Genomic DNA, 142,036 nt, shown 5'->3' on the forward strand with positions numbered 1-142,036 from the left:
TGCAAAGAGGCTACTCTCCCGGTCAGGTACCTTCGAATCCCCTTAGGAGCTAACCCAAGGTTAGTCAAGACTTGGAAGTCAATTATAGACAAAGTGAAAGAGAAGCTCAGCTTATGGAAATCAAAGACACTCAACAAAGCGGGGAAGCTTGTGCTCATCAAAGCAGTTCTGAATAGCCTCCCGGTATATTATTTAAGTTTATATAAGATGCCGAAGGGTGTTCAGGAGAAACTTATTTCATTACAGCGAAGGTTCATGTGGAGTAAGGAGGATGGCAAGAAGGGGATGACTTTGGTTAACTGGGAATTGGTCTAAGCTCCAAAAAAGTTAGGTGGGCTAGGAGTTGGTAATGCGATGCTTCGTAACACAGCTCTCCTGTTTAAGTGGTGGTGGTGGTTCTCAAAAGAGAAGGGTCCGTTGTGGAAGAAGGTGGTTTGCTCATGTAATAGTCTCTCTCCTACTAAATTATTATCTTCCCAGACTTTACCTACTAGAGGGGGCCCGTGGAAGGATATCTGTCAGTTACAGATCAGGGAGCAACATATAAGAGACAAGATGATAAATGGCTTGTCTATGGAGATTGGCAATGACGGGAAACTCTTTTTTGGGAAGATGTGTGGCTAAGTGGTGGTCCTCTAAAGGAAAGGTTTCCAAGGCTTTTTTTCGGTTTCAGACCAAAAAGAATCTGTCATAGGGAACTATGGTTTCTGGGATGGGTTAGAGTGGATTTGGAACTTCTAGTGGAAGCGTGAGTTTTTCCAATGGGAGTTGGAATTGGTGAATCAACTACATGATGCTTTGAGACCGGTTAAACTAGCTTTTGATAGAGAGGATAGAGTTGTCTGGAAGTTTGACAAGCAAGGCATTTTTTCTACTAACTCATTTGTGCAGGTGGAAACACTACCGGAAGAGATAACAAGCTATAGCTTCACGAAGACTATTTGAAAAGGCTTAGTCCCCCCAAGAGTGGAGTTGCTTGCCTGGTTCGCTTTAATAGGCAGGGTGAACACAAAGGAAAGGTTGTGTCGTCTCGAAATCGTTAATCAGGATGAGAATGTGTGCGTATTATGTAATCATGATGTGGAATATATTCACCACTTGTTTCTTGGCTGTAAATTTACCTGGCAGGTGTGGTGCACTTGGCTATCTGATTTTGGCAGAAAATGGTCTGTTCCGGGTACCCTCAAAGAACACTTTAAAAGCTGGACAGGTGCTACAGGTAGAAAGGAGGAACATAAGGTGTGGTTTATAAGTTTCTTTGTCATTGTATGGAACGTCTGGCTGGAAAGGAACAGGAGGTTGTTTCAAAATAAAAGTAAAAGTGTCGAAGACATCATCAACATGACGCGATTTAACTACAAAGAGTGGAGGTGTGAAAATCCTTTTTGTTGTTGATGGCAATACTGGAAATGACATTGGGATGCATATATATTCGCTCTGACAAGTTACTAGGTGGATATAACAGACGTTGTTTTATTTTATTTTTATTTTGTTATTGTCACTACTTTGTGCTCCATGTTTGTGTTGAGCTTCTTTATTTCAAAAAAAAAAAAAACAAAAAGTACCAAACCAGTGATAATATAATAACATTAGTAAAGCCACATATCTAATTCATTACTTAATAAATAAGTCAAAAAAATAAAAAATTTTCACCATTTCTATACTTTAACATGTGGTGATTTCAATGAGTCAATTACAGCAGCGTCAAATAATTCTTGTGGTAGCTTTGGTGGATTGATTATGGCAAAACAGAGGAATTTACAATTTTCTATGTTAAAAGATGATAAATCATTATTTTGCATTTGAAAAAACCAAAATAATGTGTAGAATTTAAAGAAAAAGGAAGGGGTATGAAAACAAAAAAAAACAAAAAAACTGATAATACTAAACAATGTGAACAATGGACATATCGGATATTCAATTCAATAGGTATGCAGATAATTATGTTCATTATTTTTACTAGGATGTTTTTTTTTTTATTCGATTTATTTATATACAATTAATAATAGCTGGATGTTCAATTCACTAAGTGTATAAATAGTTATTCTCATGTTAAAGTTTAAGAAATAATTTAAAGGGTAGAGTATTTTTTTATTTTGTTAGGTCAACTCTAAAATTTATTATTTAAATTATTTATAAAAATTATTATTTACCTAAAAAAAATGATCAGAGCAACAAACGCTATAAAAAAATTTAACAAGTGTATGTCAATTTTATCGAATTACCAGGATAATTAGACTTCTATTCATTTCTCATTAGGAACTATATTTTTTTTTACTACAAGAATTTGAGTTATATTATTAAAATAATTCGATTAAAATGTATGATCCAATTTGACTATAATTCTGTGAGGAAAAAAAATCCATGTTTCTATTGTGGGAATTGCAATGGTAAAACCTGGAACCAAAGATACTTAGACATATAACAATTTACCAACAATTTATTGTGGCCTTACTAATTTGAGAGATGCCAGCATCAATTTCATTGAGAACTAGTGAAGTTGCACGGGGTATGATAAGTATAATGAAAAAAAAAAAAATTAAAATATTGTTAGATTAGGTGCTTAATATGGATCTTTTATATTAAATTGAATCATAAAAATAAGAATATATAATTTTATTTTTTAAAAAAATGCAATATTTTATTAAAAAATTAAAAATACCGTTTAATTATAATAAACACATTATAATATAATTGTATAATAAAATTGTGAACAAAACAATTTAATATTAAAGTCTGGTAAAAAAATTAACTATAAAATTAAAATTTTAATGAACAAATTATTACCTTAATATAACAAAAAATATTTGTTATGCCATTTACTACAAATTACAAAAAATGATGAAATTCTATTAATAAAAAATTATAATACAATGCAGTATAATTATCACCATATTTAGATAATGAACTTTTAAAAGTTTATATTTAAAGATAAATGATATTATTAATGAAACTAAAATTCATACGAGTGGCAAGATTCTCTGCCAAACTAAAATCAATCCCACACTAAGCTGTCAATTAATGAGACACTATGTAATAAGCCAAAAAAAAAAAAATATGACCCGTAAATCAAAATCAATTACAATAGAAACTTAAAACTAAGATTTCAAACTCAAATTAATAAAAAATCAACCAAGAGGATGAGGGTTCCATTAACTGGACCATTCTTTATTAATGACATGTATTTAATCTTTAGTCAAGGTTTAAGTCTTTAAAATAATCCTGCCAATATTGTTGATTCTCAATTAATTATGCAGTTGGAATATCTCATAATATAAAGAGAGACTAAAAAATAAAATAGCATAACCATTTGAAACACAATGGCTCTATTTTTTTAGAAGAAATTTATTAAATATTTAAAACATCTTATAATGCTAAAGTCTTTAGTATAGTTGCAACATATGAATGAAGAATGGTGAATACAGTGAATGGCCTGGGAACAGTACTGGTTCCCATCCTTCCTGTCATACTCATAGAAAGGTTTGCACATATGGAAGGCATACAAACTGCATACAGTGAATGGTTTGCCGTGCATAATCTTTCCAACATTATCACCACAGATTGACACACTTGTTCACCCAAAGCTGTCATTGGCTTTTCCTGAGTAATACCAAAAAACAAAAACGTAATTAATGTTATTTAATCTATCATTTAATCACTAAGATATTTGAATTCATAATACCATAAAATGAAGAAACCTCTCCGTGCAACAATATATGTTGATTATTTGAATTAATCATTATATGTTACATAAGTTCAATCACAAATGAAAAAAAAAATAATTTGAAAAGAAAACAAACATATATATACTCTAATGCATACTCTCACAGATCAAAACATGAGCAAAAGTAATTCCAAATCTTATTCACTATGTCTAACCAAAGCTTTGAAATGGAGAGTAACGGTAGTATTCAACCTGATTATCAATATTTGTTATTTTTCACACTTTTTTTATCATAAAAACTTTAACCTAATACCCTCTTCTGCTGGAATGTCTTTCAAACATAGCATAATACACAAAGCAAACCATATAATTTCAAAAAGGATAAAAATAAAATACAAATCCTTATAACATATAGCTTATATGAGCCTTAACCATTCAATGAAAAAATAACCTAAAGAACAATAGTCAATCAATCAATGATGAAGATGACAAATAGACCCTTTTCAGTAAAAATGCAAACATAAAAATATTTATCAATAGGTGCTAGGGCGATACAATGCTTTGATATGGAATTTTCAATAACTTGATTTTTTTATAGACAAATAATAATAAAAGAAAACTACAAACTTCAAGCTTCAGCTAGATGAGAAAAATTTTATGTATCTTCATGACAGGCTTTAGCAAATGACGAAAAACTTGAAGATAGCATTCATCCCCTATGAATTCATAAAACAATCTGATAATTAATAACAGAGGATAACACATAATAGACATAAGTGTTTTTTTTTTATCTCACATCAAGCTTGAAAATCATGTCTATATAAGTCATATAGTACTTACCTGACAATTGTGCAAGGGTTGAAAGCATGCTATTACTCTAACAACAATTGTTGATCTGCCTTCAATTCCATTCGCATGTTTTAATGCACCCCAAAAGATATGCCACAATAGAGTATGGCAATGAAGGCACTAAACTAATAACTACAAAATAAAAAATAAACTAATGTGAGAATGGGTATGGCAGTGTTAATGGAACCTATCCTACCTGCGAAAACAAAGAATAATATGAGTTAGTTACTTTGTTATTTATGAAATGAAATTGTCTCAATTTGAGGATTCATTCATATCCATCATATATACCTTATTTGAGGCACAACTGAACCAAGCACCATCAGCAGAACCACCATGCCAGAGAAGGCTTTGCAAGGAAGAATGTGAACCTAAACCCTAAACCCTAAACCCTAAACCCTAAACCCTAACCCTAAAACCCTAAAACCCTAAACCCTAAACCATAAACCCCTAAACCCTAAAACCCTAAACCCCTAAACCCCTAAACCCCTAAAACCCTAAACCCTAAAACCCTAACCCTAAAACCCTGAACCCTAAATCCCTGAGCCCTGAGCCCTGAGCCCTGAACCCTGAGCCCTACACCCTACACCCTAAACCCTAAACCCTAAACCCCACACCCAAACCCCAAAACCCCAAACCCCAAAACCCCAAACCACAAAACCCTAAACCCTAAACCCCAAGCCCTAAGCCCTAAGCCCTAAGCCTCTAAGCCCCTAAGCCCCAAGCCCCTAAGCCCCAAGCCCTAAGCCCTGAACCCTGAACCCTGAACCCTGAACCCTGAACCTTAAACCCTAAACCCTAACTTCAGTGAGGTTGATTCACTCCTTGTTCAGATTTTCGCATTACCAAATGTCTGCACATCATTAGCCAGTCAAACTTTGGTCATCCTTAGCCACCTTACCCCCAAACCACCACAGAATTCACCTTATTATTTACCTATAAAATTTGAAAATAAAAAGATAGGCCTCGTTTTATTCTATTTCTACTTTTAAATAAATTATTCAAAATTTTTCTTATATGAAATATATAAGTTATTAACTTTATTTATAATAATATTATTCTAGAAGATAATGTCCTAGCTTAGCCAAATTAATTAAAGATATGGTAAGATTTAGGGATTGGTCAGTCCCAATGAGAGCATATGACCTATGTTTAGGGGAGCTTAATCAAATAAAAATTGACATCATCATCAATACATCATTCTACTATTATAGTCACCTTGATGGCTTGATATATAATTAAAGGAATATAATACTGTAAAGTTTTGGTTTCGTATATAATATGGAAATTAAAGCTAGCATTCAAATTAAATATATATATATATATATACGAAACTTTTCAAATAACAATTATTATGAACTAAAGAAAGAAATTTAAATTTGCTACAATTATAACCACCAAATCTCCTTGAATTTTTTCAAGTTTTATAATTATACTCCAAATAATTAAGTAGTAAACAAATTAGCCCATTTTTTAAATAATCTCATCGAATTCCAACAATGCAATTTAAGAGAGAGAAAAAAAAAAGAAACAAGGAAAAATAAGGAGATGGCTACATATAATTTTTTGAAATCAAATTATTTATAAATTTAATTATTTTATTAATTTTTATAATTTTAACAAATTTTTAATTAGACCTTTATAATTTTAAAATTTGTAATTAAGTCTCTATATTAGATAAAGATTTTTAATTAGGTCATTTTTAACCATTATTTGTTAAAAAATAAATTTTTTTAAAATATTTATTTTGTGTTTGATATATAATAAATTATAAAATATTTCGAAAAATATATATTTTAGGATTAGTGTATTTTTATTATTTTTAAAGTCCTTAAAATTGATTTCTACTGTTTAATTGGTTCTTTCATAAATTTTAATTCAATTTTTAATAAATTTTATTATAAAAGAATTCATTTTAAATAATATAAGATAAATTAAGCCATCGTCACATTCCACTTCCAGAGAATTCGGCATTTGTGATTTTGATAGTAAAGTTGCAAGTTGCAATTGCATTTGCATGCATATCCGATCTTAGTTATATATACATATAATAATCTGGTGGTGAGTTTAGATTAGATTTGATGGGTCCACCAAAGTAATTGACAATCTTGCAATCTTGCGTGGAAGCATGGAGGTTCCACTTCCATAGATACGCACCATCTACGCTTTTATTTTGAACACCATGCACTAATGATTATTACTACATACTATGGAATCAACCAATTATTTTGCTAGAAACTTGTAGAGAAACAATTTTTTTTATTTTTCTAAAAAGAGGAGTGAGATTCGAATTCGATATTTTTAGGTTAGAATAAAAAGATTATTTCATTTAATTTTTATCTCGTTGGTAATTTTTAGAGAACATTATTTTTTAATTAATTGTTGAAACTTTTTTTTTTAAGAATTTAATAAGCGAGCCATTTTTTTAATTAATATTAACTATTTTTTATTTTTAAATTCTAATATTAAATCTTAAAATTTGTAACTCAATTTTAAATTTTTAAACAATAAAAATTCAAAAAATAATTTTATAATAAAAAATTAATTAATATTAAATATTTAAAAATTAATTTTCTATCGTTTCTTCTTTTTAAAATTCTTTGAATTAAACAATAAAATAACGTATAAATTAGGTTAGGAGTTACTAATACAAACTCTTGGATAGTATTTATTATTTAAGAGAGGGAATATAATGGAATAATAAAAAGATAAAAAATTTAAACTAAAAAGAAAAATACAATCACTATGAATTCAACCTCCATAAATATTTGATGGGTAATGGTAGTTATAATTATGGTGAGTGTGATAATTTCGAAATTTTAGTAATACTTCAAATGTATTATTAATATTAAGATCACACTTTTTAATTTAATTATATTTTTTATTTTTAAAATTAAAAATATTATCAAATAATAAAAAGTGTGACATTAATTTTAGTTACATTTTTTAAATATTGTTAAAGTTATATAACCACTATAATTATTATAATCATGGATTGGTCGAATGGTCAATTTACTCGTTTGTTTAAGTAAATGTCGGGAGTTCGAATATTACTTTATGTATATAGCAATCCATTAAGCAGCGATAGATTCTTAAATAAAGCTCAACTATGAACTAGTCTTTAATTTGTTGGATTAAAAAATATCGTGGATAAAAAGAATAGTTACTATAATTCTTGACAAAATTCTTGACATTCATATTGAAAGAGCAATGCACTTATTAGGTACAGAAGAAAGAAAAATGTGGCATGCATGAGACCATTATTATTATCGAAAATATTTGATAAAAAAATAAAAAAATTAATACTTATCTTATTTAATATTTATTAAAAATACATTAATTATAAATAAGATAAATTTTATTTTTTTTCTAACATTACCGTATTATTATTAACCTCCAAAAAATTAACACCACGCCTAATGAAACAAAACTATGTATCAATTAATTATTACTTCTTGCAATATAATGACACATGCATATATCTGCTCCTACACCATTATTATAATATTATATGCTATCAACTAACACTAGACAAAAGACATATATATACTAATGATTTACCAATGGGAAGTTCATGCATGTTTGTGTCGTCGTATAGCTAAAACTTTTATCTATAATTATCAACTGTTAAAAATATTATAATAAAAAAAATAGAAGTAGGTATATCGGTATAATTAATATTGCTACTAAGTTCTGATGAATCTTAGATATGTTCTCAATGAATAATTAATATGAGCTAGCTAAGTTCAAATAATCTAAAATGTATTTTATTATAATTTTTATTTTTATTTTTAATTTTTTCTTTTTAAAAAATAAAAAAACGAAAAAATTACTTCTTCTATAAATAAATTCTACTATAAATAATGGACTCCACCAAATAATTTAAAAATAATTAACTTCTTATTTTTTTTAGAAAAAAGGACAAATAGGTCCCTGACCTTTTGTCCCGCGAATATTTTCGTTCCTGACCAATGAAAAATACTTTTAAGTCCCTGACCTTCACAAAACTTGGACGGATCAGTTCCTGACGGAGGCATTTGGACGGATTAGTCCCTGACGGAGGCATTTGGACGGAGGGACTGATCCGTCCAAGTTTTGTAAAGGTCAGGGACTTAAAAGTATTTTTCAATGGTTAGGGATAAAAATGTCCGCGGAACAAAAGGTCAGAAACCTATTTGTCCTTTTCTTTTTTTTTTTATTTACAAATTTTTCACTTTATAAAAATAATCAAACACTATACTAGCAAAATAATTGTCACTCCCAACACTAGAAATCAATTAATGATGTGGCTATTAATATATGAAAAAATATAGGGTACCAACATATTATCTGTCAATTTATTATCAATAATAATTAGTTATTATATTTTAAACATATGTATAAAAAGACACATTCAGGAAATATATTTATAAAGATACTTCTATTAGACACGGCCATAAAAAAGATATTTTTATTAGACACATTCATAAAGACACTTTCATTAAACACAATTATAAACAAAAGTTGGCAAAAATTGATAGAAATGCTGTTGTTAGAAATTGTTAATATATATAAACTCGTCAGCTAAAAATGTCTAAAATCACCGTTATAACCACCACTAGTTTTCTTTTTGCAACAATTTGGGTTGACCGCTGTAAAAAAATGTCGCTATATGCTAGATTTTTTTGTAGTGTAGATTTTTTTTATAGTATCTTTTAATCCGGCAGATTAAGAATTAATTTATCGTCGCGGCATTGAATTTCATTTAAAAATTTATTATCAGCTAATGAATTGCTGCATGCATAAGACAGAATTTGAATTTCCGACATTTAAGCGAACTATTTCTAACAAGATATAATATTTACTTATATGGAATGTGTTAGTTGGAATACCACCAAATACCATATAGAAAACCGTGGGCCAATTTCTAACAAGATATAATTTATAGTTGGATTCAAGGGCCAAGAAAATAGTAGTACATATTTTATTTTCTAGGTAACAATTAGGTTTAGGACCATATACTATATAGCTAGCTCTTATTAAGGCTAGACATGCTTTCAGTCAATGATTGCAAGTTCAAATAAATTGAATGGCAAATTCAGGTTGTTTAGATTTGTCAAATGTATTCAATTCACTCATCAAAAATTTTATCTAACAAGTTATTTGCAAAAGATTCACAAAAGTAATGTGTACAAAATAATTAATCCTAAGTTGTTGAGTGAATATATACCTAGACAAGCTTATTTCATTTTAAAAAAATTTGGATTCAAGTCTCATCTCTAGGTAAAACGTTTTCAATAGAAGAAATAATTAAAGAAAATAGAGAAACAGCTTAGTATTAAACATTAAATAGAGAAAGAAAATCACCCTATATACACACACACACTTCTCACTTCTCTAAATAAATAATAGTAGTAATAATGATAATTATAAATAATAATAACTATTTAATTAAAAAAATTCACTTTTATTTAAGAAAATTATATATATAACACAATATATAATAATGTTATTTTAACATTCTATTTTGACAACTCTCACAAATAATTCTTTATATGTCTAACATAAAATAACATAATAGAACTTGTTTGCGAATAGGGGTGGCAATATGTACCCAATTCGCGGGTATTCAACCCGACCCGCAGCGGGTAGGGTAGGGTGCAGGTAGGGTTTTCGTGCGGGTTGGGTAGGGTGTGGGTTGAGCTTCAACCCTACCCGACTAACCCGCACTCTATATATGTTTATATTATATACTTATATAAAAATATGTTTTAAGTGGATGTTGAATCAAAGACCTCTCACTAAATGTAAAAGATCTTTAGCCACTAAAAGAAAATCATTAATTGATAATTTAATATTTTTTTTTACATAAAAATCAGTTCTATTTTAAATTATCATCAAGTTATATGTATATTTTTTATACCCGCGGGTAGAGTCGGATATCCGCGGATTAAGAGCGGATAGGATTAGGGTTGGGATATTCTCAACCCGTGGATAGGGTAGGGTTTAGTTTATATAAAAATCTCGACTCACGGGTAGGATTAGGGTTAAATCCAAACTCTACCCTACCCTACCCATTGCCACCCCTATTTGCGAATTACCTTGAACGATAGAATTTACGTTTGATCGGATAAACAAACTTTATAATTTTTGGATTAGTTGAATGAATAATAAAGGTGACTTGTAAATACAGCTCGATGTTCAAGTCAAAATAAATTTAAATGGTAGAATTTTGAGTGTGTGTAATATATCTAAAGAAGTTCTAAACTCCTCTTTTTATAATTTTATTTTATTATTTTATTTTTTTAATTGGCTAAGATAGAGAAGTTGTTTAAATTTAAATATTGGTTAATAATTTTTAATTATCTAGTTTGTTCCGGATTTTTGGATCATTTGAAAATAATTTAAACTTGAGAGTCAAGTCATCCCGTTGAGGCCAGAATTTGGGTCCGTAACTTCTTACTCATGTGATGAATTATTGAATACCACAACTTTATATATAATTAAACTCTATTATTAAAGCAATAATGTAGAGTAGCTAGCAAAAGAAGTTGTCCCATTCACAAGGCAAAAAGGGAACTTACTTTCTTTGTTGTTTTCTTTCCCTCTCATTATTTTGTGGCCGTCACTATAACTTGCACGTGCCATTGGTGTCTTGTGTTTTTTAATAAATATTTAAAAATGGTTTTCAAAAAATTTTAAATTAAATATTTTATTTTCTAAAAATTCTTAAAAATTACTTTTAAAACATAGGTTATTCCTTTGTTATTTAAAAAAACATAATAACTTTTTAAAACTTAATTATCTCATAATAAAATTTATTACGAATTTATTTATTTAGTATATATACATATAATTTTTTATTAAAAATGATGAAAAACAATCTGTCTAATAAAAATAATTCTAAATAATTTCTAAAATAATAAAAGAAGTTTAAAAACCAAAATATCCCATTTAAAATTGTTTAAAATCAATTTGATTTTTCCTCTTTGTTTTTCTCATGAGTGAATATTCCACTCGATCCCTTACAATTAACTCGAAAAGATAACGAGGTCTCAAAAAAAAAAAACACCCAATCCGGCCCTTAATTTTTTTTTGGAACTGATTAGCTCCTGTGCAAAAAAAAAATAACATTGACTTTTTTTGATACAGAGACTTCGTTGTTCTTTCGAGATAATTGTCAGGAACCGAGTTGAATTTTTTTTTTGTCAAAAACCTCGTTATCTTTCGAAATATTTTTTTTTTTCTGTTAGGTTCCGAACTTGAAAGCCAATTGATTTCTTGGCTAAGAAAATTAGTAATGAAGTATAGAAATAGAGAGAGTGAAAGAGTGACGTTAATCTAAAAGAGGCACATTGCATTAAATGCGAGTTGGTTGATGGTAGTTTCATTCCACCTTCTCCCTCACCTTTCCCTTACTCCTTAAGCTTCACCTTCTAAATCTCTCTATATCTATATATCTTTATAAATAAATACATATAATATATTATATCATATCATATCATATAAGCATATATATATATATATATAAATAAAGGTATAAGAATAGCAACAATAATTAATCTATCAAATAGAAAAACAGTGGTGTCACTACTACTACTACTAGTAGCTAGCATTATTTTGCTTAATAACCAAGCTTGTGAGATCATATCCTTCTTCATCAATGGAGTTTGTGGCAGAAAATCCAAGTCCTTTGTTGGGTTCCTTTGTGGAGAGAGTGAACATGGTTGGTAGCCATGCCCTCTCTGCCATTGTTAGGAACATCTTCTCTGCCATCTTCACCTTCTGCTTTGCATTAGGTACTACTTCAATTCACTACTTCTTCATTAACTTAGCTTCAATTCTCTCTTGTTTAATTTCATTCTATTTAGCATTTCACATTCTACATTCTGAGTTTTTATTTGTACCTGTTATTTCACCTATTAAAACCAAGAATTCGACTAATTCAACTCGAAAAACTGTTTTTTTTAGCAATTTTTTTCTTTTTTAGTTTAGTAATGAACTCGAATTCAACCTCGAATTCGAGCTCATTACTAAAAGGAGTCCTTTTGTTTACTAGGACTTTGTACAAGGTTGTTTTTTGCATTTCTTAAAAGGTCCAAACACAAATGCACTTTTTTATTTTATTGTTGAATAATGTACTTTAATTTGAATTTTGTGAGAAAAATCCAAACTTGGGATGTGGGCATTTGTTAGATTCTTGTTCTGTAATTTGCAGTATTTTTGACATTTTTTTCATATTTATTTAGAATTCTCAATAATTGTGACACTTTTTGAGGTTAATACATACATACAAGGTTTTGATTTTAATTAATGAGGTTTGTTTTTTGTTGGCAGTGGGGACTTTGTTGGGGGCTATGACTGGAGCTTTGATAGGACAAGAGACAGAGAGTGGATTCATTAGAGGAGCTGCCATTGGAGCCATTTCAGGAGCTGTTTTTTCCATTGAAGTTTTTGAATCTTCTCTTGTTCTTTGGCAATCTGATGAATCTGGAATTGGCTGCTTCTTATACTTGGTGAGTTCTTGTTCACCATCCAATGTTGTAATAATCCTTTAATTGGATCTTTGAATGGTTGAATTTGGTGTGTTTGGACAACAAACTAAAGTATTTCTTAAAATAATCAAATTATATAATCAATGTATTTTGTTTTAATATCCACTTTATATCGTCATTATACTTAGCATTTAATTGATACTCATTTTTAGATGTTCAAGTAGCATATCAATTGGATAATAAAATATTTAGTACCTTTTTTTTTTTTAACCAAAGATAGGAGACTCGAACCCGCAACCTCTTAATTGAGTATGAAGAGACTATGCCATTTGAACTATTACTCATTGGCAAAAATATTTAGTACCCTTGAGATTTCATATTGTTATCTCTTTATTCCTTATCTATGTATTTAAATATAATTTATATATTCAAATATATTAGTTTGAAAATGTATAAAAGAAGGGTCTTTTATATAGGACAATAAAAAATCAATTAATAATCAGCCAATAAGAATTTACATATCTAAAATTTGAAAAAGCATAGTTAAACAATTCTTAATCAGTCAATTTTAAATAACTGTAATTAATAACCATTATTTTTGTATTTTTTAAAAAATAAAATTTAAATAATCATAAATTAATGATAATTAATTAGTATAAAATACAATTTAAAAATATTTGTTGGCTTGTTGTTAGTTAGACTTAGCGAGATTGCTAAAATTTATGTTGACTAATTATAGGCTATTTTATTTTTTAATTTATTTATAAGAAAATAATAGTAATAGATAAAAGAAAATATCATTGTGTATTGTATATATATAATCTAATGATTTTGAGTAAATGTGCATGCAGCTTGATGTAATTGCAAGCCTATTAAGTGGAAGACTTGTGAGAGAAAGGATTGGTCCAGCAATGTTAAGTGCTGTCCAAAGTCAGGTAATTTACTTGGTCCTAATTTCATAACCAATTTACAATGATGTTGACACACAAATTTTTGTTAATGTAGTGTTATTTATATATATATCAAGGACAAAAGTGTATAAATGGACACCAATTCAAAAAACAAATAAACTTTTTTACAATGTAAAAAAGTATTTTAAATTTAATTTTAATATACTCATAGTATATAAAATGAATAAATTATTATTTGTACACATCAAAGATACAGATATTGACAAATGTACCCATATAAAAATAAAACGACAATTATAACCACGAAAGATGACTTCCGTATGCCAAGAATAGCCAGACGTTGGTTACACAATTGGTCCGTTAGGGTATTCTTGGCATACAGAAGCTATTTTCCGTGAATACCATTGTCGTTTTATTCTTATATGAATACATTTGTCAGCGTTTGTATCTTTTATGGATATAAATGATAATTTATTTTATAAAAAATTTAACTCAATTAATGAATTTAAAAATTAATTTCTTTTGTTAATATGACAATACATAATTAATTGTCTCGGTAAAAAAAATTTACACTTTGAGTATAAAAAATTAAATTTTAATATTCTTTTTTTGCTAATGCAACTTAATTACATATGCATGTGAGATTAACTTTAATTTCATTTTCAGATGGGTGCTGTTGAGATTAACTTTGATGATGTTCAAAACATATTTGACACTGGTGGTGCAAAAGGCTTATCAAAAGATTCAGTTGAAAAGATCTCAAAGATCATAATTACAAGTGACAACAGTGTTGATGCTTCTGGTGAAAAGGTTTCTTGCTCAGTTTGCCTTCAGGTTTGTTTACACCTCATCTTTTTTTTTTTCTATATTAATTAAAAGAGAAATAAATAACATCTTTATTTGTCACTATTATTTTTTAGATTTAATTATTTTATTAGTCTTTATAATTTTACTAAATTTTTAATTAAGTTTATATATAATTTTTTTTTCAATTTAGTCCCTACATTGTTTTTAATTTTGTAATTAGGTTATTTTTATGTCAAAAATGTTATAATTAACAGAATATTTTTCCTAAAAAATATGCGGTAAAAAATTTAATTAAATTTTTATAAATACCTTTAATTTGCGAAAAAATATTCATTTAACTCTAAGATTTTTTATATTAGAAAATACCTAACTATAAAATTAAAAGTAGTGTAGAGATTCAATTGAAAAGAAAAAAAAATATAAAGATCTAATAACAAATTTGGTAAAACTATAGAAAATAATAGAATAATTAAACATATTTTTTATTAATATTAATAAAATTGAAAAGCTTTCAAGTATATCAGTATCTCGGTATTTCAGTAAATTTTAACCGTTGATCTTAATTATATATATTATATATATTTTCTATAATTAAGATCAAAGATTAAAAATCACTAAAACACCAATGTAACGGTACACTTGGAAATTTTCCAAAAAAAGGTTTAATTACTCTGTTGGTCCCTATAGTTTTGTAAAATTTTCAATTAGGTCCCTATACTTTTTTTCTTTTTAATTGAGTCCCTACGCTAAATTTTTTTTCAATTAAGTCCTTCTTAGTAGTAATTGACTTAATTTTATAGGGACCCAACTAAAAAAAAAATTGGTATAGAGACCTAAATGAAAAGAAAAAAAGTATAGAGACCCAATTAAAAAAAAAATTAGTGCAAGGACTCAATTAAAAAGAAAAAAAGTATAAGGACCTAATTGAAAATTTTACGAAACTATACACACCAACAGAATAATTAAACCCCAAACAAATTATATATACAGAGATAGTTTTTGGATTGAGTTTGGTATATAGAAGTTACTCACTTTTGTGGTTAGATCATACCTACAAAGTGTGTTGTTGAGCTTATAAAAGTGTTATGAAATTGACATTATGAACTTTTTGTGATTTTTTTTTCTTTTGTTTTCAGGACTTTCAAATTGGAGAAACAGTTAGAAGCTTGCCCCATTGCCATCATATGTTTCACCTACCTTGCATTGACAAGTGGCTCATAAGGCATGGATCTTGCCCTCTATGTAGAAGGGATCTGTAATTTTTGTACATGTATCTGGAAATTAAAAAAAAAAAAGAAGGATATTTCATTGTTTATATGCGCATTTAATTACTTGTAGGAACATATATACTCAGGGTACATTGTTGTAAAATTCCCTCCCAATGCCATTTATGAGTGGCACCAATATTGTACCAAGTTAGTGAAAAGAAAATTTTGGCATTAAATAGAGTCTATTATTATATTTATTATATTCTTAAATTAAATAATTTTAAGACATAATATTAGAATTTTTATACTCAAAATATTTTAAATTTGATTTTTGTTAATATTAAGAGAAATAATTTTAGCCTAAGACAAAAAAAATATCTATTTAAAAGTAATATAAATATTTACATATATTTTTTTGTTACTTTAAATTTTTTAGATAAGTAATTTTTATGCTAATAATTTTTTTATATATTAATTTAATTTTGATCCATTATTATTGAGTTATTGTGAAAGAATTTCTCATTATATATCATCTAAGTATGTATTTATGTTGATATATCAAAGTAATTAATTAACTCGCACACAATTGGTTAATTGTTGTCTTAAATGTTAGTAGAAATATTAAGTATAGAGAATTAATTTTTAATTAGTCAATTAACATTAGTAAATTTTTTTATTGTAAATGTTATTTTCTGACTCCTACTTTTAGACGATTTATAATTTAGGATTAAGATTTAGATATTTAAATATAAAATTTAGAGTTTAGTTTAGGATGTAAAATTTAAGATAAAAAAATGATTAAAATTGATTGGAAAAAATTAACTCTCTAACGAATTAAATTCATATTAGTCTTTTGTACAAACATTGGGTTAATGTTCAAATTGGTCCCCGAAAGATTGCACGATCGTCAATTTTGTCCCCGAAAGAAATTTTTAATCAAATTAATCCTCGAAAGATTAGACATCAATCACGTTTGTCCTTCTGTTAGTGGGCTCGAAAATTCCGTTAACGGCAGTACAGGTGGACTGTTAAGTGACACCTAGATTCATCCAAAAACGACGCCGTATAGCAAGAAAGGCTATTACTGAAGTAACTCTCCCATTCCCCTTCTCCCTTTCACTTTCACTTACACTTTTCCCCCCTTTCACCCAAAACCAACGAAGAGTCACCGAAACAGAGTAACAAGAAGACGCTACTTTGATCACCCGTGGAAGCAATAACCAGCGACGCCGTTCGCCTTGCGATCGGTCCTCCTCGTCACAGTCTGAAGGTCACCAGTCTTTTGCGGTGGTAGGCGCTGTCTCCGGTGAGAGGTAAGTTCTCTTGCATGGCGAGTTCCTTCTCTACTTCTTTTTTCTTTTTTTTTTTATGAATGTGTGGGATGCTATTCGATGATTTTGAATATTGGTTGATTTTGGGTTAGGGTTTTTGTGATGGGGGTAGTTGCTGCTAGGGTTTTGTAATGGTTCAAACATTGTGTATGTTGAAAAATGTGGATGCTCTCTGTTTTGATATGGCCGAATGCAATGTGTGTGGATAGATTAAATGATTTGTTTTGTTTAGTTCATGTAAAGACATGGTTTGATTCTTTGTGGTGTTCATTTTAGATGAAAGTAGTTCCTGAAATATCATTGATGAAACATAAATAAATTGTACTAAAAAATAAAAATAAAACAGAGTGCACTCTCATGATTCATTCTTGCTATTTTTAATTTGTAGATGGAAAATTATCCAATGACACTTGTTTTCCATCATGGTGGAAAGTTTAAGAATGATGAAGGTGGATCAAAAATTTATGAACCAGACAATACAAAGGTGTTAGCGGGAGTTGAAGGGGATACGCTAGATGTTTTCTTTGTAAAGGGATATTATAAGGAGTTAGGATATTCAGAGGTGGAGGGTTGTTGCTGGAAAGTACCCGGAATGTCGCTTGAAGTTGGGTTGAGAAAGTTAGAAGTAGATGCTGATTTGTTGGAAATGGTGAAGGATTGTAGAAGGAATCACAATTCGATCAACATTTATTTTGTGCATAGAGTCTCAGAGCCACACATGGTGGAGTGTATGAGTGAGGATGATGATGAGTTAGTTATATTAGAGAACCAGAGCACCTGTAAACCCAAGGCCACAAATACTTCCCAGTTGAATAAGAGATACTGTTTAAGGCCCAAATCACAGCCACTATCCCAACCCAAACCACAGCCCATGTCTATGCCCAACAATACACTACCACAGCCAAAATCCCAGCCCAAATCACAGTCCATGTGTCAGCCCAAATCCCAACCCAAATCACAGCCTGAAACACAATTTGTTCTTCACAACCAGCCCCTGAAATCCTCTTCTCAGCCATCAAGGTCATCTACCCAACCTTTAAAAGTTCAGTCCCAACTATTGAAGACTCACAGCCAACCCTCAAGATCTAAGCCTTTCAAGAAGCATGTTGTTGGAGAAAAAAAGAAAGAACCAGTAAAGAAAACCAATGTGACAAGGAGTGGTAGAGTTGTTACCCCAGCTCCACTTCAGGAGGATAGTGACTCTCATGATTCGTACGAGAGTACCGAAGATAGTCTGTATAAGCCTCCGAAGATCTTGGGAGATGGATATGAGAGTTCTGGTGATAGTGATAGTGATAGTGGGGTTGTTGCAGGCAAGAAATCAGGTTCAAAGAAAAATGGAAACAAGGAGAAGTCTAGGCCTGCATCTCACAAGACCACTGAAAAGGAAATTGAAACAGATGACTCTAGTTATGAGGATATTGAAGATGATGAGATATCGGATTCAGGTGACATGCAATTTACTTTCTTATATTATTTATAGTGTTGTGTTAGAAACTTTAGTTATGAAAATGTATTTATAAAACTCTATACTGGTGTGTTGTGTTACTTTGTAAATACTGTTTGTTATCAATTTTTCAGGATCAGAAAGAGGTGTAGATTCTAACAGTGAATCTGATTGTGGATCCTGGCACTCAGAGGATATGAATCAAGCATTGGATTCTGATGAGGAAGACTGTGCATTTTATCCACCATATAACGAGAAAGCCAGGTTTGGAGAGCTGAAGCTTGAGTTAGGTATGATCTTCAAGACAAAGCATGAGTTTATGAATGCCACTAGGGACTACACTATACAGTGGAGTAGGAATATTATTTTCAAGAAGAATGATAATGTGCGGGTTAGGGCTATTTGTAGGGGAGAAAATTGTCCTTGGATAGTGTATTGTGCTTTGAAAAAGTCCGATATGTCTTGGCAGATTAAGACTTTAGTGGATAAGCATACATGTCCTAAAAGCAGGAGTAATAGGGCTGCTACTCAGGAGTGGACTTTGAAGAAGCTTATTCCTAAACTAAGAAAACACCCTACAATGAAGCACAAAGAGGTGTATGAATGGTTTATGAGAAAATGTAGCATACGGCTGAACAGTACATGTATCACTAGGGCATTAAGGAAAGCTAGGAAGGTTGTTGAGGGAGATGAGATTGCACAATATGGTCTGATTTGGGATTATGCCCATCAACTGTATACCACTAACCCAGGTTCAACAATTCAGGTTGGAGTGATTCCGATGCCTGAGAGTCCCCCACAGTTTCAGAGATTCTATGTGTGCCTCGACGCTTGTAAGAAAGGGTTTAAGGCCGGGTGTAGACCGTTGATCGGATTGGATGGGGCATTTTTGAAGAATCTACATGGGGGACAAATTTTGACTGCATGTGGGCAGGATGCCAATAATCACGTTTACGTGATTGCTTATGCAATTGTGGGAGTTGAGAACAAAGACAATTGGAGTTGGTTCTTGGAACTTCTCCACAATGACCTTGGTGACACACAGCATGGCTGGGCATTTATCTCAGACATGCAAAAGGTGAGGACTATTTTGATTCACGAAAAGATTTTTAAGGACTAAATTGATTTAATGATGATCATTTAAGGACTATTTTAACTCATTATCTTTTCGAGCTTTGATGTTTATGCAGGGGCTAATTCCAGCTGTGAAAGAAGTCATGCCAAATGCTCACCACAGATTCTGTGTTTGGCATCTATGGAGGAATTTTTCAAAGCAATGGGGCAGCATTGAATTGAAGGATATGGTATGGGAATGCGCTAGATCAAGAACCGTGTCAGAATTTGAAAGAAACATGAGCAAGGTAAAAAAGATTAGTGAGCCAGCTTGGGCATACCTTGATAAATGGCCAAAAGAAGCATGGACGAAGGCACACTTCAGAGAGGAGCCGAAGATGGACACAATATGCAACAACGCGTGTGAGTCATTCAATGCAAAAATAAAGCATTACAGGGCAAAGCCCATCTTGACACTAGCTGAAGAAGTCAGGAGGATCATTATGAAGAGCATGATAGAGAATAGGCGAAAGTTATTGCACTATCAGGGAATTCTGACTCCTGTTCAACAAAGCCGGTTAGAGGCAATGACAAAGCTGTCAAGAAATTGGTTTCCTCAATGGTCGGGTGATGACAAGGAGGTGTTGTATGAAGTGCAAGGCTGGCCAACGAATATGGTGGTGGATTTGGGAAGTCGCACCTGCACATGTAGATTCTGGCAGCTGACAGGTATAAAGAATGCTCACCATAACTCCTGAATTTAATATCCTGAAATATTATGTATGAAAATTTGTTTCTTTATTGTTTAGCTGGGCAGTTAGTGAATTCTGTTTGATTTGTAAATTTGTGCATTTAGTGAATTTGGCTGAGCTGTTAGTGAATTCTGTTAGATTTGTAAATTTGTGCATTTAGTGAAGCTGTTAGTGAATTATGTTAGATTTGTAAATTTGTGCATTTAGTGAATTTGGCTGGGCTGTTAGTGAATTCTGTTAGATTGTAAATTTGTGCATTTAGTGAAGCTGTTAGTGAATTATGTTAGATTTGTAAATTTGTGCATTTAGTGAATTTGGCTGGGCTGTTAGTGAATTCTGTTAGATTTGTAAATTTGTGCATTTAGTGAAGCTATTAGTGAATTATGTTAGATTTGTAAATTTGTGCATTTAGTGAATTTGGCTGGGCTGTTAGTGAATTCTGTTAGATTTGTAAATTTGTGCATTTAGTGAATTTATGCTGCTGTGCTTATGTCGTATTATGCAAAGGTATGCCCTGTATGCATGCCATCGCTGCAATTCAAGACAAGAATGACAAGAGGCCTGAGGAGTATTGCCACGATTGGTTAACGATGGATGCGTATAGAAGAACATATTGCTTCAATGTGAATCCAATAAAGGGGCAAGATCTATGGGAAAAAACAGGGTCGCCAGCACCGGTTCCGCCTCCAGTCAAGATCAAGCCGGGTAGGCCCACATTGAACAGGAGAAAGGACAAAGATGAGCAACCTGTTAGTTCAAAGACACGGATGAAAAGAAAGTATAACCCAATACGGTGCCTGTATTGTGGTGAAGTTGGGCACAACAGAAGAACGTGCAAAGTGAAGAAGCAAGAGGAAGCTTCTGAACAAGCAAGGCTTATGCAACTTCAGCTTGCAGTAGTTGCTGCCCCTGCTAATGCTAATGCTAAACATGCACCCAATGGAACTCCGACTGATCCTGTTACCCAAGATCCTACCAATCCACCAGCAGCAACTTCAAATGCACCAACTGAGATGATCATTGACCAATCAGAAGGAGTTCCAGTTACACAAGAATCTCAACCTTTATCTGTTTTCAGCCAAGTATAATACTTTATGTTTAATCTATCTTTTATTATAAATTATAATGTTCCATAATGTGAAAATGATTAGTCAATTTGACTTTATCCTTCATGATGATAAAATGCAGGATAAAGTTAGAGCAAGGCCTCCAAAGCTTCATGTTAAAAAAGGAAAAACAACAATCTCAGCCTCACCACAACCGGCTGCAGCTACAACAATTCCAATTTCAGCTGAAACAATCAAGGGCACCAGTTCTGCTACTGCAAAGAAACTTGCTGGTTTCATGACTTTTGTACCAACTCCAGGATTCAAACACCCGAGGAAGAAAGACAAGGCTGTTTGAGTTGTGTTATTCATTAAGGGCTAAATTATGTATTTTGTAAAGGGCTGCTACTTTAGAATCTTTATGCATTATAGACATATTGAAGTACTTGTTCATATTTTGGTATAGCCCAAAATTAAGTAACTTATGTTTGATATTATGAAGACTTCATTAATAGGTTTGGTATTATTGTGAAGACTATATTAGCATGCTTATATGGACATGCAAATGCTTTGATTTTAATACATCTGGTTAGACTTAATTTATCTTATGCAAAAATGTTTAGACTTATTTTTTATTCATCTGTTTTCAGAATTGTGTAAAAATTTGTTAATGGATATTCAAAAATGTTCAAACTGATTTATTAATGGATATTCAAAAATGTTCAAACTGATTTATTACATTTCACCAATATTCTTAACAAGATACAACAAAACAACATCACCAATGCTTTTACAACTTTTTCACTTTCCCACTGATTTGACACAAAATGCTCCAACCACTAACATAAGCATTATTACTATGACAAACATGAAAAAAAACAACATCTTCACTACTCTGACTTCAGCTTCCAAACTACCCATTCTCCAACCTAGTTTCACTTTCCAATCTTCATAATCACTTTCAACTTCAAACTCTGCTTCTGCCCCACCATTTGCAACTTCAAAAGCATTATATTCATTATCATCTACCCAACTAAAGTAGTTACAATGGTTGCCTTTCTGCACATGTGAAGTGATAAATTTGAATCTCATATCAATGGTGAAAGAGGGGTTCAAGAAACTATGGTTCATACCAATTTAAACTCACCCCATATCTTGGACAAGTGTGAAACAACCTTCCTGGGTTTTCTGGTGTTGAGGATTTCTTGATCACAGTTTTCAGCCCACAGAAACAAGTTCTGTCCATCTTCATCCTCCTTTTTCGCATGGACGAGCTAGAGCCGAAGCTACCAACCGATCGCGGTGATAACCCAGCACTTCGACCTCCACCGGCGCTCTGCATCCGAGTTTCTAAACCTGTGGTGATGTCTTTGCACTGCAACACCACTCCTTAATGTTTCCGTTCAGTTTGGGGGTTAGGGTTTATAAAATGGGAATAGGGATTAATTTGACATAATAAGTACAACATATCTTGTCAGCTTTCAACTGGGTACACACCTATTAACACACATGTCACTTAACAGTCCACCTGTACTGCCGTTAACGGAATTTTCGAGCCCACTAACAGAAGGACAAACGTGATTGATGTCTAATCTTTCGAGGATTAATTTGATTAAAAATTTCTTTCGGGGACAAAATTGACGATCGTGCAATCTTTCGGGGACCAATTTGAACATTAACCCTACAAACATTAGATATGAATATATGATTAGATAAATAGTGTATGTGAGTTTTATGCCCAATTTTACCTATTAAATATTAACATTCATTTATTTTTCAAATTAGCAATGTGAAATTAGCTAATCGTCTTAAATTCTTAATTAATTGCTTAATGAAGGTCTTTTTATAGAACTTTAGCTAAGCTGAGTTTTAGTCAATTTACATTAAGGCCCTTTTAAATGATAAGACTTTAGCTAGTTCAAGTTGAGTTTGCCCGTGAATTTACTCAAATATTGAAAATGTTTGATAATAAAAAAATATTAACAAAAAATTGTTAAAATTTATTTTATTTAATATTTATTAATTATTGTAACAATTAATAAATATCAAATAAGGCAAGTTCAGACCTTTTTTTTTTTTTTTATTTCTCTAGTATTATCATTCAAATATATACTTGTGGTTCAATAGAGAGGGGAAAGAAAAAACATAATATTTAAGAACATTAAAAATTATGAAAACTAGGTCAATGCGAGATGTTTTCACAATTATTGAACTTCCATAATCATCATAAAAGAGTCTTTTAATGCTTTTTAATAAAGCAAAGAAATTTGCATGAAACTAATTATTAAATTGAAGTGCATCACGATCATAATTAATTAACCGAGGGTATATAATATTGAACCGAGAAAAATGACAAAAAATATAATAATTATAATAATAAATGATGAGGAAGATGCTGTGAAAAGAAGAAGGAATAAATGACAATAAGGAGAAAATAAAAGTGATAAGAAATATCCAAAAAAAAAAATGAAAATGAGTAGTGGATTTGAAGTATAAAATTTGGGGGTGTGCAAGTAGTTTTTCCTACCTTTTGAAAGAAGTGTTTTTCTTGAAAAATGTTAGGTGATTATTATTTTTCTATATATATTTATCTTATATGTAAATTAATACTAACTATTTTTTTTTTTGCTAAAAATATTGGCCTTCTAGCATTCACTTTTTCGTTTACAAACTATCAATTTTGTGTGGCTCAAACATTTATTGCTTTCGTCAATACATTATTACTTATAATTACTCATATTGTATCATAGCTTTTATATTATATAGTTAGAATTATGTAATGGGAAAATATAGTATCTACAAATAAATAAATAAATAAATAAAGAAGTGATGAGTTTGGTATAGTACTAGGCGTGGAAATCATGAAGCATTATCCAAAACATGCGAATGAGACTTTTCCTTTTTCATGTTTAAATCACATGGATCATAAGTTGATAGCCTTTAATTTATTCATGGTTGTGAATATATATTTAATGAACCTTTCTCTTTAGAATTTAATAATTTCTATGTAATATCAGTAAAAAAAAGTTACATAAATATTCAATAACAATATTATTACACTTCTTTTCTCCCTAGTTACTTTCTAACACACACTCTACTCTACTCTTTTTTGGTTTTCCATAATATTTTTTAACCTGACAGATTAAGGACTAATTCGTTACGGATCAGAATTTCGTTTAAGAGTTTGTCATTGATCCATAAGTTATTTTGTATGCACAATATGAGATTCGAATATCTGACACTTACTTAAACAGACTAATGAACTAATCACTCGACCAACTTAACTTGGTTACATTATACTCTACTCTATTTGAGTAACCATAACGCTCAAAAGCTGCTAACATGATTTTTTAATTGTTTTTGGACAGGGTCTACTTGGCTGTTCTCCTCAAAATTTTTGAATCATTTTAGCAACAGATTGAAATCCAACAAACCTAATATATTGGACACAAACAAAATGCAATAAAAGTATCAAACTCTGCTTTTGTATTCATCTTAACACAAAGCACAATAAAATATTCATCAGTCCAGTTAAGCCCACAAAGCACAACCACAAATCCACAATTGATCCACATTCCTTCCACTTGACTTCTTTTTTTCCCCTCTTTTTTTACTACTGCTTTCATCATGGATGACTTTTGGGGTGTAGTTTGTTTCCCATCTAATTAAAGATATATAAATATAGTCAAGATTCAAATAAATTAGACTTAAATTGATGCTTAATAAATCATATATGCATGTATTATAAGATAATTAAAATTAAAAAATTATTATTACAAAATAATTAACAAATAAATTAGTAAAATTAACTTTTTTTTTTGAGACTCAGAAGTCAGAATCCAATATTTATAGGTAAGAATAAAAAAAATATGTGATTTGAATTATAATTCGTTAACGGTGAAATTAACTTTTATATATTAACTTTATATGAACTATACCTAATTATCTTTTAATAAAAGAATAAATGACCATTTGTATCCATAAAAGATAAAAACGTTGATATATGTACCCACACTAAATCAAAACTAAACTTGTATCTACGTAAGATGTCTTCTATGTGACAAAAGTACCCTCTCTTTAGAGGGTTAGAGTGCCACGTAGGGTACTTTTGTCACACAAAAAGCATCTTGCGTGGATACAAGTTTAGTTTGGATTTAGTGTGGGTATATATGTCAGCGTTTTCATCTTTTACGAGAACAAATGATCATTTATTCTCCAATAAATATTAGAGCTACCAAACTTGAAGGCGCGCCAACCTTCACACGCACGCCACCGGTCACCGCTGCCGGTATACCGAACACCTGTCCACACCCGATTGCTTCTGCCCCCTCCGCCTCAGCCCTCATCCACGTGGCATTCAACCTTTAGGCTCAAGTCTCCCACTCACTCACTCATTAAAATATTTTAAAAAATAAATAAAATATATATTTCAATTGATACGGAAGCAAGCAACTGAGAGGGAATCGCAGTAACAGAATAATAAACAAACTAAACTAAAACTGAACCAATAACAGAGTAGGGGTGCGTAATGCGCATCGCAATTCCAACGACGACGACGACTTCCATGGCCGGCGACGAGAGACAAACTTCTTACCGTGTTCTGGCGGATCGGTGTCGGACACTGGAGGAGGAACAAGCCAAGCTCAGGGAACAGTTCCGCCAACTCTTGCAGGAGAAGGAAGAGGAAGAAGAAGAAGTGGTGGTTGCAGATTCAACGCTGCGTTTTCTTTCGGGGAACTTCTTCTCGGATAGTCCGTACGCTAGCGTGTTGAAATGCATGGGACACGCCGTTCATGTCTACAGAGCTTCCTCCGGTGAGATCATATATTGGTAGGTAATTTACTAATTTCAGACCATAACAGTAACTAACTAACTAACTAACTATTCTTTGATTCGCTTTCCTTTTATTCACTATATGCTATGCACTACTTTCTAATGAAACAGTTGCAGCTGTGAATTGCATACTGTAGATACAAAAAGAGTATATCGCGTACAAGTTAATCGATGCGAAAAGTATTTTACATTAAGAATTTACCTTTTGTTGTGAATTATTCTTGATTTAGATTTTCCAAGAGTGATTTTGAGTTGAACATAGACGTTTCATTTTAGGAATCGTTCAGCAGAAACACTGTATGGATGGAAAGACTATGAAATCATTGGTCAAAGAGTTGCTAAGTTCCTTGTTACCGAAGAGTGTTATGAATCTCTGCAGAATATTCTAGAAAGATTGATCACAGGAGTTCCATGGTCTGGAAAGTTTCCTTTCAAGAAGAGATCTGGTGAAGTATTCGTAGCAATAGTGACTAAAACTCCTCTTTATGAGGATGGCGAGCTTGTTGGTATTATCACTGTTTCTAGTGATGCCGCTGTATTTAACTCAATGGATTCAGAAAATAGAAGAAGTTACCAACCTGGTAACAATGGCAAAGCTGGAGGACAGAGGATAAATTTCAAAAGAATTCAGTGGCCTCCACGACCGTTGATTGCATCATCTGTCTCTAATCTGGTTCTCTTAAGCTTCATTAATACAGCTTTTTTTTTTTAATTTCATTATTCTCTTTGGACTTCCATCACTTTTGCTGAAATTATATCATAGAACCTAGTCTTTATATCTACCAGGCATCAAAGATTCTCCTAAATCGGCATCCGGATGATGCATTTTCCAGGAATCCTACAACAGATGGAGATGAAGAAAAACACAGCATTCATGTATGTCTCCATTCTGCTTGAAGACTTTCTGGGATTCTGGTTTAGCTTTTTTGGTTTTATAATAAATTTTTTTAAAAATTTTCTTTCTAATTTGGATTCAGGAAACAGAACGTCATTCTAGTCATCAGAGAAGTGAAAACATAACTTTTAGGGAGGCGTCCGAGAAGGTTAAGTCTACTATTGTAAGTTAATTTGAATTTGTGAATTCTGCTTTGTATATCAGTCTTTGTGTGGTTAATATATGGTTTAATCACTTCAGGCAGCCAGAGTCCTAGCCAAGCTACAAACAGGGGGAAGTGAAAAATGTGGGAAGGATGATGGAAGCATTAAAAGTAATTGCACGAATGATTGTTCCGGAAGTAAGAGAGTGAATAATGAGGGTGATTCTTCTGGAGGCTCAGTAGCTTTAACTCCACGCAAGGATGGTGCTAATGAAGAGGATAGAGAAGTAAATATTCATAAATATAGTTCTTTTTGGGATAGCACTATAGCGGATACAAATATTTGTGCACAAAGAACATTCACTGTTCTCAAATTTATTTCTGTAGAATCTTTCTTAAGGGAGTACATTGAATGTTTTGGTTCTCCCTTTTCCTAGGACCCATTGTTAAGATTACACTGCAAATTTAATCCAAAGAAAAAGGAACAAGAAGCTATAAATATGGTGATAGAAGATGAAATGAAAAAGCAACAAGAAGGACTGCAATTGCAAAGTACACGAGAAAGCACTGGCAGTAATGGAGGCAGTAATGGAAGTTCATCCAGTAAGGGTGACAATGAGTCAAACTCTATTGTGAAGTCTGAAATCCATTGGGAAAACCTTCAATTAAGAGAGGAGATTGGTCAAGGTAGTTGATTCTGTTGTGCATTTTTATGATTCCTTTATGCTATGTTGAGGAGTTGAAATGCTGAGACACTTCTATCTTGTTGAAGCAGTCCAATACAATTTCCGTTTGCACATATTATCAGTTAAATATATTGATTCCAGACTTCATTATGTTTTTTCTTTATGTTGCAGGGTCTTACGCAGTTGTGTATCACGGAATATGGAATGGATCGGTAATAATTCAACGTATTCTTTTTATTGTCTTCGTAGGAGTATTGATTTGGCATCTACTGATGTGCCCTATATTCTTGATATCAGGATGTTGCTGTCAAGGTTTACTTTGGGAATGGATACACAGAGGAGACCTTACATGACTACAAAAAAGAGGTATAAGAATTTAAGTTTCATTTTATATTTGCCTGATTGAGAAAGAAAACAGCTCATTCCGGAATCTGTGTGCTTACTTCAGATTGATATAATGAAGAGACTAAGACACCCTAATGTATTACTTTTCATGGGAGCAGTATATTCGCAGGAAAGGCTTGCCATTGTAACAGAACTATTACCTAGGTAAGTGTTAGAGCTTGTTATATTGAATGTAAAATAAGTTGTGCTTACTTAGATGCACAAAAGTATCATGCATCTATTAGGTTTTATTTTTTTTATTATTATTATTATTTTTTGTCATCATGTAATAGATATGTGAATTATTGAATATGAAAGTATCAATCAGTACGTGCATAAAATCCCTATCTATTTCTACTTTCTTTGAGAAAATTTGAGGAGCATCTTACATTGATTTTATTGAACTTGGTAGGGGAAGCCTTTTCAAAATTCTTCACAGGAGTAATCAGCCACTAGATATCAGAAGGCTTTTAAGGATGGCTCTTGATGTTGTGCGTTTCCTCTCTCTCTCAAACACCACATTCATAAACGGATATTAAGAACTAGCTGATGGCTTGCTGAACCTTAATTGTTGCAATGTTATCAATCACATCATTGCTTACTGCAGGCTAAAGGTATGAATTATCTTCATCATAGAAATCCACCCATTGTGCATAGAGACCTAAAGTCTTCTAATCTGCTTGTTGATAAAAACTGGACTGTCAAGGTAATTCATTGCTTGGATATTCATTCAGTAATCCCGGGAAGATTGAATACCTACCTGGAGAACAATGATATTTGGTTTTTTACCCTTAGGTTGGAGACTTTGGTTTGTCAAGGTTGAAGGATTCAACTTTATTGACTTCAAAAGGAAGAGGCACTGTAATGATATCTCTCATCTTTTCACTTTGTAGATCCAATACCTACGGCTTAAATCATTTTAGTTTTTCATCAATGTGTTTTTGTGTTTTTCTGTCAAAATGCAGCCTCAATGGATGGCCCCTGAAGTCCTACGAAATGAGCCTTCCAATGAAAAGTAATTCCCTGGAGCCAAGTTCTATAGATACTGCTCACTGGGGAAAGTTTTCAGGAAACTTTCTGAGAAGTGAATTTTATTCTTTTGTTTCTTGCCGCTTATTAATTGCTTGCTTGAGGAATAGCTCAATCAGTCAGCTTGAATCTCCTCACAACTTGCAACCTTATATTTGATGAGGAAGTGATAATATATCAGTCCTTAGTTTTGTCCCTTGTCCCTATCATCGCCCTACATTCGCAATTTCAAAATATCCTGATGTGATCATTTTCGGATTTTCCTTTCTATTTTACACAGGTCGGATGTGTACAGTTTTGGTGTCATCCTCTGGGAACTAATGACTCAGTCCATTCCGTGGGAAAATTTGAATTCCTTACAGGTTCCTTTCTCTCTTCCTCTCTTGGTGACACACATGCCAGGAACTTTGATTAAGTGTAGATGGTTTAATTAAAATGATGAACATATCATTGAATTAAACATGAAGATAACAAACCTCTGAAGTCATCTTGCCATAACTGCTGTATTTCACTTGAAAGGTGGTTGGAGTAGTAGGATTTATGGATAGAAGACTTGAGCTTCCGGAAGGGCTTGATCCCCAAGTGGCATCAGTCATTCGTGACTGCTGGCAAAGGTGCTTCCATAATATTCACCACCTCTTTGGTTGGTAGTTTTCCTTCAAACTCAAAACTAAAAACATGACTTATGTTAAATTTGAGCAGTGACCCAGAACAACGCCCATCGTTTCAAGAGCTAATACAGAGAATGATGTTCCTTGTTAACAAAGTAAACGCAGTGTCAATTAGGAGAAATTCAGAATCATAAACTTGTTATGTGGTCTGGGTTTATGAATAGCAACTGAAAAGTCCTAGCCGAACAAAATTGAGCGCAACAGAACATCCTTCCTAGTTCCTTCCAATATGAGAGAATTGGAAGACTTTGAGAAGAATAGCTGGTTGATCATTGTGATTCTTGTCACTGATGTAGTTATGGATTCAAAGTAACTTGAGATGATGCTGACCAATGACGGGCGCCTTCCATGAAGGCCAAGAATCGAATTGAACCCATCTTCATCATTCACAGAGAAATGCTAAATTCAAACTAGAACATAGAATGCATAGAATGTACAAGCTAGAACATAGAACATAGAATGTACATTCCTTACTTCGAATGGAATAATTCAGAAGTTAATGGTTGAACCTATAAATTAGTCATACTAATACAATGTCATGTATTTATTGCTATTCAATATCCAAACATTTGAGTCAAGCGTTCTAGTTGGAACGCATGATCCATTTAACTACGTGAACTTTTTTGCTAGAAATGGTTGCATTCATGTGATCATATTCACATGTACGTTGAAGTTAAAAGAGATGTCCAAGTTTCACATGTGGCTAAGGTTCAATAATCAATCGATAGGGAACTCAACAATCCTAGTCCAAACAAAAGTTCTAGACCGCATTATTCTATATATTATTCTACTCCATGCATTGCTATGCTTTGTTCTTTTTCTTTCCCTCTTGGATTTTTCCTCTTATTGTGAAGCATATAGTATAAATATGATTAAATGTTGGAACAAGTCCAAGATGAGTTGTAAACTTGTAATGGTGTTGAACGTGTCAAAGGTCAAGTTGATGATGACCACTTGGCTATAGTATAATTGGCCTTCCTCTCCTAAAGTTATATTGCTACATAATTTTTTTTTTTTTGCTAGATTTTATTAATGTGCTTGAATTTATATAAAGATCTTTCATTTTTCTTTTATAGTCTTAATAATTATGTAATTTTGGGATAAGTGATAGTTAGATAAAGTCTTCTCCAAAACGACTATAAGATTTAAATTTTTGATACTGTAAAGTAAAATCTACTTAGAACATAATCCAATAATATCATTAACTAATCACTTCTGATAAGCTAAAATGGTTATGGATGAACTATCAAAAATTACTGCCTTAATATTTGAATCTTTGATATTGTAAGTAAAATTTAATTGGAACACAATCTAATAATATCATTATAACAAATCACTTTTAAGTGTATGAGGCTAAAATGGTTATGGTCATGAAGTATCTTTTTCTAAAAACGTAAGCTGTTACATGCCTCCTTATGTATATATTTATTTTTGTTTTGTATTAAAATTTTCTCTTTATTTTATTACTAACCATCATTAAACCTCACATATGGCCCTGACCAAAAAAAAAAAAAAAAAAAAAAAAAAAAGAAAAAGAAAAACCTCACATATGGCTAAAAGATGATTGTTCCCATCCTGGTACAATTATGTTCAAACTTCAAACCAAGTATACTAATTTCACTGGAAAAGGAGACACAGCACCCTTCAAAATTTTAGATCACCGCCCCACCAAAAACATTTTTCTTAAAAAAAAATGGAATGTTACAATTAGTGGTGCCAGATCCTTTAATTTCTCACTCATGAAATCAATATTCTTATAAACGGATGATCGAGGCAATGCTTTGTTAAATGATATATTCTTCAATCAATCAACAATATTCAATGAAACAAAAGGTATTGGCCAACACAATCAACAAATTGCATAATCAAATCTCTAATGAAACAAACTTGACTTTGTCAATAACCCTATAAACTACTATCTATGATTACCATTATCATATCATATTATCATATATAGCATTAAACATTTAAACATGGTAATTGGGATGCTTATCTAGAAGGTTATCCGGCATGTCTATTAATCTTGTGACAAAATTAATTTATTAACCTTCCTAGATTACTCTCTGGCTGTATTTAAACATAGCATCATCATCATCATCTCCATCACATAAAGTTGTACATTGTCATAATCAATTCACTAGCAATTAATTAATTAGTAAATTATTGTGTATTGTGGTTCTTCTGTTTGTTTTTTTTTTGCTGAAAATATAGGTTACGTGAAGAATTATATTATGTTTGTTAACCAACTTAAGTTGGTTAAGTGATTAGCTCACTCGTTCACTTAAATAAATGCCGGGGATTCGAATCACACTGTGTGTATGTATCAACTCAATGATCAATGACAAACCGATCTGCGACAGATTAGTCTTTGGTCTGCCGGACTGGATGATATTCGAAACAAAACATACATTTATATATATAGTTGCACTAATATATAGTAAGGGGAATCCTTTTGGCTTATAAGCCGGCCTAATAATAATATATGACCAATTAAAAGAGTTTCATTGAGAAAATCATGGAGTTGCAATTATCGGCTATGTAAGAATAATGTTTGTGGAATCTCATCTAAAATTGAAACTACCAAAAGGGTGTTTATCAGCTATAAAGAAATTTCTTCTTCACATAATCATAAGGTTGAAGCAATGGTTGATGAATATAGAAGTATGGTGGAGAACCCATCACCAATGGGAAACGCAACAAATCACATGATGCTGGGATTTCTTGCTGGAATTTCGACAGTTATGTTAGTTGCTGTCATATTGTTCTGCCTCTTTGGAACAAAGCTCACTGCACTTTTCAAACAACATAGGACTTTGAAAGGTGAGCTTCTAGTTATTTTTATTTGGTTCTCTAAAAGAATACTTGTCATTTAATCACAAAAATAAAATAAAATAACGAATTGCATGGCAGAAATTATGTTCTTATTTTAAATCCAATAAATGCATACATTCATCTAAGCTAGGAGTGGAATTTTGTAGCATAGTTTTTATTTTTATCTGAATTTCTTTTGGTGCAGGTAAAGAGTACAAAAGCTTCAAAGATGAAACAATGCCGCTAAGGCGTTTTACCTTTGATGAAATAGAGAGAGCTACCAAGAACTTTAGCCAAGAATTCTTACTTGGTTCTGGTGCATTTGGAAATGTTTACAAAGGAAATTTTGAATTAGAAGGAACTTTAGCCATTAAGAGAGCTCACGGTGAATCCTTCTTAAGCGTCGATGAATTCCGAAATGGTAAGCTGACACAAGAGAAACTTCAATCAATCATACTTTCTCTTCTTTCTTAAATTTGAATTTTTTTTGTTATGTTCTTGGCAGAAATTAGGCTCCTTGCAACTGTAAAGCACAGAAATCTTATTGGTCTAGTGGGGTATTGTGAAGAACCAGGTTAGTTAGTTAGTTAGTTAGTTACATGAAAGTTGAGCTCTCATTTTTACTTGTTCATGTTCTTGACATTGATGAATTTGTTGCCAAAGAATGCTGCTTTGGTAGCATGTATTCAATTGAGTTTAGTTTACCTTGATTCTCTCTTTTATTTGCATATAGCATACCGAATACTGAATAATTCTAACAGAATTATTGTTATATGATCACAAAAAAAAGAAAAAGGTAAATGTATATCAGAAGATTCCAAATATTTTCATGCTAACATGGCTCAATTATGTGTTTATCAGAAAGATTTGGGGCAAGAATTCTGGTATATGAATATGTACCAAATGGCTCTCTGCTTGAATATATGATTGGTAAGTCAACTATTTAGGACTTCATTTCTATTTTCATTTTCAGGAGAGTATATATCCAAATAAATTCCTTAGGAATTTCATGTCAGACGTTTTCGTCCCTAAGAAAATTTTATTACGTTGAGTTCCTTAAACTTTACAAAAGTAAGACTATAAGTCCTTTTGTTATACTTTTAAGGACTTATTTGTCCAAGCGAAAACCATGGGTCTAATTAAGGTAGGGACTTATATGTCTTGTTTTTGTAAACTTCAGGGACCTCGGCATAATAAAATTTTCTTGGGGACCAAAACGTGCGAAGCGAAGTTCCTTAGAGACCAATTTGAATATATATTCTTTTCAGTATTTCTCTGTTTATATAATTTTGTAAAGGTAAAAATCAAAACCAAAAATAGAATTTCATTGTTTAATTTTTTTATTTATCAAATTTAGTACATAAAAGACACTACAATAGAAAGAGATATGAAAACATGCCATTATTCTTATCCATCTTAGAACATAAAAATATGAATGTTGCCTTGTATAGGAAACAAGAATAGCTTGACTTGGAAGCAAAGAGTGAACATAGCAATAGGAGCAGCTAGAGGTATATATTATATCCTTTACAAGACTAATTAATTATTTATCCAACAATTCAATATAACAAACAAGAAATCCTCTAAACATTTTTTTTATATATATATAGGCATAGCTTATTTACATGAAGGAATAAAGCCGAGTATAATTCATCGTGATCTTAAACCAAGTAACATCCTATTAGGGGAAGGTTTCGAGGCTAAGGTCTCGGATTTCGGGTTGGTGAAATCCGGCCCTATCAAGGACCAATCGCATGTGAGTAGCCAAATCAAAGGGACACCAGGGTATCTTGATCCGGCATATTGTTCAAGCTTTCACGTGACAAAATTCACTGATGTTTATAGCTTTGGTGTCATACTTCTTCAACTTGTTTCAGCTAGACCTGCTGTTGATACAAATGAGGTACAAAGCAAGCAACATATAATTGATTGGGTAAGCAATGCAAATGATAATGAGTTAATGACCTCACAAATTTTCTGTATAGCAAGTTACTAAAGTTCTGCATTTTGTTAATAACTTTCTCTTTGACATTTTACTATTTTAGATCTATAGGCAATTTAATGTATTTGGACTAAAATTGTATCCAAATACACTAAATTGTCAATGAACTTAGGATAATGAGACTCACATAATGGGACTTACCTATGATGAAAGTTCAAAGTTACAAAGTTAATGATTATTTATCATTTTACTAATCTCTTCATTTTAGAGAACCTTTTTTGTCTAACAAATATTCAATAAGTATTAAAAGGAACGGAAAAAGTCATAAATATTACTATCTTGACAAATATTTGAAATTCACCTATGTACATCTTGGAAATATGTTTGCATGTGTTGTGTTCATGTCCCATTCTTTAAAATTTTGATGTTTTTTAACGTGTGCGTATCGTGTTGAATGTCTATGTTAATGTTAATATTTTTCACTTAATGAATGACTTTTGAGGCAGCAACTCAAAAGTCAAGTACTTATCATGATGCAAAAATATGATTAAACGGCCAAGATATTATATATTGACAGTATATCAAAATTAATCAGTAAAAGTAGTTGCTATCTATGTTGTTGTAGGCAAGCCCTAGCTTAGAGAAGGGTAATGTTGAAGAAATCATAGATGCAAACTTGCTATGTCAAAGTGAGCCATGCAATATGAGAGTTATGCTGAAGATGGGTCAACTTGCTTTAAGATGTGTGGTTCAAGAACCAAAAAGTAGACCTACAATGATTCAAGTGTGTCAAGAACTAGAACAAGCACTATACTCTGAAGATACCTTCAACAACAAGCAACATTCTTCAAAGGGTTTCCCTAAATCAATTGGATTGTCTCAGCAATCATCAGTGGAAAAGAATGATAGCTTTGTGAGCATAGATGGTGTTGGACTTCAGAAATTCCATATTGATATGGATAGCTTATCATTTCAGAGCACAAGGTTAATGTGCCTAGAAAATAATAGTATAAGTATTGACATTGATAACAACAACTTGAAGAGAATTCAAGAGGATGGGGACATATAAAGATATAATTAATTAAGACCTTAGATGAATTATATATTTTCATCACTCTTCCTATGTTTGAATGGAGAATATTTTTGAACAATTTGTATAGACATGCCCATATTAATATGGTGTAAATTAAATGATTATAGTTGTGCATTTATTTAGAAGAAAAAAGACATAATGAGAGAATTTTATTTTTGTATTAACATGTGCAATGTTCAAATAGTTTAAAATAATTTATGAATGGCTCAATGTTATAAATACAAGGTTTTTGCTGGAATTTTAAAAGTAACAAGATTTTTTTTTTTTTTAGAATTATATATCATTGCTTATTTTCTTTATTTCCTTTTCTCAAATGTGATGACTTCTATTCTTTATTTGTTTCCACTCTTCTATTCCTGAAATATTTAAAAAAAATTAAAACAAATTAAGAAAAAATACACCATATTGCTAGGTTTAAAATTGTATAGGTAATTAGGTATGATGAAAAGTTGAAAAAGCACATGCATTTAGCCTTGTATCAATCTTAACCTAAGAAAAACAATATCAACAATCCATAGAAAACTTGTGACATTTATCAATGTAACTTTGCTATTGAGAACAACAAACTAGCTATTCAATATATAAACACAAAATCGGATTTGTAATCTGCAAATTCTTCTCTTCAATGTTTACAAGTTCGAGTCCTAAAAAACATTGCTAAAACTTGAAAAAGAAAGTCATTATTTCTCGAATCACATTCAGATTTTAACAGTTAATGATATAATCATTTATATATCTCTTCCTATCAGCTTAAACTTTCAAGAAAAGTGACTTCATAACAAAGGGATATAAACATTAGAAAACAATACAAGAAAATAAAAATAGTTTTGTAAGGCATAAGAATGATCTAAAAGTGTGCACATAATTTACAGAACATCACTCCATAGAATGATGAGAAAAGATTATGACTGAATGATCAAATATCCAATGTCACCTTTTGGGTTTGGTGTTCTATTTTCCAAAGATGCTTTTTCTCCCTCAGGCATTAAGCTAACATATCCCAGGTTACTTGTTACATTGCATTAATTGACCAAATGTTTTTTTTTTTTTATCTTCTCAAACTTTGTTAAATTGAATATACAACCTGGTGGTTCACCAGAAGCTCAATGTCTTGCTAAAAAGGGTACAAACACTACATACAAACATAAATAACAGGATGATACTGCTGCCGCCGCCGCCGCCTTCATCAGCTAGAACCGAGTTCGGCGCATGGAGCCAAGGTTCTAGAAGGTAGGGGAACGCCCCCGCCCCTCACAGATATCGGAGGACCTCGTACCGAGCTGGCTCGGCTGACAAGATTGGAGTCAAGAAATACAACTACAACTGTGATATCATCGTGGAAATGCCGCCGAACGCCACGGTCTATTTTCTTCAGGTCGGAATACCTCATCTCTCGTTTCTTTGCGGCTTCCTGAAGAGCAACTTTGATGAGCCTCCGAGCAATTCCCTGCAAAGACAACCAAATTTAACCCTGACATCTACTAGCATTTACTCTCTGATTATCCTACAATGGAAGTGTTGCATCCTAATTAAAAGTATCAATCTTCCATGACAATTATTCATTGTAAACAATTCAGGTCACAACTTCTTTCCTTTCCTAAAAAAATGCATCATCATTTCTTTTATCTGATAGGAAAAAAAGTTATAACTGCTCCATACAACACAACAACAACAAAGTCTTATCCCACTATATGGGGTCAACTACATGGATCAATCAATGTCATTGAATCCTCTCATATATCATGTCCACAATAAGACTGTTTATAACTGCTCCATAGTAAGTGATAAAAATAAATAAACAATGGACTCAATTAACTTATGAAACTATTTAAAATGGAAAGGTATGTTATATATAGTAAGTGATGAAAAATAAATGTTTAATTATTCTCAAGGTCCCTAAAATTTCACTCAATTTTTAGTTAGATCACTATAGTTTAAAATTTGTGATCAAGTCCTTATATAATACAAAAGTAACCAAATCTCTATAGTTTAAACATTTCAATTAAGTCCCTTTTTGTTGGAAAATCTTATAATGAAACCCCTATATCAGACATTTCTTTTTTGGTGTCTAAAAGAGAAAAAGAAAAGAAAACCCATATACTAGGATGATAGAGCCCTACTTTTTCTGAAAATTGTGGTGCAATATAGGGAGAACTCAATTACAAAATTTTTAAATTATAGCGTATAGGAAACTAATTGAAAAACATCTGTACAATATAGGGATTTGATTAGATCTAAATTATAAGGACTTAATTGAAAATTTTTGTATAACATAAGGTCTGAACTACAAATTTTTAAACTATTTGGACCTAATTGAAAATTGAGTAAAACGATAAGAACAAGAATAACAACTAAACCAAACATAAAACATATAGCATGTTCATCTTACGTTGTGTGGATGATTTTGAACTATATCAACAGCATCCTGATTACTTAGGTGTTCCCAAAGACCATCAGAAGCAAATATGAGAAATTGATCATGCTCTTGAAGTTCATGAACAGAAATTGATGGATCAGAGCTCAAAATTGGTCTTTTGAAAGTTTCCCGAAGACGAAACTTAGCATACAACGGTTCCTTGTTAAATTCTGCCTTTTTAAGGTACACATCACCAATGGATCTTGAGACCTGTGACAGAAAAATTTCATAACCAATTTGTATCACAAAAGATAAGTCTAAACAATTTGCAACCATATACAAACCAAATCCATCACACCATGAGTCAATGACTCCATCCTTCCAAACTTCAAGTTCCAACTTTCATCACTGTAATTTGTAACTAGCCATATATTTCACTTTATAATAATCAAAACTACACATGATAAAACTTCACATTTTTTTCCCTTATGATTATCCAATTTTGTTCCCTTTCTTTACTCAATGCATTTTTCTTGTTGAAAGAACATGGTTATGATTGAAGTGGATATAAGTAAGAGATAGTATATTTATCACTCCTATTCTTATGATATGAAAAACTAACACCCATTTTACTATGCTGGGTACTATTGCAACTTACAAGTCACATGACATGATTCCTAACACATGAAAAAGAGAAGAAAATAAGAGACATTCCTTTCTTTTGCTTGATTGTAGAAAATAGTATGAAGAAAGGGGAAAAAAGTAAATGACCATTTGATCCTACTATGATTAAGAGGAAAAAAAAATAAAGACGAAGTTCTCATTTTAAATAAAATCATTCATTTCTCTGGTTTTCTTTCTGAAAGTTGAGATAACTTTGTGTGAACTGAACACTTATTTCCTTTTTTTTTTCTTTATTACAAATTATCTCTCAGTATCCAACCAGAAGAAAAAAGGAGCTCTCTCATTTTTCTCTCTCTAATCTCTCTTCAACCAGGTATTTGAGCTTAATACACTAGATAAATAAAAACACCAATATATAATATTATTCAAGGCCAAAAGCTTGTTATAGTACAACTAGTATGATTGCAGGATTCCAGTGCAATAAAATTCTTGACAATAACACAATGCCCAATACTGAAAAACTATTAACATTCTAACATTCCTCTTAAATCTCAAGGTTACACTGCTTTTAGAATTTTTTTAATAGAACTAGAAATTTACCGGAAGAGAAGAGAACATACAGAAAAAGATAAGGCATCATACATCATACATATATCAAAGAAACAGCTAAGACCGAAAGGGATAAACCATGTAACAACACTTGTCAGTCCCTTGGAATATCAGCTAGACAAAACACCATTAAACAGAATGTACAGAGCACCACATGAAATCCAAAAAACTAATCCTATCCTAAATAAAGTCAATACTCAATAATTGAGTCTGAATAATTAAAGCTAGTACTCCATGGTAAGCAGTGCACCAAAGCACTACAAAAAGAGAGGATAACACACAATCTTTGCTTCTTTACACACATTAGTGATGCTGTTAGCTTCATACAACTAAACCGACTTCAAGACAACCATTAAAAAATATAAGATAAGATAGGTTCTATAAACACTAGCTGAAAAAACAACTCAAGTATCACAAACGTTAATAAAGGAAGTGGTGAGTCAGCAGCAGAAATACTAGGACAGAGGGTCTGAGATTTCAGTACTCAAGTAGAATAACAAGGGGCGAAGGAGACTGGGAACACTAACATCAAATTGAAATTATAGTGGGGTTTGCCAAAAAAGAAGACAGGAAGGCAGCAAGGGCAGACAGAACATATCTGATTGATATTTCACATGATCTGATATACTACATGAGCCTGAATCTTGGACAGAATGAGATGGCATGATTAATGACCTTGGATGAATGAGTGGTCCCAACCACTTTCTATTATCTGTCAAAATCAAGGCTAGATTATTCTAGTTGGGTAGTTGGGTACCATAACTTCATCTGATAGGAAGAACTAATTCCTAGTTATACAACTAGTTTGAGTCAAGTACTAATATATGAATAGCCTGATGTGATATCATTTGTAATATGACAATTATTTTCTACCAATGTATTGCTGCGGCGAAAGACTACAATTATTTGATTTAATTTAAGCTTCGATTTATTGTTTGGTTTAAGAAACAAGACTTATATTTTTCTCCCCACAAACTACACGCCCATCTCTTCATGTTTTTACCCTCTTACAATATCCTCAAATCCATAGAATCCCAGTTTTTATATTTGATATGTTAAAAGTTTAGTTAAAACTTTTAAAAGGAGATTCTCAAGCCAAAATATTGAAAGAAAAAGGTATTTGACAATTAACATGATTACCCATATTCAGGCATTGTTTATGATATTTGGCATTTAAGAAAGACAAAGTTTTCAATGTTATAACATATTTAATACCACTTTCTAATTTTTGCAAACCACCACCACCACCACCACCACCCCCCCCCCCGCGAAAACCAAAAAAAAAAAAAAACGCACCACGGTAGGGCCGGAGGGACCAAAAGAAATGCAACATGACATTATCACTGAAATCAAACAAAAAGTCATGATAACAATAGAAGACAGTGATTTAGGCACGCCTATATCTGCTAAGCTAAAAGAAATATTGACAATATATGCACTCTAATATCGCATATTTAGAATGAAAATTAAGAATCTGATATCCTAGTTAATAAAAACGTCAATCACCAATATTCATATAAGGAACTTACCTGTATCAGGCCCTTCACTCGCCATACGTTATGCTTCAAAACCACAATTTTTGAGTCATCCGGATGCAAAGAATGCATCTCTTGTCTCACAGATTCTATACTCACATTATGCTCTGATGACAGCTGGATTGCCAGAACCTCCCCAGTTGCCCTGACAACCCTCCCGAGCACAACACGGGAATCCCCAAGGTTAGCAACATAGAGAGAATCACCACAAATCACACCAACCAAACAACATGATCCCACAGCAGCAATTTGAGGATTCATAGGCCACTGTTTAGTGACTACTGACAGAAAACCCTCTTCTGTAGCTTGGTACGCCTTCCGAATGACCTCCACAGACATAGACTTATGCTCAGATGCAAATCCTTAACAAAATAAAAACACACACACACATACACAATATCAATACAATGTTCAGAACCAACATCAAACCAAATATAAACTCTTAGATTTTTCTGGAGCAGAGACTTCTCTTGCACTGTACTACTGAATATGTACTCAATCAATTACCGCGCCATCTCTCACTTTAACTTTATTTTTAATGCCATAGCTAATGAGATACGCATTCAATGGTACAATACAAGAGACTTCTCCTGCTCCACATGCACCTAAGATCTCTCTTGAGAGCACAGAGTCATTATAACAAACACAAGGGATGCAACTTTAAAGAAGCCATTACTTTTTAGGTGCTGGAATAGGTTATCACAAATGTAACGCGATGTCTCAGGTCCGCCGTGACCATCGTAAACACCAACAAAGGTACCATAAGGGCCAGTGTCAAGCAAGCTTAAGGGACCAGACTCAATCTGGCTCTGATCCTCAAGCAAGTTGTTGGCCTGAACCACAGCCATAGAGAATTCACCAAACAGATGCTGCCCACAATCCTTGTACCACAGCAAACCCTCCTTCCGCCCGCCGGAGACATCGGAGCCCTTTCGATCCGGCGATGATCGTCGCCGCCAGCAGGCAACCAGAAAGTCCATAAATTTTGATAGCATCCCTCATTTCAAACCAAAACACCCACCAAGTTCCTCTTCACATCCAAAAAGTTGGATGCAAAAAATGACAGTAATCCAGTTTCTTCGCACTTCTTCACACCTATTGTTATTTGTAAACACAAGCACCTATCTTGAAGTCCCAAATCAAACATGAAAATTGGATAAATACAAGGTTGAATTTCAGTCAAAGGGGCAAAAGGGTACCTGAAAATATAAACAAAATAATAAATTTAAACAACATAAATAATAACAATAAAGATAGTTGCTAAAAGGAATAGTACTAGTAGTTATTGTAGAAGGAAGAAATAGAGTTACTTGATTGATGGAACAACGTTAGATCTGCAGATCCAAGAAAGTGAAGGGTGTTGTAGTAAAGATAGGGTTTTTGGTGTGAGTTTATGATGTTCTGTAGTTGTTGTGAGTTTGTATCGGAGAGAGAGAGAGAGAGAGAGAGAGAGTGATCGGTGATCGGCGGAGAAAGGAGGGAAGAGAAGGGAGTGAGGTGACCTGAAAGAAGCTGAGAGCTGAAAACTCTCCTTTTTATCTGTTTTGTTGTTGTTGGGTTCGGTTGTTGTTTGTGTTCTTCTTTTTCTTTTCTTTTCTCTTTTTCGAGACACACACCGAAGGAAAAGGGCAAAACAAGTAATTCTCCCTTCAATTTCTCTCCCTAAATTCTCGATTTTTGCTACGCGGTAAAAATACTACATTTTTAGTTTATAAAAATAAGGGTAAATATTTTTTTGATTCTAGATCATTTTTCTGTAGGACATATTGCTTCTTAATCATTACTAAATTTTAAATAGGTTCTCATTCATCTATATAACCTGATCATTCGACTTCTGTAATCGATTGTTTGCGGATTGTCAGTATGATATGTCAGGTAGACACTGAATTGCCTATTCCAAGTATCACGTGTCAATTAAAATCGTTTCAATAACAAATTATTCTCTTCCTACAAGTGAAACGTCGTCGTTACTTGGCACTCCCATAAATTCCCTTCCTCGAAGGATTGAAAGGGTAGGGTTTTCATCTTGCATCGATGTGAAAAGACTTCGTAACAGTAGACATGGGTGCTGCGAATTCTGGTTCGTCATGCAGTCGTGAGAAACGATACGGTGGGTTGAAGAGAGTTAGAGCAATCAAATGAATGCTGATGAAAGCAGTCTGGAAGGAGTGTCGAGGAGGAGGAAGAATAAATTTGTTTCTCCAGTGTGCAATTGCAGAACGTACACCATTTTATTCGAATATGACACTTCTCAGAATCCAAGGAGGCTTTTCTTTGGTTGTTCTTATTTTAAGGTAAGTTTTATGTTTAGGATTTGTTTAGTGTGCTGAGTTATTTGGTGATTTTTGGAGTTTAATACTAGTTATATTTGCTATAAAACAACGCACGACATTACAAATACTTTGTTTGGCTAGATGTGTATATTGCCTCTTTTTCTGTTAATGAAGTGGCACAAAATGGAATTGCAGACTCAACAAAAAAAGATGAAAGAAAGGGTTGCAGAGATAGAGAAGAAGCTGGTTGAATGCAAAAAATGTTGAGAATGACAGTGGTGCTCTTAGCAAGTGGAAATTATTTCGGTTGATTTTGTTGGGCATTGTAATAGAAAAAGGGTTTAGTGTAGTTACTTACAACTGTATAATGGTAGTGTGCTTTTATTTGTGTAATCTTAATGTTTTGCAAGTGGCTAAATATTGAGTATGCAGTTCAAGCTAAATATTAAAATTGTAGTAAATTATGGTCTTGGAATAATAGACATTGTGTATTCAATTATCCCTGTTTTTCACATTTCATGACTAATACATAATTGAAACACAAAATCTTGATTTGGGAAAGTAGAAAACATAATCACAATTCATACTTACACAAAGATGAGATATTCTCATTTCACAATAGTAGAAATTTCAAAATGTAACTAACAAACTCTGTGAACCAAAGTTTCCAAATGTAACTACACCAACCATATTTTTGATATTATACAAAATGTATCACAAAATATGTTTAAACTAATTATTAGTTTTCCAAGCACAAGATTAGCAACAAAAAAAAAAAAACACAAACAACTAAAAAACAGATAACTAAGTGCAATGTCTTATGATATGACCATCCTAAATAACCAAGTCTGCTTAGGTGGCTTGAAATTTGGTGTTGGAATGAACTTGGATAGTCTTAAAGAAGTTCTTCCACTTGCTGCAGCCACTGTTTATTTGGATATTGTCTCAGGATTTTTTGGTGTAATGGTAGACTAGCCTAAAGGAACTTGAGTTGGTGCAGGCTTAGTGGGTCCATAGACATTTGATGGTTGTGGATTTAGAAGAGCTAATGGTCTAAAAGTCATCTGCTTGGGCCTGAATTTTGTAGCTGGCTAAATTAGTGGTGCAGGATCATTTTGAGATTGTTATGCAACAACATTTACAAGATCTTGTTAGTTCATAATAAAATAAGGTGCACAATAATGCAGCAGGCCAAAAGGAATGGAGAGGAGAATTTACCACTGGAGAAACAGACTGAGTGTTTTAAATTTTTTCCTGTCCATCTTGTGGGGTATGTGGCCTATTTGGTATCTTTTTCTTATTCTTCTTTGATTTAGCCTATTTCATCTGTAAAGAAGAATATGAAAAAAAATAGCGGGGAATTATTGAATTCTAATTACATGTGACAACATGAACAGTCAAGGAAATAGTCCAAAAAACACACCTAAGGACATTTCACTTTTCCAATCCTAATTTCTTCTGAAGAAAGCTTCTGAGGCTTTGGGTTGGTGTGAGTCTAACCAAAGGATCCACCTTACAACATTAAAAAAAGAGTTGGTCACCGTCTTATTTATTTATCCTCACTACTCCCACTCTCACTCTCATACTCAGGCAGAGGAGGCTTGTAGGCTTCATCTTTGGCACTCTCATAGGAATCAGATGATGAGACGATGATTTTGAAGACTCTGTCACTACCAACACATGCTCATCTTCGAAAACCTCTTCCTCAACGACAGGATCATCTTCAATTATAATAGGAGTATCCACTCTATGCTCGAAGTAAAGGTAGAACTCATTCAGATTGTGGCTCATAGTAAAATCACACATATTGTTGATCTTCTTGTCACCACGAAGCGCATACAAACCATCCTCAAACTCAATAGCAGTTAGGTCGTGCCAGTACATTTGTTTATAGGCCAAATACCCCAATCCCTTGAATAGTTCCTCCAGGTCCTTCTTATTAACGAAGTCAACATTCATTGGAGAAAATTTCTCTAGCTTCCCGCTTAAGTAACGCAGTTTTTCATTTGCAGCTGTTACAAGCTTTCCGCCATGGTTAAATATAGGGATCACAAATAAAGACATCTGCAGCTTTTTTGCCAGAATCATTAAGGTTTTACCGTAATGCACAACAACAACATCGATGAATATCATGACTAAAAATACTATAAGAATTTGATTACTTGGAATATTGACTACATTTCTCAAAACATAGCATTACCGAACCCTAATAAAAAACAATGTTCATTCGTTAACAACTTTATCAATTAACTCATACTCATCATAACGAACGGCAGGCAGTTCATTCCTCAGAGACATATGCATGGAAAACAAGTTCATTGTCATCTAACCTTTCACTAACATAATGAGAAAACTATAACAGGGAACTTACCTTTCACTGTCGTGTCACGCAGTCGCCGTTTGAACCCTCCATAGTCCACACCACCGTCGCAGACTTGTTACCATTTTTTCAACACCATCTTTGTCCAAAAGTTTTGGAGAGAAACAATTGTGGAAGATGAAGTATTAGGACTTTTCTATAAATGCATTATATATAAAGGGGAGTACCAAGCAACAACGACGGTTCACTTGCAGGGAGGGGGTAATTTGTTCCTGAAATGATTTCAATTGACACGTGGCACTTGGAATAGACAACTCTTTATCCACCTGACACATCATACTAGCAACCCGTTGGCAACCGGTTACAGGGGTCGAACGGTCAGGTTATATAAATGGGTAGGGACCTGCTTGAGGTTTAATGATAATTAAGGGGCGATATGTCCCACGAAAAAATGGTCAAAGGCCAGAAAGGGTATTTACCCTAAAAATAAAAAAGAGAAAGTCTAGGGAACCAACTCCTAAACCAGCCAATTTTAAATAACTCTATTTAATATTTATTAATTTTAAATTATATTTCAAAATCAGAATCTGATTAATTGACATTAATTACGTTTTTGAATAATAAATATTTGGTAAATTAACCGCTCCCTAAACATAGTGCCGTCAACCTTTCCTCTCATAGCGTTGGCCTTCTCCCTCGTGCAGATCACCGCTGCAATGTGCCACCATTCCCGCCGCATAGACCGTCGCATTGCTGCCTCCATGGTGCACCATCGTTCTCACCGCTGGTGCAAGGACAAAAAAACATCCAATCGTAATAAAAGAAACATCCATTCTCAAGTAAAAGGAACATCTAATTTCGTGTGAAGTCGTCTATTAAATTTTTGAACCCAAAACAAAGATAAAACATCCAGTAAATCGAAGAAACAATATCTACTAATCTTTGGAGGATGAAGAGGAGAAGAAGGCAAGACAAAATGGAGAAGAAAGAAGAGACACAGCATCACGACAGAGACGGTTGAGACGCAACGTGACGGAAGAGACGCAGCGCAACAATGCAGTGGCGATGGAATAAAAGGTTGTGCAGCGCGGCAAAAAAGGCGTACGACTCGACATGACTTCTCGATCGTGGTGGACAGCGTCTTTGCAACAAGCAACACGGCGCGATGGAATAGTAAGCCACTAATATGAAAATACTCACTCTCTCAACTGTATGATAAATGTAATTTGGTTTACAATATATTATGAAATTTTATTATAATTACATTACAAATCTATTTTTGTTATAATTATGAATTTGGTTTAATTATATTATCATGAAATTTAATTCAACATGTAAAATTTATTTGATTATAAAATGTAAATTTAGTTTGTATTTTGCGGATATTATAAGGCCACTTTACATCTTTATACAAAATAATTAATTATCTGATGTTTATGTAGTATTGATGCTCAGAATTTTATTAACAAATATGGTATTAAGAATTTTAAAATAATAATTTTTTAGATATTTCAAAAGAAATTCACCCCATTGTTATTGAAAATTTAACAAGAATTACTCGCTTGAATTCTTAACGAACAAAACCCAATACGTAATTAAGAAAAAAAAATAATTGGAAACGATAATATGTTTTTTAATATTTTCAATACGTAAATACATAACAAAGTTTCAAAGTTTTCTATTATTCTTAATTCCTTAATAAGTTCTATAGAATAATAAAATTAATTAAATCCTCAAGGAAAGATACCAATACTCTATTTCTTAAAGAGTGGTGATATATCTTCTTAAAATTTATAATATTAAGTTTTCTTTGCAGCTTCTGATTAGAAACCCCATGTATAAGCTTAATTGTTAAGGTAGCTTGTGATAATTAAATACTCTCATTGGCATATAATTAATTAATAGTTATGACGTGTATGAAACTATGAATGAATATATTTTTATTAATAAGGTAATTTGTTTAAGAACACGTTTCCCAAATCAGGATTATATATGACAAAATCAAATTATATAATATATAGGTGTATGTGTAAAAGATGTGATGGTGTGAATTATATAAAAAAAATGATATTAAAAAAGAGACCTGCTACACATACAAGTCTTTTTGACATACAAGTTTATACAAGTTAATCCTAATTCAATAAAATCCACTTTTATAATGCAAGGAAGAAGAGGAAGAGTTTTGAATTATATAGAACTTATCAATACACATACATAAAAAATTCTTAAACAATACAATATAAATGACTTGTATGGACTTAATTGTATGTGTAAATGACTTGTATGTAGAGAATAATCCTATTAAAAAATAGTAACAATAAAATGATAAAACCAATACTTATGTGAAGCAATGTCAATACAGTCCTCAGTCCATATCCATATATTAAATTTTATAGACAATATAATAAATTCAAAATTAAAATTATGATCAAATGAATTCAATTATAATCAAACTCTATAACCATATATAATAAAAAAGTATATATTGTATAAAATTCAATAAATCAATAAACGAAGGTTCTATTGTGCCCTTCAAACACCATGTCTAGCTAGTATTATAATAAAGAAATGAAAATCAAACGAATGGTTTCAAATTTAAATAAAAGATATAGAAAACAATCTATTAAACTATAAACTTAATTAATAAAAAAAACATTTTAATATCCAAAAAAATTATTATCAATCTCATTATATATTCACTCTTTATTATCAAATATTATTTTAATATTAATATTTTTAACAATTAATATATATTCTCTTTATTTTTAATTAAAAATAATCTAAATATAGAATTATTTAATCACAACCGAGTTTTTATATGAGTATAAAAAATATTAATACACATATACACATACATTCTTTTTTTTTTTTTACGATATTTTTTAGGTCAATGATTAATCCATCGCAGATCGGACATCCATTTAAGAGTTTGTCGCTAGTCAATAAATTATTACATGCACAAGATAGAATTCAAACATCTAACACTTACTTAAACAGATTAATAAATTAACTACTAAACAAAATCCAACTAGATTCACTTGTACACATTCTTTGCATCTAACCCTAATTTCTATAGTGTGTCAACCTTGTTCCATTGGCATATATATGGAGGACAAGTTTAGTAGCCCTTTTCAAAGGATCCATTGCATCCTTCCATGTCTTGGATTTTGTCAATAGAAAGTTTCCATTTTCATGTCTTAGCTACAATTCCTTGACCATATATAATTATTATATATGTCCATCCTATTTAATCTAAAAAACCCACAATGATCTTCACATTCTATGTTCTTGCCTTATCTTCCCCAAAATAGTAATCATAATCTCTTTGTTGCTGCTCTCAATTATGCAGCTTTGCTTGCAACCAATTTTGAAAGATGTCAATGTCATATAATCTTCTTTGTTCTATTATTAGAATTATTTGTATCATTAAGTGGTATTTAACGGTTTACTTATAATTATTGTTTGGCTAATCAACTACTTTTGTTGATTTCTTAACCTAACTTGAAAGAACTAATAATAAGTTAAGTCTTAACTTTTCCCCTTAAATTTTCTATTATTTTTATTCAATCATGTTAGTATATAATAAAAATAATCATTAAATTAAGTATTTATATAAAATATATATTAAAATAAATTAAATAATATATGTATTTATGTATTTAGTTTGTAGTTTGTACTCATTAGTTTTTTACTTTCTATCTAAAACGTTATATGCATTTAGAGTTCACACTTAAATAAATAAATCTCTTGTTAAAAGAATCTATCACCTCCTAAGAAATCTAATCTTTTAAATGAAATTGATCTTATCTTATTACATTAACTAAAATTCATTTTGTCAATGAGTAATAGCTCAAATGACATAGTCTCTCTATACTCAATTAAGAGGTTGCGGATTCGAGTCTCCTATCTTTGGTAAAAAAAAAAACTAAAATCCATTTTAGAATTTGAATCAAGTTTTTTTTTTTTTTTTAAATCGTAATGTTTCTTTATACTATTATACCAACACTTTTTTTTATAGCCTCTAATTAAATTGAATCTAGTTGATCTATAACACTATTAAAATGCAATTAGAATCCTAAATTAATATTTCAATGAATTAAAAAAAAATATAATTATTTTGAGAAAAAAAGTATGTTAAATATATGTTTAAAAAATTTAAACATATAAATTTAATTAAATAACCATATTAAACAATTCACACAATTAGTTAATCAAAATTTATTGTTTTGTATTTGTTTTTTTTGTCGTTTTGTGAGAAAGTTGGCAGTTTTTGGAGGCAACGAATAAAACAGAAAAAACAAACAAAAAACCAAAAATTACATCTCTGTCCAATCTCTTCTTCCTCTTGGATCAAAATTCTCCTCAAATTCTTCGCAACCCTAACCCTAACCCCCGATTCAACCCCGCAAATTCCAGCTCCCTCCGATCCATGAAGAAAATCCAACCCCAGTTGGACTCAATCCACCGCAATTCTCACCAAAAAGTCGCAAAATTTTATTTCCATAAACCCTAATTCTTACTTTTTTTTTCTTCAATCCAAATCGCAATTTCGGTCATGGATATACCACTCCCCCCGCCGCCGTCTTCCTCCGGCGGCGACGAAGGCGGCGGCGGAGACCCGTATGCCAACTGGTACGGCAACATCGACTATCTCCTTAACATCTCCGCCATCGGTGCCGCCTCCTGCGTCCTCATATTCCTTCTCGTGAAGCTTCGCAGCGACCACCGCCGCATGCCGGGACCCGCCGCACTAGCCGCCAAGCTCCTCGCCGTCTGGCACGCCACCGGCCGTGAGATCGCCCGCCACTGCGGTGCCGACGCCGCTCAATTTCTCCTAATCGAGGGCGGAAGCGCCGCCGTTCTTCTCTCCATCGCCGCCCCCGCACTCCTCTTGCTCCTCCCTCTCAACCTCTATGCTGGCGACTCCATCCTTGACGACCAGTTCTCCAAAACTACCATCAATCACATCACCAAAGGCTCGCCTCTTCTCTGGATCCACTTCGTCTTTACCGTAATCGTCGTTGTTTTGGTCCATTTCGGAATCTCCGCTATCCAAGAACGGTTGAGGATCACTAGGTTTAGGGACAATTTTGGTAATTTGAGTGATCCTTCCTCGAATTCCACTGCTATATTCACCATCATGGTGCAGGGATTGCCAAAGATTATAGGTGCAGATAGGGCTGTGCTGCATGAATATTTTCAGTATAGGTATCCAGGGAAGGTTTATAAGGTCATTGTTCCAATGGATTTATGTGCATTGGATGATTTGGCTAATGAATTGTTGCGTGTTAGGGATGAAATTTCGTGGCTGGTTGCAAGGATGGATTCGCGGCTGTTGCCGGATGATGATTATGATGGTGGTGAAGGTGGTTTAGGTGGTGGAGTGGAGCAGGGTGGTTGGAAGGGAACTAGGCATTGTTTGATTTGTTGTTGGAAATGGTGGAAGGGTTTTTGTGCTGATGTGATGGCAAAATTTGGTTACACGGATGATGAGCGGTTGAGGAAGTTACAGGAGGTTAGGGCTGAGCTGGAGAATGAGCTGGCTGATTATAAAGAGGGCCATGCGCCGGGCGCTGGAGTTGCGTTTGTGATGTTTAGGGATGTGTATACTGCTAATAAGGCTGTTCAGGATTTCCAGAATGAGAAGAGGAGGAGGATAGGGAAGTTCTTTTCGCTGTTGGAGCTGAGGTTGAGGAGGAATCAGTGGAAGGTTGAACGCGCCCCCTTGGCGACTGATATTTACTGGAAGAACATGGGGACGCCAAGGCTCTCGCTTAAGTTGCGTCGGGTGTTTGTGAATACATGCTTGATGCTTACGTTGTTGTTCTTTAGTTCACCACTCGCTGTGATCAGTGCTCTTAAGAGTGCTGGGAGGATCATCAATGCTGAAGCCATGGATAATGCACAAAATTGGGTGGCTTGGGTGCAAAGCTCTAGCTGGCTTGCAAGCCTTGTTTTCCAATTTCTGCCGAATGTTATCATATTTGTTAGTATGTACATTGTGATACCTTCGGTGCTTTCCTATCTATCGAAATTTGAACGCCATTTGACAGTGTCTGGGGAGCAAAAGGCAGCGCTATTGAAGATGGTTTGCTTCTTCCTTGTGAACCTCATTATCTTGAGGGGTTTGGTAGAATCATCATTAGAGAGCGCAATCCTGAAGATGGGGCGGTGTTATTTAGATGGAGAAGATTGCAAGAGGATTGAGCATTACTTGAGTGCATCATTCCTGTCGAAGTCATGCCTCTCCTCGCTTGCATTCTTGATCACTAGCACTTTCTTAGGTATATCTTATGATCTCTTGGCTCCGATTCCTTGGATCAAAAGAAACCTTCAGAAGTTTAGGAAGAATGACATGCTTCAGTTAGTTCCCGAACAAAGTGAAGAATACCAGCTAGAAAACCAGGACACCAATGGTCTTCAGAGACCATTGATGCAAAATGAAAGTGCTTATGACAATTCCAGTATGGATAACCCAGAGGGACAGGATCTTTCTGTGTATCCAATCACCGGAAGCTCACCTGCACCGAAACAAACCTTTGATTTTGCACAGTATTATGCCTTCAATTTGACAATATTTGCACTGACTTTAGTGTATTGTTCATTTGCTCCACTTGTGGTCCCTGTTGGTGTCGTCTATTTCGGGTACAGATATGTAGTTGACAAGTACAACTTTCTGTTTGTGTATCGTGTTCGTGGCTTCCCTGCAGGAAACGACGGGAGGCTAATCGATACTGTGATATTCATCATGCGTATCTGCGTCGATCTGTTCTTGATGGCTATGCTGCTGTTTTTCTCGGTCCAAGGTGACTCCACAAAGCTGCAAGCTATATTCACTCTTGCATTGTTGGTCATGTATAAATTGTTGCCTTCTAGTAGTGATAGCCTTCAATCAACTCTTTTGGAAGGTGTTCAAACAATTGAAAATGTTGTTGATGGACCAATTGATTACGAGATCTATTCACAACCCAGGTTTGATTGGGATAACTCTCAAGGGTGATTGATTCTTTGACATGAATGCTATTACTTAGAAGGTGTAATCTGTCTTCCCAAACAGAGGTTGTACCTCAAACTTAGTGATTAGGGGAATTCGGATAGAGATAGGGATAGGTATTGTGATGATGGAGGGTTCAAGCTTATGCAGGGAAGAAAATGGAAGAGGGTTCTTTTATTGAATGTTGTGCATATTTTGTTCTACACGAGATTTTATGGCATTTTATTCTTGTCTTCCATTCCTTACCTAATTTAAGCTCGGTGATCATGTTAATATTGAATTGAATATATGTACCATATGATAGATGTTCCTATGAAGTTCCTAGCATCATGAATTTGAGGGAATTTGTTCTTCTATTGTAACAATTGTAATATATATCTAACACAGTTTTGCGAATAGATTCACTCAATTTATCTTTTCAATTAAGAAAATTAAGCTTGATTTGATTACTTGATACCATGCAATATATCAATTATCTTGTTTGGATATCACTTAAAAGTTGTATAGTGAGAATTTTGTAGCTAAATTCTAAATTCTCTTTGAAATTTCAGTATAAATGATGGGTTTTGTTTTGCTTGAAAAAGATGCAAAGAAAAATGAATAAACGATTTCATTGTCAAAATGGCATTTCCTTCATTATTAACCTACCGAACCCATACTAAAAATTATAACTGCCATTTGTTTACATTAATTTCCTCTTTCCAAGTGAAACATGTTCCTATAAGATTTTTTTTTTTATCTTAATGTTCTTAACTTCTCATCACAAATCACTAGCATTTACCATGTGTGGATATAACATGAAGTTACAAATTAGTAGCATCCAACACATGCGGATATAACATGCAATTTATTAATTACATTAATTCACATTTAAACAAGTAGGAAAAACGTTAGACTATGGCCAAAAATAGAGAAAAAAAACACATTAGTAATTTAAAAAAAAAAAAAAAAAGACAAGATAATGAAATGTTGAAGCATTCCAATGTTGGAATTCACTTGGACCAAATGAATAATAATAGGGAGATTGAATAATACAACATAGTCAAAACACAAATCCTATAGTAACTCTAAACCAAACAACTTCCAATATCCCTTCTCACTTAAACATGTTCTGGATCAATTTCCATACACTCATCACTTATGACTCATTTGTCACATGATGAAATTAAACTAACTCTCTCTCTCAAAAATAAAATGTGTGGCTATTCTTTCAATGTAACTGCTAGTAGTATGCACTAGGACAAAAATACCAATTGTTCAATGAGGATATAAATAGGTTGAATTAGCTTGTCACAAGTCATTTGCTCCTCCTTCACTTGTCACTTTGAATTTATTTTTTTTTTCAAAAAATAAAATAAGTTTTTTTTTTTAATTTATCTTCTAAAAAAATTTGCTTTTGTTTTCTCTCATCACTTGGGAGAAAAAGGGTATTTTTAGATTTTAATAAGATATGATTAAAAACATGCATCATAAGGTAGTGAAAAGCAACCTTGCTGATTTAGGTTCAGAGAGGAAAAAGGTTGGATCAGGTGGTTATGAATATGATCAACCCCTTTGCCCAAAACCAAGAAGGCTTTCACCTTCCATACCTGAATTTATCAAGCCAATTAGATGCAACAAACACAGGTGCCACTTTTTTTTTTTTTTTTTAATTAATCAATTATTATATGGTTATTCCTAGGGGTGAAAAAGGGTTATAGCACAAATTTTTCAGAGAATTAGAAATTTTATTGAACGAAAGTGTTATTTTACATCCTTTTACTATTACTATAATTTCTGTAGTAAATTTTGATGTATATAATTATTGAAAATATATATGTATTTTTTTTTTCTTTTCTCCTTTTGTGAATGTGATTCTATTTTTTTTTCTTTTTCTTTTACCAGTCAGCCAAATAATTTCAACAATGGAAGTGGGGTTCTCAATATGATCACAGAAAAGGTTTTGCTTTTTTTTTTTTTTTTTTTTTAAATAGTGTAAGAAGAAGGTTGATGCGATCGTCAACTCTGATCTGGTTCAACAACTCCGATAAAAAAAATGAGAAATCCATGCTAAATCGGATTAGAGTTGACGTTCGCATCAAAGGTATTATCCTAGATAATTGGAATGAATAATTTAGTAATTAAGTTGTTGATGATGGTTTATGTAGGGATCAGATGGAAAGGAACTGGCATGTAATGTGTGCTTACCATCATGTTATTATGGATCTCCACCAAGAAGAACAGAGAATCCATTGATTCATGATGTAGAATTTCTTCACCAAGTGGAACTAGTTGCACCATTAGCAAGAGCTAAATTATCTGACAAATTTGGATTTACTTCAGCTTCTCCAATGTGAATGTGGAAAAAGAAAAGGATGAGAAATTAAGTTAGTAAATTTTGCTTAAGATGAGAGTTAATTAAAATGTAAGGTTGAGGGAACATTTTGATTACTGTTTTGAGGGATTGTTTAGAGAGTAATTAGTTAATATAATTACTTACTAATTAATTAGTATAAGGCATGTTTTCTTTTTTTTTTAGTTTACCCAAACAGTATCCCTTAACCCGACTGGTTAAGAACTAATCCATCGCAGATCTGAGCTCCATTTAAGGGTCTGCCGCTGCTAATGAGTTGCTGCATGCACAAGATGGGGTTCGAATTCCCGACACTTGCTTAAGCGGACGAGTGAGCTGACCACTCGACCAACCCAAGTTGGTTATAAGGCATGTTTTTTTTTTTTAATACTTATATTATGTAAATATGCATTTGTGAGAGCTTAATTGATAGCTAGGGTCAAAAGGATCATTTTGTATATAACAAGTTTTTGTTTGTAATGCCAACATGGCAATATGGTTATTTTACTAAATGAAACTGTTTAATATTTACTAGTAATTATTCTTTTCCTTCTTCTTATTTCTGGTGTTTCTTCACCATTTTTCTTTTATAAATTAACAAATATAATTTTTGGAGCTGTTATAATTAAAGAGTAATTTTATCTCCGCAAATTAAGGTTATTAAATAAAGTCTTTAATTAAATATAGCAAAAATTGAGAGTAAATGTTAAATTTCAATCGTGAAAAACGAATTTATAATGAATTATTCAAATCTCAAAGGATAAGAATTCTAGACTTAATTTATTGTCAAATATACACATTTATGTTCAAATTACTGATATTTTTTCTAATTATGTTATTTGTTCATAAAAAATTAATCATTCATATAAAAATATATATTAAATTATAAAATATATATTAAAAATAAATTAAAAATACATATATTTATATATAAATATTTAGTAGTTGATTTCATAGCTAATTTTTAATGTATAATATTTTTGTGTTTTTAATTTTCATCATTTGATCAAAATCAAGGTTAATTCGTTGTATGCCAATGAGTAATAACTCAAATAGCATAATTTCTCCATACTCAATTAAGAGATTGCGGGTTCGAGTTTCATATCTTTGGTAAAAAAAAAAAAAGGTTAATTCATTGTATGTAAAAAAATATTCTGGTTTGTTAATTAAGCAGGGAATTAAAAAAATCCGTAATAAAAATAATTGCAAGGCCTATTTTGATACTTCTTTTTTGATTGAGTGTTGTACCATCTCTAAAAAGTTATATTGTTTAAAATAGAAATTATTATCATATGTTTAACTGATATTGTTAAAAATATAACGAATAAAGATGGTAATATCATAGTTGTAACTTTGTTGATGCTAAAATGTAATTGTCTTTTAAATTAATGAGTTATAGTTCAAATGACATAGTCTTCTCATACTCACGTAAGAGGTCGCAAGTTCGAATTTTCTTATTTTCAGTAAAAAAAAAAAATATATATATATATATATCTTTTAAGAGTTGAAGAATGTTCCTTAAACAAAATAAAATATCAAAGAGAATGTCTAATATGGGACAATATATTTTGTTAATGTTTAGATTTTTATTGGTTGAAGTGATTCAGTACTTTTTTTTATTCAGTACTTAGTACTTGTTTCTTTGTCTCTTTAAAACTGAGATTTTGATTATATATAATATAAGTAGATAGATTAGTAGAAGAGTCATGTTATATTGCCAATTTTCACTTATTATTTAAATAGCCACAAATGTTTTTAAGAAATTACATGATATACAATAAATATATTAAAATTAAAATTAAATTCTAGTAAACTTAATTATCTATTAGAAATAAATAAATAAATAGTAACATAGAATTTTCACTTTTTTAATTTATATATAATTATAATTGAGATGTATTAGGAAAAAACGTTCTAACTTTGTTATTTTCTAAGTTATGGCATACCTGAAAATATTTATATACCCCAACTTTTTTAAAATTCAAATTCCAAAACATAAAATAAATAAAAAAAAGTAATTTGCTTCGGATGAATGTGCTTTTTAAAAACTAAAAAAGGATCTAATTCACTATGCCCAATTTTAATTATAAAAACACTCCCACAATTTCTGTTTGTTCCTTCATATTTTCAAAAATCATTAATAATACCTAGTTTTTAGGATTTTAACTCTCAAAAAATCATATTAAAATTTTTTAACCTTCAAAATATCCGGTTTGTTAATAAAAAAATAAATAGAATAAAGTATTATTTTGGTTTTTAATATTTAGAATAAGTCTTAATTTGGTCATAATATTTTAAACATCTTATTTTAGTCTCAAAAAATTTTAAACATCGTATTTCAGTTTTAAAAAAGTTCAAACAGATATAATATTATTCTACTATTAAATTTAACACTAACAATTAGCATATTGAAGAGTCAATAACGTATGGTTTTAGAACGTAAATAAAATCGATCTACCAACGATCATCAATTTAAAAGATTTTTCTTCAATTTTGCATCATTGATGCTTGATTGATAGATTTTTGGAATTTTTTTTACAAGAGGACGAGAAGAAAAAATGTTATAATAAGATTTTGATCTTCTAATACAAAAAAGATGATATGATTTAATAATAATATTATTAATTTTTACGTCATTTATTTCGTTAACTATGTTAAATTTAACATTAAAATAATATTAAATCTGTTTAAAACTTTTTCGAATAAAAATAACACATTTAAAATAGTAAAAATCAAATTAGAAATTGACCAAAGAACTAAAATAATACTTTACTCAAATAAATAACATGTAAATTTTAGTAAAAAAACCAAAAACTAAAATAAATAAATAACTAAATAAGAGAAGCCCGCCTTAGCAGCAACCGTCATCAACTGTCAAAAAGGAAAGACGGGCCCCACTCACATGGCCTCTCTTACACTCTGTCGTTCACTGTCAATTTATTATTATTATTATTATTATTATTATTATTATTATTATTAAGTTAATAACAATTTAAGAGTGTTACTGTTGAGCTGAGTTGAGCTGAGAGTGTGACACTCATTTTCAACCCATCACTCTCACTAAGATCCCAACACAAGAACTCAAATTTCACATTCAAATAATAATAATGGATCTTCCAAGATAGGGTTTCGTTTTGCTTCTCTTCTCTTCTTCAATTCACATACATAGAAAAGAAAAGAAAAGAAAAGAAAATGCTCACTTTCTTCTGCAGATTCGCATTCTTCATCCTTCTCTTTCTATGCCGCTGCTTCCATGGACATGGCGCCGCCGTCTTCACGTTTCCGATGCACCACCGTTTCTCTGGCCCTGTCCGCAAGTGGTCGTCCGCCGCCGCCGGCATCCCGCCACCGCCGGAGAAGGGAACTTTCGAGTACTACGCTGAGCTTGCTGACCACGACCGCTTCCTCCGCGGCCGCAACCTTGGATCCGATCTCGACGCCGGACTTGCTTTCTCCGACGGCAACTCCACCTTCCGCATCAGCTCCCTCGGATTGTACTTACCTTCATTTCTCAATCTTCGCTTTTCATTTTTGTTTTGGATTTTTTTTTTTAATAAAGAAATGTTTTGGAGATTGTTATCAAGATTATTAAAGAGAGAAATTTGAGAAAGAAAACATTTTGTTCATAATTATTTTGGGGGGGAAAAATGTAAAGAGAGAAACTTGAATGCTCTTAATTAGTGATTTTGCAATGTGCATTTACATTTAAGCTTTCTTGCTTTATTATGTTTGAGGAAACCAACAAACTTACTTTTAGTAGATAAGTGTTTGTGAATTGGATTGGATTAGATTAGATGAAACTTTTTGGTATTTGTTTTTCTCGTTTGGGTGTTTCTTTAACTCTTTCTTTTTCCTTTTTCTGGAGATTTACTCAGTTTGCATTACACGACAGTTCAGCTGGGGACTCCAGGAGTGAAGTTCATGGTGGCCCTTGACACTGGAAGTGACTTATTCTGGGTACCCTGTGATTGCACCAGATGTGCAGCTACCGATGGCTCGGTCTTTGCTTCTTCCTTGGCTCCAGTATGTTCACTTTGCTCTCTTTCTCATTATCTGTGGCTGAAGTAAAAAAGAATCTCTACAATTAGCTATTAGTTATAACTTTATAATTAAAAAGTGTTTCTGCATTGGTTATTGCTATTGCCTGTTTATGATTTTGAATGACGATCGTTGTTTTGGCAGGATTTTGACCTTAGTGTGTATAGTCCTAATGGATCGACAACGAGCAAAATGGTGACTTGTAACAATAGTCTGTGCACGCATCGCAACCAATGCCCTGGAACATTCAGTAACTGCCCCTACATGGTCTCTTATGTCTCTGCTGAAACTTCTACGTCGGGAATACTAGTAGAGGATGTTCTGCATTTAACGAAAGAAGATAATAATGATGACCTTGTTGAGGCAAATATTATATTTGGGTCAGTTACTTTGTTAAATTACCTTTACAGTATGATTCTCACTTAGTGTCTCATGTTTTATTTTTTTCCTTCCTTCACTTTTTTCTCGACAATTCATCTAAAAGTTACCAATAAACGTGCGTGTTGCAGCTGTGGACAAGTACAGAGTGGATCATTCTTAGATGTTGCTGCTCCCAATGGTTTGTTTGGGCTGGGTATGGAGAAAATATCAGTTCCTAGCATATTATCGAGGGAAGGCTTTATAGCAGATTCATTCTCCATGTGTTTTGGACGTGATGGCGTTGGAAGGATAAGTTTTGGGGACAAGGGAAGTCTTGATCAAGAAGAGACTCCATTTAATTTTAATCCATCACAGTAAGTGGTAATTCCCTGTTGCTTCCCCTCTGATTATCTGAATTTAAAGTATTATTATCAATGCTTGAAAAGAATATAACTTCTTATGGTTGGGAACATCACACAGCCCTACCTATAACATCACAGTCACTCAAGTCCATGTAGGCACAACTCTAATTGACGTGGAATTCACTGCTCTTTTTGATTCTGGGACATCTTTCACATACTTGGTTGATCCAATCTATACAAAGCTTTCTGATAATGTAAGTACTTAACCAGAAAGGGAAGCAATTCTGCCTGAAGTTAGCTAGATATTCTTTGAAGACAAACTTATCACGGTATCTATATTGTAGTTTCATTCCCAAGTAAAAGAAAGGCGGCGTCCACCTGATTCAAGAATCCCTTTTGAATATTGTTATGATATGAGGTCATAGAACTGCTATTTTTCATGGTTCATATAATTTTTTTTTTCTTTTTCTTTCAAATTCAAAGCTAAATATTATTTCTTATGTTCGACAGTCCTGATGCAAATAGGAGCTTGATACCTAGTGTGAGTTTAACTATGGGAGGTGGAGGCCATTTTCCTGTTTATGATCCAATAATTATTATCACTACTCAGGTGAGTAAAGAAGGAAATTATTCACCTCTTCAATCCCTGTATGCTTGTTTGTTATTTTTGGATCTACATATTGCTAAATGTGTTCCTTCCCTTATTATGTTGCAGAACGAACTTGTATATTGTCTAGCAGTTGTCAAGAGTGCCGAATTGAACATAATTGGACGTAAGTCTTTTAATTTCTTAAAGTGAGTACTCATCATTTCATGTGATATGAACCTTAAGTGAATTAAGGGGAAACACATTAAAAGAATGAGGTTTTACTTCATATTAATTTGGTAAGATACAATAGGGTATTTTTGTTTCCGGGTTTCTTGATAGCAATGCTGCATTGCCTCTTTTTTCCCCCAAATCATGCTTGATGCTTCTTATATGCTCATTCTAATGTTCTGTTCTACCAAATCATTTTGATGATTGCAGAAAACTTCATGACCGGCTACCATGTTGTATTTGATCGGGAAAAGCTCATCCTAGGATGGAAGAAATTTGATTGTAAGTGTTTACTTTCTTCTCATAGTTATTGTTCCTCCATTTGATTGTACATATGCTTCACTTGAGGATCAAATTCATAAGTTGATTCCTTAAACAGGTTATGACATTGACGATCATGACGAAATTCCAACAAGACCACACTCAGATACTGTGCCTCCTGCAGTGGCTGCCGGTTTCGGTCATTACCCCGCTCCAGACTCTGCTGCCAAAAGGACAGAAAGCAGTTCCACCACTGTATCACCACCATCCCATCATAGTCATAGTTCACTTCTGGCTTTTTTCTGTTTTCTCTTGTGTTGTTTTGCTTACATATTCAGGGATCACTCGTTTCTATGGGGGAGTGGTAGTTCACGGTGAACCTTTTTTGCTCACATTATTGCACTACATGAGTACATGTTGATATATTAGAAAGCACCATCTCCATTTGCTGCTCTATAGTATAGTGTTGTAGAATATGTACCATTTTTTCCCCACTCATGATCTTCCACCATGTAAATGCTATTTGTATGTTTCACTTCCCATGCATCTTGTTATGTATCTATTCAAGCCTTCAAGGACAGGGTTCTCTATCTTTTCCATGTTACAGTTCTGAGGAAGCTAATTTTTTGGCACAACAATGGATATGCCAATGAGTAATATATCGACACAAATTATGACAATAGTTATGTTAGAGAATTCAAATAATGCCAATGTATATGCAAGAACTAAGTAAGAAAGGACGTTATAAGAACAGTCAACATCGTTTACGATGTGTGATGAAAAACATGATGCAAATAATTCGGACCCAAAGACAATGTGGAAAGCTTAATCTCCATAACTTGGTTCCATCATATTCGTGGGCCAAACCATATGCTACACCTATGCTTCGTACGCCATCCTTCTTTGAAATATCTGACATTAGATTCAATGCTAAGAAAATGAAGGATTAAGCTATACACTTCCCACGTTGATTTGGACAAGTGATTCCGTACCATAATCAAGTCCACCTTACAAATATGCAACACCATCATCAAGTGTTTAGTTGACGAATACTTTTATTTAAAAGGAAGTATAAGGAGCCAATGAAATATCTGTATAATGTGTACAATGGGGGTTTAGGGATATTCGATTCAGTAGGATATCAAATGTTTATTATCCTTGGTATCCGGATGGTTATTCTGGATAGTATCGGTGTATTGTGTTTGAGAAATTAGTAGTATTTTATTCTGGATGTTTATTTTTTAACTCATATTAGCCAAATAAATAGTCCATTATACACATTGTACAAATACTCTATTGGCTCCCTAGCGAAATTTTTTATTTAAATATAGTTACCATGGTATTTTTTTTAAATGTAAAGTGATTAATATTTTATTATATTTTTTATTTAAATTAATACTAATTAATTTTTATTTTTTATATATTTCTCTATCAATTTAAATTTTTTAAATAAATAATATTATAAATTATGGTATAATATTAAAATTTTTATGATAAAAAATATTTACGGTTCAATTTTTATTCACCTTTAAAATAAAGAAATTATGCCATTTGGGTTATAACCCATTGGCCGTGATTATTCACTCTTGATAACGATATAAATAACTATTTACATAATCAAATAGAAAGTAATGTTGATATTTCTTGTGGTATTTGCATGAACATAGCCTTGTAGATTGGTTATAAACTTCCAATATGAACTCGATGTTAGTTATATGTCCACTTCTTCCATGAAATTGGCCAGACGAATTTTGTGTTCACTTTATTTATTATTAGTTGGAATTAGGTTATTACATGAATATATAGGTGCTTGGAAAGTTCAAGTTCCACACGTATGTATGAGAGAAAAGAACGTGGATTATTATTGTGTAGTGAACAAATTACAAAAGAGAAAGGACAATATATGACACGTAAGATTGAAAGTAATTATTAAAATGGTCAAAGTTGACTTATAGTGGTAGCCTATTAATTATGCCAATATCTATCTACTTTGAAAAGAAAGTTGCTAACAATATTCAAATAAAAACCTAATTATTTGAGTCTATTGTTAATTGAGTCTATTGACCGTTTATAAATAGGATTGTTGATATTAATTTATTATGATTTTATTGTGAAAATATTAATGTTATTTAAGTGAGTTTAATTTATTAACTAAATGATGAATGATGATAATCATTGTCTTTTTTTTTTTGAATTATTTAAGTGTTTTTATTTTCATTATTAATCTTATTGACTAGTAGAATTATAGAACTCTTTTTTCTCTCATCCTATTTATTATCAGTCCATTATTTTTTAAAATAATGCAAGAAAAAATTTAATATTACTAGTTTAAAATTATTCAAAGCTTTTGTCATTTATATTTCTTCTCAAAATATCCCCCTCATTCAACAAACGAGGAACTCTTTTTTCTTAATTTAGAATTCTTTTTCAAGATTTTTTTTCATAAGAAATATGATTGTTTTAACATATAGTAATAATTTTTTCATGCTCACTTTTTACTTTGAGAGCTAAAACACCCTCTTCTTTTTTTTTTTTTTTCTTTTACTAAAGATAGAAGACTCGAATTCGTAATCTCTTACTTGAGTATAAGGAGACTATGCCATTTGAACTAAACACCCTTCACTTAAAGCAAATGATGAATTATATATATATATACATATATATATATATATATATATATATATATATATAAACTTTATCTATATTTATTTATTTATTTATATTCATATATGAAACCATGAATATTATTAATAAAGAAATAATATAAGACGCGTGGTTGGTTGTTTCCCTTTCAAATTTCAATCCCCTAATAAGTAATTTGAGGCTGAAAACTTTAGTTGGAATGTCTTTGTTAGAGAATGGGGTGGCTCAACTTGGCAACCACACCGTCCTTTTCATTTTTCATCATGCCTTCATTTTATTATTATTATTATTATTATTATTATTATTATTATTATTATTATTATTATTATTATTATTATTATTATTATACAAGTGAATTAATATTCATGCATCCACAAGCAAAAAGAGTTTGGGGGAAAAAGACAAGATCCACAATCATAGACCTTAACTCTTATTGCCAAATGGCCGAGATAAGTTAAACAAATCATAGACCTTAACTATATGATATATGATTAAGAATAATAAAGAGAGGGAGAGAGGTGAAATAATTTACTTCTTTTAGATGTTTTATTTGAGAATCATTTTGATGTATATGATCCGAATTACTTGTTGTGAAAAGTTTAGAGTGCAAACTTGTTGGAATCATGTGATTATATAGATGATAATATAATACATTCACATAGATATTGTTATTAAAATTAAATCTATTTATTATTTGGCTACATATGATTTTTGAATATTAAAAAAGATAAAATAATTTATTAACCTGGTAGCTAAAAAAATATTTTTTAAAATCTAATATTAAAAAATATTCCTAATATTAATTTGATTCAATTTTATCTTTTAACATTCAAAATAAATTTTAATTTTATTTTTACTGTGATTTTACGGTCAATAATGAGTCAAATTATTCAATAAAAAAATAACTAACAAATAAGTCATCTTGATATATGTATAAGAAAAAAAGTTATACATAAAATAAAATCCTTTTTCCAAACCTTTCACAACTTATTATAAATTTATGGTTTATGATGAATACATAGTTAATTAATTAATTAAGGTGCTTTATTAATATTTAATAATGAAGGACAAGTGGCTTTGGGAGAGAGGAGATGGCAACCATGCATGTCACTGTTTCCATGGAGGCAAAACCTTACGGCTTGTGGAAGGAACTTCAATGTCAATTCTTTACCCAACAAACTCTAACCCCTCAAACTCTTGTCTAATATTAATCGGATGAATTTATTGTTAGTGTTGTAAGAGAAGTGTTGAAATTAGTTTCACATCAAATAAAGTAAAAAATAGTGAGGAATTTATAAGATGAAAAATCCATTAACTTAACACTTTAAAATTTTGAGTTAGATGTGGTGTCTTTTCATTTTATATTCTTTTGCTTGATTCTTTCTCGAAGTCTTTTCAATAGTCGATAACTTTTCACGATTAGCCTAACATTTATTTTTTATTTGTGCATGCAGTAATAGTTATGGATAAATTTTTAAATGAAATTTTAATCTATAATAAATTAATTTTTAATTTGTCGAATTAAAAATTACTGTAATATATATATATATATATATATATATATATATATATTCCACAATTTTTCCATTCTTGATTTTCTTACATTAGTGCATTTTAATCTATAACCTCCTCTATAATATATATAGACCAATACCTTAATATAAATTTTAAAAATTTATTACTCGAATTGAAGGTATATACATACTAATATCAATATCCATAAGATAATAAACTCTATATAATAATTATTGTTATGATAGCTAAGGTGGTTATAAAAAGTTCGATAATAATTTATAATTTGATCATACTTTTTTTTAATATTTTTCATCCTACAAAATATTATAAAATAATAAAAAACATAACATTAATAATGTGAACTATACTTTTTAAATATTATAAAAAAAATTATAATTACTATATTCATTATAATTATAGTCAGTTAGTCACCATAGAATACATCTATTTATAATTTATAGTTATGTTTAACAAACATATTAAGTTGACTTAGTAAAACATAATTATTAAATGAATCTTAATCAAGTAGAGTTGAAGTTTGAAAAGAACAATTCCACCAAACATTATGCTATAGGATTAAATAAATAAGCTTCTCTGAATTGGATTATATTCTCTATAGCAACATTCTAATTTTATCATCTCCATTTCTCCATCAATTCACCATTCATTAAATGCTTCATACATGCATAGTAATCCTGCAATTCCCCATATTAAATATATCTTGTTTCTGAATTTTGTATTTATTCTTTATAACTTATTCCGTCATTATATTCTTTATCTGATTTTGGAAAATATTTTAAATATTTTAAATAAATTTAATAAGAAAGAGATAACTTATATTATTAAGATGGTTGACTTGATGAGTTAGTACAAATTGGTACATTATTACTTCACATGTAAAGTACTAATCACAACATGGGGTGAGCTTTTATGGTACACCTATCAAAGCAATCCAAATTCCCAACATATATATATCGTAAAGGAAAAATATAGGTAACTAACAATATTTTTGAGTAATGTATAAATAATATGAATTAATAGGGTTAAAAAAGTAAATTTAATTAGTAATATTAAATTAAGATGTAGTGTATTTTTATTTGATTGGTGGTTATTCATGTTGTTCAAGATAGTCATTGTCTACTTAACATTCTTGTTGGTAAATTATACAATTATCAATCCATATTATTTGCTAGTAAACACAATAAGATATAAATGTCATTTCAAATTAAGGGTTAAATTTTTACAATAGTCTCTAAGATTTATGTAATTATTTAATTTGCTTTTTGAAATTCTAATTTTATTATTATAATCTTTTAGATACAGTTTTAGATATTATAGTAGTTCTTAAATATTTTTTTAATGATAATTTAGTTGTTACAGTACTGACGTGACATCATTTTATTTTGTATAATAATTAATTTAATTAACAAGATTTTAATTTAAATCCAATTTAATATCTTTTTCTATATTTAATCCTAATTTTTCAAATTAATCTTAAATATATATCTCATCTATGGTAAAATTAATATTAATTAAATATTAAAGGATGGTGTTGGACTGTTGGTAGAGACACAAATAAATTAAAGGATGATAATAACCCTTTTAAGTACAAGATTAAGATGTTCCATGATTAATAACATTAGGGAATTAAAGGAGAAAACATAAAGGAAAGAAAAGAAAAGATAGGAAAATGTGGGAGTTGTTACAATATTATTACAAACTAATAACATTCCATTAATTTTCATGCAACAATATATATAATATAGTGAAATAGTTATGACAGAATAAAATATTCATAGGAATCAGCTGGGAAAGGATTCAACTGGGTTAGTTCATTTGTAAGGCTAAGAAAAAATCTTCCAGAAAAAGAGTCAAATATGCATTATTGGCTTCCATTCTAAACAAACTTTTATATTCTCCTAATCTCCTTTAATTTAAAAAAATAAAAATCATTCTAACTACCAGATATGGGGAAAAAAAAATCAAAATATAATATAAAAAAGTACAAATATACAATTGTGTATAAATGTGAAATTAGTATTAGTATTTAGTATATAACTATATATGCTGTGTCATATTTTTTACCATGCTTCAGAAAATAAAGTACAAGGGATATACTTGAATCATTTATTTATTGTTGCATTGTGATGTTATCATCTAAATTTACAAATTGCATAGCAAAAATTCAAAATATTTAGTAGTTTCAGTTTGTTTTCTTAGCTAGATAGGTTCACTTCACTTAAAATATAGTTCAACTAAGTAAGTCTTTACGCATAATCATGAATATATAATAGAACATTTTATATTTTTATATCTTTATATATATAATTAATTAGTGACTTATAAAATCCAGAAATATAATTTTGTCAAATGATCATATCTTTTTTATCGAATATATTTTAGATGTTGTGATACTTGTTCGATACAAGTGTTTTGATTGTGTTTTATATTTAATATTAGATAGTCAAATTAATCCCTAAAAAATAACCATTCTTTCAAATAGCAAACATACTTAAAATGAAGTTAGAAATAATAAGTATTATTAATTATTAATAAGAAATTATATAAAATACTTTATATAATTAAAAAATAATCTAACATACTATTTGTATATTAAAATCAATCATTATATATATAAAAATATATATTATTTAATTTATTTTTAATTTATATTTTTTATTTTAACATATCTTTTATATTAGTGACCGTTTTAAATGTACACCTAATATAATTATAAAATAATTTTATTTTATTTCATCAACAATATAAAAAGAGTTTTACACAGAATAATTATTTTTAATAATCAATATGTGAATAATTTTAAAAACAAATAGACCTAATTAAATAATTATATTATATCAATAGATTAAAATAGTCACACAAAAATATATATTAAAATTAAACTCATCTTATGGAAAAAAAAATCATCTTGAATTCTGCTAATAAAAATTTAAAATTAGTATGTTTATATATCTTATATGGTGTGATATCTTATACAGAAAAATTTTATATTTATGTAAAAAATACATAGATGTTATTCAAATAACTTTTTTCACACGCGTATTTTCCCATTCCACAGTCGTTTGTTATACACGCGCCTCATATAACGTATATAATGTAAATCTTGTTCTCTTTTCGCATTTTTGTTCTTCAACTTAATAAAATTCGTCGTTTTTCTCTGTTCGCGTTTTTCTTCTCTGCTCGCATTCTTCATTATTGATCTGCATTGAATTCAACATAATAACCTCCATCGTTCTTCTTCTTCTTCGTTTTCTTCTTCAATCTACACTTCTGAATAGAAACAATGATTGATTCAACTTCAAATCAGTTGAATGAGGTTATTACGTTGAGACAGCTAGGAAATGATTGCTGCATGCTATCACAATAATCTTAAACATTGAACAAAGTAAAAAGAGGTCACCGAACCGAACAACATTCACCTGGTAAATCAAAATCATAAAGGCCACCGAACTGAAAAATGTTTATGTGGTGAATAAATGGTGATCAACTTTCAATCAACAAGAATAATATTTCTCCTCCTCTTCCTCCTCCTCCTTCTTCTTTCAAATTCGCGCACGTAGATTATTCTTCTGCTTCTTCTTCTTCGCGCACGCAGATTCTTCTTCTTCTTCTTCTTCTTCTGTTATAATCATCACTAACAAAACCAAAATTTTGCTTGATTAAGTGGAGTTGCTCATTTTGATTCACTTGATTGTTAATGTGTTCAGTTGAGTCCTTGTGCATGCAGAAATATTTTTTTTACTGATTGAATGCTTATCACTTTTTATTCAGCACATGATTGGTATTCGGTTCAGTGGTATTGACCATTTCGGTTCACCTGATTGTTATGTGTTCAGTTAACTTCTTTTGCATGGAAAAATGCTATTCTCGATGATTGAATGTTTACGACGTTTTATTCAGTAACATGAATGTTACTCGCTTCAGTGGAGTTGCTTATTTTGATTTACTTGATTGTTAGTGTGTTTAATTGACTCCTTGTGCATGTAGAAATATTTTTCTTGATGATTAAATGTTTATGACATTTTATTCAGCACATGAATGATATTCGGTTCAGTGAAATTAGCCATTTCGGTTAAATTTATGTTCTACACAATTTAAAACTCTGCCTCCTCACCTTCTACTGCTTCTTCACCAAGGAGAGAAAGAGGAAAAGACAAAAAAATACAGCAGCAATAACAACAAAAGAATGAAGATAAGAAGAAAACACGTGAAAAAGAAAGAACGCGAAAAAGAAGGAGGAGAATGAGGAGGAGGAAGAGGAAGGTGAATCTCTGTTGCTGTTTTCGTTTGTTTTTGGTTGTTTCTTGTCAAATCTTCTAGCAAATCTTCTCCAGTAGTAATTTTTGCAAAAAACGTGACTGAAGTTTGAGTGATTTTAAAAGAGATTCGAAGAGAATGAGCGATTTTGTATTAAGAAAGAAGTAACGTTTCTTTATAATGTGCGCGAAGTAACGAGGGGATTTTGGGTACGTATTTTCACACTTTATTAATGCTCGTGAGTTAATTTAGATTTGGGCCAACTTGATTATATGGTTACATGGTGTAGCATATCTGAAATCTATATATCATAATTAGTGATTAATTTTTTGTAATCTCATAACCAATTAGTAATTAAGTAGTAATAGCCGACCAAACACCGTTCTTTCTCATCACCTTCTTCTTCCTCCTCCTCCTCTCATTCTCTCTCTCTCTCTCTCGTCCGTCTGAAAACAATTTCTGTGTTTCAACGAACGTCAACTTCTTATACGCGTTTCTCTCCCTTTCCTCTCAGTTATACTAAACCGCCCTTCTTTGACTCTCTGACTCAACCTTTCATACTTCAATTAACACACACACACTCTTCAATTCTCACACCCCACAAAGCAAAATCATATCTTCATTCATTTTTTCATTCATTCACAGAGACCATACTTCAAAGCTTCAATCTTTCATCCATGGGTTCCTCTTCTAAGCTGTTGTTGTTGTCGATGACGATGCTGAGTTTGTTACTTTCTCGTTGCCATGGATACACCACATTCGGCTTCAGCATACATCACCGCTTTTCGGATCAGGTTAAGGGCATTTTGGGAACTCAAGGATTGCCTCAAATTGGAACTCCTCACTACTATGCTGCTATGGCTCACAGGGATCGACTTTTTCATGGCCGGAGACTCGCCGCCGGAGATCGAAACCCGCCTCTCACCTTCGCCGCCGGCAATGATACTGTTGACATTCCTGCTTTTGGATCGTATGACAAAATTCCTCACTCACCCCTACTTGCTAATTTGATTTTTACTCCTTTTGTTTATGATAATTGAGGAATTAATAAGAGAGCTGAACAAAATTTAATTTTTTTTAAGGAAAAGATAGAGAATTTTGTTTTTTTGAAATCAGAATCGAAGTTTTGACTGTAGAAGAATATGCTGTGTTTTTTATTTGTTTCAGGGGAAGAAATTGTATTTGATTTGATCCATTGGTAAAACCATATCATGCTTGAAGATTCTGATTTTTTTTAACACACTTTGCGGTTTCAAAAGTGTTTTCCTTTTGTTTCTTTTTTTGATGAAAATTGTTGCTAGTTGCATATGAATCTTTATATTTTTAAACTTTATCTATCTTCAGTCAGTTGTTTTTTTTTTTTCTCTATAAAATAATAACTCTATGATGGGTTTTGTGAGGTATACTTTATGTTGCTGTATGTCTTTGTATTAATAAGTAATAACTTCTTCTCATTGTTTTGGATTTCAGTTTGCATTTTGCCAATGTTTCTGTTGGAACACCACCTCTTTGGTTTCTGGTGGCATTGGATACCGGTAGTGATTTATTCTGGGTACCTTGTAATTGTAGCAGTTGTGTGAGGGGTATAGAGACACAAAATGGAAAGGTACATATACACATACTCTCTTTTCTGATTAAGATCATGCTCTAGAATAATTGTATACCCGAGAAATGCTTTTCTGTTGACAAATTTCGTAGAATTCACATAGGCATTACTATTAACAGAAATGAAATCGAGATCACAAGTTTGTTTAGTTATTTCGGGAGCTAAATTAATGGTTTACTCGAGAAATGTTTTATGTTACTAGTATGTTTGGCTTGGTAAAATTGAAGAGTTGTATGAAACTTAAATTTGCAAATAATAGGTTAATGGATTATCTTGATGGTTAGTATTGGATTCAATTTGTTGGATAGGTAGGTTTGAATTTGATGGTTTACTTTTTTTTCTTCTTGCAGATTGATTTTAACATCTATGATATTGATCAGTCTTCCACTAGCAAGAAAGTTCTATGCAATAGCAGCTTGTGTGGTGAACAAAAACAATGTTCTTCCTCTAGCAGCAGTTGTCAATATAAAGTTGACTATCTTTCGGCTGATACTTCATCTAAAGGATTCTTGGTAGAGGATGTGTTGCATTTGATTACAGATGATGATCAAACAAAGGATGCTAATGCACGAATTACTTTAGGGTATAATTCTAAGAACTTCCTGAGAAATTTTATTCTCTTTGCGTGTGAAGGCATATCTTCTGTTTGTTTCTCCTTTACCAACATCCTTCAAGGTTGAATCTTCTTAACATTAACATATAGTATGTGCCATCCTATGTATTGCAGTTGTGGCCAAATTGAGACCGGTACATTTCTAAATGGGGCAGCTCCAAATGGTCTATTTGGACTTGGTATGGAGAACATGTCTGTTCCTAGTGTTCTAGCCAAACAAGGCCTTACTTCGAATTCATTTTCAATGTGTTTTGGATCTGATGGTTTTGGAAAGATCACGTTTGGGGATAGCGGCAGCTCAGACCAAGGAAAAACTCCGTTCACTGTCGGGGCATCACAGTACGTCTCTTTCTAATTTAAACAATAAATTGTAACTTGCACCCTGAAATATGCAAATGAAATTAGATTAGTGCTCATTCAATCCTGTTCTTGTTTCCAGTCCAACTTATAACATCACCATTACCCAAATCATTTTGGGAGGGAATGCTGCTGATGTTGAGTTCTATGCAATTTTCGACTCTGGCACCTCATATACATACCTAAACGACCCGGCTTATTCACAAATTGCTGAAAAGGTAATCAGTCTACATTGCATGTTCTTTATTTTAAGATGGCGCCTGAATTTTCATGTTGCATGGGTTGTTAAGATTTCTTGGTATATCTGCAGTTCGATTCACTAATGAAAGCACCACGGCATTCATCTCAGTCAACTTCTGATCTCCCCTTTGAATACTGTTATGACACGAGGTGATTTCACTTGAGAGAAACCCTTTCAAGTTTCAACCCCTTTCCTCCCCGTTTTAAGCAATCAGACACTGATTTTGACTTTACGTGCAGTCCGAACCAGTCAGTTGAAGTTCCAGATTTGAATCTAACGATGAAAGGTGGAGATGATTATCCTGTGATGGAACCAACAATAACAGTTTCTAATGGGGTGAGAACATTTGGTTTCAATATTCTTGTTTTGCAATTTCTAATTATTCTCAGCCTTCTTAAATCTTAACCACCACCTCTCTTTGTTATATATCCACAGATTGCAGAAATGATTTGTTTGGCGATTGTGAAAAGCAACACTGTAAATATTATTGGACGTAAGTATCTATTTCAAAGTTTATCTTCTTCTTTCTTACTTGAGTAAATCAAATATATGGTAGTCAATTTCAGTAAGGCTTCCATTAAATCATTGCTGAAGCTTTCATTCTATTTATCATCATGCAGAAAACTTTATGACCGGTTACCGTATTGTCTTTGATCGCGATAACATGAATCTTGGTTGGAAACAATCCAATTGTGAGTACATTCCACCTCTTTTCTACATTAAATTTTGTTCATATTGTGATTCTTCTTCTCATTAAGTTTTACTAAACAATGGAATATGATCTTCTCAGGTTATGATGATGTACTCACCAGTACATTACCTGCTAACAAATCACACTCTCCTGCTATTTCTCCCGCTGAGGCCGCCAATCCGACAGTTACATCGGACCCTTCGAGAAACTCTGGGAAGCTTTCGCCTAGTCACTCGTCCAGGATCAAACCTATTTTTGCACTTATGATTGTACTATTTCTACTTTAGACAATTTTTTTTGCATTCTTCATGTTCATTCCATGAGTATTATTCAAATTTATAGGCGATTTTATTTTTAGTTGACCACACTAGGAGCCATATTGCTTCCATTTTTCTTTTATAGCATTAATTTTATTATGGTTCTGTATATAGTGCATTCATTACACAGCATAGTTGTAATCTTATAGAAATTTCCCTTATATTATTCTTTATTACACATCAGGGGTCAGTTTGATGGCTCTTTTCCCCCTCTTAACACTGTGTTGAGATGTTTTTTTTCACTCTGGCTTGGACTTTTTTATTTAATGGATCAAAACCTTGTATTGAAGCATGATCTTAATAAAGTTGATGGAGAGCAGAAACATCTTGAACAGATTTGTATTTATAATAAAAAGCCTTACAACTTGTTTAAATTACTGATACTCTATGATACGCCATAATATCTTAATAATTACAATTTACAACAGATAATATAACATTTTTTGCACTAATAATCTGTTATGGTTAAGTTTGTTTTGATGCAACATGTGATTAATCTAGTAAATATAATCTTATTGAATGAGTATTAAGTGAACGAAATATGACATCATTATTTTGTTTGGAGTTTATTAAAAACAGAACAGAATCGAGATAAAACAAAAGATGATTAAATTTTAAAGTTAGTATATCTTGATCTTGATACACTTGGTTAAACTCGAGGAGTGGGTTAATAATTACTACTGTCCTATTTTGCAAGTGTTCAAGTGGAATAATATTCTCAAGTATACCAAGCACAGGATTTGGGTCTGCATTCAATACAAATTGGTATATCAGTATATGTAGTTAACTTGTACAACAAAAAAACGAATCAGCACCATAATTATTATTATGTGGATTCAAAATTTCAAATGGATCTATTAAATAACCAATCAGAAGGTTCTTGGCAAAAGATTGAACTATCTCAACCTTTAGTCCTTCAAGATTGTATAACATTTTGAATGATCTCATTCTTCCAGGTTTATGGATTGAACAAGGTTGAGAAACTAATGTCTCTTTCGCAATTTTCCATCTTTCCTTGTCTTACCATCTGAGGGCAATTTAACTTGCTTTGATTTCATCTTAATCGATTTCACTAAAGATGACAACTCGTGCTTATCTTTCTTTGTTCTCAAAACATCTGATCCTTCTTCCTCACCCTTCTTCGCCATGCCAGAATCTTCAGAGGACAACTGTGCTCCTCTAGGAGGCTTCACATTCTCCCTTTCCACTGGTATTTCCGAACTACCCTTCTGCTGCTTCTGTGCTAGTTGCCTGACATATGCCGCGCTCCTGCAAACACCCACGGTTATACTTGAGAAAAAAAGTAAATAAATCGTTTAAGTGAACAACAGATAAGCGTCTTGAATTTTGGATAGTCCCATCTAGGAGATTTAGGACATACCAATCTTGGCAACTATAACTAATGTCATCAAAGTTACATGCAGCTATTAGAACCAGATCATTAGATCAACCAGTCAGGAACAAGGCTCATCATAGCATCATTAAAAGTTAAAACTAGAAATTGCTAATCTGTTAGATATAAGACTGGTTGCTAGCTGCATGTGAGGAGATACATATCTAAAATAACATGGTAATAAGAAAGTCAAGAAACAGGAGTAGCACAGGAGATACCTCTTAAATTGTGGGTCAGTTGGATCAATTACATAGTCAGGAGAGAAAAGAGATGCAAAACGTGGATCATCATAAGCAATGCTTGGTACTTTAGCCTCATCAATGACATTATCCTTCTTTTTGCCCTTTCCTTTTTTGAACTTGAGATTATATCCCCTGGGGCCAGCATCAGTTCCATTGTCATCAGCAAGCAATAATTCAAGCTCTTCTTTGCTTGCTTTGTCAGCTCCATCAATATCTTGGTTCTTATTCTCTTTATTTTTAGTTTTTGCCTTCTTCTTTACAGCAGGCTCCTCAACGAAGAAATCATCTGCATCTTCGGCAGCTTCCTGAGGAGAATCATCACTACTATCATCATCTGATGAATACTGAGATTTGTTTTTCCTGGCCCTCTTTTTCTCACGCCTTTTCCTCAGATACGCTTCCCAAACTGTTTCTGATTGTTTATCCTTCTTTTCCATAATATGTTTGCTTATATCTTCTAACCCCGTATTGAAGGTGACCTCCATATCCTGGGGACCATCCTCTTCACTATCTCCTTCTGAACCATCACCAGCTTGGAGTAAAGCACGGTATTTTTCTCGTTTTTTTGCCTTTTTATCAACTTGATCCTTTGTCTCATTGTTATCTTCTTCATCATCATCACTTGCACTCTCATCAGTGTTCAAAAATTCATTCAATTCCAACTGGGCCAGCTGTTAAAGAGGACAGAAGAAAAGAAAAAATCAGGTTCCTTATAAAGCAAGTTATATAAATAATAAAAAACTATATATATGAAGAAAAGGATCTTTTCAATTTCTCTCCCTTGACATGAAGATACATAACAAAATAAACGTAAGTGACTAGATAAAAAGTAAAGGCATAAAAGAAGATGTACTAATTACAGTAAAGTTAAGACAAATTACACCGACCTGTTCATCATTGAATTTCCGTTTCAAGGTCTTCGCACGGAGAGGTTCATCCTCATCCCAAGATAGATTAACTTTACTGTGTTGAAGTGCTCGAGAATAGAAATCTTTGCATTCATAGTTTGCAGGTGCCTAATCAGAAAAAAGAATCAATAACTACCTATTTGTTTCAAGGTGTGATATTTCCAAATTCTAATTCAAAGCCATAACATAGTGGCGAAGGCCGACTATCATCAAATGCTAAATACCTCTGTAGCAACATCCCGAGGTGGGTGCTTGAATTCCATGTCATCAGGAATAAATCTCAAGTCAAGTGCATTAGATGATTGTATGAACTCAAGACCATCACATTCTTTGTAAATATGATCTGCTGTGGCAACCGATTCACATTCCACCACGGCAAAATAGTACCTGGAGTACCAGAAAGAACCAACCAAGGTACATAATAGTACTCACAGTAAGACTAATAAAATCACTATTTAAAGCCATATTTAATCGAAGGTGGAAATTAAAATCAGCAGCTTTTCTTCTATGCCAAGCCAAGATGTCCTTAACACAAGCCATATTTACCTCATCCTGCTCTTCTCATATTCACGCAGCTTCTCATTGTAAATCTCATCATCATCGCTGTCATCGTCACCGTTTTCCTTTTCATCATCAAATAGACCAATGGGGCCATGAACTTCCTCCTCTTTCATACGCTGGAGACCAAACTCAGACGGATAGACAGCTACCGATTCGATCATTCCATTAGACGGGACAAACGAACTTAATAACACATACAAGTCAACAGCCTACAATGACAACAAAATAATCCATAATTGAACCCTAAAAAATTCAGAAAAATCTACATTATATCCAAATAACCAACCAAATAAAAGCTTTGCTTGAAGCACATTATCAAACTTGATGAATTACGCACCTTAACATACCTCCAGTCCATGTTAACAACAGCAAGCCTATGTGTCTCTTGCGCAATCGCCGGCACCTCTTCCTGTCGATACAGCACACAATCATCATCACAAACTCAATTAAGAAGCAAAAACATCCCAAAATTTTCAAATAATTCCGACGAATAACAAGCTTAACGAGCTCAAAACAAGCTCATTCAATCACACCTTAAATTCTGTTTGCTAATATCCTATCCCAATTATTGAGAAAATAGAATAAAAAAAATCATTTTTTTTCTCATCTAGAGATATTTTCAATTTTAACCAAACTGAGCTTAACCAGCTGCAATTTAACCGTTGCAGAATCATTACCTTCACTTCAGATTCTTCCTCATCGTAAGCCTCCACGTCAGCACCTTCCTCATCTGCATCTGTATCCGTATCCGTATCGGCATCAGACTCCGATTCACTCTCCTCTTCCGACTCAGCCGATTCCGACTCAGTCCCTTCTTCTTCTTCTTCTTCTTCTTCTTCTTCTTTATAGTAGTGTCTCAGAGAAGCGTGAGTGGAAGGTGGGCCCTTCTTAGGCCTGCCCCTCTTGTCAACGGGGGCTTCACTGGGCCGGAAGCTCTTATCTGTAAACATTCGGTCGAATCGCGAATCGATAGCCACCTTGGTTTTGTGTTTTGGCGCGTCCTCCCGGAACCGAGGATCGGTGTGAAGCGACGAGAATCTAGGGTCGCTGATGACATTATTGCTTCCATCGTTGGTGTTATTGTTCTTCTCATCAAAATCGTTGTTGGAATTGTGCTTCTCGCTGTTGTCCTTCTTCTTCTTGCTCTTGTTCGTCTTAACATTGTTTTTGGATCCCATTCTGTGCTTGAATCCAACGACGTCGCTTCGTGGCGGTAGTGGAGTTTGCAGGGTGCAACAGCAGAGTCAATAAAAAAGAGGGTTTTGATTATAAATGAAAAACGTTTCGTTAGTCGTTAGGGTTTTAGCCAAATTTTTTGGATTGTGGGCTCGGGTTTTTTGCTGCGGGCCAAGTCCAACTAACAAACACTTCTTTTCGTTATTATGCGTTTTCTTTTTATTTAACGTGATGGATTAGTCTTTTTATTTTTTTTGGCATCACAAAGATCATTCATCATAGTTACATTATTTTTTTTGGATTGGTCGAGTGGTCAGCTCACTCGTCCGCTTAAGCAAGTGTCGGGGATTTGAATCCCTCTTTGTGTATGCAGCAACCCATTGGTCAGTGACAGACCCTTAAATGAAGCTCCGATCCGCGACGGATTAGTTCTTGGTCTATCGTTCTATGGGCAAACAAAAAAATAGTTACATTATATCAGTTAATTTTATATGATTTTTTTTTTTCAGTTTTCACTTCTCACCCATATATCTCTTACGTTTCTTGTGGGTTGAAATGAAAATATATGTGAATAAATAAAACAAGCTAAACTATAATTGAAAATTAAAAAATATATTAATAAAAAAATTGAGATAAGAGGTGGTGGTCATGATAAAGGTAGCTCCACCTAAGGGCACCATTATTCATGCTACCCTTGGCCCTTGGGTACACCTCAGGTCTATGCTTTCAAATTTCAATTCCCTACTAACTCAATGGGAGACTACATTTTTCTAAAGTGATAAAGTTGACCCAAAAAAAAAAGTTTAAGTATATGATGAAAATTTATAAATTTAATTATGATTAACTCTTTTTTTTGCAACAAACTCTTTTATCTTATGTTATTATTACTTTTCTCATTTAGAAGTTAGTTTTTTTTCTAAAGTTTGGTATTAATTTTTTTTTTTTTTTGTCTTCAAGTTCTTTTATTTGTAAGTACTAAATACCATGTAAACTTAAGTACAAAAAAAAAAAAAAACTAAAAAGAATATGTATAAATATGAATAAATACAAAAAACATTTTTTAAATAATGTTTGTTGTTCCCCTTTCTGGAACTTACCCCAATCTCCTCTATACTCTTCTTCTTCACTGAACTCTGAAGCTCACAATCCACCTGATTATGGCGCTTGCTCACTATTTGGTTGCAGTTCCCATTGAACCTTCCCCTAAATCCCCAAAATCTTCCTTATTGAATCCACCATTTTCAATTTCATCAAACAGTTTAAACTTGTTTGCTTCTCTCCCTTCCAAACCTCATAAACAACACTCTCTATTCTCCAGATTCCGCAGGGTCACCCATAAAGGTGAAAAAAATTGCTGCTTTCATAACGTAAATTGTGGTTATTTGAGTAAAATCGGTTCTTTTTTATGTGGGCAATTTTTGATTTCTTATACTTGCATTCAAGGCATTGCATTTGATTATATGTTCAGCTACCCTTTTTTGTGAAGTTAAAAAAAAATGATTTTTTTTAATTTATTTATTAAAAATTGATTTGTTGCCTTCTCAATTCAGCTAAGGCTAAGGCACAAGAACCTGAAGTGAGTGCAGCTAGTGATGCCTTTACACAATTCAAGCATCTGCTTTTGCCTATTACTGATAGGAATCCTTATCTCTCTGAAGGAACAAGACAAGTGAGTTTCTATGATGCACCTTCTTTGATTCTATGTTGGGATTGAAAGTTTTTTTTGACCTAGTTGATGATGGTATTGTGATTTGTGAATATACACAATTTGTTTGTTTTACAGAGAAGTCAATACAAATAGTCACATTTTAGTGAGTAATGGAGAAAACATATCATCTGAAAATGAGAATAGAAAACAAATCAAATGGGATCTTTTTGATACCTGATAGAATCCTTGACATTTTTTTCCCATTCTTCACCAAAGATTAACTTGTGGTTAATGCAATTTTCATTAGGCTATAGCAACTACCACTGCTTTGGCAAAAAAGTATGGAGCTGACATTACAGTAATAGGTAAGTCATCATATCATTTATATGCAAATCCTCAATTCAAGTTTGGAACTTTTACTTGGAGTTTTGATTGTACACCAAAAATTCAATTTTATTGTGTATGAATAATTCTAACATGACCCAAGAAAAGGCCAAAAAAGAGTTCCTCTCGTGACATTAGTGAAGGTCTCAACACTTGTTCTCCACCACCGTTTCACATTTTTAGTTCTTATGTTGTTTATCTGTCACTAATAGAAGTGTTTTCCTCATAAGTTTACCTACCCTTAATCTCTCCTCTTAATCTTTCTTTACTTAATTTATTTCCACATAACTACACCCGAATCCGGTTTCAAATTAAAATCTGAAGGAAAATCCTTTTTCATTCTTTTGCTTTTTGATCATTTGTAAATTGAGAATTTATTTGGAGCGATCGGCATACCCTTTACATGTTTATATGCTTTTGCAGTTATTGATGAACAGCAGAAAGAGTCACTACCTGAGCACGAGACGCAACTATCCAGCATCCGCTGGCATATTTCTGAAGGTTTGCAAAAGCAATTCTTTGTTTTGTTTATAGTACTTGGCATTATGCATGTTCATGCCCTTTGAAGCACAATACCAATACTAAATTTTCTTGTTTGGTTAAATATCCTTTCACGGTAGAATCTTTCATAGAATGTTTTGGTATTGTGTAACATGGGAGGTTTGTTTGCATAAGCTTATTTTTGGATTCACAGGTTAAAAAAGTTTATAACCATGATCTCCCTGTGATAGATTTTGGACCCCAAAAAAAGAAAGAAGAGTAGGAGGAGAAGAAGATTATTTTCTAGTATATAAAGGTTACTAAACATGGTTGTACTGATGTAGTTGTTTTCATAGAGGTTTTGTGAAACTTAATTATGCATGCCGCGATTTCAATCTAAGAGCACATAAGTTTTTTAATGTAACGAAATCTTGGCTATCATAGTATCAAGAATAATGAATTGATAATTTCATTAGATTTATTTGCTCCATTTGCTAGTCAAAAGGTTTTCTGTCATACATTCTCTGGTAATTATTATGATCATTTTCTCTTCTATGCAATGATTATTTATATGAATTGTCTAAATGGTCATTTCCTAATAGATTTCACTAGGTTTGTTAGATATATGTCCCAACAATATCTAGGTAGAAAAAGGCTTTCATTGTTGTATCATGTCCGAGAGCTTCGAGTGATTGTTCGATCTGTTTGTTCTGTATTCATAAAACATATATACAGGTGGATTCAAGGATTACAACTTACTCGAGCGGCTCGGAGAAGGGAGCAAGCCAACGGCGATCATTGGCGATGTTGCCGACGAGCTCAATTTGGACTTGGTAGTTATTAGCATGGAAGCAATCCACACAAAGCATATAGATGCAAACTTGCTTGCCGAGTTCATTCCATGTCCTGTTATGCTTCTGCCATTGTAGTTTCCATTGTTTTGGTAAACATTGCAGGGCATGCTTTTATCCTGGTTGCTGTCCTTTCTGCAATCTTGATATTCCTTGTTCTTAGCATTTGATTTGATTCTACAGTTTCTAGGATAATTTTGTTGAAAATGTTTGATTGCATCTTTTACTAAGATGGGTTTATATGTATATATGTAACGCAGAACAGAAGTGGATCATGTTACAATTTCCTTTTTTTTTTTCCGAAAATATTTAGTAACAAAAAAATTTAGCCAAAATCAGCTAGAATTTGTCTTATTTAATATTTATTAATTGGTGCAACAATTAATGAATGCTAAATAAGGTAAGTTTTGACTGTTTTTTTTTTTCGAATATTATTGTTTTTTTCCCCTAACAATTACAGCAAGTTTTATTAAAAAATAGAGAAAAAAAGGACAAATAGGTCTCTAATCTTTTGCTTCGCGGACATTTTCGTATTTGACAATTGAAAAATACTTTTAATTCCCTGACATTCACAAAACTTGGACGGATCAGTTCCTTCGTCCAAATGCCTCCGTCAGGGACTGATTCGTCCAAGTTTTGTGAAGATCAGGAACTTAAAAGTATTTTTCAATGGTCAGGAACGAAAATGTTTGCGGGACAAAAGATCAGGGACTTATTTGTCATTTTCTCTAAAAAAATATGAAAAGGTTTAGGGTGTTCGAATTGAGTCACTTTCTGTTTTTAGAATTTTGTGAAGGAAAAAAATAAAAACACAAATCAAATAGATTTTTAAGTTTGTTTATATTTTTAATGAATTGACTGCATCAAAAATTCAAAAAAAAAAATATTCTATTATTGTCTTTTTAACAAGTTTGTTAATTTAACATAGAAAAAGAATTTAGAGTAAATTACACTAGATAACCCTCTTAAGATTAGATTATATTACATTATGCTGGGTATGGGTGTTTGCGGTGCGGTTTGGTTCGGTTTTAAGGAAAAAAGTCATCCGATCTGAACGCTTAATTTATGTGCGGTGCGATTTGGGTTGGATGAACTTTTTTGGAAATCCGATCCGATCCGATTACAAGCGGTTTGGATCGGTTTGGATTTGCAGTTTTTTAAATAAAAAAAATTAAATACATATAACAAGTCTCAACATCAAATTTTAAATAACCAACAATGACATAACAAGTCTTAACAATATCTTAAAAAGCCAACGATAATATAACGATAAAAATAAAATTATAGGTTAGTTAAAATAAATAAATAAATAATATTTTGAACATAAAATATTTATTAAATAATAATAATACATGAATAATAGAAAAATGTATAACAAATTGAACATGTTATAAGTATAATTGTAAATATAATAATAAAATAATAATATTATAGCACATTGTGCGGTTTGGATCGGATTGGATCGGTTATGAAAAATAGATCCAAAATCCGATCCAATCCAGCGGTTTGCAAAAAATAGAATCCAATCAAATCCGAATTAGTGCGGTTTTAATCGATTTTCGGTTTGAATTGGATTAAATAAGCAGTTTAATTTGGATCGGTTTGGATTTGAACACTCCCACCTCATTGATTACTGTTCACATTCACGGTAACATGAGTAAAAAAGTGAAGTAATAATGATATTTGTACTATATTTGTTTATATTTTTTATCATATAAAAAATAAACATTTAAGTTTTATTTTTTATCAAATATTTTTAATATAAAAATAGAAGATTATATAAAAGTGATATGTATAAATAATGAGTGAAATAATTGATATTTATTTATGGTTATACATGTCACATCTATTAATAAAATAGTACATGTTAGAAACACACTTGTTTGAAAGCTACATATAATTAAGAATTAATTAGTATGTAGTATTAGTATACAGGGGAATAAAGCTAAACATAAATATATTTAAAGGTAGCTTTCATTCAATTTTCCAATAGTGAAGCTTCTTCAAGAATTTGTTGATTTATTTTGGATTTTGTTTCAGTAAACCTTATTACTCAATCTTCGTAGAACAACATGTTATTATTTAAGAGAATTCATACTTTTTTTTTTATGATAATTTGATTCTGATACAAAATTGTACAAATTTAAGCAGTTATAATTTGACCTGTAACTAATTTTTATCTTTCAAATCGATTTGGTATTTGATTTTTGATTAATCCTATTAAAATCGGTCAATTCAGTTTGATGCTTAAAAATATGGTTAATAATGATATTTAAATAAGATAACAAAAAATTCGGGTAAAAATTAATTATCCGTAAAAAGTGGACTCTCAAATTTTTTTTTTTTTAATTAAGTTCAAGATTGTCATGATAATGTTAGATATTTTATTTATCTTAAATCATCATAATTAAAAAAGTGACAACATAACAACAATAGAAAACAAACGAGAGAGTTTGGTTTATATAATAATAATAATAGACGCATTAAAATTATTTCTATATATTTATCTACTTATTTTTAATATATATTTTATATTTTAACATATATTTTATACTAATAACTAATTTTAGTGTATATATAACACAGTTAAATTATTTTATATAAACACCTTATATAAGTAACTAGTTAATAATAAATAAGTAAAAATTAAAAGGAAAAATTGGTGCTTAAACTTGGATGCCAAATTCAATTAAATGGTAGTAATAACAATAATATTATTTGTTTACAGTATCAATAATTCAATTCAATATACTAGAATTAATATCTAAAAGCAATGTATCTTTCAAAAAAACCAATAACTTATAACTCAAATAACATAATCTCCTCATACTTAATTAAGAGGTTGTGGATTTGAGTCTCATATCTTTAGTAAAAAAAAAAATATCTTCCAAACAAAAATTTTAAAATAGTAAGATAAAAACAACTCCAACCAATTTTTATTTTGAATTAATTTTAAAACTACCTTATTAACTAGTAGCATTCCAAAAATTTGAATGAGTTATACTTATATCTTTGAGCTGCTATCATATCTTATCTTATTTAATATGTAATATAAATAATTGAGAATGAAGAGAGAGAAAGAAGAAGCTTGAAAAATAAAAACACGTTTTGGTGCCAAACAGAGCCTTAGGTTCCTATAAATGCACACACTCTCTTAACAAACCTCCTCTTCTTCCACCCTCTTCTTCTGCTTCTCACTTCCGCGATCACACAGCGAGAGAGAGAAAGAGAAAGAGAGAGAGAGAGAGAGAAAGAGATCGGAATAATCAAACCGAGCAACGAACCCTAACTAATTTCGTTTTTTCTTCTTCAATCTGTTCTCGGTCACGTGATCACTCCCAATCCATCACGTGATTATTCGATTCCATCATCGTTCCGATTCCAATGGCCATGACCGGTGCAGGTGCTCCTTCCAATCATTCACCGAATCTCACCGTCGTTGGAACTGGAGGCGTTGGTTCCTCTGCGTGGAGCCACGTCGCCGCCGCCGCCGCCGCTCCTCCTACGCAGCCGCTCGTCGAGGCTCCAGCTGTTTCTGTGAATTCTGTGCTGCCGGAGGAGCCTGGTCGTGAGGGATTTGACAACGGCGGGAACAATGGCGCCGGTGGAGCCGGGAGGAGGCCTGCTTGGAGCAAACCCTCGAGCGGCGGTGGTGGTGGTGGCTCTTCTTCGTCGGAGGTCATGGATGCAGATTCTTGGCCGGCGTTGGTGGAGTCAGCCAGGGCTACGGCGAAATCTCCCGCGCTGTCGGAGACTGCTGCGAAGGGCCCTGTGCCGGAATTGCAGGTTGTGATTTTTTTTTGTTCCTCCTTTCAGATTTTGATTTGATTTGGATAAATTAAATCACATTGTTAGGAATTTCAATTGTTACATTATTTATGATTGTTAAAGCTTTCAAATCCTTTATCGGAGGAGTTCTTAGCTGACAGTGATCGAAAGTTAGAGAATAACCTAAAGAATTAGAGAAAATAAATGAAAAAGAAAAAAAAAATGGTATTGCTTGTTATTTTTAGGGCACAATCGGGATAGTTCTAATTACGGAACAAATAAAACAGTAGTTAATACTTAATGTCACTGATTGAGTATTGCTAGAAATTGCGTTCGTTCCCCTTGATTTTACTTTCATGGACGTTAGTTGTTGTTTGTTTGTTTAATGTACACACTGATGGTTATTTGTTTTTGAGTGGTAATTATAGAATACTGGGAGCTCTGTTCCTTCTTCTCCACAGAGGCAAGTTAAGGACAATGCAGGCATGAGCAATGCAGTGCCGACTCACCAAAGGACATTTAGAAGGAACAATTCAAATACCTCCTCTAATGGAGGCCACCCACAGCAACATTCTGGTCCTCAAGGTTCTGTCACTGCATCAGGGCCCCAACACCATGGCTCTAGGACTGGATTTGGGTCTAGTGACCACCCTCAGCAGCGTAATGACCATCCTCAGCGTAATTCGTTTAGAAACCGGAATGGTGGTCCACATCCTCGTGGAGATGGGGGTCACCATCATAATTATGGTGGCAGACGTGATCAGGGACATGGGCATCAGGACTGGAATGCTCATCGAAACTTCAATGGCAGAGACAATTATATGTCGCCGAGATTTGGTCCGAGGATGGTGCAAGGTCCGCCACCACCTCCTCCTAATCACTTCTATGCTGCACCCCCAACGATGAGGCCTTTTGGGGGCATGGGGTATTCTGGTACAATTTCTAAACGTTAACATGCTATTTAATGTTTGTGTGTATGGATATGTTCTGATGTTTACATGCATTTTCAGAACCACCTCTTCAGCAGATGGTGTACATGCCATCTCCACACCTGGATTCACTAAGAGGTGTTTCTTATATTCCTCCAATACCACCAAATTTGATGTATTATCAACCTCCTGATCCTCACTTGTATACAAAGATAGTGAACCAGATTGATTACTATTTTAGGTAATTCTCATATTTTTGTTAGCTACAGTTTTCATTTGGTTGCTTTACTGATTTTAGTATGATTTGGAGAGATGACTGCATACATGCAATAACTGTGGTTTTGCAGTAATGACAATTTGATCAAAGATCTGTACTTGCGGCAGAACATGGATGACCAGGGGTGGGTTCCTATAAGCTTGATAGCAGGATTCAAGAAAGTAAGATATTGTTCTTCTGTTGTTTCCAGCTATTAACTACTCCTCTACTCCTTTTCTAGCATGAGTTGGGTTGTTTGTTTGAATTTATAGATGATTAACACTGTAACTTTTTATATTTATTTATTATCCATAAATAATCAATCTACTTCTGGAGTATTCAATTATGTCTCTGTTATATGTACTTTGATGCAACATATGCTTTGTTTGAGAACTTCCCTAGCAAACATACATAGACCCTGATTTATGTTTCCATGGTTGCAATATCAATATTCATTGAATTAATGTTGATAAATGGAAATTGATATTACAAACACATTGTATGTAAAGTCATGTATATTAAAAAAATGACAAGATAGAAAAGGTGAAGACCTTCTCTAAAATAGTAATTTATTTTAAGATTATATGTAATTATTTAACCTTCTAACTACTGTGGTTGTTGCTGGATATTTGAGTTAAATGTAGAATCATCTGCAATTAGATGACCATTAGTCTGTATTTACCAGGTTATGCAGCTGACTGATAACATCCAGGTTGTGTTGGATGCCGTTCGAACTTCATCCGTCCTCGAAGTGAATGTAAATTTTCTAAACTCATTAGATGTCTAAGTTCTAAATTCTCAAGGTTGAAGGATTTTTCATATTTATTGTTATGAAGTTTAATCACATTTGTTTTTCTTTCAACTGTAGGGCGACAAGATAAGGAGGCGAAATGATTGGGCGAGATGGCTCATTCCCCCTAATATCATGAGTTCTCAAACTGTTGGAAGGTTGGCAGAACAGATTCAAAGCATTACTCTAGAGTCAACTAACAATGACAGTGCTCAAGGATTAGATGCTTTACAGAATAGGCCTTTTGGGGAATTAAATAGTCAACTTCTGCCCTCCACCAGCGATGGTGGTCAAGCTGGGATTCAGGTTTCAAATCACTCAATTTCTGCGCAAAACTAGTTTCAGATGTTCTAAAAAACATTTTTTGTGGGAGAATATTCTTAGGGCAAAATGGAAAGCAGGTATCTATCATGGTCTTAATTTTTACATGTGGCATGGTGGGATTCAATTTCTCATGAGGTATATAGAAAAACATGATTGAGAAATGGGAAGGAAAAATCCCTCAAAGAATAGACACAATTTTATACATTATAACAAAAATATATATATACACGGCTGTCCTATGGCATGATGGTGGTTGTTTGTTTAAATCAGGGGATTTGTTTTTCTACTTTCTTCTTTCTTTTTCCCCCAAACCTTCCCCTCAGCTATTTTTTAGAATCTTTGGGGTCAATTTCTCTCCTTGTACCTGCTATAATTGGGTGTTGAATGAGTTCTCCGTGCTGCTGCAAGTGAAGGGTGAAGATGGCTGTCTATGGTGGAGATTGTCTCTGCAACTGCTTAACAGATGATGATTGCATGATTTTGCAGTCACATGTCTGTAATGACTTGGTCTTTAGACTTTTTTTTTTAATTTGTTTTTTTTTTTAATTTAAACTCACATTTTCTTAGGTTTAGATTATCCTTAGGGGTTTATTTTATTTTAAACTTATGGGGATTATGATAGACTTTTGAAGTTTGAATGATGTTTAACTGATCCTTATGACAATTTATTTTGATTATGTAATTAATTTGATTTATTGTATGATGTTGGTATATTTAAGTATATTTTATGATGGCTTATTAACATTAATTGGTATGTACTTATGAATTTATTCGGTTCCATGTTCATTCAACATTTTATATAATTTTGATTTAAAAAAAAAAGGAGTGATTTGAATCTTACAAGTTAGCAATTGATTCTAAGGTGTGTTTATGGCAATTTTATATGTTTTTAATTTAAATTTTTGATAGAAATTTCTTACAAATATTCAGCAACTACAACTGTCCAAGATTTACATATTACAAGGAAAGTTCATAATAGTAGAACATGATTTGATTCCATATTAACACTAAATAAACTTGACATAAAAAAATGGGCCTTAACATGAGGATGGCCCAAATAACGGACTTTATACAATAATTTATACAAGTTAGTAATATGATGCATATGGTTGTATAATATGTTTCAATATTTGTGTTTGTGCGCGTGACTTGGTGGGTGATTGAAGATGGGATTATATAGTGCATGGGGGTAGCATTAAAGGGTGGTTGAAGTTTTTTATACCGATATTAAGCATGATGCCCCCATGTAATTTAGTCAATTGTGTCCTTTAATTCGAATAAGTGTGGATATTCTTTTCTTCTAAAAATTTAATAAGATTTCTTATATGTGCATAGCATAGTTGAGTTTTGGTAAATCTTTTCTTATGCTTGTTTGCTCTATTATGTTCAACAATTGAGTAATTTAATTTCTCCTTTTATCTAAGAAACCTTATTTTTTAGATGACAAGAAACTTTAACACACACATGAGAATTGACTTGTTTAACCCCCTCTTTTTTAACATATAAACATATTATTTACATGAACACACACCAAATGCAAAAATGATGATACTAGCTTAACAATCCAAGGTCTAATAAAAGTTAGAGAGCTTATATTATATACTATTCTTATTATTGTAGACCTTTGTGATTGTAATTTCGTAATTAGACTTTTAGAATTTAGTTAGTATGAAATCTGTTGTATATACGAATGTTTAGGTACTTTTTCTGTCCTTGATTAACTTTCTTTAATCAAATTCTTTTAAAAAATCAAAAAATAAAAAAGGGACAACTCATTTAACGGATTTTTTACTTATATAAATTAAATAATTTTATTAATTACCGATTTTCATAATATTCCGCGTTTTTATCGAAATGGGTTGCATCTCACATTTCGTTTACAGTGTAAACGAATTAATTTTACACATATTTCGTTTACACTGTAAACGAAATACGGTTGACAAAACAATACGTGTATATTTCGTTTACACTGTGAACGAAATACATGTAAAGTTAATTCGTTACATTGTAAACAAAATACAATAGAACAAATTTCAAGCAGTTATAAAAGGGTGTGCAACCCATTGTATTCTTCACAACAAATTCACTACTCCTTGTAAAACTTTCCCAAACTAGTCATAATGTCTACTAGTAGTGTATATTTGGTTGTGTGTATTCCAATTGCCTTACGAGGAACGAGGATAACAGGGTGGTGTTTGAGTGTGAGAATCCGGTGCTGCTGCGCACACGACGAGTTGTCTCGTTGTCGGAGCTGAAGAGTCTGATATTGAGGCACCTCGATCATAGTGGGAGAAAAGAGATTGGAAGGATAGGGTATAGGATGCTAGCTCCAATGGGAAATGAAGTTTTTCGATTTCGTCTGTTTTGACTGCATGACGACGAGTATGTGCGGCTAATGTTTGACATTCATGATAGAATCATGTGTGAACAAGTGATGGAACTCTCTGCAGAGGTCGGTGATGTTGGTGACGATGGATCTGAGCAGTTGAACTTTGTGTAGGATGATCCGTCCCTCGCACCGCCGCCTATCCATGTTACCCAAATAGTAATTTGGCTTCTTCTGGACCTGTGAACCAAATCCTTTTTATAGGCGTCACTAAATAGAGACGTTACAGAATACGTGTGCACACGTCATACAATAAACAAAATGTGATATGTAATACATTTGGTTAAAATACTGTATATTATAGAAATCGGTAATTAATAAAATTATTTAATTTATATAAATAAAAAATCCCTCGTTTAACTCATCATCACTAAGACAAATTAAATCAAATAGAACTAATATTTTATTAGCTCGTTAAAAAAGTAGTAGTCTTTTCAATTTTGACTCAACATTTAAGATGAGCAAATTTGAACTCAGTAATCTCGTTTTGGCGGCTCTAAATAATAACCTCTGAGACTTTACTCCAATCCCAACTTTTAAGACTCTTAGCTAGGCTTTGATTGGTGAGTTTATCGACATTAAATAATAATGCTCAATCTACTTTTGGAGAATTCGATAATGTCTATATGTACTTTACTTAGAAGACTTCTAGTTATGGCTTTCCTAACAAACATATTAGGCCATGGTTGGCTTCATATCCAGTAAACAATAATTTACAATTTTATATAAGTAAATTCATGAACGAGTAGTCAAAGACCAAAGGTCCAAACTACTATTTTTTTTTATTAAAAAAAAAAAATAAGTCTTTAATTTTATAATTCGAAGATACATAAATTTTTAGCAAATTAAAAATACACAAATAATTTTTATTTTTTAAAATATGAGACTTTTAAATTTTTCTGTCTAAGATATATAAAGACAAATGAATCATTTGGAGAGACTTAGATGTCTCGCGTTTTAGAAAAAGAGAGACATTTTTATATTTTTAATTAGTCGATAACTTATTTGTTTTTGAGATAAAACGTCAGAAACTTATTTGTCGTTTTCTCCTATTATTATATACACACCGAAGACTAAAATTAGAAATTATATTATAATTGAAATGGCATGTCATGTCATTAATTCGAATAAGTGTGGATATTCTTTTCTTCTGAAAATTTTAGTAAGATTGTTTATATGTGCATAGCAATGATAGCATAGGTTTTTTTTTTTTTTGTGACTGCAATGATAGCATGGTTGAGTTTTGGGAAATCTTTTCTTAGGCATGTTTTCTCTTTTAGGCTTAACAATTGGGTAATTTAATTTCTCCCTTTATCTAAGCAACCATATTTTCAGATGACAAGAAACTTTTAAAGTGTGTTTGATTTGTGTTTTTATTTTCAACATTTTTACATTTTTGAAATTTGTAAACGAAAAAAGTAAAAATAGTAAAAATAATTAAATTCTGTTTTTTGTTTTTATCTGTTGTTTTTACTTTATTTTTATAAAATTTAAAAAATAAAAAATACTAAAAATAAAAACAGAAAATAAAGAAGTAAACCAAACGTAACCTTAAATTTTAGGGTAATATTACGTGACCAATAATTTTTTTGAACAACATGAACAAATACCAATCAAATCAAAACACACTACACCTTCAAATTATTCACCTAAATCTTAATATTAGAATAACCATCCGCACACCTAGTAAAATAAACATCCAATATATCTATTATTTACATTGTTTAATATTTTCATTGTCTACCTATACTTTTTCTAAATTTTAACACATACATGTGCCTTAGTGCATCCTCTATTGGATATGTTCACGTGTCATTTTTTCATTTTTTAATTTTTAAAAAGGAAGCAAGCTAAGATGACTTCGATTATAATTTCCTGTGTCATCAGCTTTGTGGCTGTTAGTGTAAATAACATCTGAAAACCATGCCCTAGACTTCCAACCTTTCTTTATTCCGTGTAACTCATGTTTGAGGCTACTCTGAAATAGAGTGAGATGAGCTAGTAAAAATATAATTAGTTTAGAAGTGGGTTAATTTAGTTGAGTTCGGATAATTCAAAAAATGATTTGTTTAGTCTCTTCTTTCAACATATAAATATATTATTCACATGATGAACATACACCAAATGAAAAAATGATGATACTAGCTTAACAGTCTAAGGTCTACTAAAAGTTGATGAGAATATATTATATACTATTCGTACTATTGTAGACATTATTAGTTTTGTTATTGTAATTTCATAACTAGACTTTTAGATTTTAGTTAGCATGAAACTTCTTGTATAGATGAATGATTAGGTACTTTTTTTTTAATTCCTTGAGTAAAACTTTTTAACCAAATTCTTATAAAAATAAAAAATAATAAAACAATACATATAATCCGTTGGACTAACTATAAAGAATAATTCTCCACATATAAGCGTTTTTTTATACAAGTCTTTACAAGTCATTTATATTAACGCGCTTCGAACCGTCACTGCACGTTTTTCATCTTCTTCCTCCTTATCTTCTTCTTCTTCTTACTGCACGTTCTTCTTCCTCTTCCTTTTCTTCTTCTTATTTTCTTTCGTTTCTTGCATTCTCTTTCTCCTTCTTCATTTATGTGCTTTTCTCTCTGTTTTCTTTCTTCGTTATTCTCGATTTCCATTGTTTTTTGACATCAAGCTCTGAAATCGTTTTTGAAAAAGAAGAAGCAGCGGAAGATGAGGAGGAGAAAGAGAAAGAGTTATGAATTATGCATAAGATGTACTTCAACGAATTTTAGGTGTATTTCTTAAATTCTTTGTGTGTATTTTCATAATCCTTTGAGTGTATTTCTGTAATCCTTCGGGTGTATTTCTATAATCGTTTGGGTGAATTCCTGTAACCGTTTGGGTATATTTCTGTAATCCTTTAGGTGTATTTCTGTAATCGTTTGGGTGTATTCCTGAAGTTTCATTATCTTCAAAACGATTTCAAAGCTTAATTTCAGAAACCATGAAAATCGAAAAAAAACAAAGCAAGAATACCGGTGATAAACGCAGGTAAAACAACGAATGAAAAGGCGAAGAGAGAATGCACGAAGGAGATCAAACAAATTTGGCAAGAACCTCATTTTCATGGAAGAGAAAGAAGAAGAATCGTTCATAATACATGGTGAGTGTAACGCTTTGAAAACAGGAAGCGGTTGAATAATGCATTAAAAGGCCCGTATGTGTAGCAACTTGTAAGACTTATAAGTGAAAAAGACTTGTATGTGTAACAGGCCTCAACTATAAAAGGTCAAGACCAAAAAATAAAAAATTTAACTAAAATTTCACTCCGACCCTAATAATTTCATTAAATATCCCTAACCAACTCCAAATGAAAGCATAATACTATTAGGATCTCTATCCATTGTCTTCGTCGGACATTTTGGCCTTTATGTGAACCTCACCGGCAATAAGAGGTGGCGGTAATCATACATGTAATGTTAGGTTCCTATGTGCCAATTACAATTTTTTAGAGTAACTCCAATAAAATATTTTTGGTATCATTTCTGATAACTTTAAAATTGAATTTTACATTGAATACAATATCTGTATAAAAAGAGACGGTATCACTTTAAAAAAAGATTAACCAAATATTATTACTTGTATAATTCATTAAATAAAATAATAAAAAACGGTATAAAGTTTAAATTGAATTGAGACTAACTATTGGAGTGACAAAATTGAGTCTCAAATCAATTTTTTATGATAAATGATTTTGCAAATATTTATATTACCTTTTGTAGAACTCAAAATAAAATTAAACTAAAACTAAACATCGGAAATGTTTGTAAGGATAGGTAGTTCTGGATAGTTAACAAAATGCTGGTATTTTGCTTGTTTCAAAAAGAATTTAATACCAACTTTCTCTTCGTTACTTAATGTATTTCAAACCATAAAAAAAAAAACGAGTTACACAAACCAATCTTCATCTTTAAATTGGTGTTTACGAAGGTCTTCGATTTTTCATTGGAGGCTTGAAAATAATTTGCTGCATTGAAATCAACTAGTGCCTTCAAGTGTGGGATTATATTGAGGTTTGAAATTAATTGGGATAAACTCAAAAAGCTTTGTTGTTGTGTCAGAATTTGTAGCTGCCAATATCTCTACAGAAATTCCAGTGGTGTTACTTGGTTTAGGAGGTGCTGAATTAGCTGTTTTTGGAATTAAATTTGGATTAACAACTAGTGTCACAAAGAAATTATTGAAATTGTGCATACATGTTGCTTCACAATGGGTTGTTTTGCTCTCCATAGAACGTTGTGGTGTAGATTAAGAAAGTAAAATCTTATCTTTTTGTTGTGGTGGCATTGAAATTTTTTTTGGTTGTTTTTTCTTCCAACTTTTTAGCTTTAGCTTATAAAACACAACTAAGGCAATAGTTTAGGCCAAACACATTTGTTATGATGTAAATGTAGAATTATATATATATATATGTGGCCCTTACAATACAATTAATTGCTTCACTTGTACTTGTTGCACCATTTGGCTAGGAGCATTGCTGGTGGGGGACACTTTTTTTAATTTTGCATGGGAAAAATAGATTATTAATTTATTTGAAGGACATTTAAAGCCTTAAAAATTTAAAGAAGGAATTGATAAATCCTATCAATTGATTTGAAGGACATTTAAACCTAAAAATATTATAAATTGTAAGACTAAATTGTACTTGCTATTACAAAATCTGTGTATTTTATGCTGCACACATTTTTTATACATCTATAATATTATAATACATTTTGAATATTAATATTCAACTAAAATATTATTTCCAGAGTACGTACTGACTATTGAGAATCTAAAAAAGATAATTACTGGTCAAACTAACTTTTTAATTTTTTCAGTTATCATTTTACATGTTTCCATTTCTCATTGGTTACACGTAAAAGTAGTCCTCAAGACTTAATACGTGGATCATTATGATTGGGGCGTCCTCGTTATAAAGCGTCAAATTCTCCATTATATGCTGTAAATATAGGAGTACATAGGGCACAATGCTCTCCGTACCTTCAAGGCTCTCTCACATACTAGTAACTATTATGCGTTTGGGACTTTAAAGTTAGTCAAGATGACAGAATCAAATTGTCTGTAAAATTGATACTAAAGATATCTTCTGACAGAAAGAGCTAATATATTATATTCCTAGAGAGTTATTATATTATATTATATTATTAACAAATGATTCAAAGAAATTTAGATTGTATATATAAAATTCTAAATCATACTATTACAAAAAGTTTGATTATTACGTTATAATAAATTTATTTATCTAAATATAAAATTTTTAATATTCTAATAATAAATTATTTTATTAAAGAATATATATTAGATACAATAATTAATATTTATTTAGATTACTCCTAATTTATAATTTCATAATATTTTTAAATATAGCCAAAATATAGATAACAAATACCTAAATTTAATAACTAAATGATACATTTCACATCTTAAATTAATCAATGATATATAGTTCTATCTTATATTTGAAAAAGATCAATATTATAAACATCTTTTTATATTAAAAATTAACCTAAACAATATTATAATATGACATGAAAAATAATGACATCTATTTCTAAAATAGATTTTAAAAACAAACTTTATGATGAGTAAAACCATTAAAGTTTTTAGTCATCATATTTAATGTATATGTTATTTTAACGAATTAGAAGGACTAAAAGATCAATAATTTTGTTTGAAGATATATATTTCATTTTATAGTAAAAATAACGGTTAATAAACTGTAATTATTTTACTAATGTATGTGTTACGTTACAAAAATACATCACAGTATATTAAACGCAAGTAATCCTACAATAGTGTTGATTTATGATAATTAACATTAAATAATATAATATAAAGTATTGTAACAACTTTATACATCCAATTGATAATGCCTTGGTTATATTATTATTTCACATGATGTAAGTCCAACAAGAAAATGGTCAATTATTATTTGTTTTATAAAAAAGCAGTGTTGTTACTTAAGTTAAGTGTAAAACGATAAAAAAAACATCACATCAATCAAAAGGCAAATCAAATTAATTAGTTTTCACTTTACTGATATAAATTTCTATTTTGTTATAAACACATCTTTGTAGATACTTTTTAGTATATAAATATTTTTTATTATATTTTATATTAATAATTCAAATAAAAATATAAAATTTAAATTTAATTTTTTTAATTGTGTTTATTTTAATAATAAATTATTTTTTAAAATATATATACACTTTATTTTTTTAAGCATATTAACATTTGTGTTTGTTTTAATATAAATATTTTTTGGTGACTTTTAATATAGATCATTAATCATAATATGTATACATTAAAATTAATTATTAAAATTAATTATTAGTATAAAATATACATTAAACAATAAATATATATTAAAAATAAATTAAATTATATATATTTATACATAAATATAAATACATAATAATTAATTTTGATAATTAATTTTAATATGTTGATAATATTTTTAATAAATTATTACATAAAAAACAAAACTACGAAACAAAAGCTCATTGTCTAATTAGATATGTCATTTTCAAGTCATTAATATTTCCAAATAGATAATGTGTACTTTAATTTAATTATCTGATCCCACCATTTATAAATAGAAATGTTTGATATTTGGCAGTTTCATTATTATCACCAAAAAAAGAAAAAAGAAACAAAAAAATGTCTCCATCGTCAGAGTCTTCAGGTTCCTCTCGTTCTTCCTTCTCATCGTCTTCGACTTCAAACAAAAGCAGCAGCAGTATGTCCATGGAACATACGTTGATGCAAACCCACCATACTCATCCTCTTCCTCCACCTCCTCCGCCTCCGGTTGTCACTACTCTCAGCTTGAGTTTTGCTGGTGTTCCACTCACTAACGTGCAGCCTCATCTGCAAAACCAGCAAATCTCTGCTAATAACAACGAACTTCTTCCCCGTTTTGATTCTTTGTCCTCTCTTCTTCGGAGAAAGAGGATCTGTGAAAACATATCAAAACGCATGATGAAGAATCGTGAATCTGCTGCTAGATCAAGGGCTAGGAAACAGGTATAAACCATTTATTAACAGTCTGTGTGTCTTTTTTTAAAGAAGTGCCTTGTGACATTTTAAAAATTATTAGTGAAATTTTTTTTATTTTTATTTTAACAAAGAATTTTGTTGGTGACATTTTATAACAAACAGTTTAATTAGGAACTATTTTTTTTTTTTTTTAAATTATTTTTTCTTAAATTCTAAATTTTAAACTCTAAAATCAGATGATGAGTGACTATCTCACTCATTTATTTGAACAAGTATTCTGAGTGTAAATTTGCCTTGTGAGTACATGTGAGTATACAACAAATTCATTGGTTAAATATCAAATTCTTAAGTAAATTCAGATCCATGCTTGATCTGTCCTACTCGAATGTACTAAAACATATGCAAGAAATAAATAAAAATACTAAATTCTAAATTCTTGAAAAAATAAGTTTAAAAATAATTTGACAGTAAAAAAAAGTTGTCTAATGTTATTTAATTAAATGTTGGTTCTTCCTTAAAAATTAAATATTGTAAGTTTAACTATTTAGTTTTATTAATGAAACTTTGTTTTTTAAAATATATTGTAAGGATTTTTTTTAACAGTTGTATTTATTATTACTTTTAATTGAAGTCAATTTAATTTTTTTTAACAGCTGTATTTATTTATTAGTCAAAATAGCTTTAAATTATAGCCTTACTAATAAGGTTTATTCAATCTAATAGTTACAGTTAAATCATACGATTGCAGTGACATCAAATGGTGTTCAAACTTTTTCAAAACCCTTCTGCTCATCACTATTTAATTTGTTGAACATTAATGATTTTGATTTACTTGTTTTAATTTGATGTTGATACAGGCTTATACACATGAGCTGCAACAAAAAGTTAAAGAGTTAATAGCAGAGAACAATAGACTCAGAAGACAGAACCAACAGCAAGTTTGTTTTTCTTTCTCTGTCTCTTTTATGTTTTTCAAATCTTTTCTAATTAGTTATTATTGATTATTTGAAAACTATGATATTTTTATTTTATAATACTCTTTTAGACTTATTCATTTGCTAATTCATGTGATTTTACATTATTTTAGTATATAAAATATCAATTTCATGGCAATAACAACAATAATAATAAGTATAGAGATTGATTTTTAATTAGTCAATAGTAATCTATTTTTAATTAGAAAATTAACTTTTTAACCTTTATTTTTGGACAAATTAATTAGAATTGAAAATTTAAAATTTAGAATTTATGATTTAAAATCTAAAATTTAAAGAGATGATGAATATAAGAATAAAAAAATCATTTCAAAAAAATGGTTGATAATACTCCTTGAAAATAACTGATTTTTAGTTATACGATAAGAGTTTAGCTAATATGATAAGCTTACCATTTGTAAAAGAATTTAAATTTTTTAATTTAATAGATACAAAATAAATGCATTGAAAAATTAAATTTTTTTTAGCATATGTTCTTAGGGCATAAAATAGACAAACACATATGATAATATATAAGAGCAAGTCGATCAATGTAATTGGTGGAACCACCTTCTCTTAGTGTTGTTCTATTTTTGATCGTCTATTTCAACAAATCAATAAAATTCTTCTTTTGATAAAAAAAAACAAGTGTTAAGATTATAAATTAAGAAAATTTTTATTGAAAATACGAAAAATTTGGGTGCATTCGGTTTGTGTTTTTATTTTCTGTTTTTTTTTCATTTTTTTTAATTTTATAAAGAAAAAAGTGAAAATAAAAACAAAAAATGAGAAAATATTATTTTATAGTTTTCACTGTTTTTACTCTTTCCTTCACAAAATCTGAGAAAACAGAAAACACTAAGAATGAAAATGCAAATCAAACACACCCTTAGTTAAGTTTTCAATGTATTTATTAAAAGAAAGAATTTAAAATCTTCTACTAATAGTAAATTTATCATATACTCTAAGGGAACATATTAGCTAAATTTTTGATAATAATAATAATAATAATAATAATAATAATAATAACTACTATTTTAGATATATGGTAGTGGTACATTTATCTTATGAATGCCTTATTATTGTGATACTGTCCGGATCCATGATTAAATACATGATATATGTAGATAAATAAATATGAATTTTAAATAAAATGAATATATTTTATTCCTAATTGTTTATTTTAAAATATGATTTCTATATGTATCATTGTCTGATCTTTAAAAATTGATGCTTCTTTTGCAATATAACTCATTTGAAGAATTGTTTTCCAAAACTATATATGGTTTGATTATTTGTCAAACCATAAGAAAAAAGAATAACGAATATATATACATGGAAAAAAGATAAAGAAGAAACACTGCATTTGTATAAAGAATTCTTGTATAATATATATAAGTTGATTTAACAAATACTATCTATTATTAGCGGCTTAAAACACATAATTACTGAATTTTTATGTCAATAATCTTAGAAAACATTCGAAAAATTGGTTGGATTAAAAAAATAATAATTTCATTTCAAAAGTTTTCTTATATTAAAAATATTTAAAAAATAAAACTTGAAGAAGTTCATTGTATTGTCATATATAATAACAAAGGAAGGATAAAAATAATAATATATAATATATGTATTTAAAAGACCTCACTCAACAACACATATAAGGACAATTTAAAAAAATTAAAAAATACACAAGTTTTTTTTAGAAAATAGTGCGTATTTGTGAATATTAATAAAAGAAAATAATCGAAATTTTATATATGAATTTGAAATTTTATAAAATTCAGTTTATTATATACACCCAAAATATATATTTACAAAAGCTATTTGCATAATAAGTATATTTAGATATAATTTATATTGATTTTAATATTTTAATTTAATAAATCATATTTGTACCTAGAAAATAAGTATAGTATTAATTGTATTTATTAATATTTAATTTTTATATACGATAATTTTGTTTATTATATAAGTTTGTCTTATTAGTTATTACTAATACATTTTTCTGTCTCCTTTAGTATGTGCGTCTTTTATGTTGGAATAGATATTCCAAAAAGGTATATCTTGTTAAACAATATTTAAAAATGTGTATCATAATATGCACGAAAACGACTTACAGAATTAAATTTTAAGGTGGCCTCTATTATTAATTTTTGTATTAAAAATATTTTTAAAATTTCAATTACACTATAAATATGTTTGAAATTAAAAAATTACATCACATTAGTTTTTAACGGTTTTTTGTTAACTTACTTCTCATTTCTCAAGTCGTGAATGATCTGATACATATTCTTTTATATTGGACTAGACGAAACGAGAGAATTTTTTAAATTTAATACTAAATAATTAAAAAAATGATGTCATTTTGTCAAACATTTAGGATTAAAACTAAAATAACATTGTTTCGTTTAGTCCAATATAAAAAAAATATATGTCAAATCACTCAATGCATGATGTGTAACTCGATACATGTAGATCAATATGGTGTAATTTTTCAATCTCAAAGACCTTTCTATTACAATTAATAGAAGAGTGAAATATTTTAAGAATAATTAATGGTCTATATAATTTTAGTCATTGATCTTAATTATATATACAAAAGAAGTATTCCTCGTGTATTATGATTTTAAGTTGTATTCTAGTATTTTTAGTTATTAGTTTTGACTAAGTATATATTTTATGATCAAAATCAATAGCTAAAAATACTAAAATATCTAAAATCATGGTATATGTGAAAATCTTTTTTTATATTATATATAAATTTTATCATTAAGATTAATGACTAAAAACCACTAGAATATTTATATTCTTAAAATACTTAAAATTTTTCATACTATTATAAAGATATCTCCAAAAAAACCCATATTCTTGTATATCAAAATATGTTGATATGTGATTGGCATTGATCAAGCAATAAACACAGGTATCAAAAGTCAAAAAAATGTTTGGCATACATAAAAGAAGCATATTTTTATTATGGTATTAGAAAGCAATATATTCTCAAATATAAATGACCAGACTAATATGACTACTTTTTATTTTTATTATTGAAATTCTGGTGGTGTTTTTAAATAATGTGGAGAAGTGGTGTGTTTTTTTTGTATGGATAATCACAAAACTGAGACACAGTCTTGTGTATTTAAAATTTTATTTTTTGTTATATTGAGGGTCAGATTTGTGGTTTATAATTTTTTTTTCCACAAAACTGACCAACCGATTTGTTATCCTTTAAAAAAAATTTTAGCTTACACAAATGTGAGGCTCAGATTTCTCTATTACCCCAAATCTGACCCTAAGTTTTGTTTCCAAAAACAAAACTGAGCCTTCAATTTGTGAATTTCAATTTAAAAGAAAAAATTATCTCTATATCCATGAAAAACACACCATTTTTCCATAATTGAGCATAACATATTTTAAACTTCCATAACTAAAAAAATTAGCCTAATATGACACCAAAAAAAAATGACCAAACTACTAGCGGTAGTAATGCATCTATATTTTTTGAAACTGTAGCTTGTTTGCAACACTTTAAAATTAATGTCCCTTGATTGCTTGCAGATAGTTGAAATGGGTTCCAAGCAGGATCCAAATGAGAAAAAGGGCAAAAATAAGCTTCGCAGAAGTGGTAGTATTTAGTTAAGAAGAATGATAGAAGGCCAACATTTCTAAATAAAAATTAGCTAGTATTAACTCAAATATAAAGAAAAAAATTGTTGGCTTCTAACAATTGTGTTTTGTGTTTAGCAAAAACACTATTAGTATTGCTTAGGTATTGGTTTGTATGGTTTGTAAGGTGTTTTTTCTGTGAAGATAGTATTAGGAACCATTAGATGATTTAGCCAATATATTAAATAAAATATATAAAATCATCTAACAGTTCACAGTATAATTTTCATATCAAGATATCTTCACAGAAATATACGCCTTGTAATATTATAAGTAGTATTGTGTGAACTCTATGTATTATGATGTATTATGCTATGCTAAGTGAAATTATGAACTATTTGTGTTTTTTTTTTTTTCCCTTTAAAAGAGGAATATTTTATATATAAAAAATCTTGAGTTGTGGAAGGTTAAAGAGAGTAGAAGACAATGAGAGAAGAGAGGTAAAGAGAAAGAAAATCTGAGAATAGATTTGTTTGCTGAAGTAGAATGAAGAATCACAAAGTTAACTATTATGATGCAACTATACAACAAAAATGTAAACTAATTCTGATTTGATAATTCTGTAAAAATTTTTGTCAAACATTAAAATTAAACTGAATGAATGGTTTTGTTGAGCATGAGAAATTACACATTCAAATACAAACTCAATATCATCAACTTGATATTTACAATCATACAAAATTGAGAAGCTTGTCCACAATCTCCAGATATTTAATCAAAATAAGAAATTTTTATTAACATTAGGAGTGTTCAATGAGTGCATTAATATAATTTGGTATGTAAAAACTTTTAGGTACTATTGCTGTGACTTTATACTTTATATAATTTGTGATTATTTGTATTGAAGGGGGTGACTCACAAATCAAAAACTCACCCTTTCATCTTAGGTTAAGTACTCCTTCATCAAAAGTCTAATACACTAACAATCATCAGAAATGGAAGTTACCTTGATCATGCAGGAATTTGATTTGGCAGCACTTTTCAAATAGTTAAGAGTCTTAGAGATATCAGAAACTTTTCAAATTTTAAGATGTTGTAGAATACATTTTGAAAGAGTAAACGATATCATTTTTGTCCCCAACGTTTACGGTAAGTCCTATTTGTGTCCCTAACGTTAAATTGTCCTATTGGCTATTTGTATCTCTAACGTTTGTAAAAGTGATTCAATATTATCTTACCGTCAATTACATATAATGAATTTTAGTTGGAGTTATGAAAATCTCTTGAATTGAGAATACAAATGTCTGGGTCATAACCGATGATTCACTCCGAATAATAACTCATTAAAAGTTGAAACTAATCCCTGCAACATTTACATAATTCACTTTTTTAAGGACATAATTGAACCTGAACACAAATTTTGGGTACAATATTAAAATCGAACATATCCAAGTGAGTCCTAATTGAGAATGAATACATCCAAGTGAGAATAATTGAAAAATATAATCTGATCTATTAGTATAATTGACAGCAGGATAACATTGAATCACTTTTATAAACATTAGGAATACAAATAAGATGATTTAAACGTTACGGACACAAAATAGCACTTACCCCAAACTTCGGACAAAAATGATACTTTACTCCATTTTGAAATAAACCTCAACAAAATTTTATAAGCTTTTAGATTGATTTTGTGGAGAGTAGTATTAGCTTTAACAGAATCAGAAAATTAAATTATGTTATAACTGCCAAAACAGAATCATCCAAATCTGGTTTACTGAATCCACAAGCTACTGCCATTAGATAATATCTGAACTATCAAATTGCACAACTAACAATTTAGAACAATAATACAAAATATCAGATTCAATTTCTCTTCTCGATCTCTCACTGCATGATAGTCTCATAGAAAAGAGCAGGTCTTTGAGTTGTTCAAGAGGAAAAAGTCTCTGAAGGATCTTCTTCGGAACTAGAGAGATATCTATTTAGAAATGAGACAATACAAAAATTATAAAACTTAAAGTTTCAATGTATTTATTACTTTAAAGAAGTTTAACAACTTCTGTTAATAGTAACTTGAATGTGTCTTATATTAGATCATGTTGAGTATATTTTGGTTTTTCTTTTCTCCTACCAATGTTTTTTTAATCTGTAATCTGTCTATGAATTTTGTTTAGGTTTACTAAAACTTGTCTACTTTACAATGTGAACAAAAGAAGATAGTTCGAGAAATTTCAGATGCATAATATATTCTGTGTTCGCATGTGAAGAAACAAATACAATAATTATTGAATGATATTATAAGTCTGAGTTTGTCAAAATGGTTATGTACAGGTGCTAAGTGCTGAAGTAACTAAAGGAATCTAGGGAGCTAAATCCATAAGTTGGTTCAAACAAGTGAACATTTTATATACCTATTAAAAATTGGATTATATTGGAACCGTTAATGATAGTTTTCGGTGTTATGTATTCAAAGCAAGCAACACGAATAAGAAAGTAATTCTTTTCTCAGAAGAAAAAAGCTTGGCAAAGAATTGAACATTAAAACATGGTACCCAGAAACAAATCATTCCTCCACCATAATCAAATACTTACAATTTCAAGATCCAAATAAGAGAAAGTCTTGTCACCAAGTCACCAACATTGACATAACAAAAATAGGGAAAACAAGATAAACCATCAAAGTAAAACTAGCAACTATAGCATAAATGGAACCACAGGGCACCCAATCTCAGAAGCTATGCATGCAGCAGGAGAAGCAGCAGATCATCATCATTCAAACGCCCACTGGTTTTCGCGGCGGACCTCCTCCTCCTCCTCCGGCGTGAAGTCGTTCTTGATATTGAATGTCTTGCGAATCTCCTCCGGAGTCTTGCCCTTGATCATGTCTGCCACTGTCTGGCAAGTAAGGTCCAACAGGCTCTTGATGTTCAAGTAGTTTGCAGCCTGAAAGAACCAAAATTTCACAATTCAAGGTTAACCCAATAATCATCATTATTAATCAATAATCTCAATTAGTCAACGTAAACTACAGCAAAGACTACTAACACCATTGACAATTTCAACAAATTAACAACAATTAGGAAATAGCCATATGATACTTGTCACTAAATACTAACTCGGAACCCAGCTTAATTATAGACCTAACCCTAATTAACAGAATACATACCAAATTGTTAATCGTAATAATCATCAAATCAGATAAACCTAAATTTACAAAAATCCCGAATCTCAAAGAAAAAACCCCAGCTCCCAAGTTTCAAAACCCAGAACAATCAAACATATAAATAAAGCAAAATCAAAAGTAACTAAACACCTAACAAAAATCCCAAATTCAAAACCCTAATACCCAAATTATGAAATCAAACGCAAGAATTCAAGACCAATAGTTCCAAAGAGCGAACGCCGAGAATTGAAAACTCACCAGAATTAGATCGAAGAGCGTGGCCTGATCGACCTTAACGAATTCAGCATCCCACATCTTGAGATCCTCCTCGGATGGCTTCTCCTCGGAAGCAGCAGCATCGACGTGCTTCTTGCAATACTCAATCACCTTCGCAAGGATCTTGCTGGTGACGTTTGGAAGAGGAATTCCACTGTCAGCGCAATCGTCTTCGATCATGTGCTTGATCGTCTGCGATTCGAGAGCCACTGCCTCGTCAACCTCAAACGCCTCGCCGTCGGAACTTTTCAAAGTGATCTTCTTCGTTGACGCCATTTATTATCGATTGAAGAAGAAAAGAGAGATTCTTTGCTGAATTAGTTGTACAGGAAGAAGAAAGAGGGCTAAAATCCTAACCCTAATTTCGTTCTTTTTCCCTTTCTTTTTTCTTCTAATTGAAGAGAACGAAAAGAGCGTTTTAGAAAACGATGAGTTGAAAGGTGCTTGTGAGTCTCAATTTATAGTGAACGAGTGATGATAATTTTTCCGTATGGACACGTGGCAGTATTTTATTGGTTATGAATGTTTTTGTTATGATTAGAATTAGGATTACTAAGAGGATTTGGTGGGGTTGGTATCAGAGTTTTAGATTTGAAATGAAATAATCAAAGATTTTATTTTCAAATTGTAATTTTTGAGGGTTTAATTTGATTTATGAGATTTGATGAATTATATGATTTCAAGATTTATTGGATCTTATCTAATTTTTTAGAAGATTAAAATTTTCTTTATCAAATTTAAGACTTTATTTGTAGGTGGAAACTCATAAAGTTGATAATTGAAAACTGTTAGATGATTTGACTAATTTGACTAAATTTTTATCTAACGGCTCTTGGCTATTAACTTCACGTGGAGTCGATTGCACCTGAATTTTCACCTTATTTGTAATATGTTTATTATGTATTATATATCATGTGAGTAAATAGTCAAATTAATCTCTAAAAGATCATCTAATCTTCAAATTAATTTCTAAAAGATTAAATTAATCAAAATCGTCTTCGAAAGATTTAAATCTTTCGAATACGATTTTGATTAATTTAATATTTCAGAATCAACTTGAAAATCGGGTGATATTTCAGGATCAATTATTATTTACTTTATATCATCTTATCAACATTTTATTATTAATATCAGAATATGGAATAAGTTTTATTTATTTATTTTATCAATTAAAAATACTTGTCTTTTTTAATATTAAAATTATAATTTTTTATTTTTCTAAAAGTTAAATAAATCCATCTAATTATCGTCGCAACTTCAGATTGGATTTTGAATTGAACTGAAAGATAAAATAAAATCAATCTAATTCAAATTACAACAAATTTTATACGTCAAATCAAATTACTTTATCTTCAAGAAACACATATATACTTTCTTTTTTTAATATAAAAATAAATTTGTTTATATTTCTTACTTATCATTTACTTTTAATATCAAAACTTGAAAATATATACTTGATACTACTTATAATGTTGCTCTATCTTAATATAAATCACAATTTCCCACTATCCTTTTTTTCAATTCAACAATGGGTAGTTTTAAGTTATTTTCAAATTCAGAGAATTGGAACTTATCTATTAACGTATGAATATTAGGTAGCATTTGTTTTGAGGTACTGAGATAGAGATTGGGAGATGAGACTTAGTATTATGTTTGTTAGTTTATAGATTGGTACTAAAATTTCTGTTTCTATTCTCAAAATTTCAGTATCTTCAAAAAGTAAAGACACATGGGACTAAAATTTTTAGAGATGGAGACTGAAACTTTAATAATATTTTATACCCAAAATACCTTCATTTTAATTAATTAATTCCAATTTTATCCTTTGTATAAATTAAATTAAAATTTTATTCTTTGTTTTAATTTCTATCTTCCACTTTACACCAAATAAAATACTGAATTTTATTTCAATCTCTCTCCGTCTTAGTCTTCTGTCTCAGTCTCTCTACCAAAGTGATCGGTTAGAGACTAGCATCGAAAAAAAAAGAGAAAATAGCCATGGAAGGCGAGGGTGTTATAAAGCACAAGGCTTACGCGCGCGCGGGGCTTCTCGGCAACCCAAGCGACGTGTATTACGGCAACACAATCTCCTTCAGCCTCGCCAACTTCTCCGCCACCGTCATCCTCCACCCTTCCAACGACCTCTTAATTCAGCCGCATCCTGTTCACGATTTCGTCCGCTTCACCTCTCTTCCTCAATTGGTGAATAGGTTGAATAATGAAGGTTACTACGGTGGAGTGCGGTTGCTTATGGCAATTTGCAAGGTTTTCCACAATTACTGCAAGGAGAATGCCATTACTCTCATTGAGAAGAATTTCACTCTCTCTTATGATACTAATATACCTCGTCAGACAGGACTTTCAGGTTCTAGTGCGATTGTCTGTGCTGCCTTAAACTGCCTTCTTGATTTCTATGATGTCCGTCATCTAATCAAGGTTGAGGTGAGGCCCGGCCTTGTCCTGGCAGCAGAGAATGAGCTAGGCATAGTTGCTGGTCTTCAGGATCGTGTCGCACAAGTCTATGGGGGTCTAGTTTACATGGATTTCAGCGAGGAAAACATGGATAAAGTGGGGCATGGAGTTTATGAGCCTTTGGATGTGAATCTCCTCCCACCTCTGCATCTAATCTATGCTGAGAATCCTAGTGATTCTGGAAAGGTTCATAGTCAAGTAAGGCAGAGGTGGCTTAATGGTGAAGAGTTCATTGTATCATCAATGAAAGAAGTTGCAAATTTAGCAAAAGAAGGAAGAAAGGCATTAGAAAAAAAGGACTACTCTAAACTTGCAGCACTAATGAATCGGAATTTTGACCTGCGAAGGTCAATGTTTGGAGATGCTGCCCTTGGTGATTTAAATATCAAAATGGTAGAGGTAGCTAGAAAAGTTGGAGCTGCGTCAAAATTTACAGGTAGTGGAGGAGCTGTTGTCGTATATTGTCCTCATGGGGATTCACAGGTAAAGCTTCTACAAGAAGAATGTAACCAAGCAGGATTTCTGTTACAACCAATTGAAGTTGTTCCTTTCTGTCTAAATGACACTGACTTAAAAACCTTATAAATGATGTAATTCATTATGCTCTTCACTAAGAAAAAATGTCTTTTCATTAAAAGACCAATTAGAATTTTCAATGATTTGTTGCTATATTTAAGAATAATCAATATTAATTCAGTTGAATTAATTTTTTTTTTAAATAAAAAAAAAGTTATACTTGTGTCATATAATATCCAATAAACTGAGAGTACTAAAAGTGCTAGGAGTACTCTCTGTTTATTGTAGCACTCTAAACTTGCAGTACTCATGAATCAGAATTTTGACCTGCGAAGGCCAATGTTTGGAGATGCTGCCCTTGGTAATTTAAACATCAAAATAGAAAAATTGGAGCTGCGTCAAAATTTACAGGTAGTGGAGGAGCTGTTGTCGTATATTGTTCCCGTGGGATTCTCAGATAAAGTTTCTACAGGAAGAATATAACCAAGTAGCATTTGTGTTACAACCAATTGAACTTGTTCTTTCCCGTCTAAATGACAGACTTAATAAATGAAGAAAAAATGATGTAATCCATTCCTTAATCCATTATACTCTTCACGAAGAAAAAATTATCTTTTCATTGAAGGACAAACTAGAATTTCCAATGATTTGTTCATGTATTTAAGAATAATCAATATTAATTCAGTTGAATTAATTTTTTTTTAAATAAAAAAAATTATATTAGTATCACACAATAGACAATACCCAATAAATAGAGAGTACTAGGAGAGTACTCCCTAGTACTCTCTGTTTATTGCAGCACTCAAACTCATGAATTGGAATTTTGACCTGCTAAGGCCAATGTTTGGAGATGCTGTCCTTAGTGATTTAAACATCAAAATGGTAGAGATAACTAGAAAAGTTGGAGCTACGTCAAAAATATTGAGAATTTTGAATTTATAGAAAAAAATGAGAAAAAACTGGTGAAGGGACTAGTTTGGTGCACGACATTCAATTTCAGGGACTAAAATGAGTCACTTAATGCAAAGTGAGGGACTAATTTGGTGCATATACAACGATGACATAATGGATGACACGTGGACGAATACTGTTGCGACACATGGCACAAACGGACACGTGGCCAAATAACATTGTGACACGTGGCACAACCATCCACGTCAGCATGTCACGTGTCATTGGTCACCACATCATCATACCATTACACATGGCTAAATCATGAAGTGACATGTGTCACTTACAATCCACGTCATCATACCATGTCATCATGTCGTTAATGGAAAATAGGTCAGGGACTAATATGGTGCATTTTTTTCAATTTCAAGAACGTAATTGGTGCAATTAGAATCTCAAGAACAATTTTAGTACACCACGCCATTTCAAGGACAATTTTAGTGCACGACGCCAATCTCAGGAACCATTTTGGGGTTTAACTCTATAACCGCACTCTTTTTAAAGTTCAAACCTATTTTGGTGTCTATTAAGATTATGCTTCTTCTAGGGCCTTCAATAGAGTTAATTGTGATTCACGACAAATATTCTAAATTTTAATTAGATTTAATTATTCTGTTAGTTTTTATAATTTTACTAAATTTCTACTGTGATAAAAATATTGAAATTAATAGAATATTCTGTTAAATTATACAAAATATAATCGTTTTGTTTAACATAATATTTCATTAATTTAATTACAAAATCTAACATGGTATAAAGATTCGATCGAAAAAAATAATAAACGGTAAAGTATATTTTTTGTCTCTGAAGTTTGGCAAAAGTTTCAAAAATACCCCTAAGTTTTATTTTGTTTTGATTTTGTCCAGAAATTTTCAATTTGTATCAAATATACCCTTGACGGCTAAATTTTCAAAAATTTTAAGACCAATCTAATAATAATACATGAAAATTATGCTTGATTTGCTTATGTTGAGGGTTGTTCTTATAAAATTGTTGTTGAGTTGGTCTTAAATTTTATGAAAAATTAGTCGTCAGGAATATATTTGATGCAAATCGAAAACTTTTGGAATAAAATTGAAACAAAATAAAACTTAAGAGTATTTTTGAAACTTTTATCAAACTTCAAAAACAAAAAATATACTTTACCCAATAATAAAAATTTAATTAAAAATTTAATAAAACTATTAAAACTGACAGAATAATTAATCCTTTTAATTATCTGAAAACTTTTAAATGCATGTATTAACTAAGCCATCTCTTATTTATTAACATTTGAATCATTAGATAGCTCTATTGTAGAACCAAAAAGAAAACTTTTTTCTTTTATATTGCCAAAATCACAGCTACCTTCCTTTGAAAATATTAGAAAAAAATGGTTTTATTTTTTTGAGTAATGATGCAATTAATTATTAATAAAAAAATTATTACTGCTAAAATTTAAGGAGAATTACCGTCAACAATCATCTATTTGTCACATCAATAAAAAAATTATAACCAAACTATTATAATTTAAAAAATTGTAAATTCTTTTAATTTTGTATATGAAGAATGTAAGCCATATTTATAACACATAAAAAAAAAATTAATCATTGTCCTTATCCATGCAAATACTCTTAGTCTAATGAATATAATTCTTTTTCTTTTTCAATATATTTCTAACGAATATAAAAATAAAGTCAAAATTTCATAAAACAAATAAAATAAAATAAAAAACCATATGATGAAACATGTAAAAAAAATGAACTCAAACTATATTAAACCAGGTGTAAGAAAAAAGAGTTTATGATGCACCAAGCACCATAAGCAATAATGTAAAGTTACTGTACAAAATACAGAAATATTAATTCACATGCAGTAGTTTAGTTCCAATGGCCAATTGCCTCTATTCAATAATGGTATTCAAGCTCTAAAGAATCAAATGATTTACCCCTTTCTTCACTCAAGATTCCATGTATTGTAAAGGTGGAGGGATTGTTTTGATCTTCTCAGAAGAACCTACAAAACAGTTTTGCATGTCACATGTATTTTGAGAACAGAACAATCACCCATAATTTTATGCTCAAAAGAATCAACAAAAAAAATGCTATAGGTTGTTTTGCAAATTTGGTGCTGCATTCTTGGATTAATGTGGCTGGATATTGTATACTCGACACCTTGATGTACTAGATTTGCGCGACGATAGGAAAGAAAGAATCTAAGAGTAGAAATCTATAGATTTCGAAGGACAAAGTGAATAGGACATACGAATATGTTCGAGTCTACTCATCGTACTTCGAGAATTCTACTGAATTTGCTACATTATTCAGATTATTCTTGATATGATTTTCGATATTTCTTAATCCCTTAAGTAACTATTTAATCCCTAATAATCCATGCTAATGGGGCTATCAGATTTGGAGTGTATCAAATTCCTTAGAAGTTAAGCAAACTGAATGCTGCAAGACATACCATAATACCCGCGGATTTCAACTTCTCTCCATTCTTGCACAAGAGCACAGCAGCAACACATGAAATGAGAAAGAAAATCATCAACATAGCCACCCTGCAATGAATAGAATGTCAGTGACTAATGAAACATATGCAGATGCTAAAAATGCTTAAGAGTTTATGTAATACTAAATTCCAAAGAATAACTTTCACAAAAAAGAAGTTATATGCTTTAGCTTGATTTGTGAATTGCACAATCAGGATCAACGCAGAAATAAACCAGATTGTTACAACTTTCCATGTAAAAAGGAAAACTAAAAATGAATACGTCTAGATGCAAGACACGACAAAAAAAGGGGGACATGAGTTCATATTTATGCCGAAAGAAGGACACATTATTACCGTGATGTTGAACAACTTCCTAAGCTTCCTCCTTATGCAGCAAGTATAGCAACAGCAAGACAAGATCAATGAATATGCCAATAAGTCATTGCATGCTTCTGCAGAAGCTGAAAAACCACAAAATATTATAGCAACCCATCCTCATCTAAAGTAATTTACAGTATTCGGATATAGATTCATCATTTTAATGCTAACACAGCATAGATAACTAACGTACATATTGGCCTGTTGGTTGCAACAGTAGCAATCTTCGAAAGTGTTCCGCAAGGAAAGAAACATGTCTTTATACCTGCAAGAAAATCATATACTTGTGATGAAAAATACACCAGGACTAGAAAGCTTAATTAATCTTTTTTCTTTTTGTTTCCATGTTTATCATACCCTATATTGAACTTTCCCTTGATTGAAAGAAAAGAGTTAAAATGCTCAAGTGAAACTACACCTATACAATCACCTGCTAAACTAGACTGTGTACAAGATATTTGCAGTGTTCTCACCACAAATTGGATAATTTACATCGAAAATTGCAGCTTTAGTATTAAAAGAAAAATGTGATCGATAGGCACAACTAAATTAAAGAAAATATATTATCAGCTGGAAAAAACATACAAAGACAAGGTTCAGAACAGCAAGCAAGTAAATCGGTATGCCAGTCTTCCTGCTGATATGAACCTCCAGTCGATGGCAGATCCTTTTCTGGAGCTGGTGACCTGTTTGGGGGAAGGCGCAAGAGAATCGAACTTGATTCAATACAATTAACAAGCCAAAAGGTTAAAATAATACATGACAACACCACAAAGAGATGGACGGGCAAGAGCTTTAGTGTAGTGCAAGCTTTCCTGGTTTATAGCTAAGGCAAATTTCCAAGAAATATTTCAAATTTTAGTCAAGTTGGCAACTTGAATGGATAAAGAAACTAATTGAAGCTGAGGAGGAGGAATATATATTACCTTGATGCTGGAAAAGTATCACTTTTTTTATAAGGCTTTTCTTTTTCGGCAGATGAATGACTTTTGCCACCACCACCAGCATCAGAGTAGCTGTAGTTACTATACTCTACTTTCTTATGAGCTTTTTCAGGTGAATAAGCTGCAACTTCTGTGATATCTAACAACCGTTGAATGAATTCACACTGATGTATATCCATAATTGCCTGTGAATATTGTAGTTCAAGTTGAAGCTTTTCGTTTTCTTTTTTAAGTGCTTCTGAGAAAGGTACGTTGGGGTACGAACAGGATAGAGTTTTTTTCAGCACCACAGAGTCTTCTTTGTCCGGCTCAGGCTTTAAAATAACAGTCTGCAACTTTTGGCAGTCATCATCCAACGTGTACTCACGTTGATCCTTCTCAATAACTTCAAGTCTCTCCTGAATATTCAAAAGAAGCATGGAGATTCTCAACCTATTAAGGTTACTCGGACTAAACTAATAAAGATAGATGTTAATCTGAAGCAGATCGAAGTCGTGACAGATAATGGAAATTTGAAAATCCAGGTTGAGGCATAAGAAAAATAATGCAACTTGTGCAACAACTTCACACAAACTCATAAGTCACATACACGAGGAAAACAATGGTAATTTTGATTAAATGATCAACAAATTACAGCTTGGACTATTGACGTCTAGATAGAATCATACACACAATGTAGTAAATCATTCAAAAGTTGAGTTCCTGTTTTATGAATTTTGTGCCAAAGGACTTGTCTAAATTGTAACCCGAGGAATAGTACATAGAAGTAGTATTAAATTAATGGCAAACTAGAAAAGATGAGCAGTGAAAACAACACTGATGTTTAGTATAATTCCAATAACAAAAGCAAGAGACTCAAAGCACCATTTACAATAAGAGATAACTGATAACTGACAATTGAGCAAAACAAAGGTGTAAAAGTTACCCTGACTCGAGCATTGTCAACCAGAGTAATGAGAGGAACGAGGCGTAACAATCTGTCGATTTCATTCTGAGCCTTCCTGAATTGATAGACAATGTTCCATCCCATGGCCAGTAAGTAAAGATAGCTGCGGTCCTGACAACTATTAACCAGAATGTAAGATCTTCTGAGAGCATCCTCTAGCTGTTCTAGAGGCTCCCGGGTCTCTGGGTACCTCTTAAGCTCTGAGATCTTGAGCTGCTCCAACAAGTTCCCAATCAACTTTATATGCTGTGCAAACTGCCTACAGTTCTTCTTGTGCATCCGTGCCGTGCTCGCAGCTTTCACAATCATACCAATCAACCTCACAGCATCTATACCCGTCAGCTGGGCTACATTTGCAACCTCCCCAAAATGTTCCCATGAAGATGCCATGATCTCAGCAAATCAACCTAAGGAAAATCCATCCAGATTAGCTAACAACTTGAAACATGGTTTTAGTCCTTCCTAGATATCTTTCTTTCTAAAAGGGGAAAAATAACCCCTTTTTTACTTAAAAAAATGTTCATTTGTAAACATACTCAACTCCATCAGATAATTTTTTTCTCATTAGAACACAGAAAGCATAAAATTAACAATATTCTATGATCCAACAACTGAACCTTGTTCAACTAAGTGGGGTCGGCGGGATGGATCAATTGACGTAGTGTAATGTCGTATGATCCATTTAGCTCAATTCACCTAGATGGAGAAAGTTTGGTTGTTAAATATTCACCACAACATAATCACAGCAGATCTTAGATACTATAGCTGATAAATTTCACCTTTGATTATGCAAGTAACATTTGCATCTAAGTCTATGATTTGGAAATGGTATAATGATGAACACTCTCAAAATCTCAAGCAGGATCAAGGCCTCCCCTGAGAAATGTTGTCAGAGACAGCATTGCCTTCGAAGATCTTGATGCAGAGACACTGCAGAAACACAAAATTCCAAATGAAAACCGAAACCAACAAAATTATCATTCTTCAGAGAGTGTCATTGAAGCTTCTTGACTCACTTTTTCAACATAAAGCTTTTCCCTTTTCTTTTTCAGTCAAAAAAAAAAAAAAAACACGTTTCTCAGTGGATTAAAAAATTAAAAAAAAAAATCAGCACCATCCTATTCCAAATCTTGAGCTGAAACCAAACCAAACCAAACTAAATTCATTTATTTTTTTTCCCCAAAAGCACAAAAATTATGAATATTATAAATAAAACTAAGAAGTAAAGAGACAGAGAAGGGTAGCTTGTAGCTAGCTTATGTTGTGGATTAAGAAAATGTGAACTTGAAAGATTGATTGATGCAAACAACACATAACAAAACCAATAACTTTTTGCTCAAATAAGTTAAGACCAAAAAAAAAAAGAGCTTACATGGCAGAAGAAAAAAGACGTTTAAAGTGAGCATTGAGATTCAGGTAATGGAAGACATTGGTAATGGTTTGAGCGAAGGGAGCGGAAAGTGTTTGTTGTAATGCGCCAAAGAAAAAAACAACACAAAGAGTGGTTTTCTCAGAGCTCAGTAGTTTTCTTTTTGTTGTTTATTGTTTCTCACTCACTCACTCACTCAAGAGTTTCGGTTCGGTGTCGTTTTGCAGTGTGATTCACTCACTCACTCACTGTGCTGTATGCAGAGCTTGTTATGCTTCTCTGTTCTGCTGATTATGCTTATTTTCTCACTTCCCTTTCATTCTGCATTTAATGCGGTGATTATTTACGACAATTTTGCAAATGCTATAGTGTCTAAAATAGGGTGTTCGCAGTGCGATTTGGTTCGGTTTCAAGAGAAAAAGTCATCCGATTCGAACGTTTAATTTATGTGCGGTGTGGTTTGGATTGGATGAAATTTTTTTGGAAATCCAATCCAATTACAAGCGGTTTGGATCGGTTTGAATTTGTGATTTTTTAGATAAAAAAATTAAATACATATAACAAGTCTCAATATCAAATTTTAAATAATCAACAATGATATAACAAGTTTTAACAATAGAAATAAAATTATAGGTTAGTTAAAATAAATAAATAAATAACATTTTGAACATAAAATATTTATTAAATAATAATAATTCATGAATAATAAAAAAATGTATAACAAATTGAACATGTTATAAGTATAATTGTAAATATAATAATAAAATAATAATATTATAGCACATTGTGCGGTTTGGATTGGATTGGATCGGTTATGAAAAGTAGACCCGAAATCCAATCCAATACAGCAGTTTGCAAAAAATAAAATCCAATTAAATCCGAATTAGTGCGATTTTAATCGGTTTTCTATTTGGATCGGATTGGATGAGCGGTTTAATTTGGATCTGTTTGGATTTGAACACCCCTAATCTAAAAGGTGGTGTTTATTTACTAAAAAAATTAAAAAAATAAAGAAAAGTCTAGGGACCAGTAACTTTATTAAATTCTGGACAGCATATAAGAAAAGTGAGCCATTGAATAAAATCTCACACTAATTTCACACTATTAAAATCATCATTGATGCTATTTGATAGCTACAAATCACAAAAGTTGCTGTCCTCCTAGCACTCCTCAAAAAATAATATTTAATTTAAAAAATATAACAATAAATAATTTTTAAAAAATCAAAATTTACTACAAAAGATAAGTTAGGCAAAATTTAGATACCAACTCATAAATATCATAAAATTGGCCTTAAAGATTAATCTGTAAGTTTGTTTACCGTCTGCATAGTGTAAAATTTAACTCCAATACTTACTTAAGCGTACTAATTAATTAACTATTAAATCAACTCAACTTGGTTAAATTTGTTTAAATTGTGTATATTATTGTTGAATATCAAAATAGCTCATATGTATTTTTTACACTTGAATAAAATGTGAATACCAAATTAAATATTGTATGACTAGACATGGTGTTTCATGTTAAATATGTCTTAGGAGAAATTTTTGAATTTTAATTTATATTCATGTCATTAGAGAATTTACATTTCAATTAAATATGTAAAATAATAGTAAATTCACTAAATTGTGGAAAAAATGTTGGTTTTTTTGTATCAACAATAAGATTTAATTCGTCTGATATTGTGTATTATTTATAGTTCCAGCTAGGATTTTTTGTGTGGTGGCCCAGCAACATGTAAACTCAATGACAGAGAAATTCTTATTTTGTTCATACAGAAAATCCTTTTTTTTAATACATTTACACAATTTATACAATTTTTTAAAAAGTAATATCATTACTTTTAAATTTAATATTATCACTCTATCTTTCATTCTCTTTTTTATTTTTTTTATAATGATAAAAAACATTTTGAAATTTTTAAAAAATACAATAATAAAATAACATTAGCAATTAAAGAATGATGATACCTACTAATTTGTTTCTTTTTCTCTTTCTTTTCCTTTTTAGAATTTAGTAGCTAAGATCACTTTGTGACGTAGTAAATAATTTTTAGTCACACAAAAAAAAAAATTCCCCTAAGAAAGTTGCTAAAGCAAATCCCCTTAATTTACTGTGATTATTACTAAATTGCCACTCAACAGTCAACCCATTTCACCCACTTACAGCTGAGAGTAGTTGGGTTTGTTGTGTGTCAAAAGGTTCATAATTACTGGGTTGACTCTGAAATTCTGATTCATGTAGAATTGTAGATGATTGATGAATATTATTCTCTTGTTTCTTTTGATGTGTCACTTGTTTGATTGTATCAATGCTAGTATCAAATTTAAAATTATTAGCAATATTTAGATTAATTAAGTTCGGATATTATTCCTGAGACTGAAGTAAATTGATACTTAAAAAAAATAGAAACTTATTGAAATTCTATTGATCTAATGATGAATTAATTTGTGTTTGATGAATTTATTATGAAAGTAAAACTTTTAACAAGCTACTAGTATTAATCAAGTGATTTAATTGTGACATTGCTATATGCAATATTTTTTCATCTAGTAGTTGAAATATCAATTTAATTAAAATAATTTGATATTAAGATTTTGAATAAGTTTTTTTTTTTTTAACAAAGATAGGAAAACTCGAACCCACGACCTCTTAGATGAGTATGGGGAGACTATGTCATTTGAGTTATAACTTATTGGCAGATTTTGAATAAGTTAATTATTCAAAAAAAAATTGTATTAAATAAGACAATTTTATAAACTAAATTTCATTACGATTTCATATACTTATTTTATGTAAAATCACAATTTTTCTACCCTCCTTAGTTCAGCTGAATTTTATGAGTTTTTAAGAGATTTAATAATGAAAATGAAGTAACATATACATATATACAAAAATAACGGTATATTATATGAATTACTTTGCTAATTTCCTAAAGTTTCTGAATTGAGTAAAGAAATTGACAAAAGAAAAAGATCAAACTTATGCTTCAATCAAATATATATAGGTGTTGGAACGAAGTTGGATGAAGATATGGCAACTTGAAACTTTATATTAAGAAATAAAAAGACACAGGTGGGCTAGATTAAAAGTTAAGATATTGAAATTTTGAAAAGGATCAAAATTATTCAGAAAGGGAAAAACAGAGAAAAAAGTACGTAAATGAAGAAGAAGAAAGAGAAGGCAAGCAACGAAAGAAAAGAAGAAGAAGAGGAAGAAAAACGTGCAGCAAGAAGAAGAAGAATGTGCAGTGAAAACGTGCAGTAACGGTTGAAGAAGGAGAAAGAAAAGGTAAGAAACGAAAGAAAAGAAGAAGAGGAAGAGGAAGAAGAACGTGTAGCAAAAAGAAGGAGGTGTAGTGAAAACAGTTTGAAGCGTGTTAATATATATGACTTGTAAAGACTTGTATAAAAAAATACTTGTATGTGAAAATTTTCTCTTATTTTTATTGATGTGATGTTATGTAAATGAATATATATATATAGAGATAGTGTATCAAAATTAGATTAAAAAAAAAGGGGGATCATTATAAAGAAAAACTTGCCGTGTAATTGAATCAGGCGATCTTAATAATCCTCTATTGGAAATAATGAATACGGTATCATGTGATCTTTTTATATGCACCTAACGTAACTCACAAACTATGCTTTATATAAGTGCTGTTACTTTAATTTAGTTTCAGGGCATAAAAAAAATTACATAAATATATAATCGTATATTGTTAAATAAAAAAATTATTTTTTAAAGTTATTATTTAAACAATTATTTAAACAGATCAATTTAATATAATTAAATAATTGTATTTTGTATGCACTATTTGTATTATTAGTATTTTAAAATTAAACTCTAAGTGCTGTTATTTACCTTGGATATTACATTAAAAAATAATATATATATATATATATATATATATATATATTGTAATTTATAATTTGTTGATGTCAAATTAGTTTTTAGTTCTAGACATGTTTTGACTTAAGATGAGAATATCAATAAAAGGTGAAAGAGTTATTTTTACCAGTTATTTAATGAATGACAGAAGACTCTTTTGAGTCTTGGTCGGTTATAAACAAGAAAAGAAGATCAAAACTTTAACTACTATCGAAGGATTCGATACTTCAAAATAAAAAAGGCTCTGAAGCGGACGAAAAATAGCAGGACAGTAAGACCCGATAATATTCCAATTGAAGTTTGGAAGGGCTTTGGAGAGAAAGACATCAGTTAGTTAACCAAACTTTTAACGAGATTTTAAAGTCAAAGAAGATGTCACATGAGTGGAGAAAGAACACCTTGGTACCTATCTACAAGAATAAGGGGGACATACAGAGTTGCGAAAACTATAGAGAGATCAAGCTCATGAGCCATACCATGAAGTTATGGGAAAGGATGATAGAACGGAGGTTGAGACAAGAGACACAAGTAACAGAAAACCAATTTGGTTTTATACCAGGTAGATTCACCATTGAAGGCTCTGAAACTACATACCTATTAAGAAGGATGATGGAAAAGTATCGTAGTAATAAAAGGAATTTACATATAGTGTTTATTGATTTGGAAAAAACATTGGATAGAGTGTCATAGGAGGTCTTATGGAAGGTTTTGGAAAAGAAGATAGTGAGGATCGCATATATTCCTATAATTAAAGATATGTATGATGGAGTTACAACTAGAGTGAAGACTCAAGGTGGTGTGATAGAAGAATTTTCTATTGTTATAGGATTACACCAAAGATCATCCTTAAATCTATACATTTTCACATTAGTCTTGGAAGTACTCACAGAGCATATCCAAGAGCCTGTGTCATGGTGCATGTTTTTTGCCGATGACATCGTCTTTATGAGAGAGTCAAGGAAATACCTAAATAATATAAGAAGGTGGATTTGTAGAGAGAAGTTCTAGAAGTGTATGGTCTGACGGAATATACGGAATGTAAGTTCAGTCGCCAAAGGAAAAATCCTAATATAGAGGTGAATATTAGAGAAAACATCTTACGAAAAGTTAAAAGTTTTAAATATCTTGGGTGTATCATACAAGATAATGGAGAGATTGAACAAGATGTAAATCATAAGATCCAAACAGATTGATCAAAATGGCGGAATGTGATTGGTTTTATATGTGACAAAAAAGTGCCTTTAAAACTTAAAGATAAATTCTATCGCACTGTTATCAGATCGGCTATACTTTATGGTATAGAGTGTTGGGCGACCAAAAGAGAGTACGAATATAAGTTTAAGTGTGGCAGAGATGAAGATGTTGAAATGGATGAATGGTCATACGCAATTGGATAGAATAAGGAACGAAGATATAAGAGAGAGTTGGAGTAGCATCTATTGTAAAAAAGATGGTAAAATTACATTTCAAATGGTTTAAACATGTGAAAAAAAGACATCCAATCAAGAGAATGGATGAGATAAAAGATGGAAGATAAATAAAGAGTGAAAAATAAAAAAAAATATATATCTATAAATTAATCAAACAAAATCTACATATAAATGATTTTTTTGTAAATATAATATATGATAGAATTTGTGGTAGTTGTAAAAAAAGAAATATGTGTGATGTTCTTTAGTAATGTGCATAATGTATATTATAAAATACTTATTAGATCTATCTATCACTTTATATTACATGCATGTTACTACACATATAATAATGCATTAATCAGATGTTATTTGAATGATGGGTTGTCGTTTGTCCATAATCGGTATATTCCATGCATGTAATAATAATAAATAAAAGAAAATTGGTATATTCAACTTTTTACCAAATTCTGAAGGGGGATAAAATGACAGACAAGTATTTTTTATTGGTCGTCGTCACAAAGCTCTACAAATCTTAAGACTTGGTGTTAAAAATACAACTACAAATTTTCAAAATTAATTAATCAAAATCTTAATAATAACTAAATAACTTTTAGCAGCAATGACAAAAAAAAAAAAAAAAAAAAAGTTGTCAACATTATCTAGTTTAATTTGGACCCTCTACTAGTTCTTGTTGCCGTGAATATTTTTCCTTCACGTATTATTTATACCATGCTTTTCTTTTAAAAATGTAAAAAATGAGTATAAAAATAATAAAATAAATAAGTATTTTTAAATTGTTCAAAAAGACACGTTAAAATATATAAAAATAGTATAAATATCAATTTTTTCAAAAAACACCAGAAAAAAAATGAAAATGACTTTTGTTACAGAAAAATTCTTAAAAATTAGTCATTTTTAATATTTTTAATTATTATTTAATCAGTATAAATATTAAATTATTTTTAACAAATAAATTTTATTAATTTATATATATAAATTTTGTAAAAATATTAATGTAAATAATTGTATTATTTATGTATAAAATTTTGATAAATATAAATATAAATTAAATATATATTATTATTGATCAAATATTAACAAAAAAATAATAATATTTACCGAGCATGTAACATTATCTTTTATTATATTATCATTTATTCTTCACTCATTCATTATTGTTGGAAGAGAGAAAAAGAAAATGAAAAGTGGAGTTAGCTTTAATTCCTCGCCCAATTTGTTTGTTGATGGTATTACATATAGGTGCAAGACAAAAAATGCTTTTGATTTGTCTAATACCTGAAATCCATTTAGTGTTGAACATAATATTTAATTATTTATCATTGTTGTCACACAAAATGGGACCCAATGCATATGATAATGAAAAAGACCCCCAATTTATTGACAAGAATAATTTTCTTTTGTATGTGCATGTTATTGTGTTAACATGTGGCTAAAACCTAAAACAACAGAAAATAAAGTAGCAACAGTTATTGATTGTTTACTGTGGTGTCGGCATAACATTTTGCTTCATGATGAAAATTTCATGTGTGTTGATAATTTCTTTTGCGTTGGTTTAATTTTTTACAACAAATTAAAATATTTAAATTTATGGTAAATATTAAATTAGTCAAAATAATAAATACTTTAATTATAATTTATGGAAGAAATCTTGAGTTTAAGTCATAGAAATAGTAAATCTTTTTTATAAATTATATATAATGATTGATAAAGAATATTTAAAAAAAAAGAATTTATACATCAAAATTTTCTCATATCTTTGTTATATATTAATTAATTATAATTGTTTTTTGGTCAATAGTAGTGTTTTATAGATTGTTATTATTATTGTACAAATTAAATTAAAAAAAAAGTTAGGTAATGAATATATTTTTTTGTTATTTTACTTTGAATCAACACTATTCAACTCTTTATTTTTTACATTAAAAATGTTGGTCTCTAACCTTTCGGATAAACTAAATACATATTAAGGTGATAAAACTTTTGCACATGAGGAATTATGTCCTAATCCTAGCCAGTATATTGTTCATCGAAAATGTTTAATAATAAAAAAATATTAGTTATAAATTATTAAAATTTATCATTTTTAATTTTATTTAATGTATTTTATTTTAAATAAATATTAAATAAAATAAATTTGATTTATTTAAACTGATTATTTTTTATCTCCTTAACATTATTAATTATTAACTATGCCCTAAGCCTAACAGCTATTACTCTATCCTTTTTCCTTCTCTATAAGTATTAATATGTATCTTTTAATTTTAGTCAAGTTTCACATACATATATAGGCAATAGTATAATCTAGAGTTCTATAGCTAAAAGCTACATTAATTAGGGTAAGTTGTGCTAAAAAAATTGCATTAAGGAATCTCACAGCTTTAAATCTCTGAAAAGGACCAAAAGGGTCATTATAGTTACTTCAGTTGAAAGGGTGCATTCTACATGTCTTTTAGTGCATCTAAGCTAAACTTTATAAGCAACTTGTTTTGGTGTGGTCCTTCACTAAATTACATGCATCAATCAATTATCCTATTAATTCTATTCAACCCTATTATGTACGGATACTGACACAAACATGAAATACGATATGATACAGAGAATACGCATACACAAATTTTAAAATGTTATAAGACACGGAAACACAATATATATAAAATATAAAATATTTTTTAGATAAATTATAATGATATTTTAATATTTTTTTAGTTATTAAAAATATTTAAAATATTTTTTATTTTAATAGATAATAATATATATTATTTATAAACTCATTTCAAAAATATATGTTAAAAATAAGACCGAACACACTGATACGAGATGGTATTTAGATGTGTTTAAAGAAAAATTTTTATTTTTTATTAAGATACAATTAGACACAACAAACACGCGTATCAAACAAATATCGATAAATATCGTATTTAAAATATGTCCAACAAACAAATACACTATCTGTGCTTCTTCTTAGGTTCAAGCTATCTTAAAAAATTGCATTTGGCACTAACTTTTCAACTCAAATAATATATACCAATTTTTAATTGATCCATGAGATGGTCCAACAATGCCATTATGCAAGGTAAACTTGGCATGGCATCAATCCATGATTGAACATCAATAACATTATTGGACCCCCAATGCCTTCTAGTGATGAATCAATCACATATTATGTTTCAAGACCAAAAAGTAAAAATAAAAATCACATATTATATTTTAGATTAATTTATGGTATGTTAAGTTGTTAACAATTTACCGGTTTGAGTAGTTTGACACTTTGACAATAAAGCTTTTTAAGTGAGGTCAAGCTATAATCTCGTGAATAATAATAATAATAATAATAATAATAATAATAATAATAATAATAATAATAATAATAAAGGAGTTTTATTTGTACAAGTACATTAATAAGCACATTCATTTTTTATATAAAAAAAAAAGGCTGAGTAATTTTTTTTTTTAAAGATTCATTTATTTTATTCCCCTTAACTTCCTTCAATTATACTTATGGATATTATTTGTAAAAAAAAAAAAAGTGAAATTTGGATATCAACAGATTTTTTTTATTTGTAGTAGTAGACTAATTTGATTGGAGGTAGATTAAAGAATTCAATGAACTAATATATGAAAGTGGTTTATACCATGTCCATAAGTAATAAAGTAATCAATTTTATATTGAAAGCACGTTGTAATTTCAAGTTACGTATTGTAAAATTAAAAGAAAATGTTATAGCAGAGACATTATCTAAACATGATCGAACATAAAGTTGAACCAAGACAAAATGGGTATGATCTAATCATGCCAATCCAGCTGAGATTTTTGTCAAGATTCATATAGGTTATTGCATTGCCTATTATAAAACAAAATAAGCAAAAATAGTTTTTACTCCTAATTGAAGGTATGGTTATAGAAGAAGCATCATAATCTGTTAATGTGTTAGTGTCTTGGTTGGTTAAAAATCCATTCATATTTTGGTGATATATATTTTTTCTCATGGTATTCTCAGTTTGAGAGGCAATAACTAATCCATTGCATATTTGAATTTCAATTAAAAGTTTGTCAATTGTCAACAAATTATTATATGTGCATAGCAAAATTCGAATCCTGAATACTTATTTAAACAGACTAGTGAACTGTTTACTAGATTAACGCAAGTTGGTTATTTTGGTGAAATAAGTTTTTTTTTTTTGTTTCTCACGGTATCCTCCAACCCGACAGGTCAAGGACTAATCCGTCGCGAATCTGAGCTCCATTTAAGGGTCTGCCGCTGACCAATGGGTTGCTGCATGCACAAGGCGAGATTCGAACCCCCGACATTTGTTTAAGCGAACGAGTGAGCTGACTACTCGACCAACGCAAGTTGATTTTGGTGAAATAAGTTATACCCATTCTACCAAAGTGATTTAACATTAACATTAACATTGCACCTATATCCTCCCATATGATCCATGATATTTGGTTTGGCCCAATGGGTCTAATATTGCCTTACAAAACCATAAGACTTTATACATTATTACACTAGTTTGGCCAAAAATTGTATAGGTAGAATTAATCAAGTTTAATTCCAAAAAAAATTCACATCCAATAAGGAAAAAAAACTAGTTTAATAAATTTTCAAGATAATTTCTTTTTATAGAAATTTCAGGAAATTCAAATATCAAATTTAGTAGTTAGTATCTACTTGCATTTTTAAGGTTATATCATAAATCAAAATTAAGTGGTATGATGAAATAGAAAATCGCTTTCAAAGTTTATGAAATTTTATACAATTGAACTATATAATAAAATATCTCAAATTCAACTATTGGATTTGTGAAACTTATAATTTATATAAAAAAAATATAAGGCTCAAATATAATTAAGAAGCATATTAAATCCAGAGAGAGAGAAATCAATTCTTTTTATTTAAAATTATCAGTTTTCTTTAACTACACTATAATCACATCAATTAATGTCCTTTATAGTTTTTGTGGTTCTAATAAATTTGGGTTTTGATTGTGGGCGCATAAGAATTTATATTGAAATGAAGGTGAATGGATTAACTTGCTCCACATTGAAGACAAACATAAACCAGTGGATGCAAACCAATAAGGGACCTACAAATATTAATCCAACTTCATGATTTTTTTTCTACTCCTACCAATTAAGTCAATTTTCATTTGGAATATGATTCTTATCTTTCATTTGGATGATAAATTGTCAAATCAGCTTGGATTCTTTAACGGTCCAATCACTTATCATTCACTTAATCAATAATATTCACTTATTCAGACTATGAAAATTACTTACAAAAAAAACTCTTAATTACTAAATTATGATCGATTTAATCTAAGTTGGATTAGTCAAGTTGTTAATCCATGAGTTTGAATTTCACTTTGTGCATATAATAATTTATTGACTAATTACAAATCTTTAAATAGAACTCAAATTTACGACGGATTAATGTTTAACCTGTCAGACTAAGAAATACTATAAACACAAAAAAAAAATTATGATTGATTTTATAGTTTTATATTATATAACATATATACATCTATATCAATAACTTAACTTATTGGTTTTGAAAATTTGTGATTGTCTACTTTAACTTTATGACAGATTTTTTCCTTGCCCATAACTCAAACTCAAGAACATTGAAAAGAGAAAATAAGTAAAAACAAGAAACATGATTTTATTGTTTTCTCTTTTTTTCTTTATAAAATTCGAAAAACACTTGAAATAAAAATGCAAACCATGTTGGGCCGCCGCTCTCGACCACAGGAGAAATTTCGGGGAAGAATAAAATAAAATAACATAAGATTAGAAGACACCACATCCAACTCAAAACTTTAAGGTATTAAATTAATAAGTTTCTCATCTTATAAACTCCTCACTCTTTCTTGTTTTCTTTGATGTAGGACTAACTTCATACACTCCTCACACTTGCAACATTAACAAACCAAACGCGACTGAAACATACCCAACCACCTCGATTTTGAAGAAAATACATTTATTAGAAAATCCATAAACTAAGTACACAACCTTCATATGCTTGGTCTTACAACTTACACACACCATCCCATTATATATAGGAGAGTGCAGCTCTCAAGGAAAGTTCCTCAAAGCTTATTAAAACCAACTCAAAAATCCTCATGCTTATTACAATTTGCTCACTCTACAAGGTTTTTATTGTATATATATATATTTATATTGTAAGCAACTGAAAAATCTACAATGTAGGAGGGATCCATATATAACCGTGTGTTTGAACATAGCCGGCTTTTCGCAGCAATTCATCGGCTTCTGCCGGACCTCTACTTCCTGGCTTATAAGGGAGTGGCTTGAACTCCCCTCTATCAATTCTGTGCAACAATGGGGTGAAGATCTTCCATGATGCCTGATAGTATAGAAAATATATAGTTAAGCACATTACATTAGTCTTTCAAGAATATATGAAACATTGTATCAAGCCATGTAACAATTTGTTACCTTCAACTCATCTCTACGAACAAAATGTTGCTGATCGCCTCTAATTCTGCAAAACGCAATACAATTGGCATTATTATTTAACGCGGATCTGTTTCTTTCAAACTATTGAGCTGATTCGTGAGTTATTTTGATGCAGGGCGACAGGGCGTCGACCCTATAATATTCGGTTAGGTGGCTTCACTATATACATCAGTTAGTGTTACTATGTAGCTTGGATGTATAATGAAAGAAGGCTAGAAAAAATTGGTAAGTTATAAAATATGAACTAGGAAAGTGAAGATACGTGTCGAGAATGAGCCGCTCATAAGCCTCTGGAATGGTAACCCCTTGATACCGCTGCCCATATGACAAGTCCAGTTCGCTTTGAACGGTAGACATCTCCAAACCGGGTTGCTTGACCTGCAAGAATAGCACATATCATGGATTTGTAAAACTCTTATGCAGCAAATGCATAATCTAAATCTAATATATAATTGTTTCTAAATACACTTAACATTAAATTATCAAGTGAATGAATACAAGAAACCAATAGATGCAGTGCACTTGTTCAGTAATTTGGCAAGCGAATTTAAGTTTAAGATAAAATAAATAATTTTGACTTCAAACATTGAATTGGGAGATCTATATTTACTATATGAACATCAAACTTCTCAATAAATGCATATGACAATATAGAGAATCATCGAAATGTAGGCGATCATATACCGTAAGCTTCATGTAAATAGCTTCTGAAGGCTGTAGGCGGATAACAAACTCATTTCTCCCTTGCTTTTGACCTAGACATGCACAAGTTTACAGTGAGGTTTCGTTTTGCAGACATCGATATTTTGATGAATGAAGAAAAGTATTTACTAGAAAACATTTATATTCACTTTCAAAGCCGATAAAGAACATGTATCTATGTTTGTCATGTTAGCGATTATGGATTATTGAGATGATCAACATCTTAATACTTTCTATGTACTATGAGATAACATCCAAAAATTAAAATCGTATGGTGCCATACACTTGAAAATATCACCAGGAACGTCCTTGAATTGAACTCGTATCTCTGCCTTTCTAGAATTTAAGGCCTTCCCTGCTTTTAAAATGAAAGGAACACCTGATGCCAAAAAGAAAATCAAGGAATTCATGAAACATAAAAATAAAGTATTAGCACAAAGAAAATGAAAGTATGCCCCAAATTATATTCATTTTCGCTTAGGAAGAAAATGCTAAAGATGTTACCATACCTTCCCATCTTTCATTGTGTATGCGCAGAATAACAGTTGCAAAAGTTGGAGTGTTCGACTCATCAGGTACGGTTGGGTCATCTCTATAGCCTTCATATTGTCCAAGAACAACCTCATCGTCGCTAATAGGTACTACTGATTCAAGAACCTGCATTTTGTGGCCAACAGAAAATACTTTAGACTTTGATTGCATGCCATGGACCATCTCAAAATCTAGATAAATATTGAGGTGCAACAAGGAAAGTTTGTGGTTATGAAAATATCTCTCATTGTTCAATTGCAATTTGCAAGTATGAGAAACCGATTTAATAGGAGAACAAGGATTTTCTGCTGATATTGATGGCTTCATATTAGCAAAGCTGAATGCAAATGGCAACATAACGTGATAATTTCGGCTTAAATTGTAGGGAAAAGGTGCACACCTTCACTTTCTCATCCCGAATGTGCTCAGGCTTGAGAGAAACTGGCTTTTCCATAGCAACTAAGCAGAGAACCTAAATGGTAGAAAAGTGATGAGAAAAATTCAACATTATTCGACATCTTATAAGTTACGATTTAACAGAAGCGTCCACTTGACAAGACAAAATAATTATAACAATGTCAAAGTATATTATTCTATATTGTTATGAAAATGAAGAGATCACCTGAAGCAGATGGTTTTGAATAATGTCTCGAATAATTCTGCCAAAAGAAAAGTTGTACACTGATGATTTATACTTCCACAAGCGTAATAAGAGAAATCGTATACAAAATGAGTAATAGATATTCAATATTGATGCATATGAAAAAAAAATGAAAAATCAAAGTTCAAATTTCAATATCATCAATGAAAATAAAATTGGTATACAAAAATTCTTTTCATTAGTATCCCTTCATTGACTATTTGCATCACTTGTCATTTGAAAGCTTCATTGAACAATTTCATTAAAGCAAAATTCTACACATACCCATATTGGTCAAAATATCCACCACGACCTTCGGTTCCAAAATCCTCTCTGAAAACTATCTGCAATGAAATCAACAGCCAAATGTTCATTTGATGTGGACATCAAATGTTGACAACTTAACTAAAGTTCTAGTTGTAACTTTGACTACAAAGAAAGAATCTCACCTGGACATTGTCGATGTTGTCACGATTCCAAAGAGGCAAAAACAATCGATTTGCGAAACGAAGTACCAACTGCCAATATGAATAAAATGAAAAGGGTTTAGACTTTAGACAGAGCCTATGGAGCAAACGGTAAGTATTAAGTAAGTCATCATATAAACATTTATTACCATATTCTGCACTAGTTCTTTTCCCAAGTAGTGATCAATACGGTAGATTTGTGGTTCCTCAAACAACTCTCCAATCTGAGTACTTAGTTCTTCTGCAGATTCTAGGTCCTTTCCAAAAGGTTTCTCAACAACAACACGTGTCCACCCACCAAGATTGGCTACGAAAAGGCGGCAAATTAGCATCAATAGAAACAAAAGTTAGACATTCCAGATAATAAGTTAAACTTTATTTCATTATTATTTCCTTTTTAGTCTATACACAATAAAATATAACACATGCAGTCATCCTGTAAATCCAAAATCTATACCAGCAGCAGCTGCATTTTAGAACATTGGAACATAAATTATATGTTACAACCATATATTATAGCTCTTACATTTATTCATGCAACAAGTCTTGATCATCTTGCAAACAGATGGATATACTGAAGGAGGAAGTGCAAGATAGAAAAGCCGCCTAGACAAACCCTCTGCGCTGTTTTTCGAATATTCGTGCTCTGAAATCTCTTTGTCCAACAAGCGAAAACCTTCCTCGGAATCGTAAGAGCCACTTACGTATTTGATCTAAATGGAAGAGAAAAAATGAGATAGAATGAACATTTTGGGCTGACAAGAATTGTTTTGTAGTGAGACTACAATGAAATTTATATACAAGTACAACAACGCAAACAAGGGAAATGCTAACCAGATTCAAAAAATCCGATACATCATCCAACTGTTTTGCGGAAGCATCTTTGGCAGGAACAAGATAGCTGCACGAGCCACGTTTGTTATGCTTACAAACAGTTTAAATACTATAAATTAAAATATATGAACTAATAGGAACACAGTTTCTATAGAACAACTTCGTGAAACAACCCGCGAACAAGAATTCGTGAAATGCTTATCATAGAAAAAAGTGTATAGTAAAGATTTTTTTGGCTAATTCAAAGGAAACAATTGCAAACATAAACTCGTCTCACTGCATTTGTATATTCTCAATTCTAGAATATCAGGGAAAGTTGTAACTGATTGCCATCTTTTCCCTTTCTGTATTTCATAAATATTTGGAAAAAATAATATGCACTTTTCTTTCTAGAGAAAGCCTCACCCTCGCAATCGATCTCTCAGTTCATCATCAGAGATTTTTGTCCTTGCATAACCAAAAATATGAACTTCTTTTGGTGGTAGGAATCCCTGAAAATAAATTCACCAAGCATAAGAAACAAATCCTTCAAGAAAAGGTAAAAAACTATTAGAAAATATTCCATCTACAAAAAGAACAAATTACGAATAAATAGTATGGTGATCCTCTTCATCAATTTTCCTTTTTAGTTTCACCTCAGTTCTATGCAACACGCCAATTAGACATGATCCAAAGACTTTGATATATTGCTCTATAAATGGAAGGCACCAACCTGCCGATACAGGTGGAAAAGTGCCGGGAACGTTTTCTTCTTAGCCAGATCACCAGAAGCACCAAGCACAACAATGGAGAGTGAGCCAGTTTCAGATACATTTAGAGACTCTCTTGCCAAGGGAGATTCAGTTTCAAAGCTAGATCTTCTTTCGATGTGCCATTCGTTCGTTCCCATCCTCTAGCAGTACTTGAACTATTCTGCAATCCAAATTGGGAGTGATCTATTTGTCATGTATCAAATCATAAGAACAACTTAGAAAATATACTAACATAGCTTTAATTAATGTTAATGATGAATTCCTTCAAACAAATAAGCATAAAATTGATTCTCAAAACATAGAATTAACAATCAGAAAAAAAAACCATCAATCCAAAAGGTAACAAACCAACAAATCAAGCCAGCCAAATTCAAATACAGTGCCTTTTGGATTTTGGAATAGTTCCAACACAAATCTCAATCAATCACATACCAGAGAAAATGAAAACACCCCTTTTAACTACCAAATTTATCAAAATTGACCCAGATAAAAATAAAATAAAAGCTACAAACTTTTATCAATCATGCAGAAGAGTTCAGCTGAAACTCCAAGAGAGCTGAAAAACAAAGTAAAAGCTACACCCAAAAAAAGAAAAATTTGAGACCAACCCAATTATCAAAATCAAACCTAAATTATCATGGAACATGGGATCAAAACACAGGAACCAAGAAATTCAGGATCAAAAGGGTGATCCACAAACAACAAACACATGCAAGGAGCTGGTTGAAATGGAAAGTGTGAATCCAGAGCAGAAGAAAGTGGCAAAGTCAAGTCATCAATATGAACAGTACCTTGTTGTTGTTATTGTTGCAAAACCTTAATTGATTTTTTCAATGGTTTCAGAAGAAGCTGAAAAGCATAAAAAGGGTCTCTTTTATTATTGAGGTTTGGGAAGTTGGTTGTTCAGAGTTCTTCACCAACTTCACAACTCTCTCTCTCTCACTTCGGTCTTTTTGGTCAGCGACTACGGTGTTAACTGCTAAGTGCTGACGCAAATCAATATTTTCTATAATTCCCGTATTGCCCCTGTATTTTTCATTATTTGCATTCTGACCCCTGTTTTTATGCCTCTTCACCTTATACCTTTTTTTTTTTATGAATTTAGTTAGCAATAATTTTATTTTATTGACACTTTTTAAGAGTATCATAAATAAAAAAGTTGAGTAAAGTGATAATTAGGTTGCTGAAGATTTTGCGTTTGGACAAATTAGATCCTAAGAAAGAAAAAGTAACAATTAAGTCTCTCAGAAAATGAAACGTGGACACGTTACATCCTTCTGTTAGTAAGACTAGCGGCGCCTCTGATGTGGACTGTTAATGTAAGTGAGATGTCCGTTAAATGCCACATTAGAATTACTCTAAATAATGAAGATAAATTAGTCTTTGAATGTTGTTTGATTTTAACATGTTCCAAACCCTAATTGTCCAAAATCCCCAATTATTCACCCTGAAACAAAACAAAATCCTAGCACAATACAGAATGAATAGCACCAGAAGCTTTCAGTGTAATTGCCAATTGTATGCAACAATATACAAGTCTAGAACAATGGAGAATCCTGATCGGTTATTTTTTGGATGCCCAAATTTTAGAGTAATTGATATCTCCTTCTTACAGTTGCTTTGATTTGTTTGGCGCAAAAAGAAAATGTTTTCATTTCTTGACTTTTTTTTTTTTACAGAAAAATTTGCCATACCGCAAATTCTTTAAATGGCTAGATGAAGCTGTTGGGGATGAGAAAGTTGTAGAAAGTAGAAAGCATGGTTGGGAGCAGAGATTGATTGATTTGGAGGAAAGAATTTTGGCGTTGGAGAAGCAGGAATCTCCTAAAATTGTTGTTAGTCGATTTAGGGATGTTTGCTTTTTCTTTTTATTGGGTTTATATTTACAATAGTTGTGTCTGTCTTGTGTAGTAGTACTAAGTGAACTAGAATTGTTACTGTAAATGTAATGTAATTTGTTTACCATGAATGAAGTTAGCTGTGAAGTGTGAACCATTATTGTAAGCATGTAGTTTGTTTACGATAAATGATATTATCTAGTTGTTTTAAATGTGTGCAAAATCTGATAAACAACCACATCAATAATAAAAGCACAATATGTAATCCAAAGTGAAGCATAATTAAATAGATAATAAACATTACCCAAAGTGAATTAGTAGACTTATGAAATTACATCACTTGAATCCAAAATATGACCAAATTTATCCTAAAAACATAAAGTACAACACTAATGTGCTAAATCCAAAAGAAAACATTACCCCCCAAAATAACATTATATCCACCAAAACAGCATGTTCAAATCAAAGTTTTTAAACCCCAAAAAATTAAGTCATGATCCATTCAACCTAAGGAGATCAATATTCTAATGCCAAGGCCTAGGCCTAAAAATTTCAATATTCTTTAGACTGGTCCAGTGTTTGTTGTTGCCCTTGTTTCTGTAGATAGATGATTAGTTGGTGTAACAGCCCAGACCACCCGGGTTCTGACTCTGATACCATCTGTAACAGACCAAACCACCCGCTAGCACGATATTGTCCGCTTTGGTACACAAGGCCTCACGGTTTTGTCTTTGACGATAGGGATGATAGCCGAAGCTCCCACACTCACTCGTCAAAATGCGTCATGCTAGGGAGAGGTATCCACACCCTTATAAGACATGATTCGTTCCCCTCCCCAACCAATGTGAGACCTTACAGTTGGCCCTTGAGCTATTTGTGATTGTAAGGCAAGCTGTGGGTGAAGAACTTGTGCAGGCCTAACAATAGCTTCTTTCTTCCTAAAGGAGCTGGATTTAGTGACTTGTTTGACTATTGCTCCTACACAATACTAGACCAACACCAACGGTTAATATATTCCATAAATAGTAGATATAATAACAGGATTGACATTGTTAGCAATAGCAGCAACACTAACTATAGTTGTGCTTGTAGATTGTGGGATATTCATTGCTAGGACTTGATTTGGCTAAAACATAGAATAATAGTTGCATGAAACATGCACAATTTTATCTTTTAGTGTACAATTAAACCCTTATAAAAATTATAAAAGGGACAATTAAACCTTATAAAAGTTATGAAAGATACAATTAAACCCTCATAAAATATATTGTATGGACAACTAAATCCTCATGTTTGAAAGAGTTAAAGGCTAACCTCAAGATCGACAGTAATCTCTTGTTGTCAATGCTGGGTGCACTTTGAGACAGTGCACACTCCTCTTGAGGGGCAGACTCACACTGAGATTTGGTCCTTTTTTTGGTGCCTTTCTTTATTGTTGGAACTTTTTTGCAAGTCTTGTAATTGTAGTTAGGATTGTCACACTTGCTGCAAGTGATTATAAGACTTCTCCTAAGCGTATTTTCATTCATCAGTGGCTCTGTATGATCTTTCTTCTTTATAGACAATATTAACTCACTACCGAGTCAAGCAACTAAAAATTCATAGTTTTTTAATGGTTTATGCACGATTTTTAGCAAAGAACAAAGAGCTCTAAACTTAAAAAGAGTAGACATTCACATTATTTTAATGGTTCATGCAAAGTTTTTACCAATAAAAAATCATAACCAATTGCTTTACACACTTTCAAACATAAACTACAAATTCTTTACATCATTGGGATCACACAAAAAGAAACCACAACCTTCGAAACACAAAAATGACAAACATTTCTTACTTGGAGGATGAATGTCGACAACACACATTGTCTTCTTCCTTCTACAATGTCACAAGATCGTCATGGAAATCACTAATTTTGGAGAGAAACTTTGATGATCTGTAAGGTAGCGTTTGGTGGAGAGACAGAGACGGAAAGATTGAGACTGAGAGACAGAGACTAAGAGACAGAGATTGAAATAAATCTCAGTATTCTGTTTGGTGCAAAGTGGGAGACAGAAATTGAAACAAGAATGAAACTCTAATTTAATTTGTACAAATGGTAAAATTAGAATTAATTAATTGAAATGAGGATATTTTAGGTATAAAATGTTATTAAAGTTTCAGTTTTCATCTCTAAAAATTTTAGTCTCCTGTGTCCCTACTTTTTGGAGGTACTGAAATACTGAAATTTTAGGAACAGAGACAGAAATTTTAGTACCAGTCTCTGAACTAACAAATATAATATTGAGTCTCAGTTTCTCAGTCTCTGTCTCAGTACCTCAAAACAAACGTTACCTAAGTATTTGTGGATAAATAAAGAGACATGGAGAGGGTTAAGGGAAATTTCTAAACTTAAAGGAGGAGGGAGATTATTTCTCGAAACGACGACGTTTTTATTCCCACTTGGCACCAATGGACATATCACTATTAATAATAGTACACATAGTCAACTCCATTCCGTTTTGTGTCAACACTTGACAGAAGGGTTTAACGTGTCTAACGTTTGTAATCCTTGAGGATCTATTTGTTATTTTTTTTTTAAAAAGTCTATTCTGTTCGAAGTGCAAATCTTCAGGAACTTAATTGTCACTTTACTCTAAAAATATTTAACTTTAATGTAATTATAGTAATTTTTATGCAATTTTTTAATTAGATTCTTATATTTAAATACATTTTTAAATATAACGTTAAGATAATTTTTTTTAATGTAACAATATATCATTCATTTTCTACATAAAACTCTTTTGCATTAATAATGAAAGAAATTAAATTAGTAAAAAATTGAATAAAAATACAACTTTAAAAATTTTAATGCATTAAAAGTATTAACAATTTTTTTTTTGAATTTTCTTGGCCAATGTCATTAGGTTAACATTCTTCATAATAACATTTTTTTGTTTATAGTAATTTTCTGTTTGACAAGTCAATGACTAATTTATTATAAACCTGAACTCCATTTTAAGAATATATTGTTGGCCAATGAATTACTGTATGTACAAGATAAAATTTAAATTCTCAAAACTTATTTAAACGAACGAATGGGCTAATCATTCAAACAATTTAAATTAATTTTTTAAGTTCGAATTTTTCCTTAATTAAAACGAATAGTGCTATTTTTAAATGAATATCTTAAAAGAATAAATAAAATAAATTAAAATGAGTGAAAATGAAAGTGGTAGGACCTTGGTGATAGAAATTGAATACACCAACTTTGAAAACCACCGGTCTTGGGTGGTTGTCATCACATTTAGACCAACCCATCCAATGCAGTCCCACCAAACCCCTTGGCTGCTAATTAATTTAATTAATTAATCAGAAAAACTATGATTAATTTAAGAGTATATGTAATTAATTATAAGAGAGGCTCATCTAACTTTACTAACATGTCTAGTGCCCGAGTCTCACATACATTGAATATGGAAAATTCCAAAATTTTAAACCAATTAATTTATTCGAGATGTTTACATGCTTAGTATACAATTAGTCACTTCATTGGTTAAATAATAATTTAATTAAATGATGATATACCACATATTATATTATAATCAAATCCGTATTGTAGACATGTATATGTATGTATAATTGTACGTATACATGTGTTTGCCGGACCCACTACAAATCTAAACTATATGTGATTTAATTTTACATCCATGCCCCCACAAGGTCTACTTGATTGGATCTCAATAGTGAGGTCCTTTGATGTTAATTTATAGAAATTGAGTACCATAAATAAATTTTCTTACATATAGTATATATCATGAAATATATATATATATATATATATATTAAAAATATATAAAACAATATACATACACATAAATATATAAAAATTAATTTAGTAATTAATTAAATTTAAATATATACATATAGTATTTTTTTTCAAAATATATAGAGAGATTTCTGATACTTGGAAATTAGTTTGACTTGTTGCTTAGTCATTTAGTGGCAATTACTTTGTTTATTACGCTTGTGTACATAAGTTACAACTTATTGGTCAAGTTTCACTGAAAATGATTGATTATTATTAATTTTAATTTTTCCTCCTCTCCATCCTATAATTCATTTTCGATCATAAATTTTTATTTTAAAAGTTTAACTAGCTAGCATATTATGATAGAATACAATAATTATTTTAAATAGTTAATGAAAATGATTAACAACAATTAGCATAAAATTATATTGTATTGTATTTTATTCTTTTTACACTTTTAATGAACATGAAGGATACATATTTTTTAAATTTTTATTTTAATAACATAAATAATAAATAATATATCCATTACTTATATCTCATGTTTAATATAAGTGTATATAGATGAACACTTCCAAAACTATTAAGTTACTGATGACAGCTCAACACTTAGATACATTCAATTAGTTACACACATTCTCAATCATTTGTAACCACTAATCACTTTTCTTTCCTTCATTCAATACAACAGTCTCTCCAACCTTCTTCTTCTTCTTCTTCTTCTTCTTCTTCTTCTTCTTCTTCTTCTTCTCTCTCTCTCTCTCTCTCTCTCTCTCTCTCTCTCTCTCTCTCTCTCTCTCTCTCTCTCTCTCTCTCTCTCTCTCTCTCTCTCTCTCTCTCTCTCTCTCTCTCTCTCTCTCTCTCTCTCTCTCAGAGAAAGTGCTCTTTACTTTATTCATTCTTATCCAAGAATCTAATACCTCACATAATATCAGAGTTTCTCGGTTCAGATCCATGGAACAAACCATCACTTCCGCACTGAAAAATCGCTCAGCTGCATCAATGACTTTAATCGCAAATTTCTCTGCAACAATCAAGTTAGATGAAGACAATTACAAAGTCTGAAGTCAGGGCGTAGCTTGCATCAAAGCTACATCATAGCATATTCAATGCTGAAGAAGCACAACTTAGTGGAAGATCAAGCTAAGCAGCAGAAAAAGTTTCATAATAATTTGAGAATTGGGAGCAAAGAGATAAATGTCTTGTAGCTTGGATGTTGTCTGCTATAGATGAATTTTTTGTGAACAAAGCAGTTGGATATGAATATGCGTATGAAATTTGGGCAGTTCTTGAAGAGCATTTCACTGCCAGGATGAAATCCAAGATCAAGTTGCTAAAGGCTCAGCTAAAAACAATCAAGAAATATGGTTCATTAGTCTCAGAGTACATTACAAAGATTAATAATGTAACAAATTCACTTTCTGCTCTTAGAGCTCCGTTGACAAAGGAAGAACACTTTGAAAGTACACTTGGAGGGCTAGATGAAGAATTCAGTGCCTTCATTACCATGGTTAATGCAAGATCCGATCATATGTCCATCAATGAATTAGAATCATAGCTATTAGCGCAGGAAGAGGTAAATGATGGATTTCGCAAAATATATCTAAACATGGTGCATGCAAACCTAGTGCACAAGAAACTAGATGCAAACAAAGAAGAAGTGGAGTACCAACCTGAAGCAACCTATGAAAGCTATTCAAGAGACTATGGCAGAGGACAAAATGGTCGAAGAGGCAGAGGAAGAAGCTTCTTCAGAGGAGAAAAATCGTGGTGGCAAAATGGCAGACCCAATGTCAATTATGTGGAAGGACATGCCATACGATATGGCAGTGCTACCATAGGTTCAACCAGCATTATCAGAATCCACAGCTCCAGCAACCAAATAATGGACCTCCACCACCAAATGATGGATTTCACCAACAAAACCAACAAACTCTGAGCTTCTATCAACCCCAAAATCCACAAACATACAGATCACAAAACCAACAAACCCAGCAAATGAGCCAAAACTCCCAAGCACTTCTTACTGTTCCAAGCACAAACTCAGATCCAGGATGGTATCCCGACTCAGGACCCTCCCATCACATCACCTTCGACCAGATGAACTTGATCAATAGCTCAGAATATCAGGGACCTGAATAGGTGTTTGGAGATTCCTATGATACTGTACTTTCACAGGTAGCAATTGAACCTGACACTCAATCAGCAGAGGTTGCACCTTCGCCACCCATCCTTCAGAACCATCATCCGATGCAAACTCGAAGCAAAAATGGCATCTGCAAGCCAGAAGTATATATTACTACCTTAGCCACAACCAACATCAAATGTGTAGACCAGTGCCTCCCGAGTTCTATAGAACAAGCCCTTGCTACCCATACTAGAGAGAAGTCATGGAAGAAGAATACTCAGCCTTGCTAAGGAACAACACATGGCGCTTAGTTGATCCTCCAACCCACTCAGCTCCCATTGGATGTAAGCGGGTATTCGGAGTAAAAAGAATCCATATGGTAGCTTCCAAAAGTACAAGGCTAGACTTGTAGCAAAGGGCTTTCACCAAAAGCAAGGAATCGATTATGATAAAATATTCAGTCCTGTGGTGAGACCTGCCACGGTTCGGATCATGCTCAGCATTGCACTTGCAAATGGGTGGAAAATTCATCAATTTGATTTCAATAATGCTTTTTTGAATGGTGATCTCTTTGAAGACGTATTCATGCAACAACCAGAGGGTTTTGTGTCTCCCAACAACTAACAACTGTGTGAGCTCCAAAGATCGCTCTATGGACTCAAACAAGCCCCAAAGGCGTGATTCACAAAATTAAGTGTTGTTCTCCACCAGTTCGGCTTCACAAGCACCAAATCTGATGTATCCCTCTTCACCAGACTCACAACAACCTCAGCCACCTACATCCTTGTCTACGTAGATGATATACTGGTCACTGGTACCTCTGAAAGTGAGATCACAACTCTCATGATGCAACTGCACAACACTTTCTCATTGAAAGATCTTGGTGAAATGCACTACTTCCTCGGATTGAAGTCTGCTCAAGCTCCACAGGGACAGTCACATTGAAACAAACCAAATACATCAAAGAATTGCTAAAGAAAGCTGATATGATCAATGCCAAATCCGTGCCAACCCCCATGATCTCATCACTAAAGCTCTCTGCCTTCGGTGACACCACATTCAACAATCCTATGTTGTATTGATCCATTGTTGGTGGCCTTCAATATGCTACTAGCACTAGACCAGAAATCTCCTTCTCAGTGAATAGAGTGGCTCAAGTTCTTTACTCTCCACTGGAATCACATTGGAAAGTTGTCAAACGAATTCTCAGGTACCTTGCAGACACCATATGACACGGCTTGAGGTTCAATAAATTCACTAATTTTAGAATATATGATTCTCGTTACTCTAATTGGGCTAGTGATATTGATGACCAAAAATCGACAAATATCTATGCTATTTACTTAGGTTCGAACCTGGAATCTTGGGCTAGCAGAAGATAAACTGTAGTGTCAAAAAGCAACACTGAAGCAGAATTTAGAGGCATTTCAGATGCTGTCACTGAAATTGTTTAGTTGCAAAATCTTTTGGCTGAACTCAAAATTTTCCGCTCTACCAAACCTATAGTCTATTGTAATAATCAGAGTATTGTTCTATTATCAGCCAACCCAATTCTGCATAATAAGTCCAAACATTTTGCACTAATTCAATCTTTTGTTAGAGAATTTGTCACTAAAAAGGATATCTTTGTTCAACACATTCCAGCAAAGGATCAATTGGCAAACACATTGACAAAGCCTCTCTCAGCAGCAGCTTTTCTCAAGTTTAGAAACTTGTTAAGAGTATTTGAAATAGAATCCTGGTGTAAATGCCTTGGTTTCATGGGGCATTTAAGTGTATATAGATGAACATTTCTAAAACTGTTAAGTTGCTGATGACAGCTCGGCAGTTAGTTACAATCAATTAGTTACACTCACTCAACCATCTGTAATTACTTGTTCTAGACACACTTACATTCTATAAATAACTATAATTCACAAATTTTTTTTTTCTTCTTTCAATACAACAATTTCTCTAACCTTCTTTTATTTCTCTCTCTTTTTGAGTGCTCTTTTCTTTCTTCATTCTTCTTCAAAAATCTGATACCTCACATCCAATGTATATTGACCTTTTGAAAAAAACTAATAATCTCTCTGTTATGATTTTTGTTTTAACGATGATAATTGCATTGTGACAACTAACAATTGCACCACAAATTAATTTATTAGTTATGCCAATTATTTGACCAATTATTCAATATCAATGACTGAATTAAACATCTAAAAAATGAAAACATATCTCATGAAGAGACATATTATAGATAGAAAATTCAAATTTATCCATAATTATTCATAGCTTGTTTGGTAAAATTCGAGTGTAAGATAAGAACTATTGCTGGCTACATTTTCAAATATTAACAAGTTGTCGTTTTAATCTATAGTCTCTTTCTCTAAAGCTTTTCAAAGTCTAACCAATACTAATAAATAAAAAAATAAAATGCTTTTTCATGTCACAATCATTTTAATTACAAATATAATCAAAATTTTGTCGCGTTTGTGCAATTATTGCTTAGCCATATAGAGCCAGTGAGCCACCGACGAGTAGTTAGCTGAGCTCCCTTAATTTCTAGGTGCCCTTAAAATAAATATTATTATATTATTTTATAAAATATTATATTCTGATGTCAAATATATTAGTATTGTGCATTTTGGTATTAATTTACAGAATTTTTTTAACCAATTTTTAAGAAAATATTATGTAATCAATCATACACTAATTAATATCTAATGATTATTGTTTATATTAAGATTTGTCAATAATTCTAATATTTTATTTTATATTTTTTTAGCAATTATTATTATCATAATTTTTTATATATTTTTATAAGTCAATCATCAATAATCAATAATTCTAATTTTAAAACGAGTTACATTCTAATGTCAAGTATGCTGACGTGACATTTTGTGATATCAATTTGCATACCTCTTTTCTCAACCATTTAAAAAAAACTAAATATTATATAATCAATCAAACGTAAATTAATATTTGATTATTAGTTATGTTGATATTTATAATATTTTTTATCTTTTTTTAATCATCGTGATATTTTCTTATATTTTTGTAAATTAATAATTCTAATATTTTATTTTATATCCTTTTTAAAATTATCACGATTCTTTCTTATATTTTTGTGAATATTATATATAATAGTATTCTTTTACCATTCATAAGCGTAAGTTTTAGAGCCAATTTATGCTGACGTGGTATATTTTTGTGTTAATCTACATGTTGATGTTATTTTTGAAAAATATTATTTATTAAATAATTAGATTTATTAATATTTAATAATCAATTATGGTGAAATTTATCAATAATTATAAAATCGTATATCATATCCTTTTAATAATCATTTTGATTATTTCTTATACCTCTATAAATATTATATATATCTTTTTAATAATTCTTGAATTTTTTATACAATATTTTGTATAGTATATTCTTTTTTTTTTGTCTACTAAATTTATTTAAATAATCAGAGAATTATTTGTTAACATTTTTTAATAATATATTATTATTTTTACTATTCAAATTAATGTTTTATGATTATTATTATTATTATTAATTTGACAACATTTAGTTTATTTTTTCTTATAGACATTGAGTTATTTGTTTATTACGTACTATATCTTTTCTTTAATAAATATAAGTATTTTGTGAATTTCTTTATTTTATAGATTGTTTGTTATTAGTATATATAAATAACAAAAATATATGAAATTATTTTTTATAATGCCTTAAATATATTTATATATAAATAACCTATTTTAAAAATATATTTCAGACATAAATACAAAAAGAAGATATTTTTGTACATCACATGAATAGATACACTAATTTGTTATATATATTAATTTTATTTTGTTACTAATTAATGTGATCTATTGGTTAATCTCATTATATTATACTAATGCATGTATTACTAACGTGTTTTATAAAATTAATAAAAGTGAAATTAATTGAGCTGATAATTAAGCAACTTATAACTTAATTAAGAAGTTTTAGGTTCAAATATTAAAAATGGAAAAACAAATATTTTTATTAAATTATATATAATGAATAATATTTTAGAAAAAATTATACATGAACCTTTTTCATATTTCTATTATATAATACATATATATTAGTGTATTAATAATTCATCTTTCATTAATAAATGTATATAAAAATAATAAATATAAAATTAATTAATATCATAA

General features: G+C 31.2%; 17 protein-coding genes across 29 annotated transcripts; 12 read left to right on the forward strand and 5 right to left on the reverse strand.

The window, feature by feature from the left end:
- The first annotated feature begins 12,011 nt into the window (after positions 1-12,011).
- LOC107615842 (NEP1-interacting protein 2-like) lies at positions 12,012-16,137 on the forward strand. Its single transcript, XM_016317866.3, has 5 exons — positions 12,012-12,291; positions 12,830-13,008; positions 13,839-13,922; positions 14,565-14,732; positions 15,842-16,137. Exons 1-5 carry the CDS (start codon positions 12,156-12,158, stop codon positions 15,962-15,964), a joined length of 690 nt encoding a protein of 229 aa, XP_016173352.1. The 5' UTR covers positions 12,012-12,155; the 3' UTR covers positions 15,965-16,137.
- A 1,510-nt stretch (positions 16,138-17,647) lies between these two features.
- Positions 17,648-22,158, forward strand: LOC148575518 (uncharacterized). The gene is made up of 5 exons (XM_088502099.1): positions 17,648-18,692; positions 18,883-19,769; positions 19,882-20,473; positions 21,004-21,578; positions 21,685-22,158. The coding sequence occupies exons 1-5, from the start codon at positions 17,648-17,650 to the stop codon at positions 21,898-21,900; spliced, it is 3,315 nt and encodes a 1,104-aa protein (XP_088358225.1). The 3' UTR covers positions 21,901-22,158.
- A 3,832-nt stretch (positions 22,159-25,990) lies between these two features.
- LOC107604630 (PAS domain-containing protein tyrosine kinase family protein) lies at positions 25,991-30,815 on the forward strand. 9 transcript variants are annotated; one of them, XM_016328196.3, is made up of 16 exons: positions 25,991-26,372; positions 26,652-27,048; positions 27,162-27,251; positions 27,353-27,433; positions 27,511-27,699; positions 27,850-28,099; positions 28,270-28,310; positions 28,396-28,464; positions 28,547-28,647; positions 28,895-28,973; positions 29,090-29,188; positions 29,278-29,343; positions 29,448-29,497; positions 29,792-29,873; positions 30,031-30,125; positions 30,214-30,815. In XM_016328196.3, the coding sequence occupies exons 1-16, from the start codon at positions 26,071-26,073 to the stop codon at positions 30,314-30,316; spliced, it is 2,094 nt and encodes a 697-aa protein (XP_016183682.1). In that variant the 5' UTR covers positions 25,991-26,070; the 3' UTR covers positions 30,317-30,815. The 9 variants fall into 9 exon arrangements, 7 of the variants coding, with proteins under 7 accessions (XP_016183682.1, XP_020970902.1, XP_088356834.1 ...); XM_021115243.2 differs by having other exon boundaries at positions 27,353-27,418; XM_021115250.2 differs by having other exon boundaries at positions 26,172-26,356.
- Positions 30,816-32,741: 1,926 nt separating this feature from the next.
- On the forward strand, positions 32,742-36,004 carry LOC107643683 (receptor-like cytoplasmic kinase 176). The gene is made up of 7 exons (XM_016347405.3): positions 32,742-33,002; positions 33,199-33,414; positions 33,499-33,567; positions 33,855-33,923; positions 34,445-34,504; positions 34,604-34,926; positions 35,561-36,004. The coding sequence occupies exons 1-7, from the start codon at positions 32,825-32,827 to the stop codon at positions 36,002-36,004; spliced, it is 1,359 nt and encodes a 452-aa protein (XP_016202891.1). The 5' UTR covers positions 32,742-32,824.
- An 889-nt stretch (positions 36,005-36,893) lies between these two features.
- LOC107637144 (putative protein phosphatase 2C 46) lies at positions 36,894-42,852 on the reverse strand. Its single transcript, XM_016343683.3, has 5 exons — positions 42,463-42,852; positions 41,829-42,351; positions 41,147-41,514; positions 38,418-38,654; positions 36,894-37,475 (listed from the first exon to the last, which is right to left on the reverse strand). The coding sequence occupies exons 2-5, from the start codon at positions 42,145-42,147 to the stop codon at positions 37,215-37,217; spliced, it is 1,185 nt and encodes a 394-aa protein (XP_016199169.1). The 5' UTR covers positions 42,148-42,351; positions 42,463-42,852; the 3' UTR covers positions 36,894-37,214.
- A 7,201-nt stretch (positions 42,853-50,053) lies between these two features.
- On the forward strand, positions 50,054-53,170 carry LOC107643690 (early-responsive to dehydration stress protein (ERD4)). The gene has a single exon (XM_016347415.3). It carries the CDS (start codon positions 50,301-50,303, stop codon positions 52,743-52,745), a length of 2,445 nt encoding a protein of 814 aa, XP_016202901.2. The 5' UTR covers positions 50,054-50,300; the 3' UTR covers positions 52,746-53,170.
- Positions 53,171-54,201: 1,031 nt separating this feature from the next.
- LOC148575519 (uncharacterized) lies at positions 54,202-55,075 on the forward strand. The gene is made up of 4 exons (XM_088500710.1): positions 54,202-54,365; positions 54,456-54,479; positions 54,651-54,678; positions 54,887-55,075. Exons 1-4 carry the CDS (start codon positions 54,202-54,204, stop codon positions 55,073-55,075), a joined length of 405 nt encoding a protein of 134 aa, XP_088356836.1.
- Positions 55,076-58,065: 2,990 nt separating this feature from the next.
- On the forward strand, positions 58,066-61,499 carry LOC107645903 (Eukaryotic aspartyl protease family protein). Of its 3 annotated transcripts, none has more exons than XM_016306255.3 (10): positions 58,066-58,565; positions 58,947-59,094; positions 59,254-59,489; positions 59,619-59,843; positions 59,950-60,085; positions 60,176-60,249; positions 60,342-60,441; positions 60,547-60,604; positions 60,859-60,930; positions 61,028-61,499. In XM_016306255.3, the coding sequence occupies exons 1-10, from the start codon at positions 58,264-58,266 to the stop codon at positions 61,285-61,287; spliced, it is 1,611 nt and encodes a 536-aa protein (XP_016161741.1). In that variant the 5' UTR covers positions 58,066-58,263; the 3' UTR covers positions 61,288-61,499. The 3 variants fall into 3 exon arrangements, with proteins under 3 accessions (XP_016161741.1, XP_088358493.1, XP_088358492.1); XM_088502367.1 differs by having other exon boundaries at positions 58,147-58,565; positions 58,964-59,094; XM_088502366.1 differs by having other exon boundaries at positions 58,164-58,565; positions 58,937-59,094.
- An 8,179-nt stretch (positions 61,500-69,678) lies between these two features.
- LOC107643697 (aspartyl protease family protein 1) lies at positions 69,679-73,387 on the forward strand. The gene is made up of 10 exons (XM_088500709.1): positions 69,679-70,315; positions 70,816-70,951; positions 71,302-71,534; positions 71,679-71,903; positions 72,004-72,139; positions 72,232-72,311; positions 72,402-72,498; positions 72,598-72,655; positions 72,783-72,854; positions 72,953-73,387. Exons 1-10 carry the CDS (start codon positions 70,023-70,025, stop codon positions 73,138-73,140), a joined length of 1,518 nt encoding a protein of 505 aa, XP_088356835.1. The 5' UTR covers positions 69,679-70,022; the 3' UTR covers positions 73,141-73,387.
- A 464-nt stretch (positions 73,388-73,851) lies between these two features.
- LOC107621913 (pre-rRNA-processing ESF1-like protein) lies at positions 73,852-77,544 on the reverse strand. Its single transcript, XM_016327170.3, has 7 exons — positions 76,952-77,544; positions 76,612-76,683; positions 76,260-76,483; positions 75,938-76,100; positions 75,693-75,821; positions 74,782-75,476; positions 73,852-74,439 (listed from the first exon to the last, which is right to left on the reverse strand). The coding sequence occupies exons 1-7, from the start codon at positions 77,450-77,452 to the stop codon at positions 74,154-74,156; spliced, it is 2,070 nt and encodes a 689-aa protein (XP_016182656.1). The 5' UTR covers positions 77,453-77,544; the 3' UTR covers positions 73,852-74,153.
- A 967-nt stretch (positions 77,545-78,511) lies between these two features.
- LOC107625275 (cell wall integrity/stress response component) lies at positions 78,512-81,116 on the forward strand. Its single transcript, XM_016328197.3, has 5 exons — positions 78,512-78,791; positions 79,001-79,119; positions 79,406-79,463; positions 79,906-79,983; positions 80,698-81,116. Exons 1-5 carry the CDS (start codon positions 78,608-78,610, stop codon positions 80,889-80,891), a joined length of 633 nt encoding a protein of 210 aa, XP_016183683.1. The 5' UTR covers positions 78,512-78,607; the 3' UTR covers positions 80,892-81,116.
- A 2,729-nt stretch (positions 81,117-83,845) lies between these two features.
- On the forward strand, positions 83,846-87,577 carry LOC107626117 (la-related protein 1C). The gene is made up of 6 exons (XM_016329277.3): positions 83,846-84,599; positions 85,010-85,514; positions 85,592-85,751; positions 85,858-85,948; positions 86,452-86,523; positions 86,635-87,577. The coding sequence occupies exons 1-6, from the start codon at positions 84,198-84,200 to the stop codon at positions 86,893-86,895; spliced, it is 1,491 nt and encodes a 496-aa protein (XP_016184763.2). The 5' UTR covers positions 83,846-84,197; the 3' UTR covers positions 86,896-87,577.
- An 8,351-nt stretch (positions 87,578-95,928) lies between these two features.
- LOC107629410 (uncharacterized) lies at positions 95,929-101,278 on the forward strand. The gene is made up of 3 exons (XM_016332571.3): positions 95,929-96,325; positions 97,156-97,236; positions 100,834-101,278. The coding sequence occupies exons 1-3, from the start codon at positions 95,960-95,962 to the stop codon at positions 100,909-100,911; spliced, it is 525 nt and encodes a 174-aa protein (XP_016188057.1). The 5' UTR covers positions 95,929-95,959; the 3' UTR covers positions 100,912-101,278.
- A 2,109-nt stretch (positions 101,279-103,387) lies between these two features.
- On the reverse strand, positions 103,388-104,759 carry LOC107630229 (SKP1-like protein 1B). Its single transcript, XM_016333657.3, has 2 exons — positions 104,309-104,759; positions 103,388-103,830 (listed from the first exon to the last, which is right to left on the reverse strand). The coding sequence occupies exons 1-2, from the start codon at positions 104,600-104,602 to the stop codon at positions 103,657-103,659; spliced, it is 468 nt and encodes a 155-aa protein (XP_016189143.1). The 5' UTR covers positions 104,603-104,759; the 3' UTR covers positions 103,388-103,656.
- Positions 104,760-106,324: 1,565 nt separating this feature from the next.
- Positions 106,325-107,383, forward strand: LOC107628483 (glucuronokinase 1-like). The gene has a single exon (XM_016331435.3). The coding sequence runs from the start codon at positions 106,325-106,327 to the stop codon at positions 107,381-107,383; it is 1,059 nt and encodes a 352-aa protein (XP_016186921.1).
- A 2,612-nt stretch (positions 107,384-109,995) lies between these two features.
- Positions 109,996-114,722, reverse strand: LOC107626985 (protein MID1-COMPLEMENTING ACTIVITY 1). 2 transcript variants are annotated; one of them, XM_016330107.3, is made up of 10 exons: positions 114,381-114,721; positions 113,788-113,938; positions 113,626-113,704; positions 112,988-113,415; positions 112,045-112,460; positions 111,704-111,804; positions 111,312-111,383; positions 111,095-111,201; positions 110,714-110,807; positions 109,996-110,260 (listed from the first exon to the last, which is right to left on the reverse strand). In XM_016330107.3, exons 4-10 carry the CDS (start codon positions 113,396-113,398, stop codon positions 110,205-110,207), a joined length of 1,257 nt encoding a protein of 418 aa, XP_016185593.1. In that variant the 5' UTR covers positions 113,399-113,415; positions 113,626-113,704; positions 113,788-113,938; positions 114,381-114,721; the 3' UTR covers positions 109,996-110,204. The 2 variants fall into 2 exon arrangements, with proteins under 2 accessions (XP_016185593.1, XP_016186104.1); XM_016330618.3 differs by lacking the exon at positions 113,626-113,704 and having other exon boundaries at positions 114,381-114,722.
- A 10,943-nt stretch (positions 114,723-125,665) lies between these two features.
- LOC107631059 (glucose-6-phosphate 1-dehydrogenase, cytoplasmic isoform) lies at positions 125,666-131,086 on the reverse strand. 2 transcript variants are annotated; one of them, XM_088500711.1, is made up of 16 exons: positions 130,900-131,086; positions 130,069-130,268; positions 129,762-129,847; positions 129,357-129,423; positions 129,049-129,235; positions 128,672-128,829; positions 128,505-128,573; positions 128,341-128,399; positions 128,038-128,074; positions 127,816-127,887; positions 127,394-127,541; positions 127,168-127,263; positions 126,867-126,937; positions 126,445-126,560; positions 126,162-126,207; positions 125,666-126,069 (listed from the first exon to the last, which is right to left on the reverse strand). In XM_088500711.1, exons 2-16 carry the CDS (start codon positions 130,243-130,245, stop codon positions 125,902-125,904), a joined length of 1,557 nt encoding a protein of 518 aa, XP_088356837.1. In that variant the 5' UTR covers positions 130,246-130,268; positions 130,900-131,086; the 3' UTR covers positions 125,666-125,901. The 2 variants fall into 2 exon arrangements, with proteins under 2 accessions (XP_088356837.1, XP_088356838.1); XM_088500712.1 differs by having other exon boundaries at positions 130,069-130,291; positions 130,900-131,063.
- Positions 131,087-142,036: the final 10,950 nt, after the last annotated feature.

Source organism: Arachis ipaensis, chromosome B1 (genome assembly GCF_059453495.1).
Source record: "Arachis ipaensis isolate K30076 ecotype BB chromosome B1, ASM5945349v1, whole genome shotgun sequence".
Lineage (NCBI taxonomy): Eukaryota > Viridiplantae > Streptophyta > Magnoliopsida > Fabales > Fabaceae > Arachis > Arachis ipaensis.

Coding starts and splice junctions, on each gene's coding strand:
- LOC107615842 (XM_016317866.3), top strand. CDS start 12,156: ATGGAGTTTGTGGCAGAAAATCCAAGTCCTTTGTTGGGTTCCTTTGTG. Junction 12,292..12,829: donor CACCTTCTGCTTTGCATTAG/GTACTACTTCAA, acceptor TTTTGTTGGCAG/TGGGGACTTTGTTGGGGGCT. Junction 14,733..15,841: donor CTTGCTCAGTTTGCCTTCAG/GTTTGTTTACAC, acceptor TTTTGTTTTCAG/GACTTTCAAATTGGAGAAAC.
- LOC148575518 (XM_088502099.1), top strand. CDS start 17,648: ATGACACTTGTTTTCCATCATGGTGGAAAGTTTAAGAATGATGAAGGT. Junction 20,474..21,003: donor TAGATTCTGGCAGCTGACAG/GTATAAAGAATG, acceptor TATTATGCAAAG/GTATGCCCTGTATGCATGCC. Junction 21,579..21,684: donor CTTTATCTGTTTTCAGCCAA/GTATAATACTTT, acceptor GATAAAATGCAG/GATAAAGTTAGAGCAAGGCC.
- LOC107643697 (XM_088500709.1), top strand. CDS start 70,023: ATGGGTTCCTCTTCTAAGCTGTTGTTGTTGTCGATGACGATGCTGAGT. Junction 72,312..72,401: donor GAATACTGTTATGACACGAG/GTGATTTCACTT, acceptor CTTTACGTGCAG/TCCGAACCAGTCAGTTGAAG. Junction 72,656..72,782: donor CACTGTAAATATTATTGGAC/GTAAGTATCTAT, acceptor ATCATCATGCAG/AAAACTTTATGACCGGTTAC.
- LOC107628483 (XM_016331435.3), top strand. CDS start 106,325: ATGGAAGGCGAGGGTGTTATAAAGCACAAGGCTTACGCGCGCGCGGGG.
- LOC107637144 (XM_016343683.3), bottom strand. CDS start 42,147: ATGCTATCAAAATTTATGGACTTTCTGGTTGCCTGCTGGCGGCGACGA. Junction 41,515..41,828: donor CCTATTCCAGCACCTAAAAA/GTAATGGCTTCT, acceptor TATTTTGTTAAG/GATTTGCATCTGAGCATAAG. Junction 37,476..38,417: donor TTCAAAATCATCCACACAAC/GTAAGATGAACA, acceptor TTGTCTTTGCAG/GGAATTGCTCGGAGGCTCAT.
- LOC107645903 (XM_016306255.3), top strand. CDS start 58,264: ATGCTCACTTTCTTCTGCAGATTCGCATTCTTCATCCTTCTCTTTCTA. Junction 60,605..60,858: donor CGAATTGAACATAATTGGAC/GTAAGTCTTTTA, acceptor TGATGATTGCAG/AAAACTTCATGACCGGCTAC. Junction 60,931..61,027: donor AGGATGGAAGAAATTTGATT/GTAAGTGTTTAC, acceptor TTCCTTAAACAG/GTTATGACATTGACGATCAT.
- LOC107621913 (XM_016327170.3), bottom strand. CDS start 77,452: ATGGGATCCAAAAACAATGTTAAGACGAACAAGAGCAAGAAGAAGAAG. Junction 76,101..76,259: donor TATGAGAAGAGCAGGATGAG/GTAAATATGGCT, acceptor CTGGTACTCCAG/GTACTATTTTGCCGTGGTGG. Junction 75,477..75,692: donor GGAAATTCAATGATGAACAG/GTCGGTGTAATT, acceptor CCTCTTTAACAG/CTGGCCCAGTTGGAATTGAA.
- LOC107625275 (XM_016328197.3), top strand. CDS start 78,608: ATGGCGCTTGCTCACTATTTGGTTGCAGTTCCCATTGAACCTTCCCCT. Junction 79,120..79,405: donor TCTCTGAAGGAACAAGACAA/GTGAGTTTCTAT, acceptor AATTTTCATTAG/GCTATAGCAACTACCACTGC. Junction 79,984..80,697: donor CCGCTGGCATATTTCTGAAG/GTTTGCAAAAGC, acceptor ACATATATACAG/GTGGATTCAAGGATTACAAC.
- LOC148575519 (XM_088500710.1), top strand. CDS start 54,202: ATGCATCATAAGGTAGTGAAAAGCAACCTTGCTGATTTAGGTTCAGAG. Junction 54,366..54,455: donor ATTAGATGCAACAAACACAG/GTGCCACTTTTT, acceptor AATTTTTCAGAG/AATTAGAAATTTTATTGAAC. Junction 54,480..54,650: donor AGAAATTTTATTGAACGAAA/GTGTTATTTTAC, acceptor CAACAATGGAAG/TGGGGTTCTCAATATGATCA.
- LOC107626117 (XM_016329277.3), top strand. CDS start 84,198: ATGGCCATGACCGGTGCAGGTGCTCCTTCCAATCATTCACCGAATCTC. Junction 85,752..85,857: donor CAGATTGATTACTATTTTAG/GTAATTCTCATA, acceptor GTGGTTTTGCAG/TAATGACAATTTGATCAAAG. Junction 85,949..86,451: donor TGATAGCAGGATTCAAGAAA/GTAAGATATTGT, acceptor TGTATTTACCAG/GTTATGCAGCTGACTGATAA.
- LOC107626985 (XM_016330618.3), bottom strand. CDS start 113,398: ATGGCATCTTCATGGGAACATTTTGGGGAGGTTGCAAATGTAGCCCAG. Junction 111,384..111,703: donor CTGTTCTGAACCTTGTCTTT/GTATGTTTTTTC, acceptor ATTTTCTTGCAG/GTATAAAGACATGTTTCTTT. Junction 110,808..111,094: donor GGAAGTTGTTCAACATCACG/GTAATAATGTGT, acceptor TATTCATTGCAG/GGTGGCTATGTTGATGATTT.
- LOC107643690 (XM_016347415.3), top strand. CDS start 50,301: ATGGATATACCACTCCCCCCGCCGCCGTCTTCCTCCGGCGGCGACGAA.
- LOC107604630 (XM_016328196.3), top strand. CDS start 26,071: ATGCGCATCGCAATTCCAACGACGACGACGACTTCCATGGCCGGCGAC. Junction 27,252..27,352: donor AAGAAAAACACAGCATTCAT/GTATGTCTCCAT, acceptor ATTTGGATTCAG/GAAACAGAACGTCATTCTAG. Junction 30,126..30,213: donor ATTCGTGACTGCTGGCAAAG/GTGCTTCCATAA, acceptor AAATTTGAGCAG/TGACCCAGAACAACGCCCAT.
- LOC107643683 (XM_016347405.3), top strand. CDS start 32,825: ATGGTTGATGAATATAGAAGTATGGTGGAGAACCCATCACCAATGGGA. Junction 33,003..33,198: donor ACAACATAGGACTTTGAAAG/GTGAGCTTCTAG, acceptor CTTTTGGTGCAG/GTAAAGAGTACAAAAGCTTC. Junction 34,505..34,603: donor AGCAATAGGAGCAGCTAGAG/GTATATATTATA, acceptor ATATATATATAG/GCATAGCTTATTTACATGAA.
- LOC107630229 (XM_016333657.3), bottom strand. CDS start 104,602: ATGGCGTCAACGAAGAAGATCACTTTGAAAAGTTCCGACGGCGAGGCG. Junction 103,831..104,308: donor CGCTCTTCGATCTAATTCTG/GTGAGTTTTCAA, acceptor TGGTTCTTTCAG/GCTGCAAACTACTTGAACAT.
- LOC107631059 (XM_088500711.1), bottom strand. CDS start 130,245: ATGGGAACGAACGAATGGCACATCGAAAGAAGATCTAGCTTTGAAACT. Junction 129,236..129,356: donor TATCGGATTTTTTGAATCTG/GTTAGCATTTCC, acceptor TCTTCCATTTAG/ATCAAATACGTAAGTGGCTC. Junction 128,075..128,340: donor GGATATTTTGACCAATATGG/GTATGTGTAGAA, acceptor TTCTTTTGGCAG/AATTATTCGAGACATTATTC.
- LOC107629410 (XM_016332571.3), top strand. CDS start 95,960: ATGTCTCCATCGTCAGAGTCTTCAGGTTCCTCTCGTTCTTCCTTCTCA. Junction 96,326..97,155: donor GATCAAGGGCTAGGAAACAG/GTATAAACCATT, acceptor ATGTTGATACAG/GCTTATACACATGAGCTGCA. Junction 97,237..100,833: donor GAAGACAGAACCAACAGCAA/GTTTGTTTTTCT, acceptor GATTGCTTGCAG/ATAGTTGAAATGGGTTCCAA.